General features: G+C 44.7%; 3 protein-coding genes across 4 annotated transcripts; all 3 read right to left on the bottom strand.

Moving 5' to 3' along the window:
- Positions 1–10,956: 10,956 nt before the first annotated feature.
- LOC133421911 (neoverrucotoxin subunit alpha-like) lies at positions 10,957–24,329 on the bottom strand. Of its 2 annotated transcripts, XM_061711712.1 has the most exons (5): positions 24,254–24,329; positions 23,512–23,618; positions 17,470–17,565; positions 14,613–16,085; positions 10,957–12,005 (listed from the first exon to the last, which is right to left on the bottom strand). In XM_061711712.1, the coding sequence occupies exons 2-5, from the start codon at positions 23,525–23,527 to the stop codon at positions 11,455–11,457; spliced, it is 2,136 nt and encodes a 711-aa protein (XP_061567696.1). In that variant the 5' UTR covers positions 23,528–23,618; positions 24,254–24,329; the 3' UTR covers positions 10,957–11,454. The 2 variants fall into 2 exon arrangements, with proteins under 2 accessions (XP_061567696.1, XP_061567704.1); XM_061711720.1 differs by lacking the exon at positions 23,512–23,618 and having other exon boundaries at positions 24,254–24,328.
- A 23,246-nt stretch (positions 24,330–47,575) lies between these two features.
- On the bottom strand, positions 47,576–112,651 carry dnm1a (dynamin 1a). Its single transcript, XM_061707130.1, has 23 exons — positions 112,414–112,651; positions 91,355–91,428; positions 90,183–90,332; positions 88,317–88,520; positions 86,168–86,266; positions 85,741–85,901; positions 84,455–84,597; positions 82,267–82,402; positions 80,055–80,122; positions 78,652–78,790; positions 77,224–77,310; positions 76,318–76,388; positions 74,596–74,647; positions 72,205–72,216; positions 70,664–70,693; positions 68,673–68,786; positions 66,628–66,737; positions 65,739–65,850; positions 64,999–65,013; positions 64,561–64,731; positions 55,731–55,981; positions 51,678–51,881; positions 47,576–47,881 (listed from the first exon to the last, which is right to left on the bottom strand). The coding sequence occupies exons 1-23, from the start codon at positions 112,572–112,574 to the stop codon at positions 47,863–47,865; spliced, it is 2,583 nt and encodes an 860-aa protein (XP_061563114.1). The 5' UTR covers positions 112,575–112,651; the 3' UTR covers positions 47,576–47,862.
- A 9,828-nt stretch (positions 112,652–122,479) lies between these two features.
- On the bottom strand, positions 122,480–128,651 carry LOC133418397 (NACHT, LRR and PYD domains-containing protein 12-like). Its single transcript, XM_061707049.1, has 9 exons — positions 128,604–128,651; positions 128,252–128,401; positions 127,646–127,724; positions 127,150–127,357; positions 124,926–126,699; positions 124,499–124,672; positions 124,087–124,257; positions 123,144–123,190; positions 122,480–123,037 (listed from the first exon to the last, which is right to left on the bottom strand). Exons 2-9 carry the CDS (start codon positions 128,317–128,319, stop codon positions 122,499–122,501), a joined length of 3,060 nt encoding a protein of 1,019 aa, XP_061563033.1. The 5' UTR covers positions 128,320–128,401; positions 128,604–128,651; the 3' UTR covers positions 122,480–122,498.
- Between the last annotated feature and the right edge of the window lie 15,528 nt (positions 128,652–144,179).

The raw sequence follows: 144,179 nt of genomic DNA, 5'->3' as shown, positions 1-144,179 counted from the left end.
ACTTTTAATATCATTTTACAAAGATAAACAGAAACAAGTATGTTTTTTTTATATTTCGCTTTTTTATAGGAAATTTAATTAAAATTTTTCTTATTACATCCGAGTGTTTCTTTGTGATTTAGAGATTTTTCCAGTACAATTAAGTGTATTTATTTTTAAAAATTGGCGTGGATATTTACGCCAGTGTGCCGAAAAAGTTTTACTTTGTCACTATCCTCGTATTCAAAACTGAAATTCTCCCAATAAATATCTTCTATCATCTTTTTTAGCAGTGATATTTTTCCTGCGAAAATATATAATAGTAGTCAGTTAATAAAAATAAACCACCGTCTACAAAGAAATAAAATCAGCAAATGCATTCTAGAAAACTAAAAAACTGTTGAAAACTGCTCTATTTGTGGAATAACGATGGATTTGTAGAAGAAATATATTATATATATGCTGCGATTCATGGCAATTATTTATGCCTTCCTTTTTAGTAAATTAACAGTTTGGTTTTTTGCGTTGGAAACTTCTTGCGGGGCCGCATGAAAATCTCTCTCGGGCCGCATATTTGACACCCCTGGTCTAGAAACAATCTGTGAAATGCTGGAGAATAACACCGTGATGGGTCAGGATACCGGTACTTACTTCATGGGTGATCTGAACGTTGACTGGCTTGCTTGTATCTGTCCATTAAAAACCAAGTTGCAAATTGCCTCTACAACTTGTGGACTAACTCAAGTCATTCAATTTCAATCCAATTCAATTTTATTTATATAGCGTGTAATACAACAAAAGTTGTCTCTAGACGCTTTCCAGAGATCCAGAACATAAACCCCTGAGCAGTTATTACATAAACAATGGCAGGTAAAAACTCCCCTAGTGGGAGAAAAACCTTAAGCCAAACAGTGGCAAGGAAAACTCCCCTTTAGGAGGAAGAAACCTTGAGCAGGACCAGGCTCGTAAGGGGGGACCCTCCTGCCGAGGGCCAGACTGGGGGTCAGGGACGGCAACAGCACAGCAGGCAGGTGGAAGCAGCAACGGGATGACCAGGGGTGGGGACCGCAGGCCAGCACGCAGCTCCCGAAGCTCCGGCCCAATCAGCAAGTCCCAGGTTGGGGTGCAGGGTCGGGGAAAGGTTGAGAAGGGGCAGGGCCAGGGAGAGGAGTCTTGAGGGACAAACCTTCTCCCCCGCCCTAAAGGGGCTGTTACCCTGCCCCCCTCACTCCCACACTGCAGGTTCCGGTGTTTTGCATTCAGAGATGCTCTTCTCCACCGGCAGAGGATGCTGCACCAAGAAAAAATAGAAGAGAGAGAAGAGAAAGGGGGGGGGGGGGGGGGGGGGGGGGGGGGGAGCACAAGAAACTACAGGAGCTACTCTAACACACTAGAGTTTACACTACCTAGAGATTTACCAACACCAGCTAGAGGTTTACTAAACACTAACTATAGGCTTTACTAAACAGAAAGGTTTTAAGTTTAGTTTAAAGGTGGAGGTGGTGTCAGCCTCCTTAACCCAGATTGGAAGTTGGTTCCATAGTAGTGGTGCCTGATAGATCGTATCTTTACAAATTCCCCAGAGCTATGCAGTAGTATTTTGTCTCTGCCCATTGGTTGTAGCGATCATTAATTAGTTATAATGGTGAGGAACATTAAAGTGGGTAAACCTGGACCCAAAACAGTGCTGAAAAGATCATACAGTATGTTTAATCAAGAGGTATTTGTTAAAGAGGTGAAAGAAGTATGCTGGCTGGAAGTATTTGAAGCCAATAATCCAGAAATGGCCCTGACTAAGTTTAATCAATTATTTTTTCCACTTGTGGAAAAACATGCACCATTAAAAAGGTTCACTCTCAGAAATACAATCACACCCTGGTTAGATAATGAAATCAAAGAGGCTATGAAAATGAGAGATCTAATGAAAAAAACTGCAATTATAACCGGTAGCAAATGTGACTGGGATCTAAATAAGAAAAAGAGAAACTGTGTTACCAAACTTAACAGGAAAAAGAAGAAATTATATTTTGAGAATCGAGTAAAGGAGGTGGGAAATTATAGTAAAAAACTATGGAAGGTCTTAAATGAACTGACAGGTAGGAAAGATAAAATCAACTTTCCTGGTAAAGGATGGTGAGTTTATTACTAAGCCCAGTGACATTGCCAATTATTTGAATGATTATTTTATAAGCAAAGTAGTGAATCTAAGAGAAAGTATGACTAATCTTGGTAATGATATATCTCATATATTAATAAGAAATAAAATTATGAAAAATAGAAATTCTAAGTTCAAATTGGTAAATGTTAACACGGACAAGGTAATTGAACTATTGACAAAGGGCAAAGAAAACCCACCTGGTCTTGATGGCCTATAGTGCTGTAGCAGAGGCCATCAAATTTTGAGATACCCCTACCCGAGTTAGAACAAAGCACAACCATGTTTTTTGTGATCTTTAGGGTCAACCATTAATGAAATGGATGGTTGTGAACTTTCATTTTTGGGAGAAATTATTATTTTTGGCTATTATTTAGACCTACCCCAATCTCTGAAAAAGGTAAATCCGCACAGGGCAAAGGTGACAAAAAAGCTTATAACTTGAGAATGCTCACCCCTTTCTTCATCACATTTATTGACATATGAACCAGGTGTCTACCCTACATCACCAAAGAGTCAGAATGTAATTAACCTAAAGAAATACTGAAATATGGCCCTGTAAATACACATTTACATTAGGCGGAGATTGTACTTTTGTAGTGAGGACTCCTCTACTTTCTTTCAATTAGAACAGAAACATATATTTATGTCAAATAAGCTGTTTCTACATAGCTTAAGATGCTATTAAACAATAACCAGTGGTTGTATGGAGATATTTTGTACAGGTTTATTGCAAATTAGACATCTTTATACATATGTCATTGAGAATTGCAGGCCTCTAAATACAGAGCAGCATTACACCAATGGATTCCTGTAGGTACTATCACTTTAAGCGGTAAATTGAAGTCAATTAAGTTCAACCAATGAGAGCTGGGGGAGGAACTGTGGCTTGCATCATTCTATCCAAATCCTCACACATGGCTGTCCAGGTGGAGATGTGCTCTCTGCCACAAACTAACGAAACCACAGATAACAGGTAACACAAATGTAACACAATGGTATTCCTATTTGATAAATATTTAGATTTTAGAAAATACTCTTGTATTATTATTATTTTTAATCTGAAGCAATGAAAGAAGTCAGCATTACATGCATAACAGTAACAGATATTGCTGGAGAGCTTAAATTTGAGGCCTATTTCATGTTACCAAGAATAGTATCAAATGTAGGCCTAATGTAAAAAATTCCAACTAAAAAACAAATTGTTCCATATTTACCAGAGTTCTACTGTAAGAATGGAGCCAACAGAGGCAGCAAGCAATCCAGTTTCACCGACACTGGATGGAAGGTTGTGCTTAATATGTGGAAAACCTCTACAAGAGAAAAAAAATCCACATATCAAGAACCCACAATTAGAGGGACTTAAAACCTTATTGAGGGTTGCCAAGGAAAGGGGTGATGAAGTCCATAAGAGACTATCCCCCCACTCGGACGACATACTGTCCTTCAAGTCCAAAGTATCTTATCACAAGTCGTGTAGGGCCAGTTATGTAAGTTCAAGCAACTACAAGCCTACAGTCAGTGAGCAGCCAAGACCAGCCAAGGATCAAGGTCCAAGCTAAAGATTGAGCAGGGAACCCGAATTTGACATCCGCAGGCAATGTTTGATTTGCAGCCAGACAGCCAAAAAGAAAGAAGCCCTGACTCCTATAACTACTGGAACAGGTGAAACAACAAGGTCAAAGGTCCTCAGTGCAGCCTCAGAAAGATTTGATGATAAAATCCATCTCCGTATGCTCAATTGTGATGATTTATTTGCATATGATGCAAAATATCACAGAAGCTGCCTGGGACACTATATTTCTCAAACTAACATCCGAGCAGCCAGAAACAAACATCTGTCAGAGAAGAAATTAAGTGAACATGAAAAAGCTTTCATTGAGCTAACTGAAGAATTGACGAAGACATTGTTTTCAAAAAACATGACCGTCGCAACACTAAGGGCCCGATTTACTAAGATCCTAAATAAAGAGTACTAAATTGCGTGTGCACTGAAAAAGTTTGCGCGTGCTGTTGTTGCGTGGTTTGCGGGTGATCAACTAAGATTGCGTGCGCAATTGATAACAGGTGCAAACAGCAGTATTTAAATGAGGTGTTGCGTGTCTTAAGGTTTGCGAGCGCAAACTCTGCGCCATGGAGAGTGGATGGAATGCACAGTCACAAGTCACAAGCGCAAAATGAAATTTGACGAGTTGGAGTTAGAGATATTAGTGGAAGAGGCAAATAAACACATTCATGAACTACAGCAAAGAAATTTAAACATTACCAAAAGAAACGCAATATCGGAGAAAACCTGCGATAGAATAAATGCAGTTGGTAACACAAAAAACGGAAAAACGTCTGGTTTTTCATATTTCAATTTTAGGCACAGATCAAAAATACGAAATAGAAAAACGGGCCACAGGACTGAATTTGATTTTAATATTTAATTGGTCGGGTTTGCGTGACCCGGCGGTGCTCGGCATGATCTGAGGAGAAAAAGACATCAGACACAGAGCTGGAGAGCGCTTTGATTCAATCTATTTATGAGTTAAGTTTTTATTCAGATGTCCACAGTATATTGCAAATATTATATATTATATAGCAAACACTGACAGTAAATGTGTGACAGACGGGACCATCATATGGTCGAAAGAAGAGAAGTGTTCAGAACAGCGCACAGAGCGCACACTAAAGGCTGATTTATGGTTCCGCGTCACACCAACGCAGAACTGACGGCGTAGGCTACGCGGCGAAGCACACCACACCGCGACCCTATGCGTCGGCTACGCCGTCGATTTAACGCAGAAGCATAATTCAGGCGAAGCTGCAGTCTGTCTGCGCTGATCCTGACACAGCGGGTCGGAGCGGATTTGGTCATGATGTTTAACCTGTGTTTTGTGATTAATAAGCACGGGTTTTAGTTAAATGTAATTTACGAAGGATGATTTCACGTTCAATAAGATAAGTAATCAATAAAATACAAAGTTTTGGCACAAAGGCTTGGCCTGCTTGTGGGCGAGTGGAGGGGGGCACATTAAAAGAAGATATAAGGCGAAGAACTAAAGAAAAAGTGGCCTTTACTAAAACTTGTGCAACCATTTTTAAAATAGCATGCAGCAGAATAAAGACTCTCTCTCTGCGTATTCTTTGATTTTGGATGTCGCCTCCTTGCCACAATAACAGCAGCAGCAGATTACCACCTTCCTTTCGAACGTATTAAATACAGACGCAATCACAATACGCGCAATTACTTTCAGGCTTGGTAAATCTCATTGCGGGTGGTAAATGGAGCAATTTGCATCTTCCCCTCCCAGTATTTAGGATTTCTGGCGGGTACGCCCCATATTGATTATTCATCAGGGCAAAAGTACTAAATGAACAGCGTGTGCTATTTTGCTCATTTCAGAGACGCAGTCCTCTTTGCACGCTGTTAGTAGATCAGCTGGCACTTTGGTTTGCGGGTGCTGTCACGTTTGCACACGTTTTTACTAGGGTTGTAACAATATATTGTGGCACGAAATTTCGCGATACAAAAACGTCACGATACGTGTCGTGGAGGTGACAAACTGTAGCGCGATATTGGGTTATCAATATTAATCTATTGTGTTGACTAGTAACGCGCATCTGACCGCGACCGCGCCTCGACCCGCGGACCAAAATCTTCCTCCGCTCAGAAGAAACTAGTCCCGTTTTGCGGTTCCGTTTTGAGCTCTGAACCTTTACTTATGTCAGTCTGCTGTAGAGTTAAGTCTTACCTTATGAAATTAAACCTTTTTCTGGTCGTGAGTAGGATAAACACGCACGGGCAACTTCTGCGTGAGTTCCAGTGTACTTTAATGTCCCTCAACAGTGTAGGATTTTAGAACATCAACAATCATCTAAAACATCACCTAAAACATACTAACAACAACTACAGATAAACTGACTAGTGTCATTATAGTCTCTAATTTACAGAATATAAAGAATATATTTATAAAATAATGAACCCTGAATTACCAAAATAACCTTCTTAACAAAAATAAATCTCCTCTTACACTTATAAGGTGAGCATGAATCAATCTTTTTTATGATGTAAAATTGTATTTATTTATTTACTTTTATTTATTTAATTTTAGTTTTAAAATTTCTGGAAAAGAAAAAAGTCAAATCATACATGAGAGAAACTATTCAGTTTGTGGCTAAATATTTGTACTTGTATGAAACTGAAGATCATAATGCAAACCTGACATTTACTTTTAGTTCAGTTTGTGGAAAATGGTTGGCCTGGCTTTCTCTTTAAAACTTAAACAGTTATAAAGCGTTACAAACTGTAATAATAGGGCAAACGCTCAGTATTATTTTGTATTTTTTGTCTTTCAAATAAAATAATTTTTTCCAGTCATATGTTCCTCATTCAAGGTTGTTAAAAAAATACTGCTATAATATCGTATCGTTATCGTGACCTCAATATCGTGTATCGTACCGTATCGTGAGATTAGTGTATCGTTACACCCCTAGTTTTTACACACGCAAACCTTTAGTAAATCAGGCCCTTAGTCTGTCTAGTTATCCTAGTGGGACCTTTGATCATTTGTTGATAGTTAAATTTTGTCATGATTGATTTTAATTTTTGTTTACTTTTTTTGTCAGACCAGTTAATATTGAAGTCACCATACCACAATGTTTCACTGTGAGAGTCAAGTTGTTTCACTACAGTACACAATTCATCATAAAAGGAAACCTGATGGGAAGGTGGAATATACAAGACCACAACATTAAAATTCATTCTAGGAGACAAAATCACATTCAACGATAAACATTCAAGAGAGGTATTCAAATCCACTATTTGGCCTTTAAATGTATCCTTAATAAATATAAGTACACCTCCACCCTTCCCGGCTTGTCTGTCTTTTCTGAAGCACTGATATCCAGGAACATCTATCATATTAGTTGGTATGTTATTGTGAAGCCATGTTTCTGTTAGGCAGAGATAGTCCAAATTTGAGTCCAAGAGAAGTGTAGAAATCTGGTCTGTTTTGGAGAGTAAGCTGCGAATGTTTAATTGTCCACCTAAGATACCCTTTGGCTTTGTCTTGGCATCCCATAGCACTCGAGCGTGATTAACAGTTTGAAAGAATAAATGTTCTTTTTGCTTTTGCTCAGCACGATTCACGGTCTTAGAGCTCTTCACAGAATTTGTTTGTAGCATGTTAGCAGGCCCCACATTAGCTGTGAGCACATTGCTTTCTCGCTTAGGTCCATGTGAGACAGTTTCATTCAAAGCCTTTGCACTACTTACAGTACTTCCAGGTACAGTCTCCGCACACATTTCCAATGAGTGGTGCTTTCCAGCAGAAGTAGACTCACCAATCTGGCTGCTGTCAAGCACAAAGGGGAACCCAACTCCATCCATTCCCTGTGCTCCAGTGCTCTGCTGCTCCAGCTCCATCAAACCCTGGCTCAACAGGTTCTGTTTGCAGGGGCGCTGTCACACACCTCTGCTCCATGTCAGGAGACATATTCACATAAGCCACAGCATGTCCTTGAGCTAGCACAGGGCTGGGCAGTTGTTCACATGTGGTAGGCCCAGGATTTAGATGTATATCACCAGCCAAAAGCAGCAGCACCAGTAGCAATTTATCCACATGTGGCCTGTCCTTTCGTGATGTTAATCTGGCAGAGCTTTTGCCACTCATGCTCAGGCCTTTTGATGACCAAATTGAATGCAGAGTGAGATATCCGTGTCCAAACATGTACAGCTTTGTTAGTTCATCATTAGATAAATCGGCTAGATTATCCCCAAATTTCACCACATTACAAGTCAGAACACGCAGTAGTAAAAATGGTAAGATACAAAGGGCATGAGTGGAGCCCAACAAACCACTTCTGCCCTCTGCCGCCATCTTGTCTCTCTCGAACGACGAATGACGACGAAAACTTCTGCACTTCTGGTCTTCCAGGTTGCTGTATGCCGGCTACCGTCTGATGGGGGTGAACAGTGTGACCAGTCAGGGCTGGCAGCTGAAAACTCAGCAGGTGTGTCTGCTGGATCCCGGCTCAGGAGCCCTGAGGACGGTGAACATCTCCTTCCACCTGGCCCTCAGGTTAGTACCCAGTCTGGAAACACTGCGGATTCTTGAAGGGGAAATTCAGTCACATCATTTCTGTTTACAATTATCTAAACCCGAGTTAGTCAAAAGGATTTTTAGCTTCAATCAACAGCTGAACAGGCTGTCAGACTTGGACCTTACTGAAGGGGCTCCAAGACCATGGGTTGTATCTTGTTCAGTTTATACATGCAGCCATTGGGAAGTATAATCCAGAATCACAGCATACACTTTCATTGTTATGCTGATGACACGCAGCTCTATTTGTAAATGAAGCCGGATGAAACAGAACCATTGGTTAAACTTCAGGCATGTTTTAGGGACATCAAGGACTGGATGTCCAGAAATTTCCTGCTTCTAAATTCAGATAAAACAGAGGTTATCATTCTTGGTCCAGAGCATCTTAGGAAGGGATTAGATGGTGTTGCGATGGCTTCCAGTGCAACTGTGAGAAACCTTGGTGTTGTTTTCGATCAGGATTTGTCGTTTAAACCATATGTTAATCAGGTTTGTAAAATAGCGTTTTTCCATCTCCGTAATATTGCAAGATTAGGAAAATCCTCTCGCAGAGTGATGCAGAAAAACTAGTTCATGCGTCTGTATCTTCTAAACTGGATTACTGTAACGTGTTATTAGCAGGATGTCCAAGTAATTTGCTGAATAGGCTCCAGCTGATCCAGAATGCAGCAGCACGAGTACTGACAGGAATCAGCAGGAGAGACCACGTCTCTCCAGTGTTAGCGTCGCTCCATTGGTTACCCGTAAAATTCAGAATCCAATTTAAATTTTTATTACTTGCGTATAAAGCCCAAAACGGCTTAGCTCCGCATTATTTGCAAGACCTGATAGTGCCTTATGTTCCTGGCAGAGCTCTCCGTTCTCAGAGTACAGGTTTACTCGTAGTTCCTAGAGTATCTAAATGTAGATTTGGAGGGCGGGCGTTCTGCTATCAGGCACCATTACTATGGAACCAACTTCCAATCTGGGTTAAGGAGGCTGACACCACCTCCACCTTTAAAACTAAACTTAAAACCTTTCTGTTTAGTAAAGCCTATAGTTAGTGTTTAGTAAACCTCTAGCTGGTGTTGGTAAATCTCTAGGTAGTGGAAACTCTAGTGTGCCAGAGTCGTTCCTGTAGTTTCTTGTGCTGGCCCCCCCTTCTCCTCCCTTTTCTCTCTTTTGTCCATGTTGCAGCATCTTTTGCCGGACACCGGAACCTGCAGCGTGGGAGTGAGAGGGGCAGGGTAACGGCCAGGGGAGTTTTTCCTTGCCACTGTTTGGCTTAAGGTTTTTCTCCCACTAGGGGAGTTTTTACCTGCCATTGTTTATGTAATAACTGCTCGGGGGTCATGTTCTGTGTATGGGTCACTGGAAAGCGTCTAGAGACAACTTTTGTTGTATTAGACGCTATTTAAATAAAATTGAATTGAATTGAATTGAACCTATGGTCATGAACTTTGGGTAGTGACCGAAAGGACAAGATCGCGGATACAAGCGGCCGAGATGAGTTTCCTCCACAGGGTGGCTGGACGCTCCCTTAAAGATGAGTTTCCTCCCTTAGAGAAGAGTTTCCTCCCTTAGAGAAGAGTTTCCTCCCTTAGAGAAGAGTTTCCTCCCTTAGAGATGAGTTTCCTCCCTTAGAGATAAGTTTCCTCCCTTAGAGATGAGTTTCCTCCCTTAGAGAAGAGTTTCCTCCCTTAGAGAAGAGTTTCCTCCCTTAGAGAAGAGTTTCCTCCCTTAGAGATGAGTTTCCTCCCTTAGAGATGAGTTTCCTCCCTTAGAGAAGAGTTTCCTCCCTTAGAGAAGAGTTTCCTCCCTTAGAGATGAGTTTCCTCCCTTAGAGAAGAGTTTCCTCCCTTAGAGAAGAGTTTCCTCCCTTAGAGAAGAGTTTCCTCCCTTAGAGAAGAGTTTCCTCCCTTAGAGAAGAGTTTCCTCCCTTAGAGATAAGTTTCCTCCCTTAGAGAAGAGTTTCCTCCCTTAGAGAAGAGTTTCCTCCCTTAGAGAAGAGTTTCCTCCCTTAGAGATGAGTTTCCTCCCTTAGAGATGAGTTTCCTCCCTTAGAGAAGAGTTTCCTCCCTTAGAGAAGAGTTTCCTCCCTTAGAGATGAGTTTCCTCCCTTAGAGATAGGGTGAGGAGTTCGGTCACCCGGGAGGAGCTCGGAGTCGAGCCGCTGCTCCTTCACATTGAGAGGAGTCAGCTGAGGTGGCTTGGGCATCTGTGCCAGATCCTCCTGGACGCCTCCCTAGGGAAGTGTTCCAGGCATGTCCCACCTCCCTAGGGAGGTGTTCCAGGCATGTCCCACCGGGAGGAGACCCCGGGGAAGACCCAGGACACGCTGGAGAGACTATGTTTCTCGGCTGGCCTGGGAACGCCTCGGACTCCCCCCGGAAGAGCTGGAGGAAGTGTCTGGGGAGAGGGAAGTCTGGGCATCCCTGCTGAGGCTGCTGCCCCCGCGACCCGGGAACGGATAAAGCGGAAGAAGATGAGTAAAGTGAGTGAATAAGATATAAGATTATTATTAATGGTTTAATGAAGTAAACCTGACCAGGACTGTCTCTGAAGACTACTTATTCATGGCCATTCCTAATAATGGAGACAAGTGTCAACAACCAGCCCCTAAACACCTACCAGAACCCCCACTGGTTTAAACACACCCACTGAAGACTGAAGACTTCTTCCATGTGTTTGTCTTTCACTTTTACCCAAAAGTTGCAGAAAACTGGAAAAAAGAGGAGTCTTCAAAATCTGGTGCTAATAGGATTTTTATTGTTCAAAATCATTTACACAAAAGACAAGAATTTTTCTCAAGAAAAAACGGAAAAAAATACATTTTATGTCATCCTCACATCTATTCATGACATCTTTTCACCAATAATTCATGTATACTTATCCTAACATCCTTCCCCACTAAACCCCGAGCCTGGACAGCCATCCTAAATCATTTCTTTTTAGACACAAAGACCTCATATAGTTGTGGTGTTGGCCAGTGGATCAACCTGAGGGACAGCAGGCCCTTGGGTTGAAGTGAACAGGTATGGCAGGCCAGACTCATAAACTTTCAGCTACTTGTTTATGCTTTATTGATTATATATTTGATTACAAAAGATTACTGTTCATCACACTTTTTTTTTAGCAATCTCAAAAAGGATTTCCTATCAAATAAATCCATGTCTAAACGCCTCTGGGATTTATTTTCAGCTCATGCGGGACCCACGGACCCACAGAAATGCTGGCTGGGTTGTGGGTCCAGGTTTACAGACAGAAGTTAATGAAGACTTGGTTACCCTCCAACTGAAGGATTGGATAAAGAGGCTGAGAGAATTTGGTCCTGTAGGTGTGAAAGTGAATCAGTTTGTCACTGATGACTTTGTAGAAGGACAGAGTCCCTGCAGACCAGTCCAGGTACACTCCCAGATGGGTGATGTTAGTTTTGGGATCACTATCCTCATAATCAAAGTTGTTACTGTGATATACACGGTAAGGGGAGCCTTTTGCGTACTCTTGGCCAAAACACCAGGATAGGTCACTGGATCGTATAAAGCACTGTATATTGTCTCCTTTACATGGAGGTCCACTGTAGATCACACCTACATCAAAACCTTGGTCACAGGGAACGTTCCACTCCATCTCCCAGTAATGACGACCAGTCAGCTCCTGTCTGGCCAGAACCTGATAATAATAATCGTATCTCTGAGGGCGGTGGGGATACGGCTGCGCTTCTCCTTCTTTCGCTTTCTTGTCTCCTTCAGACAGGAGGATATTGGGATGTGCCGTGTCTGGATCCAGGGTGATATCAGTGGCATCTGATGGAGAGAAGAAGAGAGAGAAGAAGAGAGAGAAGAAGAGAGAGAAGAAGAGAGAGAAGAAGAGAGAGAAGAAGAGAGAGAAGAAGAGAGAGAAGAAGAGAGAGAAGAAGAGAGAGAAGAAGAGAGAGAAGAAGAGAGAGAAGAAGAGAGAGAAGAAGAGAGAGAAGAAGACCAGATCGTGACCAGACTTCATGATCAGTTAGAGATTTTTCTTGGTTGATAATTGTAAAACAACTTCCTAATATCTTTTTTGAGATTCCTGCTCAAAAACGCCCTACTCAGTCCAACATTAGTAAATCTCAGCAGCTTTAAGGTATTTAAATCATTTTTGTTGTCAAAATAAAGGTAACACGTGTGAGATCACATGGATTCTCAGTCCAGAACATCTCACTATTTACTCCACCAAAACTGATTTCCCTTTTATGTTTTTAGAGGTTTTTAAAAGTAAATGTTTGAACTATAATCAAATTTCCCATCAGTTTCTTTGCCATAAATTGCCGTAAATTAAAAGGTGGTTAAAAATGATCAGATGACACTGCCAGTATTTTTTAGCTAATACTGCTAGCAGTGCTGGTGTTCACATGAATTGAGATTACTGTTGACCGTTGTGGTTTTCCTCTGGACTGCGTTTTATGATGGTGAAACAGAGTTGTGCTGTAGATAGTGAAGATGTTTGTATTCGACTGCTTGACCAGTGAATCTTTGTTGCGCGGTAATACTTTCACCTTTACAACCTCTGGAGCTTTACCCAGTGTTCAGTGAGAAGTTTCAGATGGAAGTCCAGAGGAAGTCGAAATTACAACAGAGGAAGTCAGAGAGACCACACCCGGTTCAGAGTCTAATGTGACTGCTAATCGCATCAACCAAGTCCCCTTCAAACTACTTTTATTATATTCACTTTAGGTCTCACGTTCACAGTGAGCCGTTGAGTTTCTATGAGCATACGTGTTGCTATGCTTCCTATACATGCTACACCTTACACAGCATGTTATGGATTAGTATTGTGAACACCGTCTAGCAGCGTCAACGGCTGCTCTGATGTTGGGAAATGTTCATTTTCCGACTTTACAGACAGTGTCAATTCTGGTCAGTTTGGGTCTGACGTCGTTGAAAATTCTGACTTCAGAGGTAACCGGATCTCAGAAATAACTTCAACGTGATCTCAGGTTTTTGTTGTAGTTTTTTCAATTGAAACTCAGAGTATTCGTCATATTTGGAATAATATATGGACATCATTTGGTTTTTGACTGTGGTCAGTGGAGGAAGTGCAAGTGTATTATAATCAAACTTAGGAGCCAAATGTGAACCCGTGTGCTAAGTTCTGATCACTTGTGATCGGATTTCTCTGTGTACATTTAAATGCCAGGTTTAAATTGGCAAAAGACCAGAATGAGGTCATCTGATAATTCTATACTCTTAATATGACCTTACTGATGTTAAAGGTATTGTGACATGAAAAACACATTTTTCTTGAATTTTTTGTGTTTTGTTGGGTGTCTTGACATCAATTACACCCAAAAAACAACGAACTTTTAACATTCAGTGTATAACTATGCAAAAACGGCGCACCTGGTTTGGTGGCGGGCCGTGACGTCAGGGCCCGCTAAATCACCGCCCCCTCCACCCAGCTCCCTGTCTCCTCTCGTCTCCAGCGCACCATAAAGGCTGATTTATGGTTCCGTGTTACACCGACGCAGAGACTACGGCGTAGGGTTACGCGGCGACGCGCACCGTACGCTGAACCCTACGGCGTAGGCTCTGCGTCGATTTAACGCGGAACCATAAATCAGGCTTAACGCGGAGCGGTTTAGAGCCTGTTCTGTTCTAATCACCGGAGGAGAACTGCTAAGAAGACCCGCGGCCACTGACTGGACTTAAGATAAGGAGACACTGCTGCTTGCATGCCTTTATTTTTATGATTGTTTGCTGTGGACTGTCTGCTTCGCCGTGCTGCTTTTCCGTGCATGCTTCGCCTGCCGCTCCCGGCTTAACTCTCCGACGCCGCTGTGAGTGTATTGCTCGCGGGGATCTACGGTCCTCTGGTCCCGGTTGGACTTCATCCCCGGGCTGTAGTCGCCCTGTCTGGGCTGTGTGTCGGTGTTTGTGATTCGGTGTGCGCGCGTGTGTGTGGAGACGCCGGCAGAAGTGTGTAGCGGTTGGTTGGAGGAGGTTTGGAGGAGGAGCGGGGCAATGATTGACAGGAAAGGGGAAAAAGGAAGTGTTTTTCATGGGGCAAAAAAACACTGTAATAAAAAGCCAGGAATGGAGTACTAGAGTGAAGTTTTTCTTGTTACACTCTTTTAGACACATTTGAGGGATGTTGGCCAAGACTTTTAATAGTGTTAAAAGCATGTTAAAAATGATGTCACAATACCTTTAAGATCATCAGATCATCATGTCTACACCTTAATTGTTGAACATTTGGAGTATTGCTATAAACATACGTACTGGCTACAGGTCAAAACAAAGTTGTTTTTTTTCCTGAGTAAAACCTCCCTAAAATGAATTGAGAGCGGTGAAAGTCTGGTCCAGTCAGGTTTGTGTTGGACAGTAACTACACTCCATTTGGTAGAAAATAAAAACAATGCACGAGAAGTGACTTACACCACATTAGATCTCTTTTGTTGGTTATGTTTTCCACGTTGGTGACATCAGGCTTTGAGAAGTCATCAGTGAGTAGGTTGATGTTCCTGTAGTGGTAGATGCTCGCTCCTTCGTATTTGTCATTTGATATAACTGCTATAAGGAATTTGTATCTGCTGTTGTTCTTCAGAGCTCTGTGAAGTTCACCGAACTCTTTGGCTTTCTCTCTCATCTTGTTTATCACATCTTCTGAGAAGTACCACTCGGTGCATGGACTCACGTCCCTGGCAGCAGTTGAGGGAGGTGGATCCAGGTAATCAGACATTTCCTGAAGATAGGGGTCAGTAGTTTCCACGGAGGTGAAGACAAAGCACAGAACATCTTCTACTTGTGGATCAAGAAGCTCTCTGTCCAACTCTGGCTGATTCCTGACGATCTTGGCTCCCTCCGTCATCTCCACACAGGAACTCATGACGCTGACTTCTCTTTCTTTATGTTCCAACCATACGTCTAATTTCTCCAAACTGAATGGAGAGGTTTCTTCACCATCAAAGGCAGCTTTGAACCCCGTCTCATCTTTGTCACCTTCCTTGACGGACTGAAGACTTTTTGCCATTTTCTCCTTGGCTCCAGCGATGTACTTGTCACACAGATATTGGAAATGACTCAACCGCTCATGAATCCGTGGGAAATGATTGTTTTCTTCCAGACAATCGTTGCATCTCATTTTCAGGTCCTGAAATTCTTCCAGAAGATCTTGAGCTCTTCCTGTAAGTCTAGGACTGATCTCAGGCGGTGGGGTGGAGGTGACCTCTGCAGCGCTTGAATCAAAGTTATTCAGCGGCATCATCCAGACTTTCAGAGGAACCCCGTTTTCTCCGTCCTCTCCCAGTAGCTTTGGCAGCTCTATGTAGGTCTTCACGGCATCTTCAAGTGTTGCAGGGTTGCTTTCAAGAATGAAGTCTCCGTAGAATTTGCAGGTAAACTTATTGGCCGTGTCCTTTTCTTCTTCACTCAGCTTGATGTCAACTTTGCCCTCAACATTAAATGAAGGGATCTTCTTGATCACAGCCTGCATGCTGCCCTCGATCTTCCTAACATTGCTACTGTCTAACTTCTCGCTGTCAAACACGAAGAAAGCGTTTGCACCATAAAGGATGCCGGTGACGACGTGAGTGGCCGTTGTCTTCACAGAATCATTGATCTGGATGTTCTTGGAGTCAGAAACAGTGAGCTGTTTGAAGACGGTGGTCGCTTTGTACTGACACGTCACTCGGCCCTGACGGTGGGACTTCTTCACATCGTTCAGATACTTTGCGGATCCGTTAACTTCAATCAGTCCACTCATGAAACTGGCCTTCAGGGAGGCGTCAACATCCAGCAGAGAGGACTTGTCTTTGAAGGAATCAGATGAAGCGATTTGAAACTGACTGCTATGCTGAGGATTCTGAATTATCTTCTCTTTAAGAGTTTTCTCATCCCACAATGTGACACCTTTAAGACATGAGATCAAAGAAAGGTTAAAATGAAAAACCAGGTCCTCAGAAACATTAACATACCTGTATACATGTTGTCTTTATTTCATTGTGCCAAAGTTGACTAAGATCACTGAAATTGGAACGTGATAAAGACAGTGATGGGTGCAGTTTGGTGAGTTTGTGATGTGTAGTGTGTGTGAGTGAATGTTGAACTTGTTTAAGAATAAAATAGATGACATATACAACATATACATAGTTTACATACAAATATGTTGACTACTCGTATATTAATATAATATGAATTAATGTACACACGGCCAAGCAGTACATATACATATTATGGGGGAAAAAGGAATGACAGAAAGTGAACAGATGAAAGAAAAGAAATATATATATATATACATACATATACACATACACTTCCTATATATATATATATATATATATATATATATATATATATATATATATATATATATATATATATATATATAGGATATATATATACAGTATATATATATATATATGTGTATATATGTATATACCCTCAGATCGTCTTCGGCCCACTTGACTGCCCCTTCCTCCCATCTGGGCTCAGAAATATCAGCTCCCTTCCATTCATTTAGGGTATAAACCATATGTGCTCAAATGCATGAAGAAATATTGTATGTCAAGTTTCACTACTTTGTAGTTTGGTACCATCAAATGACGGAATTTGCATGTCAGAACGCACATACATTCGTATAAGAGACTCCTGGACTTATGTGTGGTGTTTTCTATTGAAACCACTGCTTTCTGTGTCAGTTCCTGTCAGGTTGTCTAGGCCAGTGGTCCCCCAACCCCCGGACCACTGGCCTAGGCTACATCATGTCAAGTAAAATCCACTTTTAGTCATATGTGGTACATAGGTGATAACGTCCAAACAAGGCTAAGCTGTTGAAAAAGTGAGCTTTTGTCTGTGTTTGTTTGTCTGAATTGTATGTAGTTGTGCCAAAATTGTTTTACTTAATTTTTTTTTTTTTTTTTTTTAATAATTTCAACATTGTTCCAACTGATTTATGGTTGAATGTTGTTTTACAATACAAACCACATTCACAGAGTTTTTTTTTTTTAAAGATTGTTTTGGGCTCTAGTGGCCCTTTATTCAAGCTGCAGATATGAAAGGGGCAGAGATAGAGATCAGGGATGACATGCAGCAAAGGTGCCCAGGCCGGGATTTGAACCTGCGACCGCTGCAGGAGGACTGTAGCCTCAGTATATGACCGGCTGCTGCACCCACTGCGCCACTAAGCGGCCCACATTCACAGAGTTTTTAAGCTTTAATCAATCCATCAAAACTGACTGGCAAACGGATGAACTGATGATTTCTCAAAGTCAGAACTAGAAGATCCTGGTCTTACCTGGGAGGAGTTTTTGTCTCTGAGCATTGTAAAGCATCCCCAACGTAAAAGGTCGACCCAGACTTGCTACTTCCAACATCGCTGAGGCCATGTCTCCTACGAGAAGAAAAACACACACATACATGAGATCAACAATGGATGGATGATGGATCACACACTCTCTCTCTCTCTCTCTCTCTCTCTCTCTCTCTCTCTCTCTCTCTCTCTCTCTCTCTCTCTCTCTCTCTCTCTCTCTCTCTCTCTCTCTCTCACTCACTCTCTCTCTCACAGATCAAGTTAAAGTGAGAACTAAATTAAAGTGCATAACTGATCACCAGTGCATCACAGTAGTTTGAAGTTTGAATTTATTCACAATACCATAATAATAGTTAGTTACAATAATGCATTGGAATTAAGTGGGTAGAGTGAATGGGTCCCCCAAGGAAGATAGGAAAGCTTTTTGGTGGTTGCCCATAGTTCATATAAGGGTAGTGGTTCAGTCAAAGGTATAAGCAGTTACCATCTGTAAAGAGATGGTGATGGATAAATGCATACAAAGTACACCAAAAAACACTTAACATACATACTTAACATTACACACACATACAATCACACACACACACATCCCAGCAGTCCATGAAGAAGCATTTTATATTATATATAGGTTAGTAAAAGATTTTTGTTTTGTTGTCTTTTAAACTTGGAGATAGAAGGCAACACCTTCATCAATCCTATTCCAAATCTGCGGCCCCTGCAAACACTCATACTGGCGCACACACGTCGGCCACATTTCCCTAATATGAGTGGTTTGATTCTTGTTTGGTATGTACTGGTAGTACTGGTAGTACTGGTATGTGTGCTGAGGACTGGAGATTGGCACAAGACTACTAAGTCTAGGGTTGAGCCTGTTGACAATTTGAAACATAAGACAAGCGTTATGATAATTGTTTAACTCAGCCAGTCTTAGCAACTCAAAGCGGTGAAATAGAGGGAGGGTGGGGGAATTTATCTCTGACCAAGACAGGGCCCGTATGACTTTCTTTTGCAAAGATACTAGTTTTTTTAGATGGCTTGTGAAGGTGTTGCACCATATCACATTGCAGTAGTTGAGATGAGGTTCACAGAGAGTTTTGTACAACGTAAGAAGGGCAGACAGAGGAAGGAAGTGTCTGATCTTGGAGAACAAACCAACACACTTGGACAGTTTGTTTACAAATTAAATAGGCAGTAACCAGTGTGGAAACAACTTTTTGTTTGATTTGAATAAAATACAATTTGTTTTGCTGACATTTAATGACAGTTTGTTACATTTGAACCAAGAGTCCACTTTGGTTAACTCAGAGCTTACTATATCTTGTAGAATAAGTGGGTTCTGTGTGATGTAAACAAATTAGTATCGTCAGCAAAAAAAAATTTATAAAATATTTTGGAAGAATTTACAAAATCATTTATATATAAGGATGAATAAGAGTGGCCCCAAAATGGAACCCTGGGGGACCCCAAAGATTATAGGCTAGATTATAGGAGTTATGATCATTTACATGGACATACTGTTCCCACTCATATAAATAACTAATGAAACATGCAAGTGCCAAACTTCTGATACCATAGTGATGTAATTTATCCAGAAATATATCAAAGTCAATGGTATCAAAGGCTTTTGATAGGTCCAAGAAAATAACAACCCCACATTTTCCCTCTTCAATGTAGTCATGAATTTGTTCTATTAGGTCAAGTATTGCCATACAAGTTGTGCTCTTTTTTCTAAAACCATATTGGGAGGGAACAAGAATATTTAGTTTATCAAGATAGCCACTGAGTCTATTGTATACCACCTTCTCCATTACTTTAGAAAAAGTGGGTATGATTGATATTGAACTTCAACTTAATTTTATTGTCTCCCAGAGGGGAAATTCACTTTACATAAAACATAAAAGGCACAAAAACACAGAGCACATTGACACAGCTAGGACACAGCATACAAAGTACACACAAATACCCTGGGGGGGACTGAGGATGTAGAGTGGGGAGTGGAGGTCACAGCTGTTCATTTATTGAGTTTTAAATTAAGTTGGGTGATGGCGTGAGTTATAAAATAATTTTTAAGTCTGTTTGATTTGGTCCTGGGCAATCTGAATCTCCTGCCAGAGGGTAAAAGTTCAAACTGGGCATGGAGAGGATGGTCAGGACACTGTAGGATGTCCTGAGCCTTGGATGTTACCCTCCTGCCAAAGACAGTAGGCAAATCAGGGAGGGCAACACCAATGATTTTGCTGGCAACTTTAACGATGTGTACCAGAAGATAATGCTACCAAACCAGGAGATAATGGCAAACGTCAGGACAGTTTTCAATCACAGAGTGGTAGAACATGATCATTAATTGTTGCACACTCCGAACCGGTTAAGCATCCGGAGAAAGTGCAAGCGCTGTTGTGATTTTTTATACACAACATCTGTGTTCTCATTAAAAGACAACTTGTTGTCAATGACCACACCCAAGTACTTAAAAGTTGTGACTCGCTCCACACTTTCGTCCTTAATTACTGTTAAGGGTTGTGGGTTTGGGTTCTCCTAAAATCTATGCACATGTCCTTGTCTGTTTGTTAAAAAATCTAAAATCCAGCCAACAATACTGGGACACAGATTAAAATTTGATAGCAATTTGGAGGCTAAAATGTGGGGCTGGATTGTGTTAAAAGCAGAGGTGAAGTCTAAGAACAATAGATGTGCAAGATATGGGCCGATAGTTGCTCATATCATTTCGGTCAATTGATTTAAAAATTTGAATTATCTTGACTATTTTGGTCATTTTGGGTACAGTGCCAGTAAGTAAAGAAAGGTTAATACAATGGGCCAGTGTCTCTACAATGATGTTAGCAATGGCTTTCATGATATTACTACATATAACATCTACACCAGCGGTGTATGAGCTCCTCAAGTCCATAATGATCTTGAGTAGTTCAGTACTGTCTGTTGGTTTCATGTAAAACGAGTGAATGTAGCTACCAGAAAGAAATTGCTTGAAAGTAACACCTGGGGTTGACTTATCTTCCTATTGAAGCAAAATGAGTATTAAAACTCTGTGCAAGATCAGCTTTGGCATGATCAGCTTTGGCATCACCAAGATCAGGTAGAGTAATGGGTTTATGTCTCCTGTTAGGACTTCATTTAACACATTCCAAGACCTCCTGCAATCCCCCTGTGAAGCTTGTAAGAGTTCTGTGTAATGACTTCTTTTGCGCTTTCTTATGATCTGTGTTAATTTATTTTTATAAGAAATATATTTCTCTTTATTTAGGTTAGTAGGATTTTTCATGTAAGATTTGTAAAGCCTACTTTTATATTTAATAGACTTTAAAATTCCCTTCGTAATCAAAGGGTTCTGGAGAGTAGTGCTGCATCTGACAGTCTTTTCAGGGATTGTGTCCTTAATGGAGTCTTGAATTATCTTAATCAGGCTGTCATATGCAGCATCAGCAGTCCCACTATCAAAGACAGAGTCCCACGACCTGGCCCGTAAATTAACAATTAGGTTCTGTAAGTATCTCTCATTAACGATTTTAGATTTAATTTTTGAGAGTGGAGGAGAGAACAATTTGCCAGAGCCAAAGAATATTGCAATGGGAAAATGGTCTGTAATGTCAGACTGCACGACTCCCATCTTCAACTTAGTGTTTAGAATATTAGTGATAATATTATCAACTAGAAAAATGTCCTTGCAGAAATTTCGAGAGTGCCATGAGGGGGCTGCTGCCTATTTGTGTACATTGCTGCATTTTTCAGCAGAATTCTTTGAGGCGTCTCCATTTTACAGGTTAAAAGTATATGAAGTCTGTACTGATTGAGTCATGTGACCAGTTCTGGCTGAATGACTCAGCAGCTGAGCTCTGGTTGCCCCGGCAACAAGAACCTCTCTTCAGAACCTTCCGGTTTGGCTGTGAGAAAAACCCAGATTTTGCCTTGTGACAAGCTCTGAAATAAACTCAGATTTGTGATTAAACCTTAGCTCCTAGCAGAAAAACAAAGACATCGTGAGAGACAGAACCTGGAAGATTCTGAAAATCTTAATTTTATTCAGATATTCCTTAAAATGAGTGAGTAAGCTCAGTGCGAAGACAGAGTGAGATTCTTTTGAAGAAAACTTTTGATTACATTACAGTGAATGGGGACTGAGGCAGGTATTGGCGCCGCTCTAGGCTTCCCCGTTTAAATTTTGTGCATACCCCGCCTGTCAAAGTCACATTTTATGAATCCCAACCCGTATGTCTACATTCTGACCAAAAATGATTTGTCTCCTTTTTACGGTTTGGCCGTGAGCTCGAGTTACAAATAAAAATTCAGGTTATTTTTTTACTGTTTCTGCCACTCTAGCAACCGACATCCGCACTCTAGATTTTACAAAAAAGGGATTTCCAGTCCTCGCTTGAGTGCTCATATTTTGAAAAGGTTACATCTTGTGTGTTTTGGAGAGGAGAGAAGTTTTCCTCCGTTTTGGAGTTTGAATGACATTTTCTACGTGCAGGCATGGGAAAGTTAGGTGACTCAGAAAAAAGTGAATTTTGGCTTTTTTTTTTTATTTTTCCCCATCCACTTTGAATGGGTTTTTTTGGCCGTTTTCTTGGGAATAACTTTGGGAAAAATGGGAATTTCAACACCAAAAGTCATAGCACACTATTGCCGGTAGAGACACACGTTTTTATATATGATTCGCCTGGGTCCTCTGAAATCTGTAGGAGGAGTAGCGAACCAAAATCTGTCTGGAAAATGAATAATAATAAAAAAAAACACGCAGGACAACAATAGTGCCTCTGGCTGCGCCAGAGGCACTATTGTTGTCCTGCACCCCTCCTCCATTGCTATGGCATAGATATGGAGGAGGAGTGCCTCATGGCGCAGGCGTGGCACTAATAATGGTCCCGGATGTCTGTGTAACTCTAGTAAATCTATTTATAGTGGGGGAAAAAAGAGGAGGAGTGCAATGTGTTCATAAAGTCATGTTTTGGCCCATCTTCCTTGGAAATATCGATGTTATAATCACCAAGGCGTATGCAGTCTTTTTTTTAGCTTATTAGTTTGTGTAATATAACTTCCAGATTACAGCAAAATGTGTTAAGAGGAGAGTCTTGTGGACGATAGAGTACACCAACAATGATTGTCTTGTCATGATTGTGTATCTCAATGAATAAAGACTCACAATGATCATCTTCTAAGTGAAGATCACAGGTTTTTACTTGGAGACTGCTTTTAACATAGAGACAGACCCCTCCACCTGATCTATTTGGTCTGTTCTTAAAGTGTAAATTGTACCCATCAAGGTTAAATAAATCAACATATGAAATGTCATTGAGCCAGGTTTCACTACACCCAATAACATTAAAATGACAGCTTGAGTTTGACAGTAAGGCAGCTAAATCTGAATGATGTTTGTTTAGGCTTCTGATGTTAAGATGTAGCAATGAAAGATTATGTACATCAATTAATGGCTTTAGGTTATCTGGGTCAAAAACATTACAGGTAATATTACCACCCATATCACTACAGTGCTGAGAATCTCCAACAGAGTTTAAGTCATCAAAACCCATAATATAAACAGTACAGATTTATCAAGGACTTTACTGGGATTACATGTGTACATTGACACGGCAATAGCCGCAAACACACTCGGGACAACCAGACACATACACACATCACACATACACACACCACACACACAAAACAATAAAACAAAAAACAAACCACGAACAAACATATACACACACAATGCAAGACTGCCTTACACACCCATTCCTCCCCATTTCAATAATACACAGCTGATACCTTAAGAGAACTCGCCATCTCCTCATATGTAACAATATTTCCGTATGGCCATTGATCCACTCGTTTCAGCGTCACTAAACAACTTAAAATCAATTCATTTGAACTAAAAGACAAAGAGAATCAACTTTCAGCAACTTCCAGTGATTTATTTTAACTTTAATTGTCAGTCTTATCATTAATTCTTGCAGTTCATTCTCTTAACCTCGCATGTCCATTAACATCTTATCTAATCGCGTATGCTCATACCTGGTGACAGGTCCATCCCGTCCTTTACTTGTTTCGCAGCCCAGGTTCTATCACCTCTTTCCAATAAGTTTCTGCTGCCAGATGGTCCCTGAATCTTTTTGATTCTTCTTTGAAAGTTATAAGTAGTAGTTGCAAAAAAGGACAGATTACCCACAAATTCAAACCGTCAAACAATTGTGAATTTCAAAAGTGAATTTCTCAAAATTTACACCAAAGTCAGACTGTGCAATGTTCAGAAACACAGAAATGTTCATAAGATCGCTGCACCTCGAACTCACTGATCATGTTAAATGTTAAAGTCCATGACTGCACAACTGGAAGACTTATTTTTTTTACAACTTTATATTCTTGATTTTTTCCCCATTTTTCATCACCCAGTGCTCTACCTAAGTCAGTCCGTGGCATTACTCCATCTACCAACCCCGGGATGCCCCACACTGAATCAGTAAAATTTGGTTTTCAGGAGAAAAAAACTCTAAAAAGATCACGCAGGCTGGACTGATGTTCACAAAACTGCATGTGAACAAACCAGTAGACTTCTGGGAAATGTCCTCTGGACAGATGAGACCAACGTGGAGATGTTTGGTCTTCATGTCCAGAACCAAGTTTGGAGAAAACAACACAACATTTCATCAGAAACACCTCAGACCGACTGTCAAGCACAGTGGTGGAGGGATGACAGTGAGATAATCAGAGGGACAGGAAGTAAAGAAACCTCCTCCACGTCTCTCTTTGTCCTCACCTGGTTAAGATGTGTCACTCAAACAGTCAGCAGGTGAATCTTCTGCCCTTCAGCCTGGAGTGTCCTGGAATTTCCTGGAGCTTCAAGGTTGCTGATGTTACAGAGTCATTTATACCGTTGAAATATCCTCCCTCCTCCCAGGCCACGCCCACAGCTGCATCTCTGCCACAGTCCTGTTCATCAGAGGCCAACCTAACGTTTCATCATATCAGTCAGAATTTCGTTAGAATCGGGGTGAGGCTGGGAAATGTTGACTGTGGCATTTACCTGTCAGGACACAGAAGTTATCATGATTTATGTGTGGCAGATCTCCAACAGTTTCTTTAGATTCACAACAAACATGTTTTGCCACGAACGTTAAGCAATAATTTTTAATATCAATTACAAATTTGAAGTGTTGCATTTCCGTGATGCAGCACAGTCATGTTTCAGTCCTGATGTTTTATATAACTGCAGTTACAAGTGTTTTATTAAAAAAGTAATGTTTTATTAAAGTGGATTGACATGATGTAATGAAGATGTTTCATCTGTTGTTACAATTTATAGGAATGCCATGTAAGGTGGGAAGAGACTGCACTAACAAAGACTGCACTGATCCTTGGATGACCACGTTTGAGAGTATAGATAGCAGCATGTTGAGGTTAACTGTATCAAAGGCAGCAGAAGGTCAAGAAGGATAAACACAGTGGATCGACCTGCTGCTCTCGCTGTTAAACTTTAAAACTTAAACTTTATTTATTTATATAGCACCTTTCATGCAAATAAAATGCAACACAAAGTGCTTTACATTAAAAAGAGAAAAGAAACAATCCCCCTTGACCAGAGGCGGATCTAGGATGTCAGGAGATCCGGGGTTTAGCCCCGGGGAGTGCTCAGGTGGTGAAAATGTGAACAAAAAGCACTGGACAACAAATTCAGACCTTTTTACTATAGAAATGTTACAATAGTTGCTTGAACTGGTTTCTTTCATCATTCTTTCATTCTTTTCATTCTTTCAACGGTCTGGCACCGTTTTCCCACTCGTTTGGACGTACAGTAGCTACAGCTCGGTTTGTAAAAGCTCTGTACCACTACCAAAGGTTTTCTAGATCAAGGTCTTTTTTATTTTTCAAATATAACAAACAAAGGAGATACAATTGACACAGAAGACAGTCAAAACTAGTTCCTGTACATTCAAACAGAACATCCCCATGCCCCCCACCCTTCAACAAAGGAAATAAATCGCTGCCAAATGACATAGAATTTCCTGGTTCAACAGTTTCTTTAGATTCACAACAAACGTGTTCAGCTCAGGCTTCAAAAGGAGTTGCAGGCTTTTTGGGCCTGGAGGAGACTATTAAGATGGGATACTACATGTATACTACATGGGTCATGTTATCACTAACATCGGGGATGTATGTACATAACTTTTTTCCAATAACGTGACGGACACCCCCCTGGGCCACCAAGACTTGATCTAAGGCTGCATAGTTAGTGTGAGGGTACAACAACTTATCATAAATGCCCACATGCGGGAGGGGTTTTGCTAGATAACACTTAACACACTAGCTCAGAGGCAAAACCTGGTAAGCATGGTCGCCACAAACCCAGACATGAGGTTGTAAACAACCCAATCCGTCCGAATTGGGAAACCGAACCTGCACATAATCAGTAACTCCCCCATTCTTCTATGAGGTCAACAGCGCAGAGATATTCAACCATGACATGTAAACCTCCCTCGCCCCATGGAAACATGTGTCATTCCTTCCATATTTGTGTCCACAAGTGGCATGTCTGAGGAGATTACACACAATGGCCCAACGGCTGATCACCTGAGGAGGATCACCGTCGGTAGAAACACGCAGCTCTGTAAATCGTGGGATTTATTGAAAACAATGGTGAAAAAACCTTGTTATACTGCACAGTGACATTTTCAGCTCCAATAATATAACCAGAATAAATAGGAATGAAGACCCAACACGCCCGGATCGAACCAGTTACATCAGCAATGCTTTGATAACCATTAGTGTCTTTTGCTCCCCGATACCCCTGATTAAAACCACCAAAACCCCCGGCGTCTCCACACCTGTATGTGGCAGAGGATTGAGGGGAGCCCAATCTTGAGAGAACTTTGGTAAAGCAGAACATACATAACTATTTGTCATGCCCAAATTATGAGCTGACATGACCATCATCCGGTACCAACTGTTGCTCTGGTAATCTGTGTGGCTGAAACTTCATATCCCTGCAACTGGACTGAGGAGTCAAGCTCCTGGAACATCGAGACTAAATACTCATATCTGATAACCCAGTAGCATTAACATTAGCATCAGGTGAGTCAGTGGTAGGAAACTCATAAACCCAGAAAATCATAAATTGGGCGATCTGCTATCAGGCACCATTACTATGGAACCAACTTCCAATCTGGGTTAAGGAGGCTGACACCACCTCCACCTTTAAAACTAAACTTAAAACCTTTCTGTTTAGTAAAGCCTATAGTTAGTGTTTAGTAAACCTCTAGCTGGTGTTGGTACATCTCTAGGTAGTGTAAACTCTAGTGTGTTAGAGTCAGTAGTCATAGTTGCAGCTATAGAACAAGACTATAATAGTTAGTCTCAAATATAGCTTGGTGGTAGATATGCTGCTATAGGCCTATAGACAATCAGTACTGACATTACGGTTAACCCACAAACACAACCCCTCAAAGTGAGACCCAGATGTTGAAGAGATGCCAGGTTCGGTGTGGATCCCCTGAAAACAGTATTACTGGAACAGCCGGAGCAGGAGCAGGGACAGGTGTTTGTGTCAGTGTCAGTCTTTATTCAGAGCAAAACAGTGTTCAGCACCTCCAACGTCAGCAGGAATCCTTGAGAAAAGTTGTAATCCCCTGTTGTAGCGTTACTGAAGTAAGCTTTCAATCTAAAGTCTACGGCTTCAATCTGCAATTTAAGGTATTTTTGTATCCGGAGGTTCTGGAACCTTCTTACTGGATCCATGTTGCTCGCTCAGCTGTATTCACAGCAGTAAAGGTTACTAAAATAACCTGGAAAGGACCATTCCGCCTCAGTGATCTCCAGTGTTTCCGACGAAGTCTCTTTACTAGGAACCAATAATCCGTGTATCATTCGTTCTTTCCATTTTCAATTGGCAATCAAAAACCAAAACATGAAAAAGTGACTGGTTATTTTGTTATTTGTTTTTTATTATAACACAAAAAAGGAAAAACGTCTGGTTTTTCATATTTCAATTTTAGGCACAGATCAAAAATACGAAATAGAAAAACAGGCCACAGGACTGAATTTGATTTTAATATTTAATTGGTCGGGTTTACGTGGTTTATTTGATTTTCCTTTTAAAACAAAAAACAAATATTGAATTACACTGCATTTTTTCTTTTTCTGTGTTAATATGATTTAACAAAGATTCAAAATACGCTTTTATTTTCGTTTTCTATTTCATATAAGAAAAATGAAATTACTAGTCAACAAGAACGAAAAAACGAACCAAAAACAACCGTTTATTCATATTCAGTGCAGTGTTTGGCGGGTGTGCTTGTGAGAACTGGGGTCCCTGGAGGTCCAGGAGAGCCAATGTCCCCGTAGCGCGAGGTGTCCCCGGCGAGCTGCAGTGTTTGGCGGGCTGTCTGTGAGTGTCCTGGGGTCCCTGGAGGTCCTGGAGAGCACAAGTCCCCGTACCGGGAGCTGTCCCCGGTCCTGGCCGGGATCAGTGCAGTGTTTGGCCGGTGTGCTTGTGAGAACTGGGGTCCCTGGAGGTCCAGGAGGCAAAGGGAAAGCCCAAGTAGCCTACCCCCCTTACCGGGACGTGGTCCCGGTCTTGGCCGGGTGCAGTGCAGCGTTTGGCGGGCTGGGTGTGAGTGTCTGGGGTCTCTGGGCGCCTGGGTGGGGTCCCGGGACTCGTGGGTCCCTGGGTCGGGTCCCGGGACTCGTGGGTCCCTGGGTCGGGTCCCGGGACTCGTGGGTCCCTGGGTCCTGGCCACTTTCGCCCGATTTTCAGACACTCTGCCTCTGCGGCGCTGCTCCCCCCGACCACCGGGGGGTTCGCAGCGCCTCCCTCTCGGTAGCGAGACCGAGTCGACCCGTCCGCCCCAGGTGTCCCCCCACGGAGCCCCGCCGCCGCCGGGCAGGCCGACCTCCGATCCACCAGCAACGGGACTCGGGTCTCGCCAGCCCCGTGCGGGGAGACCTCGGGAGCGGCCGGAACCTCGCCCCGCCTCGACGCACCGTTTTCTGGGCGGGCGGGTGGGTCCGCTCGGGCTGGGGGTGACCGGCAATCCAGGGCCCGGTTCAGCCGTCTGCGGCGTGGTAGGGTTTGAGAAACATTGTTTTTCCCGGAGGACTAACACCACCGCCAGAGCGGCAGCCGACGTCGGAGGTCGGCCTGCCCGGCGGCGGCGGGGCTCCGTGGGGGGACACCTGGGGCGGACGGGTCGACTCGGTCTCGCTACCGAGAGGGAGGCGCTGCGAACCCCCCGGTGGTCGGGGGGAGCAGCGCCGCACAGGCGGGCCGAAGGAAGCCGAAAGCCGGCCAAAGTGTCTGAAAATCGGGCGAAAGTGGCCAGGACCCAGGGACCCACGAGTCCCGGGACCCGACCCAGGGACCCACGAGTCCCGGGACCCGACCCAGGGACCCACGAGTCCCGGGACCCGACCCAGGGACCCACGAGTCCCGGGACCAGGACCCAGGCACCCAGAGACCCCAGACACTCACACCCAGCCCGCCAAACGCTGCACTGCACCCGGCCAAGACCGGGACCACGTCCCGGTACGGGGGGTAGGCTACTTGGGCTTTCCCTTTGCCTCCTGGACCTCCAGGGACCCCAGTTCTCACAAGCACACCCGCCAAACACTGCACTGAATATGAATAAACGGTTGTTTTTGGTTGGTTTTTTCGTTCCTGTTGACTAGTAATTTCATTTTTCTTATATGAAATAGAAAACGAAAATAAAAGCGTATTTTGAATCTTTGTTAAATCATATTAACACAGAAAAAGAAAAAATGCAGTGTAATTCAATATTTGTTTTTTGTTTTAAAAGGAAAATCAAATAAACCAATCGTTTTTTGTTTTTTGATTCCCACTCATGATGGAAAAATCCAATGACCAAAAGATACACGGACCTACACGGATTACCAATCCCCTGGCTCGATTGGAATGCAACGGAGGATTAGCTTGAAGGGCTTAGCTCATTTCACCTGTGAAGTTATCTGGAACAACACAGATTGCAGGACTTTGATAATGTCAGTTCAGAATTTCGTTAGAATCGGGGTGAGGCTGGGAAATTTTGACTGTGGCATTAACCTGTCAGGACACAGATGTTATCATGATTTATGTGTGGCAGATCTCCAACAGTTTTTTTAGATTCACAACAAACCTGTTTTGCCACGAACGTTAAGCAATACTTTTTAATAAACTTAAACTTTATTTATTTATATAGCACCTTTCATGCAAATACAATGCAACACAAAGTGCTTTACATTAAAAAGAGAAAAGAAACAATCCCCCTTGACCAGAGGCGGATCTAGGATGTCAGGAGATCCGGGGCTTAGCCCCGGGGAGTGCTCAGGTGGTGAAAATGTGAACAAAAAGCACTGGACAACAAATTCAGACCTTTTTACTATAGAAATGTTACAATAGTTGCTTGAACTGGTTTCTTTCATCAGAAAAAGTAAAAAAAAGTTTTCCGGTCTGGCACCGTTTTCCCACTCGTTTGGACGTACAGTAGCTACAGCTCGGTTTGTAAAAGCTCTGTACCACTACCAAAAGTTTTCTAGATCAAGGTCTTTTTTATTTTTCAAATATAACAAACAAAGGAGATACAATTGACACAGGAGACAGTCAAAACTAGTTCCTGTACATTCAAACAGAACATCCCCATGCCCCCCACCCTTCAACAAAGGAAATAAATCGCTGCCAAATGACATAGAATTTTCTGGTGGATCACCACATCCATACCAAACTTAAGCCCCTTTCACACAGCCAGTTCGAGGCGGGAACGTTGCGCCTTTAAGCCGCCTCGCTGTTCTGTGTGAAAGTCACGGAGGCGGAATGGGGGGGCCAAGTGGCCCCACCAATAAGCCGGCAGCGGAGGTAGTCACAGAGCCGTCACAGAGACGGAACGGGGTCTGTGTGAATGACACAGCCGGCATGCCGGCATGCCACTAGACGCTGACGCTGTCGTCACGCCTCTGATTGCGGAACGCCGGCATGCTGTGTGAATTTACAGACGGGAGCGGCGTTATGCCGGCGTTGTATGGTTCTGTGTGAACCAACAAAGGCGGCGTATTGGCAGGACTTCTTTACACCAATATTGCGGAATCTCTGTGTGAAAGGGGCTTTAGACGATTGCATCCAGGAGGATGATTTCACTCAGGGACGGTAGATACAAGGCGTTGGTTGGATGGGGCTCTGAGCAAGACCTGGAGGCGGGGGCGCCCCAAGGGATCATGGTTTATCTGGACTTCAAGGAAGGGGCGCTGTCGTTCCGGGATCTTTAAACTTAAACTTAAACTTAAACTTTATTTATTTCTATAGCGCCAAATCATACAATATAAAATGCAACCCATGGTGCTTTACATGCAGAATAAAATAACAATAAAAAACACAATTTAAAACATTCCATACGACCCCACCCCCCACGCGTACACACACACTCACTCACACTCATATACCTGTGCACACACTCACACGCCCACACCCACACACACACACACACACAATAAGTGGACTGGTGACATGGCTTAGCACTAACGATCCAGGTGAGGAAAACACTACCTATGGGTGGCCGTCCACACCGAGAGGCATCACCGACCACGACCACCAGAAGCATCCCCACAGAGACCCCCCCAACCCGGACAGACCGGGGCAGACCCCACACAGAAGGTGGAGCCCCCCCCCAGCTACCCAGGCCTGAGGGATCCCCATGACGACACCCCCATGGGCGGAGCAGGCACACCTCCCAGTGTGAACGACCCCCCTGAGGAAACACTGGAGCTAAAAACTAAAAGATTAAAAGAAAGTAAAAAATGCCTAAAAGTGTAAAATTTTAGAGAAATATATATAAAACTTAAGATGAATAATAAATAACATAAAGTAAAAAGTCACTAAAATGGATTAAAGTTTTAGAGATGATAAAAGAGCTAAAGAAGTACACACAATACATAGCTAAAAACACTAGGTAAATGAGATCAGATAAAAGCCAAACTAAAAAGGTGTGTCTTGAGCCTCCTTTTAAAAATATCAACATTCTCTGCGGCCCTGAGGTTCTCTGGCAGGCTGTTCCATAAAGAGGGGCCATAATGGCTGAATGCAGCCTCACCGTGGGTTTTGGTCGCGGTTCGGGGAATGGTTAAAAGGCCGGTGCCAGAGGACCTCAGGGTCCGTGAGGGTTGATACAGTAAAAGCAGATCAGATAAATAAGATGGCCCAAGACCGTTAAGACACTTAAAAACCAGTAAAAGAACCTTAAAATCAATCCTGAAACGGACGGGGAGCCAATGCAGCGATTTTAAAACAGGTGTAATGTGCTCCCGCCCTCTGGTCCTCGTCAGCACGCGAGCGGCTGAGTTCTGTAATAGCTGTAAGTTCTTAATACTCTTTTTAGGAAGACCAGAGAGCAGGGCATTACAATAATCTAAACGACTAGAGATAAAAGCATGCATCAGCACCTCCGTGCTGGCCTGAGAGAGAAACGGGCGGACTCTGGCTATGTTCTTAAGATGGTAAAAACCTATTTTCGTGATATTCTTTATGTGTGGAATAAAAGTGAGCTCAGAGTCAAAAATAACACCCAGGTTCTTTACACGTTGCGAAGGTTTAAAATCCTGTAGTTTTGGTAAAAGTTTCTCTCTCCGGCCTTCAGGACCAATAACTAAAACCTCTGTTTTGTCCTGGTTGAGCTGTAGGAAATTATCTGCCATCCATGACTTAATATCTAAAATACAGTTAAAAAGGGCATCAAGTGGCCCTGTGTCATCAGGAGACACGGCGATGTACAGCTGTGTGTCGTCAGCGTAGCTGTGGAAGCTGATGCCGTGTCTCCTGATGACGTCCCCCAAGGGAAGCATGTAAAGGTTAAAAAGAAGCGGACCTAAAATTGACCCTTGGGGGACCCCACACTTAATTTCATGCATTCTGGAGGAACAAGTATCCAAACTTACAAAGAAAGATCGATCTGTGAGATAGGAGCGGAACCAGTTAAAAACAGTACCAGAGAGGCCCACCAGGTGCTTCAGTCTGTTTAATAAAATGTGATGGTCTACTGTATCGAAGGCGGCACTAAGATCCAGTAGAACCAAGACTGTCAGTTTGCGGTTATCTAAATTGCACCTGATGTCATTTAAAATCTTTAAAAGGGCTGTCTCGGTGCTGTGGTTCATCCTAAAGCCAGACTGAAATTTCTCTGAAATATTGTTTCTTATTAAAAAATAATTTACTTGGTTAAAAACCAGCTTTTTCTAAAATCTTACTTAAAAAGGGTAAGTTGGATACAGGTCTGTAGTTATTAAAAATGCTGTGATCTAAATTACTCTTCTTCAGAAGGGGCTTCACCACCGCCATTTTAAAGGCGGCAGGGAAGACACCCGTCTGAAGAGAGTAATTTACTATATTTAAAATATGTTCCTCAAAGAATTCATAAAATGTCTTTAAAAGTGATGTGGGAATGGGATCTAAAAGGCAGGTTGTTGGGTTTACCTGGGAGAAAACTCGACCAAGTGTCCTCGCATCAACCAGGGCAAAACTCTCCAGTGTTTCCTCGGGTAAAAGCAACTGTCCAGATGTGTTAAAAATGACATTTTGATGTGGTAAAAGACTGGACCTAATGTTGTCAATTTTACTTCTGAAGTGGTCTGCAAAATCCTCACAAAGATTGTCTGTTGGTGGTTGTGAGGAATTCTTAAAATGTACATTTGTTAAAAGATCGAAGGCGGAGAAAAGAAATTTAGAATTGTTTTTATTGTCTGTAATGAGTTTTGAGAAATGGGCAATTCTTGCTTGTTTGACGGTTTTATTGTAGGATTTGAGTTGATCACGAAATATCTGATAATGTATTGTAAGTTTGCTTTTTCTCCACCTTCTCTCAGCACTCCTGCATTTTCTTTTTGATTTTTTGACTTCCTCAGTTCTCCATGGGGGTGTAGGCTTAGTTTTTATGGTTTTTGTTAAAAGTGGAGCAACTGAGTTCAGAGTGGATTCTAGTTTCCTGTTAAAATTATCAACAATAAAATCACATGATGCAGGTAAAACATCTGCAGGAGTGCTCTGTAAAATCTCAATAAAATTTGCAGCCACTTCAGGAGTTAGGTAGCGTTTCCTCACCGTTCTCATCGAGGCTTCCTGATGATTAAGACTGGTGACGTTAAAAAACACGCAGTAATGGTCAGACACAGCCAGATCGACAACAGAGGACACACCGGTGGACAGGCCATAGGTTATGACTAGGTCCAGGGTGTGTCCTCTGTTGTGAGTCGGCTGTGTGACATGTTGGGTAAAATCCATGCAGTTTAAAAGGTTTAAAAATTCTCTCGACAGTGGGTCGGAGGTATTGTCAATGTGTAGATTAAAATCACCAGTTATTAAAATTCTGTTGTAAGTGGTATGTATGATTGATAAAAGCTCTGAAAATTCACTGATAAAAACAGTGGAGTGATGGGGTGGTCTATAAACAGTTAAACAAAGAATAGGAGGACTGCTAAAAACAAAGGCAAGGTGTTCAAATGAGGAGTAGTTGTTAAAAGGGACCTCCTTTGTAGCTAATATGTTTTTAAAAATTGAAGCTGTGCCGCCTCCCTTTCTAACACCCCGTGTAGTAAATAAAAAATTAAAATTTGGTGGAGAAGCCTGGATGAGGGAAAATGCAGCGTCCGTGCCAAGCCATGTCTCTGTTAAAAGAATACCATCAAGTTTATGATGCACAATAAGATCATTTAAAATAAAGGTTTTGTTTAAAAGAGAGCGCACGTTCAACACAGCCAAGTTAATGTCTGTGTTGGACGTGCGCTCACGACCACAACGTACCGGGTTGATAAAAACAAGATTGTCTCTGTTAAAACCAGTGGGTCTGTGGATCTGACGGGGAAAACGGGCGGTGACCAGGGGATGAATTGGTTGAGGATCTGGTGTGTGGGTGGCGCCAGATGTAGCTGGTTTTATGGAAGAATTATCTGGTGGGGGTGGCAATGATGACTGTGACCTGTGGGGGAAGCTGGAGAGGGGGGCAGTGCTGTGAGCGGCTGGCTCCACAGGTGAAGAGGAAGACTCCGGGCCAGAGCTGGGAGTGTGGGTGTGGCCAGAAAATAGTCACTCCCGTGGAGCCGACAGAACCGCGTGCTGAATGTTTGCAGCCAGCACGCGGCCCCCCAGCCTATTTGGGTGAAGTCCGTCGGGTCTGTAAAAGGAGGGACGATTCCAGAAAAGATTAAAATTGTCGATAAAACCAATGTTAAGAGCCCTGCAGGTGTTCTGAAGCCAGGAGTTCAGATAGAGCAGCCTGCTGAAGCGCATTGCTCCGCGGGACAGCGTTGGAAACGGGCCGCTGATAAAAATGGACTTCCCACAGTTTTTAAGGAAGGTGAACAGCTCATTAAAATCATTTTTTAAAAGCTCAGAGCGCGGTTTGGAGCAATCATTGGATCCCACATGGACAATGACGCGAGCAATGGTGGATGGAGCAGACTGTAGCAGAGCGGGGAGTTTCCCTAGAATCACCGGGACTGTGGCTCCAGGGAAGCAATGCGTGGCTGCATTGAAGAACCTAATGTTCCGGGATATTGAGTCTCCCACGATCAGTGCGGTTGGGGAGAAGAGGGGGCGAGGAGAAGAAGGTTGTGGGGACTCACGGTTGGAGGATGCAGGGTCCCCGCTGGGTGCCCGGGTAGACGGGTGAGGTGGTGAGGCTGTGGCCGCGGCATCAGACGAGGAACGGGGATTTCCTGCAGGCTCCGGACGAGGACGAGGAGGGCCCCCGGAGCGCCGGAGCACCGCCTCCCTCAGGATTTCCCGCCGGGCAGAGGAGGAGGTCGTCGGCCGGGATGAGGTTGAGCGTCGCTGGGGCTCCTGGGTGTCGCCAGCTGACGGTGGAGGGGCTGTGGTGTCGGCCGGCGCTGTCGTCGGGTGTAGAGCTGAAACCGCAGGTTGCGGGACATCAGCCGGATGGACCGGATTTTCATCCGGCGACAAAGCCGTGTAGCGGTTGGAGAGGCTCAGCGGCGGAGGAGGAGAGGCGGCCCCGCCTGAGTGCTTCTTGCGGCCGCGAACCACCACTTCAGACCAGGGTGGTTCGCGGTTCGGTGTGGAGCAGGAGGAGGGCCGTGGACAGGTGGAAGGATCCCACACGGCTGTATCCAGGAGGGCCGCGCTCAGTTCTGAGATCTTCCTGGACTGCCCGGCCGCCACCTCCATGACGCTGGAGAGCAGGGATTCCTTCTGCTTCAGATCTTCGGAGAGTCGTCTGACATCATCCTCCAGGTCGGTGATCCTTTTGTTAGCTCGTGTGAGGAGTTTGTTTTCCTCACACGGCAGGGCTGGCATTGTGTAGCTGGGGAGAACAGAAAAAAGAGCTCCGGCAGCAAGGTGTGTGGTCCACAGCGTTGAGGTTTCAGGAGAGGTATGACTGTATCCTTAAGGACAGCCTGAGGAACAGGCACTTACCGGCGCGGGCCCAGTAAAGGGCCCGGTGAGGTGAGAAGGTATCCGGTAAGCAATCCGGTAAGCTCGGCAGTAGAGGTGAGAATTTTCTCAGCGTTTTCCCACGCTGTCAAACGCTGCGCTGCTTCCGCGTTGTGCTGCTTCCGCGTTGTGCTGCTTCCGCGTTGTGCTGCTTCCGCTTTAAAAAAAATACAGTCGTGCACACCTTCACGCCAACGTTCACGGGCACGTTTCCTTACGTGCACACCCGGAGCTCAGACCCACTGGAGATCCTACCATTAAGAGATTACGTGACAACACCGAGTTAGGCGGGTCGGGACATCCAATATCATAGTGGGGCCAGACCCTGAACCCTGAGACGAGTCATCATCCCCTGGAAAGTCGTATCATCGTCCGCCTCGTTTGCATTTCACGTTCTTGTCGGACTTGTGGACTTGTGGACTCTGACTGGGACTCGTAAAGCTCCAGTGAGTTTCACCGTTGAATCCAGGAAAAATGCTTCTGCATGATGATCTAACAGTAACTCATGATGATTGATAATGATGATTGATCATGTGACTGGTGACGTGACCGTGGTTTCAGACAATCCTGTAAATATTGATGACTGGCGTGTGATAAACAATCAAAGCCACTCTATGTAGAAATACCACGTCTGACCTCATGGGGGCAGCGATCACGAGACAAAGTCGTGTTACAAGACAGGTCGGACCAGACGACAGTTGAAAATCCTGTTTTCTCGTTTCCTTGTTTCTGGCGGGCGCACAAAAAAAATCCAGATTTATAAAACCGTGTGCACGCACACTTGCATGCAATGTTCGCTTTATAAATCACAGTCCAGCTGGAAGGTTGCGCAGGTGAATTCGCCTCATATCCCGCCCCCTACACGCCCACTACACGCCCACTTCATACCATAAATGGTCAATGCAAACTACTTTATGACTGTATTTGCATATGAATGAACCTGCTGAGCATGTGCAGCGCCACCTGCAGTCTGTTTCTGCTGCACGTCAGGATGAATGAGACGTGTTGAGCAATCCTGCCACTAAATTTCACGGAGACTGAGATGGAGATGTTGTGGATGAGGTGGAGGACAGGAAAACCACATTATTTGCTGGTCACAGTAGTGGCATCACTAACAGAAATGGCCTTCAATCAATTTTTGGCACCTAAAAAGACCCATTTTCAGGGGAGAAATCAGATTCTGGCAGGCAATCACTTTTTGGCACGACAGCCATCTTCTGACTGACGCTGAGCTTCAAACACAGAGGGACACGATCAGCGCTATTATATTATAAGTCTGATATGTGATGACATTATTAAGAGTATGACATGAATCTGGCCTCATTTCACCACCTCACCGTCTGCGTCACCAGTTCCTCAGATCTTCAAAATGTTCGTGCGCTAGGATCAAAGTTTGCGTAAAGATTCGCACATTTTCCTATTCGTTTTTTTTTTTTTAAATCCCAACCTTTGCGTAGAAGGTGACGTCTCATCTTTCAAGCCCTGTTTTGTAGCATGCAAGCTTTATAAATGAGGCCCCTGAACCTTAAAAGGAACCCTGCATATTAAGACATGTAGGTCTTAAAAGATAAATGTTGGTATCAATTATAACAATGTGATATAAAAAACCTTTTTGATGTCTTCGTTTATATAAAAAGAAAATATAATTTAACTCGTAGGTCGCCATTGTTGTTTACATTCTGGGTAGTGACGTCAGACGGTGGCTCCTGCTAGCCCCCGTCCACTGTTTTGACACCCAGAAACAGATGAAAACACAGCTAAACAGGTGACGGCGCACCAGAAACACAGATCAAAACACAGCTAAACATTAAGGTGACGGCGCACCTACAAAAAAGTAAAAAAAAAAAAAAAAAAAGTACAGCACCATACAGCATGAACTACAAAAACACCATAAAACTCAGATAGACTAACTGACCACACGTTTCAACTATCAGATAACCGATGCTACAATAAAAACCCCAGCCTGATCTGGCGTCATTAAATTAAATAAAGATGTTCTTGCCTATTTGACGCTATGCCCACCCAAACGTGCATCCTGCCCAGTGGCGTCTCCATCCCGGCGGCGGCGAGAGCGGGTGGCAGAGCGCTGCAGGCTGCGTAGCCGTGGCTGGCCCGGGACTTTGACGAAACGGGAGGCGCAGATAAAGGATTTCACCTTTCCGTTTTCTAATGGTATTTTTATGTCTCAGAGAGAGCAGGGAGCGCAGACTTATATATATATATATATATATATATATATATATATATATATATATATATATATATATATATATATAAATAATGATCTGATTGGTTGTTAACTGTGGTATAATGATCTGATTGGTTGTTAACTGTGGTATAATGATCTGATTGGTTGTTAACTGTGGTATAATGATCTGATTGGTTGTTAACTGTGGTATATTGATCTGATTGGTTGTTAACTGTGGTATAATGATCTGATTGGTTGTTAACTGTGGTATAATGAGCTTATACCACGGCTTCTATTCTAAAGCCTCATCACAGCAGATCATTCCATGTCAGGGAAGCAACAATGTTTCCATGACAACAACCAACTGGTACAGATTTATGACGGTTACAGCAGGTAGAAAAAGTGGCTGGTGTTAAAGTATATTTTTTATTTTTATTAACAACTAATGAGTCATGTTGAGGGTAAACGTTGATCTCCGGGGAGGAGCTAACGTTAGTGGGGAGGAGCTAACGATGGATGGATGGATGGAGGAGTTCCTTTCTCCGACATGTGGAGCTACATCTGGAGAGATGGACTATTGTTTTACACAGTGGGATATTTTTACTGGATAATATGTATCTACATCTTCTATACCCCCCTCTTCTAGTTCCTTTCTCTCAGCTGGACTTTAGTTGTGTTTTGTCTCTGCAGGTGGAGAGCTGGAAGAGGAAGGCCGTGGAGACCTGCTCGTCCAGCAACCAGCTGTACGAGCAGGTCAGTACGGCGTTATAACGGCGTTAGCGCCGGCTCCAGACGCCTGGGGGGGCAAACTAAGGAAAATTCCCAAGCTTTGATTCCTTCACTAACAGGGTTTGTCTTTGTTTTGCCCCTCCAGCTAGAAGAAAGTCCCAGGGAGATCAGGAACATGCAGGGATGAGAAACGCTTGGCCAGTGCATGATGAAGTTTAGGTACAAACGCTGACGTGATGCTGTGAAAATAACTATTAATTCAGTTTAAAATGCTTCGTTGATCCCTGGAGGGATTGAGTAACGTGGTTCCTCTAACCTGCTCCAACCCCGATAAAGACAGGACGTTCTCCGACCTCAGTCCTGGGGAGTTAATGACAGTCCGAACGAGGACTTAAAGGACTTAAAGACACCCTATGCAGTTCCTCGTCCTCCTGCAGAAACATGCAAACATGTTTTCTAGCACTTCCATAGATAGGAGTATCATAAATGTGCTTAGTTTTCATGTTTATACTATCCTTATGTTTGTATTTATAGACGTTAGGACGTCTTAGTGAGTTGTTGGTTGTATCACGCTGCTGCTTTTTTATTTATTTATTTACTATGAATCCCCATCAGTCGTCACTGCAGTGAAGACGATTCGTCCTGGGGTCCAACATTAACACATAAAACAATAAAATACAATCCTCACAATTAAAACAGAACTGAATCCAAACTAAACTGATCTGAGACGTGATGGAATTCAACCCTTAAACTGTTAAAACCAGCCAGAACCAAACAACAAAACATATTCCGTTTTACACACTCAGTTTTAGAATAAACCAAGAATTTCAGAATAAAGTTCTGCTTTTTCTTCATTTATTTTTGAATCTCGCTTCAGTTTCAATTTTCAGTTTCAGTTTCGGTTTTGTTTATTTTCGGTCATGACATCACAAAAAAGAATAAAAATAAGACAAACATCAAAATAGCTTTAACAAAATTTAAAATAAAATAAAATAAAATGACAAGGAAACAAATACACTGTTCAAAGAAAAAGGTGCAGCTGAAGCAAAGCTCATCCTTTACCCTCAAAAGGATTATTTAAAGTAATGAAATAAAAGCAAGAAGTAAGAGATAAGTATGACTGCGAGCTGTAAAACAAAGATTCCTTGAACCTCGAGAAATAAGAAAGAAAAAAGGTGCAGTTATATATTTCCTTCATCCTTGAATAATCAAATCACCAAATAAATGAATACCCAAATCAACATGAAGCATCACCGCTCATTACTCTGATTTAGAGAATCATCCTTCTTTTCAAGGTTTTTTAAAATAAGGTTAAGGTTCTGTCCTGTCCTGTCCCTTAGATTAGAATCCGTCGGGGTGCAGCAGCAGATCTCCTCTATCTTCAGCTTTCCGTAAGGTGTCGCTCAGCTCAAGTCCCGTCCATTCCTTGATGTTATCTTCCCAGCGTTTCTTCTGCCTCCCTCTCCTTCTGCCCTCATTTACGGTCCCCTGCATGATGGTCTTGGCAAGGCCAGATGAGCGAGTAGTGTGCCCGTACCATCTCAGTTTCCGTTGTCCAACGACGGTCAGAAGGTCAACATGTGGTCCAATGGCATTTTCGATTCTTCCTCTCACTTCCTCATTTGTGATATGATCTTTAAATGAGATACCGAGTAGTGTTCTATAGCACCTCATTTCCATGGCTCTGATTCTTCTTTCAGTATCAGCATTTAGTGTCCATGACTCACAGGCATAGAGAAAAATGGACATGACCAAGGAACGTAGCAGTCTGATCTTAGAGCTAATAGCAATGTTCTTATTGTTCCAGATGGATTTAAGTTTGGTCACAGCGGCTGTAGTCTGAGCTATTCTGGACAGTATTTCAGGCTTTGATCCTTCGTCGGAGATTATTGAGCCTTGCGGGGAAGTGTGACCAGAGTAGATGGATGGAAGGAGGCAGACTCAGAAGCAATGTTAAAATGTTCAAGAGTGATTTATTTTTTCTCAAAAAATACTTAAAGTAACGCAACATGTGCCCATGGCTGCACACTGGTCTCTCTTCTCCCCCGGCAGCAGACAGCAGCCGGTTAAGTAGGCCCTTCCATCAGGCTGTACCACTCCAAAGGTGACTCCACTCGCTTCCTTGGAATCAACTGAGCAATTAATAGTTCGCCTTCAACTACAATCACTATCAAATACCATAGCCAAAGCTATTGTGTAACAGATACATTTTCGACCATGCCAAAAATAATCAAAAATCAATAAGAAGACAAATCCCAAAATGTACCTACCCCCGTACATGGTTCACCCAGTGACTTCACTAATGATGTCACCTGGGTATAAATTCAGGAAGTGTTTGCACTTTTCCCTCCTTTTGCGACTGGAACCTGGTGGGTATGGTAAGTAACATAATCAAACTCATGATAAATGAAAAAACTGAACAAATAAATCACTTTAAACTTAACAATAATTGTCTATTATTTTAAGTGAAATAATTGAGAACACAAACAAACCCAGGGTGCTATGTGCCTGCATGGCATGAAATAATGATAAACCTATAACCAAAACAAACAAGCACGGTTGAAATTGGATGGACTAAGATAATAGACTGACATGGTGACAAATGGTGTGCTTTCACCCACTTTGTCACAAGCCTAGATATTTGAATTTTGTGACACTTTCAAGTATTTGACCGTTGACCTTTATTTCTTCGATGACTCTTTGCTGTTGGTCATAATCTTGGTTTTCTCAGCGCTAATCTCCATGCCAAAGTTGGACGAGGCTTTGTCCAGTTGTTCCACCAAGCTAGCCAGTTCACATTAATTTCCAACTAGTCCGTCGATGTCGTCGGCAAACCGCAGATTGGTGATACATGATTTCAAATCCTTCTCTAACTTATTCCATCCATCTCAGTTTGGTTCTGATGGTTGATTTACTGTATCTCTCTCCTCTCTGAGCCTGGAACGGCGTTGTCTTACATTAATTAGCTTTATAGTTTATCCTGGTTAAATGTGGAGTTTATTCCAGAATGTTCTGTGTTCCAGATCCTCTGATTGGTCACATGGAGATGGTGACGGAGATCGTGGTTCCAACCGTCTGCACTCTCTGCATCCTGCCGAGCGCCGTGTTCTTCATGTTCCTGCTGAGGAGAACCCCGAACATCTGGACCAGAACATCTGGTCCAGATGTTCTGGTCCAGGTTTTTCCAGCTTTACTCTAATCTTTACTCTAATAAACTGCTGTTGTTTCATCAACAAGTGATGATGAAATAGTTCTGATCTAACAGTTGTACATTTTGGGGTTTAACTTCATTTAAATGCATTTTTAAAGATGAAATTGTGGGGGAATTGAGGGTTGCCTCCCTCCTACTTCTCCCCTCTGTGGGGTTGCCGGTGGCCTGGGTTCCGGGCTCTTCCGTGTCGGCCTCTGGTCTCGCGGGTGGCGGGGTTGCTCCCCCCCCTCCCCCACTATAGATACACTTCAGGTGGAGCTTTGTATGGTTTATTACACACACACACACACACACACACACACACACACACACACACACACACACACACACACACACACACACACACACACACACACACACACATAGCCACAAAGACATGTACACACACACACATACACATACACACTGGCTTGTTCACCTGCATGCTGGCTCTGTAGTTTTTGGGTTTAGGTAGCGGTAGCGGTAGCTTAGCTCAGACTGCGATCAGATCTCAAGATTTGGGTCGATTGCTGTTCATGTTTTGGTTGGCTCTGTGCCGGTTTCGTGTTCTGTTTGCGTTTTTTTGTTGCAGATTTCCAGTGCTTGACGTGTGTTTCCGTGTGTTCCTGCTTCCTGGATTGGCAGTGGATGTCGTCAATGAACTGAACTGATTACGGTTCATTTTCGAGGTGGCAGCCCTTCACCTGAAGGCAGAGTGCGGTAGTAAAGACAGATACAGGTGGGTGTCATCAGCGTACGGTGATATTCATCTTCCTGCTCCAGCGCCGCCACGATTCCTTCCTCTCATTGGTTGAAACTTCGTCCAGAACTAGTTTCTTTTCCATTTGTTGGGATCACCTGCAGAGCCGCTAGGCTAATACTAGCGGTGTAACGACACACTAATCACACGATACGGTACGATACACAATATTATAGAAGTATTTTTTTCAACAACCTTGAATGAGGAACATATAACTGGAAAAAAATGTCTTTTATTTGAAAGACACAAAATACAAAACAATACTGTGCGTTTGCCCTATTGTTACAGTTTGTAATGCTTTATAACTGTTTAAGTTTTAAAGCGAGAGCCAGGCCAACCATTTTCCACAAACTGAACTATAAGTAAATGTCAGGTTTGCATTATGCATCTTCAGTTTCATACAAGTACAAATATTTAGCCACAAACTGAATAGTTTCTCTCATGTATGATTTGACTTTTTTCTTTTCCAGAAATTTAGCAACTAAAATTCAATAAATAAATAAGAATGTATGTAATATGACTGTTATTTATCTTATGCCAGAGATCAGACCTAAGAGGGGTTCTCTTACAATGTTTGCAGAATGTTTGTCAGCCACTCGGTCGCCGTTTCTATCCACAATTGGAAATCCAAAATGCTGCCATAGCGGTGACTTAAATGTGGCGGGGGCGTCTTCTATTGCTACGTTGTTCTCTGTTCTACTTGTAAATCCTACGCGCTTCAGACTCCACTGAAACAACAAGCATTGGAAAGATGGGAGAAGGTTGTGCGGGGCAGATTAGTCACCCACCAGCTCAGAGTCGCCCTCTGGTGTTAAAACAACATCACTACATTGAAAAAGAAATCAGCGTCTGCTTGTATTGACTGGATAAATTTGCTCCCATATCGCGCTACAGTTTGTCACTTCCACGACACGTATCGGGATGTTTTTGTATCGCAAAATTTCGTGGCACGATATATTGTTACACCCCTAGTTAATACCAACATGAAGTCCATGGACACGTCAACACCGTGAAGGAAGGAAGCCACCAGTAAACTGAAAAAGGCTCCTGAATACACAACTCTGTGTATAAAGCCCAAAACGGCTTAGCTCTGCATTATTTGCAAGACCTGATTATGCCGTATGTTCCTGGCAGAGCTCTCCGCTCTCAGGGTGCAGGTTTACTCGTAGTTCCTAGAGTATCTAAATGCAGATTTGGAGGGCGGGCGTTCTGCTATCAGGCACCACTACTATGGAACCAACTTCCAATCTGGGTTAAGGAGGCTGACACCACCTCCACCTTTAAAACTAAACTTAAAACCTTTCTTTTTAGTAAAGCCTATAGTTAGTGTTTAGTAAACCTCTAGCTGGTGTTGGTAAATCTCTAGGTAGTGTAAACTCTAGTGTGTTAGAGTCAGTAGTCATAGTTGCAGCTATAGAACAAGACTATAATAGTTAGTCCCAAATATAGCTTGGTGGTAGATATGCTGCTATAGGCCTATGCTGCAGGGGGGACCGACATGATCCGCTGGGCGGTGCCTCTCACCTTTCTTCTCCTCTCCTCTTCCCTTCCTCTCTTCTCCATTACCATTTTTATTTATTATAAGTATCTCATAGCTATCATTTTTGTCTATCGCTCTTGTAGTTTCTTGTGCTGGCCCCCTTTTTTTCTCTTTTGTACATGGTGCAGCATCCTCTGCTGGTGGCGAAGAGCATCTCTGAATGCACAACACCGGAACCTGCAGCGTGGGAGTGAGGGGGGCAGGGTAACGGCCCGGTCAGGCGGGGGAGAGGTTTGTCCGTCAAGACTCCTCTCCCTGGCCCTGCCCCTTCTCAACCTTTCCCCGACCCTGAACCAACCTGGGACTTGCTGATTGGGCCAGAGCTTCGGGAGCTGCTGCTGGCCTGCGGTCCCCACCCCCGGTCATCCCGTTGCTGCTTCCACCTGCCTGCGGTCCCCACCCCCGGTCATCCCGTTGCTGCTTCCACCTGCCTGCTGTGCGGTCCAGGTCCTGGTCCTGGTCCTGGTCCAGGTCCTGGTCCAGGTTTCTTCCTCCTAAAGGGGAGTTTTTCTTGCCACTGTTTGGATTGAGGTTTTTCTCCCACTAGGGGAGTTTTTACCTGCCATTGTTTATGTAATAATTGCTCGGGAGTTTATGTTTATGTTCTGGTTCTGGATCTCTGGAAAGCGTCTAGAGACAACTTTTGTTGTATTAGACGCTATACAAATAAAATTGAATTGAATTGAATTGAACTCTACTGGAGAAACAATAAAACCCTCTGATGGTACCAGTTAGGAAGGTTAAAGTTCAAGCGGTTGATCCCAGAATCCTTTACCTGATGAAGAAACCCCCCCCAAACATCAACATATCACCAGGACCATCGTCAACATCTACAATCAGGAACATGGACCAGCGGGACCTTCAGGGGAAACGTACCAGGAGGAGAATCGGTCCTGGTCCTGGTCCAGGTCCTGGTCCTGTTCCAGGTCCAGGTCCAGGTCCAGGTCCAGGTCCAGGTCCTGGTCCTGGTCCTGGTCCTGGTCCTGGTCCTGTCCCAGGTCCAGGTCCAGGTCCAGGTCCAGGTCCTGGTCCAGGTCCTGGTCCTGTTCCAGGTCCAGGTCCAGGTCCAGTTTCACTAGTTTATTCAGAAAGGTAGTGTCAGTTCCAAAAGCAGTCACTAAAGGGCAGCATAACACATTCTAAATACTGTCTAATTACTGTTTTACAACACTCACTTTTACACTGGCATTTGAGCACTTAACTTTATATAACCAAAATTAGAATTCTATCTCACAAATAATAATACATCCTTTCAACTCAAAACCTTAGGGTATTATTAGGGCCCGAGCACTGACAGTGTGAGGGCCCTATTGTATCTGTAGGAGTTGTCGTTTTTTTTTTTTTATCCTCGTTTTTCTTCTGACAAAATGAGTGTCTTTTTTCCCCCTAAACGTGCCCTAAAAGTCACCAAATTTTGCACCAATCCAGTCCTGGTGATAAATGTGATATTTAATGGTTTGCATTAATGGGCGTGGCCTAACGGCTCAACAGCGCCCCCTAGAAAACTTTGTTCCTCAAGCCCCACAATACGGTTTGACGTACATGCACGAAAATCGGTACACACCTGTATCATGTCGCAACTTAAAGAAAAGTCTCTTGGAGCCATGGCTGAAACCAAACAGGAAGTCGGCCATTTTGAATTAATCGTGTAATTTTGGCGCAATTTATGCCATTCCTTCGACAGTTAATACGGCCCGAACCGTAACGTGCACCCAGGTGTGTTATACATCAAAATGTGCGTCTCCATCCTGCGACGACGCGCAATACTTTTCTCAGTCAAAAGCGTTACCGTGGCGACGATAGACGTCAAAAAGCGCGCCCACCCTTCATCTGATTGGTCCATATTTGATAGTTCCTACTTTACATAACTTTTGAATGGTTTGATATAAAGACTCGTGGGTGGTTCATCGGACTCGGGTTTGAGTACTTGAACATAATTGGTGTAAATTGCAGGTGCGAGGGCCCGTTCATCCGTTCATCGCTGCTTGTAGCTTTAATTTGTAGTTGTGATGCAAATAAGTTGCCAACAAACAACAAAGACAACCTTGTTTGCACAACAGTCTTTAATGTGTTGACAGATCCCAGCAGTCCTGCAGGTAAACAGCTGTCCTGCAGGTAAACAACTGTCCTGCAGGTAAACAACTGTCCTGCAGGTAAACAGCTGTCCTGCAAGTAAACAGCAGTCCTGCAGGTAAACAGCTGTCCTGCAGGTAAACAGCTGTCCTGCAGGTAAACAGCTGTCCTGCAGGTAAACAGCTGTCCTGCAGGTAAACAGCAGTCCTGCAGGTAAACAGCAGTCCTGCAGGTAAACAGCAGTCCTGCAAGTAAACAGCTGTCCTGCAGGTAAACAGCTGTCCTGCAGGTAAACAGCTGTCCTGCAGGTAAACAACTGTCCTGCAGGTAAACAGCTGTCCTGCAGGTAAACAGCTGTCCTGCAGGTAAACAGCTGTCCTGCAGGTAAACAACAGTCCTGCAGGTAAACAGCAGTCCTGCAGGTAAACAGCTGTCCTGCAGGTAAACAGCTGTCCTGCAGGTAAACAACAGTCCTGCAGGTAAACAGCAGTCCTGCAGGTAAACAGCTGTCCTGCAGGTAAACAGCTGTCCTGCAGGTAAACAGCAGTCCTGCAGGTAAACAGCAGTCCTGCAGGTAAAGGTCGGAGGTCGTCAGGCGACCCGCCGGGTCCAGATACGTCATCAAGTCCTTAATTATTCCAGACTCACTGATCCATAATCATTTAAATAATTATCTGTTTCATACACGGCAGACTGTAAACAGTACAGGGAATACACGTCTAATAAGATGCACCACACATATACATTATAATAATAATAACATTAAGATATGTCCATAATAAACTATTTACCTTTAAATAATAAGTAGATTTTCTGTGTTTGCTCTGAAGTCGCAGTAAAGCTACGGGAGGGGAAGGACGGGTTTTTACCAACATGAGTTTCTCTCTTTCTGCTCGTGTTTGGGGTCGAAACAAAGATCATGTCGAGATTAATGTTGAAGTACAATCTGGAGAAAAAAGTCAAAATGTTGAGAAAAAAGTCAAAATTTCGTGAAAAAAGTCGAAATGTTGAGAAAAAAAGCGAAGTATCAACTTTATTCTTGAAATTATATTTCAACATTAATCTCGACATTTCGATTTTTTTCTCGAAGTGCACAACAAAAAAAAAATCTTCCCCTCTCCAATATTTTTCTCCTGCCTGGCCCTGATATTCTTCCGTACAAATCTTCATTAACAGAAATGTTGAAATGTAATATTTATTCTACACATTTTTACAGCATTGGAAAACGTTCAGAATGTTTGTGTCATGTTTGTCCTACAGAAACCACATTAAAACAAAAATATATTTCCATCTATTACCATTTTCAAACATTTCTGAAAAAGCTCCAGGAGCCACTAGGGCGGCGCTAAAGAGCTGCGGGTTTAGACCCCCGACTACAGGGAGCTGGTGTCAGGTGTGTTTCCTGGTGTGTTTTCAGGTGTGTTTTCAGGTGTGTTTTCAGGTGTGTTTTCAGGTGTGGTTTCAGGTGTCACTCACCCCCGTGGCCGCTGGGAAGAAGAACACAAGAGAAAAGAAATGCATGTCATCGACTCAGATAAGCTTATTTTCTGTGATTTCAGTTCAGGCTTGAGTGAATAGGTTTAATGAAAAACTTTGTGTTTTGTCTCAGTGACGTTTCACATTAGCATTTTTAATTAGCACCACAGTCTCTGAACGTATGAGACACTGGTTTTTGTCCCAGTTGGAAGACTGAACAAGGATGAACCTGTCCATTCCGGGTTGAAAACTTTATTTTTCACTGTCCACTTTTCTCTTCTTAAGCCTGAATTATGGTTCTGTGTCAAACCAACGCAGAGCCTACGCCGTCACCGTGATGCCGTCGTGAACCTTCAGACTTCTCCGTCACTCCATTTCTCCACGGTGCAGTTCCCCCCGTGACCGCTAGTTAGCGATCTTTTCCTGAATGGTTTATCCGACTTTTTCCGGTCACAGTGAATCAAAGAGATAAGGACAACTATTGTGCAAAAAACCAAAACAAAAAAAATCACACATACACGAAGAAAAGAGGCTGAAAGTTCACGACTGCTTCAAACCGGAAACTGGAAACGCGTTGATACCAAGAACCAATCACTGCCCTCTCCGTCTGTGTGTGGTCTGCGTCGCCTCCACGCGTAGTTACAATTTTCGAGAGGTGCAGGTCAGTGACGGCGTCACTGACGCGTAGCACACGCCGTAGGCACGGCGTCGTTTTGACGCAGAACCATAACTCAAGCTTAATTTATGGTTCTGCGTTACACCAACGAAGAGCCTACGGCGTAGGGTAAGCGGCGACGAACATCGTGCGGTGCTCGTCGCCGCTTACCCTACGCCGTAGGCTCTTCGTTGGTGTAACGCGGAACCATAAATCAGCCTTTAGAGTGCCATTACTTGTCTCTCTGTCTCACACTCACTCCTCTCGCCGTCTTTCTTCTTGTCTCCGGCTCACTCCTCTCTCCGTGTCATCTCCATCTATCGCTAACTTCCCTTTCCACCTGTTACCGCCTCTCATCTCTGTATATAGAGTCAAGCTAATTACACAGATCTGATTGGCTGAGCAGCATCATGTGGGATGGCTTAACTCATATGCAATTGGTCTGTAAGGTCTGTTAAACAAATGCCGTGAAGAATAGTAAAGCTGCGCTGGTTAAAATAGAAGTGCCTCGACAAAATATAGAATCCCTGGGTGATTTAGGCTACGTTCACACTGCAGCTCCCAAGTGTCCCAAATCCGATTTTTTGCTCATATGTGACTCAGATGTGATTTGTTTATGACAGTGTGAACAGCACAAGTCACATGGAATCTGATCTTTTCCAATCAGATTCAGGTCTTCCATATGTGGTTCTAAATCGGATACAGGTCTGATGTTTTGCAATGCGACCTCAGTGTGAACAGCCAGGTCGGAATAAATGCGACTTTGACGTCACACACAGAGCCCCGAGCCGCGGGGAGAGACACGGGAGACGGCGGGGGTCCCTCCGGGCCGCCTCCGCCTCTCCTCCTCCCCTCCTCACCGCTCACCTCTTTATACGACCTCAGATCAGACGAGACAACCGGCTGAATTTAAGCATATTACTAAATAAAGAAGCTAAGGATTCAAATCAGCGAAGCGGTCGTGGTCGCATAACCTGCCCGTTTTACAACGAGCTGGACCGTAGCTCCATAGCTCCGTAGCTCTGCTCCCCGGAGAGCGGAGCTGACACTCCGGGGTGCGGAGCTGCCTTTAAGCCTGAATTATGGTTCTGCGTTAAATCGACGCAGAGCCTACGCCGTAGGTACGGCGTAGGGTACACGGCACGGTGCGCGTCGCCGCCTTCCCTACGCCGTCGGCTCTGCGTTGGTGTAAGGCGAACCATAAATCAGCCTTTAGCCCAAAATACGGCGTGCTGCGTGTGACGTCTTTGTTATTGTTCCTCTGCGCATGCGGGTCAGTTCAGGCCGCGATGCGTTCACACTCCAGTCTGATATAGAACACATTTTAAAAGATAATGTGAACAGCCACAGAAAAAAAATCGGATATGGGAAAAAATCGGAATTGAGCATTAAGGCCTGCAGTGTGAACGTAGTCATATTGATTACAGGTCTGGGTCCGTGCAGGACGGCGTCTGGGTCCGGACCCGGACCGCGGTCCGCCTGTTAGTGACCTCTGGGCTAAACAATGTGCCAGTCATCAACACGATTGGTCCAATTGGCTCATTTTCTTTCATGACAAAAGCCGGACGTGCGCCATTTCCATACAGGCGCTCATTCGCTATGTAGTCGGTAGAGGGACAGGGAAGCTCCGGATTGGTCGGATGAGCTGTCAATCAAGAGTAGAAGGTGCAGGCTCCATTTTAACACCACGGTGTCTCGTCTGCAGACGTGCAGAGCGGAGTTACAGACATGTAAACATGTGAACATGTGATCCTCCGATGACGATCACAATGAAGCAGCGGCTGTTTGTGGATATTTACTGGTATAATAAAGTATTTTGGACTAAATACTTTACTGGATTGGATCTACTGGACCTTTCTGGCTGTAACCAGACCATTTTTGTGGGAATATTTTTGACCGGACGAGTTCTATGAGGCTTCATCGGTGAGTTGCGTCAATCTTTCTTTTGTTTGTTTGTGGTGTGGATTTGTACCAGCGGCTATGATTATATCCTGAAATCATTTATATTGCTCACAAGTTGAATCACAAGAATATTAGCTTTGTAAGCAAGATTTGTAAGATTTGTAAATGACCTAGTTTTGTAAATTTTGGAATGAGTGTGGACAAGGGCTTAGGAATTAATATGAGAATCGATTTAGAATCAGAAGAATCGAAAAGGGTGCTTTCACCTCTGTCCCATTTCAAGCAGTTGTTCCGGAACAGGGAACGTTTCCCCCTAAAGATCGGAATGTTTGGTACATGTGAACACAGTAATCGTGCTCTGAAACGGGACAAAACAAGCGAGCCGAGATCCTAGTAGAGGTTAGGGTTCGGTTCTCGGCCCGATTCCATTCCAGACCTGGAACGGTTAATTTTTTTTATTTGTAGTGAGAACATAATCCACACAGCAACCAATACAACTCCATTCATGTGTATGTGCGACCGCGGGGGAAGGAGAAGAGTCGGTGCAGCCTCCACCACCTTCTCTCCTATTGGACGAGCTGAGATGTCGTCCCAGCGCGGCACGGAGAAATTAAAAGATGTTCAATCCGGGCAGGGTTTGCGCAGCGCAAACGCTGCCGCAGGCGGCCTCTCGTCCGCCGCTGAGCTCCGCTCTGCGCCGAGCGGTCGCACATACATGAATGGGTAAATCCTGATTTATGGTTCCGCGTTACACCAACGCAGAGCCTACGCCGTACCCTACACCGTAGGCTCTGCGTTGGTGTAACGCAGAACCATAAATCAGCCTAAAGCCAGCGGCGGCGGTCTGCGCTGAAAGGGGCGTGTTGTTTATCCCGGGGTGTGGAAGAAGAAACTCCTTCCGCGTTCATTTGACCAATCAGAGAGCAGCTGGTTCACGCATGGCATTTGTTATCAGCTTTGAAACGCTACAGACGTTTGCCTTGTGAACACAAACGAGAAACGGAACAACCCCAGATTCACCCCCTGAATCGGGACAAAACAAACGGGCCACAGGTGTGAAAGCACCCTTAGTGCATCTATCCAGGGATCACTGGCTCATCCATTCATCCATCACCCGTCACAGCCAGCTCTCTTAACGTTATCACCTCCTGCAGGATCCGGGGGTTTTCACATTCCCCTAATTAATAAAATATTATAAAGTGTGATGTGAGCGTCGACATCAGAGATGATGAAGTCTCTCCGGTTCTCACCTGGGCGGGCCGGGGGGGTTGCGGTTGGGCCGGGACGGCACCGAGGGCCCGCCGTGGGGGTCGGGGGAGGCTCCGGGCCGGGACGGGACCGGGGGCCCGGCTGGGGGGGGCCCGGGTGGGGGGCCCCGGGAACTCGGGCGGCCCGGGGGCCCCGGAGGCCCCGGGGGGGCCCGGCGGCCCGGGGTCGGGCTGGTGGCCGGAGACCTGGAGGAGGAGAAACATGTCAGTAGGGGGCGCTAGCTGGTCCATGTGTTCCAGGGTCAATCCGTGCGTTTACATGAGTTTAATTCCTCTTTAATTCTGAATTAAAATTAAACCCGATTTAAAATGAGTAAACATTACCATATAAACACATAATTCTGATGAAAATGGCAATTCTGATATTAAACTTAATTCCAAAGTAAGTGTCTGGTTTATTCCGATTTTAAATCTGAATAGAATAATTCCAGATCATGTATCCTCTCATTCCTCTTTAAATTAATCCGGTCTTTCTTTCTGCTCGTTCCCTCCCCGTCTGTCTCCATGATCTTATATTCCACTGGGCTGGTTTTCCTAACAAAGTTTCCAGATGCAGCAGCAGTAAACGCTGGTCAAGAGCAGAGACATTTATTTAATAAATAGAAATCATTAAAAGAACAGATGGAAACAGGAAACATAAAAATGGTGATCTTTTCAAAGTTGTAGCGACTAAGTTAGTTTTTCTCCCGGTAGTTTAACTTCTGGTCCCCCCACTATCCAATCAGAACCTTCCCAACCCCCAGACCTGGAGAGGAATTGGAGAAAGACCATCAAACGTGTTTCCATGGAAACCTCCATTCAGAATTACTATTTCCATGTAAACTCCAAGGAAAATACTTTAATTCTGAATTATTTAAAGGGGACCTATTCTGAAAACCAGGTTTTTTCTGTCTTTAACATATATAAAGTGTTTTTTCTGTCTTTAACATATATAAAGTGGTCTCCCCTCAGCCTGCCAACTCAGAGAAGGAGGAAACAACCAGATTCTGCAGTGTCTGTACAGCCGCCCGGATGATCGTCCAGTGTCATGTGGATCTACGAAATAACGGAGCTTAAAATATCAAAAATAAAGTAATTTAAGGCTAAAAGCAAAACTGATTAAAACGTTCAAAATGGGACAAGGTTCCAGCAAGAGGAAAAGAAAGATATGGGAAAGTGGAGAAAAGGGAGCTGCTGCAAAGCTGCAGCAGGGCCAAAGGTCATGGTGCAGTGTGTGTGTGTGTGTGTGTGTGTTTGTGTGTGTGTGTGTGTGTGTGTGTGTGTGTGTGTGTGTGTGTGTGTGTGTGTGTGTGTGTGTGTGTGTGTGTGTGTGTGTGTGTGTGTGTGTGTGTGTGTGTGTGTGTGTGTGTGTGTGTGTGTGTGTGTGTGTGTGTGTGTGTGTGTGTGTGTGTGTGAAACGGCTGCAGCAGTGTGTGTGTGTGAAACGGCTGCAGCAGTGTGTGTGTAAGCGTGCTCCAGGTTTGCCTGTCTGGCTGTGAGTTCACGAGAGGCTGCGTGGATGAGGCTTGGTGAATCCTGAGTGGAAATGTCCTCTCATTTTGGGACTAGATGTCCGTGGGTCGAGTGTTGAATTTCCTATGAGCCCTCTGTTGACATATTTGTTGAAATAATACAAATAACTGGCTTCTTTAGATGGTGTGATCTGTGTCTGACGAGGGAGACTTTTTTATCTGCTGGTGTTTCAAGTGAGAAGCTCCCCTCTTGAAAAAGACATAGAAATGGAGTAATGAAGTCTTTTTGAATCATTCTAAGCCCTGAATGCAGGCGTAGTGACGTAGAATTGTTAAATTGGTTTAATTCACTGTTCAAATGGTTGCAGATTACTTTTGTAATCCTGTATTTGGCCCGGTCTTTGTGTGTTTTGATTGTATGGAAATGTAATTCTTGCCATTGCGAGTATGAGACTGTTACATGAGCGTGAAACATGTCAATCATTTTTCTTTATTTTATCTGTCGTGAAAACACGTACTGATGATTGACAGCTTCAACAGGTTGGGTTTTGCCTGTGGAATGAGCGGCGCTGTGTTTTGGATGCAGTGGAGGGGCGTCTTCATGAACCTGCTGTCAATTACATGTCAGTGACATTTTACACAGAAAGCGGTGTATGGAGAAGAAACTAACCCGTTGAGCAGTCCAGTCATTTTAGACACAAGGGAACTCTGAATCACACCAGCATATTCACACTGGACAAAAATCTTACAGATGTGATCAGTGTGGAGTAGGTTTTGTAACAATAAGTTATTGTATGTATATATATATATATATATATATATATATATATATATATATATATATATATATATATATATGTTCACTAGGAACTATTGTTTTACGTTGCAGGAGAGTTGCTGCACGGACAGTTTTGTGTGTGAGGCACCCGAGCATGAACGGCCGGGACAGTTATGTGATTAACCGTTTTGTCACTGGACCGTTATGTTATTAACTCGTGTGTTGTTACTTTAATAAAACCATAACCCACTTGGGTTGAAATAAGAAAATTCTGTAGTCCTTGACTAAAGGTAAGAGACAGAATTTAACAGGTTTTGCCACACACAAGTAATCTAATCTAAGGTGACAGCGGGGGGATCTGAGGGACATAGAGATAACCGACCCTAGAGAATCATTAAGTCAGACTGCCGACCTGCCAGGGTGCAAAGGTCAACAAGTGGGAGAACCACTTATCTGGGGAGAAGTCAGGACTCTGGCAGCCCTGACCCTTCCAGTAATGATGACAACGAGACCCCTATCCCTGTTGACATCCAACTCAACTTCTAGTTGACATGACAAACCAGTACTCCCAAAAAACCTGTTCCCCCTGGTGGCTAAATTGAGCCATGGGAAGTCTCATGTCTCAACAGGGGGGATGAGGATATCCACTAATGATTCATGCTGACATGGAATTGTTCCTCAAAACTCTTTACTTACATTGCTGTTGTAATTTAGGAGCACTGCTGTACGTTCATCCCTGATGAAACTGGTGCTGAAGGTAATGTTACCAAAGCTATAGCCGAATTATGTCAGTTGGCCAAAGTCGTGTCAGAAGACAGACGCTCAGCAGGCGCCACTTTTTGGTCCTGGCTGACCTCCGGCCCCTGGACTGACATAATGACTAAAATTATGATTCCGATTATTACTGTCCTTGTACTGTTCTGTGTTTTCACTACCTGTATCATTCTGTGTCTCTGTGCAATGGTCCAAAGAACCATCCAAACTTCCTTACTCCAATATTCTGAAGTCTATTATCAACAACTCCAACAAAACCCAACTGATGACAAGGATGTTTATGATGACACTGAATTGTTGACTGTTTCATTTTGTTTACTGTGAAATGTTTTAAGCTTGTATGTGTCTTGGCCTTTTCAGAATGAGTGATCGTTCACTAGGAAGGTCGGAGAGGAATTTTGCCCCATATAGCCTTGGTTTTCGCCTCTCCCTTGACATATAATTACTCGTTAACAAGCTTGCATTAAGTGTGTTATAAGCTCCCCTTGCTATTTCTTAAATGTTTGACCTTAATATGATGCTACTAAGCCTAATGGACGGATATTAGTTGAAGATTCATAAGGACAACAGGAGGGAATTGTGAGATTAATTAAGCTTTAAACTTGTTTTTGTCCTTATGAAACTGTCACATGCTTTGTGAACAGATATCAGAACAGCCACTTCCTGATCTACTCAGGTTTTGGACTGTCCTAGTGACATCTGTCTACTGTAATGTCATGACTCAATCACACGTTATCACTTCCACCCATTGTCTACTGTCCACTGTTCACTGTCCATATACGGTCAGTTCGTGTCAAGTTTCTCAATAAAAGCATTTTCTGGGAGGAGAATACTTCGGGAAGCATTTGCTGCCGGGGGCTCTCACAAAGAGCCCCCTATTGCTCTACTCCCCCCTTCTGCAGAAGTGTGTTAAAACCATTCCAGGCAGTCTTTGTGTCTTTCCTCGTTACGAACTTGTAATGTTGATTTAGACCTAACAGAAACCTCATCATGTAACCGTGGCTGATGTTTAGCACTAGCTTCCCCCCTCACCTTCCTCCCCCGGCCGCGGCCCCGGCCCGCTGCACCTGCAGCCAGGAGTCGTCCACCGGGGGGGGCATGGAGGTGCTGATGGTGGTGGTGCTTATGTCTCCGATGATGCGCAGCGCCTCCCGCAGCGCGTGGTACATGCGCAGCATCTCGTCGCGGCGCTGCGCCTGCTCCTGGCTCTCCTCCATCAGGCTGTTCTGGTCCCCGCACGAGTAAAGCTGGGCCAGCAGCTCCGCGTTGATGAACTCCTTCGTCTGAGAACACACACGTATCAGTGTAAAAACACAATCTGATATTCACCACACACACGTATCAGTGTTCTATAACACAATCTGATATTCATCACACACACGTATTAGTGTAAAAACACAATCTGATATTCACCACACACATGTATTAGTGTAAAAACACAATCTGATATTCACCACACACACGTATTAGTGTAAAAACACAATCTGATATTCACCACACACACGTATCAGTGTAAAAACACAATCTGATATTCACCACACACACATATCAGTGTAAAAACACAACCTGATATTCACCACACACACATATCAGTGTAAAAACACAACCTGATATTCACCACACACACGTATCAGTGTAAAAACACAATCTGATATTCACCACACACACGTATTAGTGTAAAAACACAACCTGATATTCACCACACACACGTATCAGTGTAAAAACACAACCTGATATTCACCACACACACGTATCAGTGTAAAAACACAATCTGATATTCACCACACACACGTATCAGTGTAAAAACACAATCTGATATTCACCACACACACGTATCAGTGTAAAAACACAATCTGATATTCACCACACACACACACACACACACACACACACACACACACACACACACACACACACACACACACACACACACACACACACACACACACACGTATCAGTGTAAAAACACAACCTGATATTCACCACACACACGTATCAGTGTAAAAACACAACCTGATATTCACCACACACACGTATTAGTGTAAAAACACAATCTGATATTCACCACACACACGTATTAGTGTAAAAACACAGTCTGATATTCACCACACACACGTATTAGTGTAAAAACACAGTCTGATATTCACCACACACACACACGTATCAGTGTAAAAACACAATCTTCTATTCTCTTTAGAAAATGTAATTTGTTATCTGTCTTCAATGTGAACACTTATCAAACCTGTGTGTTTATGTATACGTTTGTATATTCATCTCATGACCTGCCACTCAGCTTCCAGAATGTTTTTAAGTTTTCCTCAGCCATCCGTTCATCCATTCATCCATTCATCCATTCATCCATTCATATCAGACACGACACTCAAAGGACTTTCAACTTCCTTTCTGCCGTTATGACTTCACACAATCAACGCACTTTTAAATACAGAGGACCATCTATGGAACAATTTACCTCCATCACTAAAATCAATATCTTCACTGGCTTTGTTCAAAAAACACTTGAAAAAATTATTATTTAGTTAAGATCAGAAACACTTCTGGAGTTGTTCAATTGTACTTCCTTTCATGCAATTATCCTACATCTTCATAATTTCTCCTATCTTTCAATAATTCAGTATTGTTTTTCTTTTTCATGCTAAATTATCTTTTTCTGTTTTATATTATGCATTTCTATATTATGTTTTTGCTTTGAAGTAGCTGCTACAACTGCTGCTCAAAAATGTTTGAAAATGGAAATCGATGGGGAGGGAAATATATTTTTTGTTTTAATGTGGTTTCTGTAGGAGGACAAACATCCTTAACGTTTTCTAATGCTGCAAAAATGTGTGGCTGTTGGAAACAAACCGGCCAAAGGGAAAAATAACTGAGGAAAAAAAGAGGATTCAACGTTTCTTGGAGTGAATCATTTGCATTCATCGCCTGAATGTTTGCTTGTAGCGAGAAGTTCTCCGATAACAAAAAGAGTCGTGTGGAAAGACATTTGCAGTTTCATGTAGCAGCTACATTAGCAGCTACATTAGCAGCTACATTAGCAGCTACATTAACAGCTACATTAGCAGCTACACTAGCAGCTAATTAGCAGCTACATTTGCAGCGAGGACCCAGTTCTAACTAATATAGAAACATGCAGCATGTGTTTCTTCATTCTAAGGCTTATGTTATGGGTGGTATTAGAGTACAAACCTATGGGATGTTCAGCGCAACTGCACTTTGTCACGCACCTGCTTTGCACTGGCGTCTCGTTGATTGTACTGTGATCTGAGCCGACGCAGTAAACTGTCACAGATTAACAAACTACGAGTGTGCAGTTTCATCTTTGATACACCATACACACAAACATGGTGTCAGAAGTGGGCGTGCTTCGGTGTTAACGGCTGCGTGAAGCCGGCAAGTGAGTTTAGTCAGCGCGTTTGACTGAGAATGTCTGATACACCGGAGCAGCACCAGGAAATAGCCATGGCCGCGAACATACCACCGCCAGCTCCGATGAAACTCAGTGGTAATCTGAGTGCGAATTGGGACACAATTGAGAGCGGAATATGAGGATTATGCTTTAGCAACGGGGCTGGTGAGTAAGCCCAAAGAGGTCCAGGCTGCGACATTGAGGAGTATTATGGGAGCAGAGTGTCGGCATATTTACAAACACAACCTGACGCTGACTGACGCGCAGCGGGCGGATGCGTCCGTCATCCTGAACTCGCTGGAGCAGTACTTTACACCGGCAAAGAATGTGATCTATGAACGCTACATATTCGGCGAGAGGAAGAGGAAGAGGAAGGTGAGGCAATAGACTGTTTTGTGACTCGACTCAGAGAGAAAGCCGCTACCTGTGATTACGGTGCCTTAAGAGATGAGTTGATCAGAGACAAAATAGTTATCGGCATTGCTAATGAGAGCACACGCAGACGGCTGCTGAGGGAGAAGGATTTGACGCTCTCCAGCGCTATTGAAGCATGTCGAGCAGCTGAGCTGAGCGATTTGCAGCTGAGATCTATGGAGCAGGAGAGGTCTCACATGGACAGTGTCAACGCCATAGGAAAACCTCCGTTTAAAAGACAATCCAGCACTGCAGAGAGAATGAGCGCCCAGCCCAGATCACAGGCTCAGAGTCTCTCCACATGTAAGTACTGTGGCACATCACATGGGTGGGGAAAAGAACACTGCCCGGCGTATGGCAAAAATTGTAATGCGTGTGGCACAGCTAATCACTTCGCCAGAGTTTGCAACAAAACCAAGAGAGAGGAAGGAAAACTACACATAGCTGAGGAACTGAACTTTGACAAAGAAAGCACAGTGATGGAAACAAATGATGTGTATGCTGTGGAGAGTATTGGAGCTGTGAGGACAAGAGGCAAAAAATGGTTTGTCAATCTTCGGCTAAATGGAACATTACAGAAATGCCAGATTGATTCGGGAGCCACGTGCAACGTCATGAGTCTCAGAGATAAAAAGAGACTGGCTCCAAGAGAAAAGCTGAAGCAGAGCAACACCACCCTTAAGGTGTATTCAGACCACGGGCTGCCATCACTAGGGGTTTTAACCATGGACTGTGGGGTGCGGGGCCACAAATACAAACTGGAGTTTGAGGTTGTTAACGCACAGCAGTTTGCATTGCTGTCAGGCTCGATGTCAGAGGAGATGGGGCTTATACACTTCACTATTCCAGAGGAGCTCAGAGTGGAGGAGCTCAACACAGTTAATCACAGCCTCACCAAGCCTCTCTCCAGGAATACAGTCATCTCAGCATATCATGATGTTTTCACAGGTCCGGTGGAGGCACTCCCTGGAGAAGTCCACTTTGAGCTGGATCCAGCGATTCAGCCAGTGCAGTGTGCGCCACGCAATGTCCCTGTGACCATGAAGGACGCTGTGAAGGCCCAGCTGGACAGGTACGAAGCAGAGGGCCATATCACGTCTGTCAGCGAGCCCACAGACTGGATCAGCAACATGGTCATTGTCAGAAGACCGGAAAAGCTGCGCATATGTTTACAGCCGCACCACCTCAACCGTGCACTCAAACGATCGCATTACATCATGCCCACATTAGAGGATGTGCTTTACAAGCTACCTAAAGCTAAAGTTTTCACATTGGTTGACGCAAGAGATGCTTTTCTGCAGTGTAAGCTGGACGAAGTCAGTAGCTTCATGACCACATTCTGGACACCCTGGGGCCGGAAGAGATGGTTGAAACTTCCATTTGGAGTAACAGTGGCTACAGAGGTTTACCAGAGGAGGCAGCATGAGGTGTTGGCAGGCCTCGAAGGAGTGGAGCCCATAGCAGACGACATCCTCGTTGTGGGCTGTGGTGACAGCGACGAGGAGGCAGACAAAGACCATGATGCAAAGCTGATAGCTCTTCTAGACCGCTGTCGTCAAGTCAAGCTGCGGCTTAGTGTCAGGAAGCTTCAGTTCAAAGTGTCTGAAGTGCGCTTCCACAGCCACATATTGTCGGCGGTGGGTCTCAAGGCCGACCCAGAGAAGGCTGTTTTGGATATGCCAGACCCAACTGATGTAAAGAGTGTGCAGAGACTCATTGGATTCGTCACTTACCTGGCCAAGTTTCTTCCGCAGCTATCAGAGGTATGTGAACCTCTGAGGAGACTCACTGACAAGGACATAGTGTGGCACTGGCTGCCAAAACATGACTCAGCTGTCAAAGAAATAAAGCGACTTGTAACGTTGACACCGGTGTTGCGATACTATGATGTCACAAAACCCGTCACAGTGCAGAATGACTCCAGCCAGCATGGCCTGGGCTGCTGTCTGATGCAGGAGGGACAGCCCATTGCATTTGCTTCACGGGCACTTACGCCCACTGAACAGAACTATGCACAAATAGAGAAGGAGTGTCTCAGCATTGTGTTTGCCTGCCAGCGCTTTCATCATTATCTTTATGGTCGAGATATGATCACAGCGGAGACAGACCACAAGCCCCTTATACCGATCTTCAGTAAGCCCCTTCTGAATGCCCCTAAGCGCTTGCAGAGCATGCTACTTGCGCTCCAAAGCTACAACTTGCAAGTTATCTACAAACCAGGACCGGAGATGTTCGTGAGTGACACTCTGAGCAGGGCTGTTGCACCCAGCTCGCACCCCAGCTCTAGGCATGCCAAGCACACAATATGCAGTATGGTGGTTGAGCAGCGTGCAATTGAGCACATAAATATGGCTGACTATATCAACGTCACTGATAAAAGACTATTGCAGATACAGCAACACACAGATAATGATGCACAGCTGCAAGCCGTGAAGGTTATCATCCTTAATGGCTGGCCAGCCGTTAAAGGCGAAACTGAGCAGGCCGTGAGAGAGTACTGGTTTATCAAAGAGGAGTTAAGTGTTCAAAATGGGGTATTGTTCAGAGGGCAGAGAGTTGTGATCCCCAAGTCACTGAGAGCTGAAATGCTTGCCAGAGTACACTGCAGTCACATCGGAGGCGACGCCTGCTACAGACAAGCACGGGAGACCTTATACTGGCCTGGAATGCAGGGTGACATTACAGTTTTTCACAATTGTTTAAACACATTTCCTGATAGACTACCTCACTTTCTCAAAACTCTAAACAAAAATTAAAAAACTCACACACAAAATGCAAAATCCTACACTTCTCTTGCAAAAGCACACTCTACCATCAAAACAGTGTTAACTCTTCACTAAATGGTATTTCCTTCTCAAATGCCAAACACATACATCATTTGAGTAGACATTTCTAAGCACCCACTGAACACTGATGTGCAGAATGGAAGACACTATAGTATGAATGGAAAACACTATATGAATGCCTCAGTAGAATCATGCATTTGTATATTCAGTGTTACACCTTCAGCTGTTGGATGTAATATATCACCATATAGTATTCTTATGTATAGGCTACTCAAATAGAAAACACACAATTCTTTACTGTAACAACAAATATGTAATATTTTACAGTATGAGTAGGAATGCTAGAAGAAGTGCAGTGTTGTAGGGGCCAAGGGTGGCCAGTTTGAGCAACATTTATTTCTTTTTCTATGTGTATGTATATATATATGTATATATATATATATTTTTTTTCTTCTCATGTAGTTATTTTGTTTTGTTTTTTCAAATCTTGCACTATAGTGGTTACATTGTGTTACAGTAAAAGGGTAGACAAAATAAGCTTTGGCTTCAGTCTACACCTTTTGGTCCTTGTTTGATATACAAAAAACAACTTTGTATTGACTACTGACTTCTATAACGTGACCAAATAAACATATCAAATCAAATCAATCAAATTGATGGCAGCACACATTGTTATGTTCCCTCCACGTTGGCCAGGGACCTCTGTGATGGCACGCTGGCCAATGATATTCCTCCCTCGGTGCCTTCTTTTTACAAGGTTGAACCGCTTCATCAATGAATATGAATTCAATGGCAAATTGCTGATTGCATGTTGCACAACAGCCTTTGGAGTTTAGAAATGTGATTGACTGTGTGTTCTGTGTGAACAGCAAGAGAGGGAATTCAGGAAGAGTGTGCAGGATATTGGGAATTGTGTGTAGTGTTGTGAGAAATGTGTGGTATGGAATGGGAATTTGAGTCTAGAGCAGTAAATGTGCTTGGAGTTCAGCAGGATTGGTTCAACCACCTGAAACATGAGTTTCAGGTTGTGCATATTGTGTCTGATGTTCCAATAAATGTGTTTAAACAATTGTGAAAAACTGTAAGGACTTTGTCAGTAAGTGCACAACATGCAACGAGTACGCTGTAGAGCAGCAGAAAGAGACTATGCTGAGCCATGAACTGCCTACACGCCCCTGGCAGATCGTGAGTCTAGATCTGTTTCAACATAGTGGGAAAGATTTTCTGATGTTGGTCGATCATTACTCAGACTACTGGGAAATTGATGTTCTGCCAGACCTCGGTGCAGAGACAACGATAAAGCGATGCAAGGCTCAGTTTGCTCGGTATGGTCAACCTGACAGAGTCATCACTGACAACGGGCCCCAGTTTGCTAGTACTCATTTCCGCCAGTTTTCTGGGGAGTGGGAGTTCAATTCAATTCAATTCAATTTTATTTATATAGCGTCTAATACAACAGAGTTGTCTCTAGACGCTTTCCAGAGACCCATACCCAGAACATGACCCCCGAGCAGTTATTACATAAACAATGGCAGGTAAAAACTCCCCTAGTGGGAGAAAAACCTTAAGCCAAACAGTGGCAAGAAAAACTCCCCTTTAGGAGGGAAGAAACCTTGAGCAGGACCTGGATCATAAGGGGGGACCCTCCTGCCGAGGGCCAGACTGGTGGGTCAGGGACGGCAACAGCACAGCAGGCAGGTGGAAGCAGCAACGGGATGACCGGGGGTGGGGACCGCAGGCCAGCACGCAGCTCCCGAAGCTCCGGCCCAATCAGCAAGTCCCAGGTTGGGGTGCAGGGTCGGGGAAAGGTTGAAAAGGGGCAGGGCCAGGGAGAGGAGTCTTGAGGGATGAACCTTCTCCCCCGCCTGCCCGGGCCGTTACCCTGCCCCCCTCACTCCCACACTGCAGGTTCCGGTGTCCGGCAAAGGATGCTGCAACATGGACAAAAGAGAGAAAAGGGAGGAGAAGGGGGGGCCAGCACAAGAAACTACAGGAGCGACTCTGACACACTAAAGTTTGAGCATGTTACGTCCTCACCGAGGCATCCCAAGGCCAACGGAAAGGCAGAGGCAGCTGTTAAAATTGCTAAGAATCTATGCAAGAAAGCCCTTCGGGAAGGCAAAAATACCTGGAAAGCAATACTACAGTGGCGAAACACCCCTACAGAGGGAATGGACAGCAGTCCTGCCCAGCGTCTGATGGCACGGCGTCGGAAGTCTGCTCTGCCAGTGGCTCCTGCCCTGCTCGAACCGCGGGTCATTATGGGTGTAGTTGACAAATTGCGCCATAGGAAACAAGTTTCTAAGCTCATATATGACAGGACTGCAAAGGACTTACCTGAACTCTCAGTGGGTGAAGCGGTTCGGATGAAACCACTTCCTGGTAACAGGACCGGCATCTGGCGGCGGGGAGTGTGTCTGCGTAAAGTCGCTCCACGGTCTTATCTGGTGGAGGTCGAGGGCGCTCTCTATCGCGGCAACCGTGTCGACCTACGTATGGCAGAGCCGATGCCATCACAGCACCCCGTAACTGACCCAGAGGAGCCTGTGTCTGGAGGTGATGAGGTTCAAGCACCAGGTGAAATGACTGAGGGTCAGAGGGCATGTATGTTTTCTCCCCCCTCTGCTCAGGGCAGTTTTCCTGGCAGTCCGTGTGCATCAGGCTCTCTACAGACCTCGGAAACAGCAGATGTCCCTCCACTATCATCATCAACTCATTCCCCGGCTCGGTCACGTTATGGCCGCCTGATTCGGCCTCCCGACAGACTGAACCTGTAGGTTCGTATGGACAGTAGTAACATCTGGGGGGGGGGGATAGAATAATAATATAATAAGGGGAACTGTTTATTGTCACAGCGGAAAGTTAATTATCTGTCGGGTTCTTTAATAAGGGTATAAAATTATTTTGAGTTATGGTTTACTTAAAGAAAAGAGAGATGTTATGGGTGCTATTAGAGTACAAACCTATGGGATGTTCAGCGCAACTGCACTTTATGTCACGCACCTGTTTTGCACTGGCGTCTCGTTGATTGTACTGTGATCTGAGCCGACGCAGTAAACTGTCACAGATTAACAAACTACGAGTGTGCAGTTTCATCTTTGATACACCATACACACTAACAGCTGATACAAGACTTTTCATTTCTTGCGGCTCCAGACGTTTTAGTGTTTTGTGTTTTGTGTTAACGCCCCTGCGCTAACGAAGCGCTGCGCTAACGAAGCGCTGCGGCTCAGACACTCACGTTGACGATCATCAGGTGCATGATGGTCTTGGGCATCAGGTCCCGCACCGTCTTGTTGACGATGGCCATGTACGAGTCCACCAGGTTCCGGATCGTCTCCACCTGCCGCTCCAGCTGAGGATCCATGCTGTTCATGAAGCCGTCGGAGCCGCCGTCGTCCCCCCCGTCGCTCTGGGGGGAGAGGAGTTAAACTATTAAACATTTAACTGTTAAACTAGTTCATGAAGCTGTCGGAGCCACCGTCACTCTGGGGGGGGGGGGGTTAAACTATTAAACTGTTAAACTGTTTCACGTTATAATGTGATCATTTATTGTTCAAACAATAAACTTTTCACATTATAACGTGATACTGATATTTTTTTTTTCTGGGGTGGCAGCGTTACACTTCCATAAAATAGAAATGATAAACACAGCGACACGTAGAGATAAATATCTTACCTTTCCTTCCTTCTCCTTTGAGGTGAAACAGCAATGAAGGAAAATAAAAGACATTGCAAGTGAGAGATATGACGGTTGGACATGGACAACACGTAAATACATAGCAAAAACTCTAAATAATTAACTAACTAACTTATTTTACTTCGTTGGGGGATCAGAGTGAGGACTTGCAGGATTATGTACATTTATGGCGTTTTTCCACTAGTACCTACTCAACGCAACCCCTTTGTTTGTGTCGGTACAGAAGAGAAAATCAGCTGGAGCCACGAGCGGCTGAGATTAAAACAGAGCTCCTGGTGGATCTGATCGTTCCTTATCTCCGTCTACATCCCTTTTTAATTCTCTCCTCAGCACCAGAATTATGAACATCTGCACCTCAGAGTTGGATCACCAAACAGACGTTTGCGCTTTATAATAAAATCGCCACGAGGCGCGAGTCGCTCTCGCGCTGACTCCCACTTCCTGATTCAAGCGTCTGCCGGCCCCGCCCCCCGACCAATCGGTGGCCTGTATTGTGGTGACGTCAGATCCAGGGCCGGCTCAGCCCGGTTAGAACCTCGGCAGCCTCGGGACAGAAAAAGTATCTGTTTGGGACGGCTCCACCCGCCTCGGCCCGTAGTGGAAACCGCAAGACGGGGGCGAGTAGAGCCGCGCTGAGTAGATGCTAGTGGAAAAGGGCCATTAGAGAACAAAGACCAAATCATTTCCCTGCTTCAGTAACAGTGTGAGATGTTTCTCACCGCGACTCGTTCAGGATAAACTCCAGCTCGGAGGAACGAAGCCTTCCAGGCGTCGATGTCTTCCTGGCTCTCGCAGGCCAGTTCCAGCTGACGGTAATCCTTGTACACGTTTCTGACACACAGACCACGCAGTTTAATAATGATTATGCCTTCTAACTCCATTTGTGTGTGTGTGTGTATTGATGAGGCATTGTGACACCGTGGCTGACGTGAAACTACAGCTTCCTCCCCCTGCAGGCCCGACACCTTGGAACTGGTTTCAACAAAGACTTGAACCACAGGAATGAGTTCCTGACTGACTCATATGTTAATACCAACTCATTTGGCCACAGACTTGAACCACGAGAACTCCCTATGGGGTAATTTACAACTTAGTGACAGTCATGCCAAATACCCGATAACGGCATTTGGCCACAGATCACATCTGACTGTAAATTGCTTTTTGTCTCTCACTTGGCTTGTTTATTCCTGCCTTTTGTGCTTTGAACTTACTGTATAAAAAGTCATGATTCCAACCACTCTGGGTCAGCACACCAACCCAGACACGCTCTGTAGGTCTGCTCACCGCCGGCTACTGAATAAACTCTCTACACCACAGACTAAAACTCTCTACACCACAGACTAAAACTCTCTACACCACAGACTAAAACTCTCTACACCACAGACTAAAACTCTCTACACCACAGACTAAAACTCTCTACACCACAGACTAAAACTCTCTACACCACAGACTAAAACTCTCTACACCACAGACTAAAACTCTCTACATCACAGCGACTTCTGAACTGGATTTTATATTATTCTTCAACAGTATATATGAGAGAGTGTGTGTGTGTGTGTGTGTGTGTGTGTGTGTGTGTGTGTGTGTGTGTGTGAGTGTGTGATGAACCTCTGCTCGGTGTTGAACAGGGCGAAGATGCTCTTGCTGGACATGAATCCTTTCTCCACGTCTCTCAGCTTCAGGTTGTCCACCTGCAGCATGTACTTCTTCTCCTTCTCCTGCAGGGGGCGACACCGCGGCGCGTTGTTAACACTGAATACCGGTTTAGACTTCTATTTCCTCCGGTTTAGAGTTCTATTTCCTCCAATTTAGACTTCTATTTCCTCCAGTTTAGACTTCTATTTCCTCCGGTTTACAGTTCTATTTCCTCCGGTTTAGAGTTCTATTTCCTCCGGTTTAGACTTCTATTTCCTCCCTGGTGACCGCCAGAGTTGGTGCTTCAAGCACTGAATATTCCCCTTTGCGCAGTTGGAGTATGTAAACCAACAACGTCACCTGTGACCTTGGATGACCCTGGATGACCCCTGGATGACCCTGGATGACCCGGAGAAGTCCATATCTTCCAGCGTCGTCAGAGGATCAGTTCCTTTTCATCTTCTCGTGCGCAGGTTTGCTTTGGAAGTGTTGAAGCCGCATTTCAACCAGATCTAACTTGTAGTCGTCGCTGGTAGTTCCGTGACCGTTGTCGGTCGGAGCAGCGAACAATTCTCCCTCCAGGAACTGCGACGGCAAAACTTTCCTCTGAGTTTGTCAGGACGTGGACGCGGTGCGTCCTTGTGTTCGCCGGTTTAGCCGGTGCTGTCACTCCCCTCTAGCTGGGACGAGGTATGTGACCACTGAGTTCTTTGCATTCTTTATTGTTCATTATAATGACTTCATTTTATATAGTGCCCTTCTGCCTTCTAGGCACCCAGAGCGCTTTACAGAGATCATTATTCATTCATACACATCCATACTGGTGGTGGTAGCTACATTTGTAGCCACAGCTGCCCTGGGGCAGACTGACGGAAGCGTGGCTGCCATATCGGCCCCTCCGACCACCACCAACATTCATACACATTCAAACACATTCACACGGGGCAGGTGGGTAAGGTGTCTTGCCCAAGGACACTACGACAGCAAACTGGGACAGAGCGGGATTCGAACCACCGACCTTCCGATCATTGGCTCCCATATTGATGCGGTTGCATTTGCGCACCCGGTTTCTTTATTTCCTGGCATTTTTTTTCTCAGCTGGATGGTCGCGTTAGCGCTTCCCGGCGGCCAGCGCGTATATTATTAGTGATTAGCGCCAGCATCGAGCACGCTACGGTTTTGTTTGCCTTAACCTGGTGTTGCTGCGTACGCGCTGCCTCCCTCCAGCATTTGGTCTCACTTTGATTGGCTGCAGCGTTAGCGCTCTGCTTATTGTGTTGTTTTTTGTTTTGTTTTTTGACGAATCCTTTGCTTTTGTGATAACGCCTCTGCTGGTGTTGCAGCGTACGCGCTCCCTCCCCCCAGCATTCGCTGTTTCTGCTCCAGTTGACCCCAGCGTTGGCGCCCGGTGGTCTGGAGTGTTGCAACGACATTGCCTTGGCTGGTACAGGCGGCGTACGCGCCCCGTCCCCCCGGTGTTGGGTTTAATAGTCTGGCGACCAGTGGTGTCCACGCTCTTGGCACCTGGATAGGTGCACTGGTGCCACCAACATGGAGGGGCTGCACTACTGTGTGTCCTTTGAGGCCCCTCTGCAGCCGGAGGAAGGGCATGGTCTCTGCCCCGCCTGCCTCGGCCCTGAGCACCTGAGGAAGGCGCTCTCCCACCATCCCTGCAGCGTGGGAGTGAGGGGGGCAGGGTAACGGCCCGGTCAGGGTAGAGATTTGTCCGTCAAGACTCCTCTCCCTGCACCCCAACCTGGGGCTTGCTGATTGGGCCGGAGCTTCGGGGGCTGCGTGCTGGCCTGTGCCGGATACTTTCTCTGGGTTCTACAGGGTGAATGTCGCCTCTCCCCACCCACTGGGTGTGGTCCTGTTGCCTGCACCAGCTGATTCCACTGAGGTTTGTAATTGGGATTCCTCGGGACTTTGCTGGTTTAGGTCATTCAGTGCTTGAAGCTCCGCCTCTAGCGGTCAGCAGGGATGAAATAGAACGAATAGTTCTGGTTTTATTATCTCACCTCGTCGTCCTTGAACCAGGACAGAGACTCAGCCGTCAGGACGAACCAGTATTCCTTGGCTCCTCCCTTCATGATGCTGATGTTGTTAATGGTCAGCCAGCCCTTCCTGATCACCTGGAAACACACGGATCAATCAGCGGCTGCACAACCACGAGCTGCGACTCCACGTCAGCGGCTGCACAACCACGAGCTGCGACTCCACGTCAGCGGCTTCACAACCACGAGCTGAAGCTACTGTAGACACACTAGAGGAAATTAAACTCTCTACAAACCCTCTACAAACTCTCTACAAACTCTCTACAAACTCTCTACAAACCCTCTACAAACTCTCTACAAACCCTCTACAAACTCTCTACAAATTCCCTACAAACCCTCTACAAACTCTCTACTAACTCTCTACAAACTCTCTACAAACTCTCTACTAACTCTCTACTAACTCTCTACAAACTCTCTACAAACTCTACAAACTCTACAAACTCTACTAACTCTCTACAAACCCTCTACAAACCCTCTACAAACTCTCTACAAACCCTCTACAAACTCTCTACAAACTCTCTACAAACTCTCTACAAACTCTACAAACTCTACAAACTCTCTACAAACTCTCTACAAACCCTCTACTAACTCTCTACAAACTCTCTACTAACTCTCTACTAACTCTCTACAAACTCTCTACTAACTCTCTACAAACTCTCTACTAACTCTCTACAAACTCTCTACTAACTCTCTACAAACTCTCTACAAACTTTCTACTAACTCTCTACAAACCCTCTACAAACTCTCTACTAACTCTCTACAAACCATCTACAAACTCTCTAAAAACCATCTACAAACCCTCTACTAACCCTCTACAAACTCTCTACTAACTCTCTCTACAAACTCTCTACAAACTCTCTACAAACTCTCTCTACAATCTCTCTACAAACTCTCTACAAACTATCTACAAACTCTACTAACTCTCTACAAACTCTCTACTAACTCTCTACAAACTCTCTACAAACTATCTACAAACTCTACAAACCCTCTACTAACTCTCTACAAACTCTCTACAAACTCTCTACTAACTCTCTACAAACTCTCTACTAACTCTCTACTAACTCTCTACAAACTCTCTACTAACTCTCTACAAACTCTCTACAAACTATCTACAAACTCTACAAACCCTCTACTAACTCTCTACAAACTCTCTACAAACTCTCTACTAACTCTCTACTAACTCTCTACTAACTCTCTACAAACTCTCTACTAACTCTCTACAAACTCTCTACTAACTCTCTACAAACTCTCTACAAACTCTCTACAAACTCTCTACAAACTCTATACACACTCTCTACAAACTCTCTCTACTAACTCTCTCTACTAACTCTCAACTAACTCTCTACAAACCCTCTACAAACCCTCTACAAACTCTCTACTAACTCTCTACTAACCCTCTACTAACTCTCTACAGGACCAAACACTCCGAACAAAGCTGTCTCTCTACTTCACTCTCTGAAACTCGGGGTGTAACAATATAAAAACATCACGATCCGTGTCGTGGAGGTGACAAACTGCAGCTGATATTGTGTTATTAATATGAATATATTGGGTTATTAATACTAATATATTGGGTTATTAATACTAATATATTGGGTTATTAATAAGAATATATTGTGTTTACTAGTAACATCTTATTGGTGCAGCGGGATCACGTGACGACCTCGACCCGTGGACCAAAATCTGACTGAAAGGACTTTTAATAGTTTATAAAATATTCATTCATTCATTACAAACTGTAACAATAGGGAAAACGCACAGCATTGTTTTGTATTTTGTGTCTTTCAAATAAAAGACAATTTTTTCCAGTCATATGTTCCTCATTCAAGGTTGTTAAAAAATACCGCTATAATATCGTTATGGTGACGTCAGTATGGTGTATTGTAGCGTATCGTGAGGTTAGTGTACCGTTACACCCCGACTAGAAACACAGAGGAAGTCATGTGATTATTTACCTTGTACCGGTCACTAACTCCCCTCTCAGGCTGAAAACGTGGAGAGAAAATTAAAACTACAGCGATGGTTTCTGGGTAAACGTGAGGTTTTCTGGCCTTGCGGCTGCTGCTTCATAAATCTACTCTGACTCTACAGGCGTCACCTTTCAAATGATGACAAATGATGACAAATACATCCCAGAAACGCTGGGTCAGTTCCAACAGCTATGATAGTAGTTTTTATTTTTATATATTTGCATTTTTTAGAAAATAAAAGGACAACAACAGAATAAAATAAATAACAAAACACACAAAAAAATTAAATAAATAAATAAAATAAATCAAACAAAATGAAAAACATTATACATTATATATATCACTTTGTCAATACATTTCTAAAACATGGAGTTTTTTGTGCAAAAAATGACCTTAAAATTAGATTTTACCTTCAACATGACCTTGAAAAAGGAAATTTATCTCAGAATTGAATTCCTAGCACCAAAAAATTAGAGAAAGTGACAATCTACAATAATCTAGCTGACATTTGACCTCTGGCCTTTTCGGCAGGAGACATTTTGAATGTTCTGCAAACCGGCCACTAGGGGGCTCCACAGTTTGTTTGAAAATCTTCATATTCATGTTCATAACATATTTCATTGTTCTACGTTGCAGCACTTTTACCATCTTATAAATGCATGAGTGTTTTAACGGAGGAGGAAGGGAAGCAGCCGAGCATCTCTCTCTACGGCCGCCTGCCGTCTACAGCGGTAGAAATGAAACGTGTTGATCACGGATCTGCGATTAGTTGTAGCCCAAAAATGAAAGCTTAAACACGTGAATCCACATGTAACTTTGTATCAAACAAAACAAATTAAAACCAAACTGCTCCCTGTTGAGACGCATTTTGTAATAAACGTCCAAAATGTAATAACTTTGTCATTTCATTTTGTAATAAACTGCTGCATTTTGTAATAAACTACCACAACGCATTTTGTAATAAATTTTGCTGCATTATGTAATAAGTTATTACATTTTGAGAAGATTATTACAAAATGCACTTGCAACTTTTTTATTCTCTAGAAAATTTAATAACATGGTGTATTATGTAATAACAATTCTAAACATAGTTTATTTGTTTGTTATTGGCCGATATAATTCCAAACTTCAAATAGGAAACTAAAGTCATATTTGGAGTTTTATACATAGATTTATTGGCTACATAGCTCTGAGGGAAATTGCATAAAAAACAACAAAAGTCTCTCTTGTATAAATTCATTGTTAAACAAACAACAACAATAGGTTTTATTACATAATCCAGCATGTTATTACATTTCCTAGAAAATAAAAAAGTTGCAAGTGCATTTTATAATAATCTTCTCAAAATGCAATAACTTATTACATAATGTGGCTAAATGTATTACAAAATGCAGCTTTATTACAAAATGAAATGACAAAGTTATTACATTTTGGACGTTTATTCCAAAATGCGGCTCAACACGCCCTCGTAAAGCTGCAAACGTGCAGAAAGAGCGGCTACTACACGTTAACCCCCCGCTACTCACCATACTCTCCTCCTGGAGCAGAAACAGCCGGAGGAGGAAGAAGGGAAGAAAAAACACAAAGAGAAACACACAGACGGAAAACGATGAAAAACAGGAGCTGCGGCAAAACGAAGGTGCAAAATCAAAATGTGCCAAAACAATCAGTAGTTAATGTGAAGCACATTTGTTTGAATAATTCTGAGATCCAAATGAACGTGTTTTTGTTTGTCTGTTGGTTTAAAGTATCAGGAGTTTTGTAACTAATCTGTGAGCTTTAAAACAGGGGTCTTCTAGCGGGGGTTGGCGACCCCTAGGGGGCCGCGGAGGAACTGCAGGGGTCCAACAACTTAACAAGAAATAAAGGCAATTTAACCAAAATAATTTGTGAAAGTTAAAAAAAATTAAATAAAAAATAGTATATTAGTCATGTGACTAATGACTTTAGAGCGGAAATATAGCTGTTTAGAGCTGTTTAAGAAAAGAAAAGCAAACATTTGTTGCTAAATGGACTTATCTATTTCATATTTAACTAGTTAGACCTGAAGGATAAATTAACATTATTTCATATTTAACTAGTTAGACCTGAAGTATAAATTAGTGACGATAACGAAGCCTAAAGCTGGAGATTGTAACGTTCCAGCTCGGCCTAACGTTACTCCTTCCACGTCTGACGACGACAAAGTTTCATCAACCATAAACACATGTAGCTAAAAACCCAGTCAGGAATTATAGAAGCAGAATAAAACACATTCAAAAGTTAGTATAAGCCAGGATTAAAACTTGACACATTAAAAAAAAGGGAAAAAATCAGAATTCCAAGCGGGACCTGCTCTGGTTTTCTCTCATCCGAGGATAAAAAAGGTTGAAAATCCAGATTTAAAAGATTTGTTTCATGATAACAGAACTGTCCATCGCTCTGCAGATTCTGAGCGGTTGCCCCCGGCAACAACACACTGTACAGCCGTGTTGCATTTAGCAAAAACTAAAAGTGAGGCGTGTGATGGAAAAACAACAAAACAACAACCCTGAATCAGAGTTAAAGATGTTCCTGATGTTCCTGATCTACCTGGGGCCTGTACTACGAAGCAAGTTCAACATACCCAGGATATCTTTTCCTTATCCAGATTCACTAAGCGGGACAATTGCAATCACGCTAAGCGGTCACACGACGGTGGTTATCAACTCGGTATATCAACCCAGCTTTCTCCAATCTGGATATGAGCGCGTGCACATAAAAGGGGCGGGGTTTTCAGCGTATGACCAATCGCAAGCATGGAGAAGTCCGCTGTCAGAGCCGCTTATTTCAGTAGCGAAGAGCAAACAATAATTTTACGGAAATATGATGAGTATAGGCATATAATACAGGCAAAAAGCAACACAGTTGCAGCTGCAAAATGCAGGAAAGACAGCTGGCAAAAGATCGCTGACTGTATAAATGCGTAAATTCATAGGGATAAACATATATTTGAATATTCTGGGAATCTTAATCTTAAACTGTAAACCATGATCAGCAATATTAAAATAATAAAAGGCTTGCAATATTTCAGTTGTTTTGTAATGAATCCAGAATGTATGACATTTTTTTGTTTTTGTGTTTGCATTACAGAAAATCACAATATTCTAATTTTCTGAGACAGTCCTGTATATATTGGTTCTATAACTATTGTTGTTGACCGATAACTTGTGCTGATGCTGTACCAAAGAATTGGGTTTATTTATTTATTTTATTTTATTTTTTATTTTTTCAGGAGGGGGGTATTTAGTATTTTAAAGTGACTTCTCAGAATGTTCGAGGGACGAAATTGAAAATCCCTTTTTTGCTATCCCCTTACAAATGCACCTTCTTTTTGATTTCTTCTTGATTTATTTATTTAATTGGTATTAGTTTTGGATTGACTGTACATCGGATTTTGGGTGATGATTTGTTTTATTTATTCATTGATTGATTTATTTTTTATTTTCTCCTCCACCTCTTTTTTCTTTTTTTCCTTTTTTTTTTGGATCGTTCATACAGGTACTCATCAGGGAAAGCAAAGGGGTTTTGGCGGTCCCTGAATACGCGTTCTCTTCGGAGGGATCCTCTCACGATCCGCGCACCAAGCTCCACTGGATTCTCTTCGAAAGGGCATGCCATTTTCCAAGAGAGCTGATTGGTCAGTGGGCGGTGCTTTTATACCCGGCGATCTGTATCTCGAACATAACCTGCTCCGGAGCAGGTTAGCGGTTCAGCATAAGTTACCATGGCGATGTACCCCGGTAAGAAGTGAACCACCGTCGTAGTCCTGAAAACCCAGGGTTAAACCTGAAGTTACCTCGCTAACCCCAAATCCCGCTTCGTAGTACAGGCCCCTGGTGTTTGTGATGTTTGTGATGTTCCTGATGTTTGTGATGTTTGTGGTGTTTGTAATCTACCTGATTTCCAGGCGTCTTCTTCTTGGCCATCTGGTTGATCCTCTGCTGCGCGCTGCGTCACAGAACACATCAGTTCAATTCAATTCAATTCAATTCACTTGTATTTGTTGACAGGGACTGTACACGTTAATAAACACGAGTGTAAATATTCACGGTTGTAGCCAGTCATTTCCACTGGTAAATTAATGCCAGACAGAATCAGAACCAGCAAACAAACGAGACGAGATATGACATCCATACCAACAAAACACAACATTAAAAGACACGACTGAGCTAGATAAAAATCATTAAGTTATAAAACATGTTACAACTGATACCAGTAATTAAGTGACCGTCATGTTTAAATTGCTAAGTGCTTTAGTGCTCACAGTTGTGCTGATACATATTGCGTTTTGCCCTATTACACTTTTCTGGCTCACACTGACATGTGTGTGCTGATGTTGTTGCACAAGTTGGCATTATAGCGTCGTCGTCGGCCTCCGTCAGTCGTTTATCGACTATGGATGCTTGCCAGTGCACTTCCTTGACCGTTTGTGGCTGTGTAGGCCTATTCGTGAAGCACACATCCATCCACACAGATCACACTAGTATTCTTCACTTTGCAATAGACTTGGAGCGTGACGGCGTTGGCGTTTTGACGCTTGTTTCTGTGCAAGTCTGGTGTCATCTGCTACCATAGCCTCTTTGGCTGTGTCTCTCCATGTCTCACGATTTGCTGCCAGCCTCTGCCATTCACTGTGGTTCGGTACTACAGTCAGATCCTTCTTGCAGACGTCTTTATACCGGAGATTTGGCCTACCCAGCTTCCGCTTTCCGTTTTGCAGCTCACCAAAGAGTACATCCTTTGGGATACGGCCATCCGCCATACGTGAGACATGTCCTAACCACGTAGTCGCCGTTGCTTCAGTAACGCATTCATGCTTGGTAAGCCAGCACGTGAGAGTACCTCCACATTTGTTACGCGTTGCTGCCAGGTAATGCCGAGTATTTGTCGCAGGCTTCGCATGTAGAATGTAGCCAGTCTCCGTTCTTGGTGGGCGTATGTGGTCCAAGCCTCACTGCCATAGAGCAGAGTGCTGATAACGCAGGCATTTTTGTTGCTGTAGTCAGCTTGCTGTTTTCCCAGACACGGGTCTTGAGACGTGCAATGGTCGATGAGGCTTTCCCAATGCGTTTGTTGATTTTGGTATCGAGTTTGAGATTGTCACTGATGGTGGATATTGGAATTGGTATTGGAAGTCGTGAACAACATCCATCGCGTTTCCATTGATGAGTATTGATGGTGGCTCCACTAGGTTTTGGCCAAGAACGTTGGTCTTCTTGATGCTGATTGTCAGGCCAAACTCATCACAGGCTGCCGAAAAGCGATCCATCAGTGCTTGTAGCCCTTGCTCTGAGTGGGAGACGACGGCAGCATCATCCGCAAACAGCAACTCGTGGATCAGCACCTCGCGTACTTTAGATGTGGCTTTCAGCCTGCTCAGGTTGAACAGGTTGCCATCAGATCGCGTTCTCATATATATTCCTTCCGTTGAGTCGCCGAACGCATGCTTCAGAAGCATAGCAAAGAAGATTCCAAACAAAGTTGGTGCAAGGACGCAGCCCTGTTTTACGCCACTTTTTTACGTTTTACGTATGTTATTATGTATGGAACATTGTACATTTGCACACAGTTACGCCGCAGCGATGCAACACGTATAAACGGAATGCACAAAAACTCACTTGGCGAATCCGATGAAGTCCTCGTGGTTGGTGTTCATGTAGGATAACTCGATCTCTATCAGCAGCAGCACCTGAACAAGTGTGTAGAAATGTGTTGTTTATAGTTTAAAGAGCTGACAGATTTCCTGGACATGAGTCTAAACCAGGATATTCTGAAGGGGCTGGTAACTTCATCAGCTGATAACTCTGATCCAGCTGCCACTCAGGAAGGTTATCTTACCAGAATATCATCTACGGACTAGGGATGGGCGGTGTGGACTAAAAAATATATCACGATCATTTCTGGCATTTATCCCGATAACGATAAAAAAAATACCAATACAAAAACATAATCAACGGGAATTTATGCTTCTTTCTTTCTCTTTCTCTCTCTCTCTCTCTCTCTCTCTCTCTCTCTCTCTCTCTCTCTCTCTCTCTCTCTCTCTCTCTCTCTCTCCCTCTCTCTCTCTCTCTCTCTCTCTCTCCCCCCTCCCTCCCTCCCTCCCTCCCTTCCTTCCTTCCTTCCTTCCTTCCTTCCTTCCTTCCTTCCTTCCTTCCTTCCTTCCTTCCTTCCTTCCTTCCTTCCTTCCTTCCTTCCTTCCTTCCTTCCTTCCTTCCTTCCTTCCTTCCTTCACGTACGTTGTGCGTGGATTTAACACAGAACCATAAATCAGTTTTACACAAAAACGTCATCAACGGGAATTTATCATTTTTACCGTGAGATACAAATTCTTATCGTGAGGAATTTTTTTGACGGTTTATCGTGAACGGTAAAATATCTCCCATTCCTACTAGGGACATGGATCTTTTCAACAATCATAAGCAGGTTTTGTCCTTGAGTGTTTCTGACATCTGGTCTGGAACACGGACTATGAGGTTTCCGTTAACGAGTAGTTTCTGCTCTTTATTCTGTGTTTTTTGTGATACCTGGTTCTTGGTGCGGCTTTCTCTGTCTCTGATGTGCTGAGTGACGATTCTCTCCATCTCCTCTCTCAGTGACGGGTACTGAGCCAGCTGAGGTAAACGACAGGTAAACAGAAAACAACAGGTAAACAGAAAACAACAGGTAAACAGAAAACAACAGGTAAACAGAAAACAACAGGTAAACAGAAAACAACAGGTAAACAGAAAACAACAGGTAAACAAACACAGAGACCAGCGGAGGGATTGCAGTGGACGATGTATGAAGCAACAAAACAAGCACTAGCCACGTTAGCCGTCAGCCAGCGTTAGCCGTTAGCCACCATTAGCCGTTAGGCAGCATTAGCAGTTAGCAGAGGTGGAAAAAGTACAAAAATATTGTACTTAAGTAAAAGTACAAATTTTCTGCTTGAAAATTACTTAAGTAAAAGTATAAAAGTACCTCAAATTAAATATAATAAAGTACCAAAAGTACATGGTGTAAAATGTACTTAAGTACAAAAGTAAAAAGTAAAAAGTACAAAGTACAAAGTACAAAGTACAAAGTACAAAATTCAACGTACAAAATTATTTTCAAAAGGATTGCAAAGAAATGAAGCATCCAAGAATTTGCTTACAACTCTAAATAATGGTGATATTATTCTGACCCCTTTAGCGTTTGTTTCCATTACCCCATTTTAATTTCGTCGGCTTGAGCGTCGGCTGCCGCTCAAGGCTGATTTATGGTTCCACGTTACACCAACGCAGAGCCTACGGCGTAGGGTACGCGGCGACGCACACCGTACGGTGCGTGTCGCCGCGTAGCCTACGCCGTACCTTACGGCGTGGGCTCTGCGTCGATTTAACGCGGACCGATAATTCAGGCTTCAGTCTTCATCGGTCCTCGACGCGACGGCGGTTCCTCCGGCCTTTCGGGCCCGCCTCTGCAGCGCAACTCCCCCGGGAGATGCGTCTCCTTCTCGGGGAGGCCGAGTCTCCCCGTCCGCCCCAGGTGTCTCGTCACGGAGCCGCCGCCGGGCAATCACGGGCAATTCACTCTGCCCCCTTCCTTCCCGTCCGCCTTATGGTTCTGCGTTAAATCAATGCACACCTTACGCCGTAGGCTACGGCGTAGGGTGTGCGTCGCCGCGTACCCTACGCCGTAGCTCTGCGCCGGTGTAACGCGGAACCATAAATCAGCCCCCGCTGTGCTGTTTTCACGGCTTTAATTTGTAGCGAGTAACGACGTGTCCAATTTTAAATATAGCGGATTAAAAGTACGATTTTTTCCTTGAAAATGTAACGAAATAAAAGTAAAAGTACAGAAAAATGAAAGTATCAATAAAAGTACCAATTCTCAAAAATCTTACTTTAGTACAATGACGAAGTACTTGTACTTCGTTACTTTACACCACTGGCAGTTAGCCACATTTAGCCACGTTAGCGTCCGGTTACCTTCTTGGTGCACTGCCTGACCGTGTTCACCAGCTCAGAGATCACCATGTCCACACACTTGGTGCACGGCTCCTTAATCTTCCCGATCTGACGCTTCACGATCGTCTCGAAGGCCATGTCCGGCGTGAAGAGCCCGGTCCTGCAGGACCAGGACCAGGACCAGGACCAGGACCAGGACCAGGACCAGCACCAGGACCAGGACCAGGACCAGCACCAGGACCAGAACCAGGACCAGGACCAGGACCAGGGACGAGGGGGGAAACAGACAGAAGGAGCAGGAGGGGAAGAAAATAGTTAGTTGTGAAGATGCAGCCTTAATTTCTGAGTTTCCCCACAATAAATATAAACAATAACATTTTTAAAAGAGCAAAGAGTGAAACTCTGGGAAAAGGCCACGGTTACGTGATGTTTTCTAATTCAGAATTAATTATTCCAAATGAAATAATTCAGAATTAAACTATTTTCCTTGGAGTTAACATGGAAATAGTAATTCTGAATGGAGGTTTCCATGGAAACACGTTTGATGGTCTTTCTCCAATTCCTCTCCAGGTCTGGGGGTTGGGAAGGTTCTGATTGGATAGGGGGGGGACCGGAAGTTAAACTACTTTTTTTTTTATTTTATTTTTTTATTTTTATTTTTATTTTTATTTTTATTTTTATTATTATTATTATTATTATTATTATTATTATTATTATTATTATTATAGTTTTTAATTTATTCTTATTTATTTTTTTATTTATTTTTTTCTTTGAATGAATGTATACATGATCTGGAATTATTCCATTCGGATTTAAAATCAGAATAAACCAGCAACTTACTTCGGAATTAAGTTTAATTGGCCATTTTCATTTGGAATTAGGTGTTTGCATGGTAATTTTTACAATTTTTTTTACTCATTTACTCGCCTTTTTTCTCAACATTTCGACTTCTTTCAAAAGATTTCGACTTTTTTCTCGACATTTCAACTTTTTTCTCGCAGTGCATTATGAAAAAAAAATCTCCCTCCTCTTAAATATTATTTTTATTTTTCTCCTGCCCTGATACTCTTCCATAGATTTGCGTGACAAAAAGAGTCACATGGAAAGACATTAGCAGCTACATTAGCAGCTACATTAGCAGCTACATTAGCAGCTACATTAGCAGCTACATTAGCAGCTACATTAGCAGCTACATTAGGAACTACATTAGCAGCTACATTAGCAGCTACATTAGCAGCTACATTAGCAGCTACATTAGGAACTACATTAGCAGCTACATTAGCAGCTACATTAGCAGCTACATTAGCAGCCGAGGACCCAGTTCTAACTAATATAGAAACATGCAGCATGTGTTTCTTCATTCTAAGATTTATACAAGACTTTTCATGATGGACAGAGGACGGAGGAGGAGAGTGAATATGTGCCTGATTCCGTGGATGTTCTTGATGGCGTAGCTGATTTCCTTCCGGAGTTCTTTCTCATCAAACTCCATCTGAAAAACAGACACAAAAGTGACGTTACTTTCCGTCGAATCCACAGCAAAGTTCACTCAAGTTTTACCATCTGTTTTAAATACATTTCTCCAAGAATCGTTTTTTTCTTGCCACATTCAGGCCACTTTTCCATGTAGCCGGGTATTTAAAAAAAACTGATGTTTCTCCCTCTACATTTATAAAAATGCCATCATTTCCAGGAACCTGCATAAATATCTGTTAAGGTGCTATGAGCAGCCAAACCTACAGGGGGCAGTGTAACGAGAAGATAAAGTCATGCTAGCCAATCAGAATCCTGGAAAAAAACATCAACAAATGACACGAGTAACTTCCAGTTACTTCCAAGATGAACCAGAGTCTTTGGTTTGGAGTGACAGAGAAGTGGAGTTACTTTTAAGTGACGTTAGAATATAAAACAGGTAAAATACAAGAAAATATTGACGGTTACAAACTAATTGTAACCACAGGTGTCACTCATGACGCTGGTGACGTTTCTGTCTCATAATGTGACGTTCTGAAGCCTAAATGTCCGTTTCTCTCCGTTTACAAGCAAACGTGAAGACGGAGGTTTTAAAAATCTACACTTTGGACGGAGTTTTCAGAAATGATGGTTTTTGGAGACTTTGAGCTTCGTTTTCGTGTAAACGAACAGCCAAAACGCAGATGGAAACGGCTACGTGGAAACGGGGCCTCGTTCCCTGCTTTCTTCGAGCTTAATATTTTCTCCTGAAACTCGTTCTATGAAAACATAAAACCCGATGATTAATTGGCGAGTTTTTCATCCGGCAACATGTGGAGGCTTTTAGGGTTTTTTGGGGGAAACGGTGGACGGAGGTGACGGTACTGTGAATATCTGGTACTACCAAGCTGAAAAACTCCCCCCATTTTAAACAAAACTCTTAATGAATGCTTTACATGATTAAATTAAGGGGCAGGGTAACGGCCCGGGCAGGCGGGGGAGAGATTTGTCCCTCAAGACTCCTCTCCCTGGCCCTGCCCCTTTTCAACCTTTCCCCGACCCTGCACCCCAACCTGGGACTTGATGATTGGGCCGGAGCTTCGGTAGCTGCGTGCTGGCCTGCGGTCCCCACCTCTGGTCATCCCGCTGCTGCTTCCACCTGCCTGCTGTGCTGTTGCCGTCCCTGACCCCCCAGTCTGGCCCTCGGCAGGAGGGTCCCCCCTTATGGTCCAGGTCCAGGTTTCTTCCTCCTAAAGGGGAGTTTTTCTTGCCACTGTTTGGCTTAAGGTTTTTCTCCCACTAGGGGAGTTTTTACCTCCATTGTTTATATAATTGCTCAGGGGTTTATGTTCATGTTTATGTTCTGGATCTCTGGAAAGCGTCTAGAGACAACTTTTGTTGTATTAGACGCTATATAAATAAAATTTAATTGAATTGAATTGAATTAAATATGACATCATTGAGTGCGTTTACATGGGAAGTTTAATTCCTTTTTAATTCAGAATTAAAATTAAATCCGATTTAAAATGAGTAAAAATGACCATGTAAAACCATAATTCCGATGAAAATGGCCATTCCGAATTAAACTTAATTCCGTAGTAAGTTTTCGATTTTAAATCTGAATAGAATAATTCCGCGATCGTTTATACACTCATTCAAATAAAAAAAAAAAATGAAAAAAATAAATAAAATAATAATAAAAAAAGCAATAAAAAAATGTATCCAATCATTTCTCTTTAAATTAATTCCGGTCTTTCTTTCTGCTCGTTCCCTCCCCGTCTGTCTCCATGATCTTATATTCCACTGGGCTGGTTTTCCTAACAAAGTTTCAAGATGCAGCAGCAGTAAACGCTGGTCAAGAGCAGAGACCATTTATTTAATAAATAGAGATAATTAAAAGAACACATGGAAACAGGAAACATCAGAATGGTGATCTTTTCAAAGTTGTAGCGGCTAAGTTAGTTTTTCTTCCGGTAGTTTAACTTCCGGTCCCCCCCCTATCCAATCAGAACCTTCCCAACCCCCAGACCTGGAGAGGAATTGGAGAAAGACCATCAAACGTGTTTCCATGGAAACCTCCATTCAGAATTACTATTTCCATGTAAACTCCAAGGAAAATAGTTTAATTCTGAATTAGAAAACATCCTGTAACCGTGGCCGGTGGAGTAAATAACGGGGACGGACCTTGACCAGCTCGAAGGGGAAGCGTTCGTGGAAGATGCGGTTGATCCGGGCTCCACCCGACAGCTCGGCCGTGTCGATCTGGTCCCCGGATCCCTCGATGCACTTGTCAAAGTCCACGGAGAACTGCTGCACCATCCTGAAGAGATAAACCACCAGAATCAGAACTGCTGCATCCTGCAGAGAAACACCATCAGAAGGCAAGGCAGGTTTATTTGTTAGCACAATAGGGCTTGGTCGTCTTGACGTCATCACTTAGCGGAGCCGCCATGTTGGAGGCTACATTAGCTGCTCTTTGGACCACTGTGTACAGACGTGCTCCCTCTTCGTTGTGTCTCACTTGTAATCGTTACTTTCCGTTATTCTGTAACCATGGTAACCGTTGCTGTGTTGTGGGTTATTCTGTAACCATGGTAACCCGTTGCTGTGTTGTGCCTGCAGCAGCTCCACACAACAGACGTGGGGAAAAGATCCTAATGGTTTAACTTTTCACCGCTTTCCTGCTCGGAGGCAGAACCACGGAGGCCAAGTATCTGATATAACAAAGTAAAAGAGTGAAAGAGTCGTCGGCTCGGTTGGATCGCGGCTGTAACGACCGAATATAACCTTCCACAGTAAACCACAAACATTCACACAGACCGGGTTGGATCATTCACACTGGTTTTATTCCCCACTTCTCCAGCTAAACCAGTTGCTGGCCAGCTCTCTGCGGTGCAATTAACCCCAATCTTCAGATAAAACTAGTTTGTTGAGGAAAAAATATTAACTCTATTTGTAGCTGCAGAGGAAAAAAATAATCTCACGAGGGAAACAGAAATATTGCTCACGCCTCGGAGCCTCTTCAGCATAATATAGCAGTAAAATAAAAGAAAAGAGAAGTAAGAGGGATACAAAACATGTACTGTATGTTGTACTATTATACTAATTTATTGAAACACATGGCGAGGCAAACATTTACCAAAGCAGCTGCCAAACAGTCCTAAACAAGGTAGCCTAAGCAGTGTGGACACGGTCTTACACCGTGTCCACACTGCATGCGACGCAAGTGAGCGTCAGCGTCAAAAACAATTCCATTGCTTTATTTTTTTATTGCACTGTCTACACTGGTTGCGAGTGACGCGGCGCGATGCAGCGCGCCGTTTTGAGCTGGACGCCCTGCTTCTATTTTCTTCCTGTCGCTCGCGTTGAAAGCCGGTTGAAAGTTGAAAAAAAAAGTTGAAAGCGCTGTAGGAAACAGTCATTTCAATACAAGAACCTCAATAAAGTGGCAGCTGCTGGAGGGAGATCGGTTCTGATAAGATAATAAGATATAATAAGAATCTTATCTTAATCTTATTAGGGCTTAATTTGTGCCGGATCCTGCCGGATTTCTCGTGTCCTCTGCTTTCTCCACATCCCAGTAATGATCTGACATGCTGACATGTTTGCAGCTTTAACACCACACGCCCCTCACTCACGCTGTTCGCTGTTTCATTGCGTCACCACACGCCGCTATTAATTGTTCGGTTTTTTCCCCACTTATTCCACCGAATAATAAGCTTGTTTTCTGTTTAGAAAGTACAAACGTAGGAAGATTACAAGTAATCACCATCTTTTACTTGTCCCTTTACTCTTTTAGGAGTAATTTTAGGAGTTTCTTTCAGGAGCGCACGGGCGGTTTGAATAAAGGCTGATTTATGGTTCCGCGTTACACCAACGCAGAGCCTACGGCGTAGGGTACGCGGCGACGCGCACCGTTCGGTGAGTGCGCCGCGAACCCTACGCCGTAGGGTCTGCGTTGGTGTAACGCGGAAATCAGCCTTTTAAAAGGCGAGTCTCAGCTGTCAATCAAAAGAAGGTGGTAGAACGTGGGGCCGATAACGCGTTCAGTGTTTCAGGACAGAGCGCATCCGATGCCACGCAGTGTCACGCGACAGTCGGACGCTCTCGTGCAGTTAGGACTGCATTCTGGTTCTGGTTCTACTCACTGCAGCAGGTTCTGGTTCTGGTTCTGGTTCTGGTTCTACTCACTGCAGCAAGTTCTGGTTCTAGTTCTGGATCTGGTTCTGGTTCTAGTTCTGAATCTGGTTCTGGTTCTGGTTCTGGTTGTGGTTCTGGTTCTGGTTCTGGTTCTAGTTCTAGTTCTAGTTCTGGTTCTGGTTCTGGTTCTAGTTCTAGTTCTGGTTCTGGTTCTGGTTCTGGTTCTACTCACTGCAGCAGGGCCTTGGTTTTGCGTGATGGGTCGTCGGGCCTGAAGTTCTTGTACTCCTCCACCTCCTTCTCGATGGAGAGCAGCTGACTCTGCAGTTTGGCCCGCAGGCCCGGCAGCGTGTCCCGGATGTGGTTGGTCAGTTGCTGTTGGGGTCAAAGGTCAAAGGTCACGTTAGTCCCGGATGTGGTTGGTCAGTTGCTGTTGGGGGTCAAAGGTCACCGTTAGCTCTCTGGGGAGTGAGGAATGCTGGGAAAAAAACGACTTTCCAGCTTCTCTGTTTGGAATTTATAACCATAACTGATAAAATTATTTTACTACAAAAATGAGCTATACGCATCATAAATAAAGCGGGATATTTCAAATTAAAATTAAAAAAAACAAACAAAATAAATAAATATAAAAAATAAAGAAATTAATTAATTAAAAAAATTAATAATTTTTTTTTAAAGAAATAAAAAAAAGAAAAGAAAAGAAAAAAAGAAAAAAAAAGAAATTAACTAAAAAAAAAACAAACAAACAAAAGATTATAATAAAAAATGGAAAAAAGCTGATTGAGGGTTTTCTGCAGGTAAATAAACGTAAACTAACTAAGTAACTAAGTAACTAATTCCAGTCTTGTTGTGTTTGGACCTGGTTGAGGGTATTATGCAGGTAAATAAACGTAAACTAAGTAACTAAGTAACTAAATAACTACCGTATTGGCCCGAATATAAGACGACCCTCTTTTTCAAGACTCAAGTTTAAAAAAAGACTTTTTGAACACCAAATTCAATTTTTATACAGAAAATAATGACAGTACATCTGAAATAAATGATTATAACAATATATTCAAGAGAAAAAGCCTGTTATTTTGCCTCATTCAAATCATCATCTTGAAGTTTGCATCATAACTTCTCCTCAGCTGCCGGTTTACCTGCTGATCTTCCACCCTCTTTTCTCCAGATTGTCGCTACGTTTCTCCACTTTTTTATTATCTCTTCCCTTATTTTCTTCTCTTTTTCTTTCTTACCGCTATTTCTTATTTTTCTTCTTCGTGACAGGGGTTGGCTTTGGTCTGGGGAGTTAAGTTCAGCATTCGCTTTAAAGATATCTGGCGCCATCTAGTGTTGTGAATGGGTATAACGTCTAGACCCCTAGTCTTATTTCAATGCAAAAAACACCGTCTTATATTCAGGCCAATACGGTAAGTAACTTATTCCGGTCTTGTTCCGGACCTGGTTGAGGGTTTTCTGCAGGTAAGTAAACATAAACTAAGTAACTAAGTAACTAAGTAACTAATTCCGGACCTGGTTGAGGGTTTTCTGCAGGTACGGCGTTCCCATCCGCTCCGCCAGGTGTCGGTACCCTGGGTGCGACAGGAAGAACTTCCTCTCCGCTGCCATCGCTGCGTTAATGTCCTTCTTCCCATCGATGTCTTTCTGGCTCCGGTTCACCACGCCGATGTAACCTGGACAAAAACATCCAGGGGGAGGTTTATTTCTACTTCCTAAAACTGGAGAGAAACAGACGGGAGAACACTTTTCCATTTTGGCCTGAAATATAATACACAGAATATTCTCCGGAGGGGGACGGGCTTGTTCTCCAGGGGGAGGGGCTTGTTCTCCTGAAGGGGAGGAGTTTACCTCTCCAGAGGGGGAGGAGCTTATATATCCGGAGGGGGAGGAGCTTGTTCTCCGGAAGGGGAGGAGCTTGTTTCCAGGGGGAGGAGCTTACCTCTCCGGAGGGGGAGGAGCTTGTTCTCCAGGATCTCCTTGGCGTCGGTTCCTTCATCCATCAGGTCCAGTTTGGTCACGACACCGATGGTCCTGAGACCTGCAGGTAAACACAAACACAAACAAGAACTCAGACCTGCAGGTAAACACAAACACAAACAACAACTCAGACCTGCAGGTAAACAAGTATGTGTATGTGAGTACAGTTCTGATCCAGGTCCACAGATGTTCCTGAGAGGGGAGGGTTAGTGGGGGCAGAGCATCTTGTTTACATTCCACCAGGGAGATTGTGACCAGAGCGATCGGCCAAAACCGCCCTGACAAGGTCAGATTATAGAATCAATAATTATATTGAAAACAGGCAGCCCAGTAATTTTCCGTCTGCCTTCAGTCTCTGGTTCATCAATGGCGACTCCAATCAGACGAATTTGTGATCAATTCCCGCCAAGCCGAGCTTCCAACTTCTCCAAGGTCTTCTCCATCTTGCCAATGAGCTCAAAAATCGCTGCCAGCCTGCGATTTAGCTATCCCAACGTTAGAGTCTTGTTAGAGTGTGAGTCCCAGAGCTTATCCCTTCAGCCACGTCCGGCAGCTCTGAAAGAGCCAGAACAGCTGTCGACGACTTACGCGTTTGTCTGTAGACCAGGAATCCCCCAACTCCAAAAAGCAGAAATCCTGCTATCATTAATCCAGTTATGAAGCATCTTCAACGTCCTCGACCGACAGAATCGCCAGGCACAGGATCCTCCAATGTTTCCATGAGTCCATCATGTATCCGGCAAAAAAAATCCCATCGGGGCAGGAGGGCTCCCTTACCCCCTGACTTCTCATCGCAGAAATTTGGTCAATTGTGCTGAGAGACCAGTTAATCAATTCCATGATTGTAGATTTTCGGAGGAGTGAAAAAGAAAGGCTCTAAAAAGACAAGACAGGACAAAAGCAGCAGCAGGGCAGATAGGGAGGGAGAGGAGCAGAAAAGCGTCCGCCTTCACCGAGAGCCGGAAGAAGAATGTATATGTTACGGTTAATGTAGAAAAACGGCTATTTTGCAAAATAGCCGGCAGGTCGGTGAATATGTAAAATAGCCGGCCAAACGGCTATTTTACACTCTAGCCGGCTAATATGCAAAATAACCGTCAGGGCGGCTAATGTAGAAAAACGGCAGTAGCCGGTTAATGCTGTGGATAAAGTGTCAGACCCCACACTTTTTAGGGGAGTGTAACGTTAGGCTTCTTCAACAGCCAAAAACAATCTTGTCAACAACAAGCATGTGCAGCATATGGGCTTCTTCCATTGGCTGCTACGCACCAACTGCACTGATTGGCGACTGTAAGTGACTGGTTTGAAGCGCAAATTTCATCCATTCAACTGAACTCTAGGCTATTCTGTAGTAACTGGACTCTATCTACCAAATGAATTACGTTTGCTTAGTTTGTTTTGGTTTCATCAATTTGTGCAAATGGAGGAGGAGGAGAGACCTCATCTCATCATGATTCGGGTTTAGGAGCTTCACCTTCCATGAGAGAGACGCAACAACTGTTAGTCTGTTTTGGAGGTGCAAAGAGAAGAATAGATGTTTCCTCACAAACACTGTCACACTGGATATTTACAGTACATTTCCCAGACCTATAAGGCTGGTAGAGGTGAGTGCACTCCACTGAGCTTTGCCACCTCGGTGGCAACGCTCTATTCTGGGGTTCCAATGACGTGATCTGTAATTTGCATTATTCGTTTTGCAATACTCAATTGAGGAATATACTGCATGGGATTTGGACTCAGAATAATTGCTATAATTGCCACGGCATGCTCTGGACAGCACCGGAGCATCGTGACTGGAGAGATGATTATAAATGTGATGTCCGCGCACCATGAGCTTAAAAATGTATGTACTTTGCAAAATAGCCGTTTTTCTACATTAGCCGCCGTTACGGCTATTTTACATATTCATATGTGTATATGTGTGTGTATATGTGTGTGTATATGTGTGTGTATATGTGTGTGTATATGTGTGTGTATATGTGTGTGTATGTGTGTGTGTATGTGTGTGTGTATATGTGTGTGTATATGTGTGTGTATATGTGTGTGTATATGTGTGTGTATGTGTGTGTGTATATGTGTGTGTGTGTGTGTGTATATGTGTGTACTTGTACCTTGTGGGTCCACCTCCTTGGCGATCTTCAGCGCGTCACTGTTGGCCAGGTCGGCGTTGCCGGGGGAGACGGCCAGCATCAGGCAGTTGTCCTTGGTGACGAACTGCAGCAGCATGTCCTTGATCTGGGACTCGATGTCTGCAGGCTGGTCCCCCACCGGGACCTTGGTGATCCCGGGCAGGTCCACCAGGGTCAGGTTCAGGACTGGGGGGGACAAGAGGGTCAGGGTTAGACCTGGGGGGTCCACCAGGGTCAGGTTCAGGACTGGGGGGGGAAACAGGGTCAGGGTTAGACCTGGGGGGTCCACCAGGGTCAGGTTCAAGACTGGGGGGTCCACCAGGGTCAGGTTCAGGACTGGGGGGGGACAAGAGGGTCAGGGTTAGACCTGGGGGGTCAGTCCTGGGGGGTCCACCAGGGTCAGGTTCAGGACTGGGGGGGGAAACAGGGTCAGGGTTAGACCTGGGGGGTCCACCAGGGTCAGGTTCAGGACTGGGGGGGACAAGAGGGTCAGGTTTGGGGCACGGTGTTGCAGCTGATAGTGCAGCGTCTCACAGCAAGAAGGTCCTGGGTTCAATTCCCGCCGGGGACTCTGTGGGTGCTGAAGTGCGTGTTAGTTCCCCCATGACTTCAGCGCCCACACCCTGGGTGGGGTTGGTGAAAGGATCTTTCTGTGTGGAGTTTGCATGTTCTCCCCGTGCTCCCCTGGGTAGCTAGTGTTCTCTACCCTCACAAAAACATGCAGCAGTCCTGGGCTATACATGCCCCCTCTGGCCAACCGGGGAACAGACGGGGTGGGGAGGATCTGGCCAGAATAACGTGATCCTTCCATGCGCTATGTCCGGCCGGAGAAACCCCACCCTGTCTGGTGGAAAGAAGCTGCTCATCCTCAGGTTAAAGGTATAGTCTGTGATGTTGGAGAGCTAGCAAGATTTGAAAGTGGCCCCTCCTCTAAGCCCCTCCCCCTCCCGTCAGCGCTCCGTCCAAAGCCACGCCCCCACAAACTTTGGGGAACGCGCATTTGCAGGAGTCAAGTTTTCCAGGACATTTTGGACAGCACATTTTCAACAAAACTACCACATGTCTCATTCACCTGTAAGCGAGGCCGGTTTTAGGGGGGGCAGGGGGGGGCTGTGCCCACCCAAACGTGCGTCCTGCCCACCCAATCAAAGTTATGGGGATCCTTTATTTTTTTATGAATATAAAAAAATATCACAGAATATCTGTACCGTTTCTGATTGGGTGGGCACACAAAGGTTCAGGACTGGGGGGGACAAGAGGGTCAGGGTCAGTCCTGGGGGGTCAGAGAGGTCCATCAGGGTCAGGTTCAGGACTGGGGGGTCAGAGAGGTCCATCAGGGTCAGGTTCAGGACTGGGGGGGGAAAGAGGTCCATGAGGGTGAGATTCAGGACTGTCGAAATGTCGAGAAAAAAGTCGAAACGATGAGATTAATGTTGAAGAGGATCAGGAGGGCCAGGGAACAGGTTCGGGACTGGAGGACGGAGCAACAACCGTCCCAGCACAAGAATGAACAAATACCACCCCAGGTCTGTGTGAATCCTGGAGTCTGATTGGCCGGTGGAGGTTATTAGTTATTAGTTATTAGTTATTAGTTAAAAGTTATAAATGAACATTATCATAAATATATGGACGACGTGGAGGAAAACCGCCCAACGCCCAGCGGAGACGGTTTTCCTCCACGTCGTCCATGTATTTATGATAATATACTAATATATTCTATTATTATAGAATAGTAAACTCACCGTGTGGCGAGTAGACGCGCAGGTTGATGATTATATTATTATAGTAAACTCACCGTGCGGGGAGTAGACGCGCAGGTTGATGGTTATATTATTATAGTAAACTCACCGTGCGGCGAGTAGACGCGCAGGTTGATGGGGACCGGAGAGATTCCCTTGTTGGCTCCCGTCACCCGGTCCGTCTCCGCCTCGATCTCCTGCCGAACCTCGTCGAAGTCCGTGAACTTCCTGCCCTTGCAGTGCAGGAACTCTGCATACTCTGGTAGGAGACAAAAGGAGGAGATTAAAACCTTCAGAGCAACCAAGGGGAATTAGCTGAGTTACAAATAAAGTAAAACCAAAGAAACTGCATAAAATAATGCAAATAAGCAGGTAAAAAAATATGAAAAATGTCAAGATTAATGTTGAAATACAATGTTGAAAAAAAGTCGAAATATCGGAAAAAAAGTTGAAATGTCGAGAAAAAAGTTGAAATGTTGAGAAAAAATTGTGGAATTATTCTATTCAGATTTAAAATTGGAATAAACCAGTCACTTACTTCGGAATTAAGTTTAATTTAAAATGGCCGTTTTCATTCGGAATTAGGTGTTTATGTGGTCATTTTTAATCATTTTAAATCAGATTTAATTTTAATTCTGAATTAAAGAGGAATTAAACTTCCATGTAAACGCACTCATAGTTTAATAGATGCTGTTTTAAGACAGTTATGAGATTTATTTTAAAAAAAATTACACGATCATTGCACAAAAATCTGTCTTTTACAGAACTGGTGCAACAATCAGATCATGGTTATTTTTATTTGTGTAGAAACGTAACTCTCTTACACATTAAACAAAAGAAAAAAAGATTTTCTATATCTGACACAAATTCAAATCCATAAAGGGATTTGAATTTCACAAACTTCACATGACACGTTTATCTGTTCAACGCTTCAGAACTAAAGTGAAGTAAAATAAGAAGGTTCATATAGAACTGTAATGTAAGTACAGAATTATCTTTCCATGTTTCATGTATATCCTGTGAAGTAAAGGTTTGTTAGTTAAAGGGTTTATTAGTTAAGGGTTTATTAGTTAAAGGGTTTGTTAGTTAAAGGGTTTATTAGTTAAGGGTGTATTAGTTAAAGGGTTTATTAGTTAAAGGGTTTGTTAGTTAAAGGGTTTATTAGTTAAGGGTGTATTAGTTAAAGGGTTTATTAGTTAAAGGGTTTGTTAGTTAAAGGGTTTATTAGTTAAGGGTGTATTAGTTAAAGGGTTTATTAGTTAAAGGGTTTATTAGTTTTACCCGTCGGGCTGTTCATCAGCTGCAGAACCAACGGACGACGGGTCACGATGCCGGAACCGCGGGGAAGAAAATCCCTGCAACACACACAAAAACAGTCATTAAAAAAAGATAATCAGTCAGTGAAAGTCTAAAAAAGTCTGGCATGCAGCAGAAAATATTACAAAGAGAATATTTCACTCAAAAATCCTATTTTCCTCCAAAATACTCGAACAACTACACTTGAACAATATTCCTTCCTGTTTTCAAACTTGCTGCAGTAACAACTTGTGCTTTTTATCATTATACCTTCTTTTTTCATAATTTTATTTCATTTTATTTGTTATTTACTGTCTAATTATGTCTTGCCGCTTTTAATGTCGATGTAAAGCGTTTTGAATGACCTTGTGTTGAATTGAGCTACGTATATAAATAAACTTGCCTTGCAGTAAAAAAAAAAACATGCTGATTTTCTGATCTTTTTGCTCATTTCTGTTATATTTTAGACTTTAAATAGTTTAAAGCGTTCTTTTTTTTATTTGAATTTTGCATCATCTCAGCCTTTTAGAAATGAGGTTGTAATCTGCAATAAATGAGTACCGGTATTAAGAGAGCAGAGTGTGTAGAGTTACAAACAAATACAATAACTTAATATGCTAAAAATGGCTTAATTGACTTTCTTTTTATTTAATTAACTAAAATTTTTTGTGCTTCCCCAAAAAATATCAGAAAACAGCGATAAAGCATTGTGACGCCAGAATGTTCCTTAAATAATTACCAAAATGACTTTTATGCCCTTAATGATCATCAGTTTAAGATTCCAAGGATTTATCTTTAAATAATCTTATTTAAAGCCCCGAGTCTGTTCCTTATGAACAAAAAAGTGTGTTTTCAGACGAGTTTTAATAATAATTAAAGCTGCAAGCAGCGATGAACGGGCCCTCGCACTCACGGCCACCGCCCCCATAAGCATATCAGAAATGACACCACCCACGACTTCCTATGTCAAAACATTCAAAAGTTATGGCAGAGAAAAGTATTCTAGGGGGCGCTGTTGAGCCGTTAGGCCACGCCCATTAATGCAAACCATGAAATATCAAATTTATCGCCAAGTCTGTCTTGCATGCAAAATTTGGTGAGTTTTAGAGAACTATCAAATATAGACCAATCAGATTTCAAAATGGCCGACTTCCTGTTCGGTTTCGGCCATGGCTCCAAGAGACTTTTCTTTAAGTTGTGACATGATACAGGTGTGTAGCGATTTTCGTGCATGTACGTCAAACCGTATTGTGGGGCTTGAGGCACAAAGTTTTCCGGGGGGCGCTGTTGAGCCATTTTGCCACGCCCATTAATGCAAACCATGAAATATCAAATTTATCACCAGGCCTGGCTTGCGTGCCAATTTTGGTGCCTTTTGGGGAACTATCAAATATGGACCAATCAGATGAAGGGGGGGCGTGCTTTTTGGAGTCTAGCGTCGCCACGGTAACACTTTTGAAAGAGAAAAGTAATGCGTGTAGTCGCAGGATGGAGACGCACATTTTGATGTATAACACATCTGGGTTCACGATACGGTTCGGGCCGTATTAATTCTCGAAGGAATGGCATATATTGCTCCAAAATTACGTGATTAATTCAGAATGTTCAAAATGGCCGACTTCCTGTACGGTTTCGGCCATGGCGCCAAGAGACTTTTCTTTAAGTTGCGACATGATACAGGTGTGTACCGATTTTCGTTCATGTACGTCACACCGTATTCTGGGGCTTGAGGCGCAAAGTTTTTTCGGTCTGAACCAACCAGATGAAGGGTGGGCGCGCTTTTTGGCGTCTAGCGTCGCCACGGTAACGCTTTTGAAAGAGAAAAGTAATGCGTGTTGTCGCAGGATGAAGACGCACATTTTGATGTATAACACACTTGGGGGCACGTTACGGTTCGGGCCGTATTAACTGCCGAAGGAATGGCATAAATTGCGCCAAAGTGACACGATTAATTCAAAATGGCCGACTTCCTGTTCGGTTTCTCGACATGACGCCCAGAGACTTTTCTTTAAGTTGTGTACTGATACAGGTGTGTACCGATTTTCGTGCATGTACGACAAACCGCATTGTGGGGCTTGAGGCACAAAGTTTTCAAGGGGGCGCTGTTGAGCCATTTTGCCACGCCCATTAATGCAAACCCTTAAATATCAAATTTTTCGCCAGGCCTGACTTGCATGCAAAATTTGGTGACTTTTTGGGGACGTTTAGGGGGGCAAAAAGGCCTTCCTTTTGTCAGAACAATAAGAAGAAGAAGAAGAATAATTCCTGCAATTACAATAGGGCCTTCGCACTGCAAGTGCTCGGGCCCTAATAATAATAATAATAATAATAATAATAATAATAATAATACATTTTATTTATATAGCGCTTTTCAGGGCACTCAAAGACGCTTTACATTAAAACAAAACACATAGTACAAATTACAATACACAGGACAGTACATAAGGACACAGCATTACACAGGACATTAATCACACATTAAAAGCTGCTTTGTAAAGGTGAGTTTTGAGATGGGATTTGAATGCTGGGAGGTCAGTACAGTCACGGATGTTTTAATTTATATATATATATATATATATAATATTTTCCCGCCCCCCCTCCCCCCATCCCCGGTCATCCCGTTGCTGCTTCCACCTGCCTACGTGGATGTCTGCTGTTGCTGCTTCTGCCTGCCCCCCCCCCCCCCTCTGGTCATCCCGTTGCTGCTTCCACCTGCCTGCTGTGCTGTTGACGTCCCTGACCCCCCAGTCTGGCCTTCGGCAGGAGGGTCCCCCCTTATGAGCCTGGTCCTGGTCCAGGTTTCTTCCTCCTAAAGGGGAGTTTTTCTTGCCACTGTTTGGCTTAAGGTTTTTCTCCCACTATGGGAGTTTTTACCTGCCATTGTTTATGTAATAATTGCTCGGGGGTTTTTGTTTATGTTTATGTTTATGTTTATGTTTATGTTCATGTTCTGGATCTCTGGAAAGCGTCTAGAGACAACATCTGTTGTATTAGACGCTATATAAATAAAATTGAATTGAATTGAATTGAATTTTAAAATTGATTGAGGCCGTTAGCAGAATTTAAGTTAAAACCTGATCCAGTCTGGACCTGAAACTGCAGGATTTAACTCATTAGTCAACGTCAGTGATCCGTTAAAGCTTTAAAAACAAACACTAAAACCTCAGAATCCTAAACAGGAGGAGAAATCAGTGCAAGAGTGACGTGTTCTCGTCTTTCATATTTCAATTTTCTCATTCCTTAGATCAGGATTCTTTAACCGGGGGTCGGCGACCCCTAGGGGGCCGGCGACCCCTAGGGGGCCGCGGAGGAACTGCAGGGGGTCCAACTTCATAAGAAATGAACGCTGCAAGCAGCGATGAACGGATGAACGGCCCTCCACCCTGGTGCAGGCTCAGGCTGCAGTGGAAGCTTGTATGACTTCATGTAGATTCTTCAGCCTGGACATTTAGCGGATGAACCAGCCACGACTCTCTATATCAAACCATTCAAAAGTTATGGCAGAAAGTAGAGACTATCAGATATCGACCAATCAGAAGAAGGGGTGGGGCTAATTTGCACCAATTAAGGTGAACGAGTCAAAACCGAGTCCGATGACACCACCCACGACCCTATGTCAAACCATTCAAAAGTTATAGTAGAAAATAGAAACTATCAAATATGGACCAATCAGATGAAGGGGGGGTGCTTTTTGGCGTCTAGCGTCGCCACGGTAACGCTTTTGAAAGAGAAAAGTAATGCGTGGTGTTGCAGGATTGAGACGCACATTTTGATGTACAACACACCTGGGTGCACGTTACGGTTCGGGCCGTATTAACGGCCGAAGAAATGGCATAAATTTCGCCAAAATGACACGATTAATTCAAAATGGCCGACTTCCTGTTTGGTTTCGGCCATGGCGCCAAGAGACTTTTCTTTAAGTTGCGACATGATACAGGTGTGTACCGATTTTCGTGCATGTACGTCAAACCGTATCGTGGGGCTTGAGGCACAAAGTTTTCTAGGGGGCGCTGTTGAGCCATTTTGCCACGCCCATTAATGTAAACCATTAAATACCAAATTTTTGACTGGCCTGGCTTGGTGCAAAATTTGGTGACTTTTGGGGCACGTTTAGGGGGAAAAATAAAAAAGAAAGAATAAAGAAAGAAAAATTCCTACAGATACAATAGGGCCTTCGCACTGTCAGTGCTTGGGCCCTAATAAAGGCAATTTAGTGCATGTGAGGCAATTTTAGGCAATTTTCGTGCATGTGAGTGCATGTGAGTGCATGCACTCACATGCACTCACATGCACCCTCGGCCCTCCAAACCCCAGGGGAGGACGGACCAATCACAGTCCAGCTTACTGACGCCAGGAGCCAATGGGAGGGTGTGTTGCTGCTGTAGCTGCTGAACACAGATTAGTGCTAATCCCTGCAGCGGCAGAACCAAAGATTCTCCCTCAAAAGCCGAGCAGAGTGAGAGCAGTAATCCTGACACTGTCGGAATATACAATAAATATAATAAATAAATATAAAATGAAGTGATATGAAAAATAAGGAGTTCTCACGAGAGTAACACAAAGCTCACAAATGCAAATGTATTTATTATAACCTCTGAGGGAATCGCAGTAAAACATTCAACTGGAGTAAAATGTAATAATAATAATAATAACTAGAAAATTTCTGGAAATTTTGATATGGGCATGCCCTACCGCCCATTCGTCCCCTCTCGCTGCTTTGGTTTTGGGCTGTAGTGGTTGTGTTTAGGGTGGTTCTATGTCAGTTTGAGGTGTTTTTACACTTGTATTTCATTCATTCCTGTGCTCCCAATAGTTATTAATGGGGGGCGCTTTTTGGCATCTAGCGTTGCCACGGTAACGCTTTTGACTGAGAATAGTAATGCCCTTCGAGGCAAGATGGAGACGCATCTAACGATGTATGCCTTGCATGGGTGCATGTTCCGGTTCAGGCTACGTTAACGGATAGGTTTTTTTTTTCACCATGGTACAAAACCCCATCCGAATGAATGGGGCCATTTGGCCTGGATTTTGACATAACATTTCCTTAAATGCCAGCTTCATGAAATTTGAATATGTTGAAGTCCACAGCGTGCCGAGTCAGGGGACATTTGTACGATGTCTCTACGATAACCTGTTGCCTAGCAACAAGCGTCCAAATTCAAACAGAAATTTAAAAAAAAATGAAAGGCCAATATCGCAAAAACTGTAATAATTAGCATAATGAGGTTGTACGTAGCGTTAGGGACAATCGGGCCGAGTGTTTGAAAGTTTGAACGATGTCTCTACGATAAAGTTCAACCGAGCAATAAGCGTCTGAATTTTTGCCTTTTTTTTTGCTTTTTGGCATCTAGCGGTTGCCACGGTAACACTTTTGACTGAGAAAAGTAATGCCCATCGAGGCACGATGGAGACGCATCCAACAATGTATGCCATGCATGGGTGCACGTTCCGGTTCGGGCAGCATTAACAGATTGTTTATTCACATGGTCCCCCATACAAATGCATTGGTTTTTGTTGCCATGGTAACAAGCCCCATAGGATAGAATGGGACAATTTGGCTTTAATATCTCAAAAGCTGTAAACGACAGCGTAATGTGACCTCAGTATTTTGTAGTCCACATGAAGCTGAGTCTTTTAACGTTGGAACCAAGTCTCTGCGATACCGCGTTGCCGCGCAACAAGCATCCGAAGTTCCGTTAGCATCAAAATGAACAATGTGGAATATCTCAAAAACCGTAATAGCAAGCATGACGAGACTAAAATATGTTGCAGTACAAAGCGTCCCGGGTTGGTCAATGTTGTAATGATGTCTGTACGATAAACCGTTGCCTAGCAACAAGCGTCCAAAATAAAAGTGATTTTTTTTTTAAATTGAAAGTTAAATATCGCAAAAACCGTAATAACTAGCATGATGAAGTTGTATGGTCCTTTAAAGACTATCGGGCCGAATGTTTCAAAGTTTGAACGATGTCTCTACGATAAAGTTTGGCCGAGCAATAAGCGCGGGAATTTTCGCCTTTTTTTTTGCTTTTTGGCAACTAGCGTTGCCACGGTAACCCCTATTACGGAGAAAAGTAATGCCCATCGAGGCAAGATGGAGACGCATCCAACGATGTATGCCATGCATGGGTGCACGTTGCGGTTCGGGCCGCATTAACGGACGAAAAAAAGTGCGGAATAAGAATAATAATAATAAAAATAATAATAAGAAAAGGGAAACCTTTCTAGATACTAATTTAACGCCTTCATTTTTCAGGTTTTCTCGGCCGTGTTTAATTTTTTGGGGATTTTTTTTTTCCACAACAGAGCGGGGTCATGCTTTACACCCGCTGGTGCGCAGTGGGACCTTTGCGACTTTAGCATGTTAGCGAAACGCTAGCAACATTGCTTTTTGGGCCATTCTGGACGATTGCAATATGGTCATGCCACTACTTGGCATGCCCATAATAATAATAATAAAGGTGAGACAGATTACGCTGTAGAAGCAGCTACATGTCATTAGCTTAACGTGGGAACAGAGACGACAGCAGGAACAATGCACACTTGAATGAATGAATGAATGAATGAATGAATGAATGAATGAATTTATTCCGAACAAATATATAAAAAAATAAAAATAAACAGTAACATCTTCATAAGCACATAGGTTTGTAAAAGGAGTAGGAAGAAGTTTCCACTTTTTCCTACTTCCTCCCACTTCATAACTCTATGAATTTACATTATTGCTATTATTATATCTACACAATATCCATATAAATATAGTCTATATAAATACTATGTAAGCATGCCTATTACTACATAATTATCCATATAAGTAAATAGAAAATATAAATATTATATCAATATATGGAAAATACAAATATTATATAAATCTATATAAATATACACTATATAAACTACATAAATATCCCTATAAATATATACAAGCTACATACATAATAAATATATAACATATATTACATAATTAACACATATAATATATACTACATAAATATCTAAACATAAACTTAAGCAAGTATAATATACCATTTCTCTCTATTTTATTTGTTTATCACACTCCTCGTTAACCCATTTCCTCTTCCATAAACCTGTTTATAAATCATTCTTTGTATCTCTTTTTAAACAGATTTATGTTAGTACTTTGTTTCATTTCCTGCTCCAAACTGTAAAGTATGTGTAAAGTATGTATAAAGTATGAATAAAGTATGTGTAAAGTATGTATAAAGTATGTATAAAGTATGTATAAAGTATATATAATTACATATATATTTCCAGGCCGAATACATGTCAGCAGGGTTTACTGAAAAATTGTTTCAATCTAATTTGTACAAAACGCAGCAACAACATCCTTTTGGACTTCAATAACATCAAGAGAGAACATTTTGTTGAATATAAACTATGATCTTGTACGTAATTTTGTCAGTATGGGCCACTAAGTTAACGTTTTATCCCTTTAAATTAGAATAAGAGTTTTCGTGTATTAAAAGAACTCTTGAAAAATTCAAAACACAATTGTCCTTATTTCTATAAAACACCAGTGGAAAAAAACGAAAGAACTTGTGAGTCTAAGTGACTGTTGTAGAGGAAGAACAATTCAGTTTGGGCCGTGTTTTAGGAAATCAGCCGATTTACCATCAGTAGTTTAGAGAGAGAGAGCTGTCTATGGTGCTGAAACTCCCATCAGTAGTTTAGAGAGAGCTGTCCATGGTGCTGAAACCCCTATCAGTAGTTTAGAGAGAGAGCTGTCCATGGTGCTGAAACTCCATCAGTAGTTTAGAGAGAGAGAGCTGTCCATGGTGCTGAAACTCCATCAGTAGTTTAGAGAGAGAGAGAGCTGTCCATGGTGCTGAAACTCCCATCAGTAGTTTAGAGAGAGAGCTGTCCATGGTGCTGAAACCCCACCAGTAGTTTAGAGAGAGAGAGAGCTGTCCATGGTGCTGAAACCCCATCAGTAGTTTAGAGAGAGAGAGCTTTCCATGGTGCTGAAACTCCCATCAGTAGTTTAGAGAGAGAGCTGTCCATGGTGCTGAAACCCCATCAGTAGTTTAGAGAGAGAGAGCTGTCCATGGTGCTGAAACTCCCATCAGTAGTTTAGAGAGAGAGAGAGAGCTGTCCGTGGTGCTGAAACCCCCATCAGTAGTTTAGAGAGAGAGAGAGCTGTCCGTGGTGCTGAAACTCCATCAGTAGTTTAGAGAGAGAGCTGTCCATGGTGCTGAAACTCCATCAGTAGTTTAGAGAGAGAGAGAGCTGTCCATGGTGCTGAAACTCCCATCAGTAGTTTAGAGAGAGAGAGAGCTGTCCATGGTGCTGAAACTCCATCAGTAGTTTAGAGAGAGAGAGAGAGCTGTCCATGGTGCTGAAACTCCATCAGTAGTTTAGAGAGAGAGCTGTCCGTGGTGCTGAAACCCCCATCAGTAGTTTAGAGAGAGAGAGAGCTGTCCATGGTGCTGAAACTCCCATCAGTAGTTTAGAGAGAGAGAGAGCTGTCCATGGTGCTGAAACTCCATCAGTAGTTTAGAGAGAGAGAGAGCTGTCCATGGTGCTGAAACTCCCATTAGTAGTTTAGAGAGAGAGCTGTCCATGGTGCTGAAACTCCATCAGTAGTTTAGAGAGAGAGAGCTGTCCATGGTGCTGAAACTCCATCAGTAGTTTAGAGAGAGAGAGAGAGCTGTCCGTGGTGCTGAAACTCCATCAGTAGTTTAGAGAGAGAGAGAGCTGTCCATGGTGCTGAAACCCCATCAGTAGTTTAGAGAGAGAGAGAGAGAGAGAGCTGTCCATGGTGCTGAAACTCCATCAGTAGTTTAGAGAGAGCTGTCCGTGGTGCTGAAACCCCCATCAGTAGTTTAGAGAGAGAGAGAGCTGTCCATGGTGCTGAAACTCCCATCAGTAGTTTAGAGAGAGAGAGCTGTCCATGGTGCTGAAACTCCATCAGTAGTTTAGAGAGAGAGAGAGAGAGAGCTGTCCATGGTGCTGAAACTCCATCAGTAGTTTAGAGAGAGAGAGAGCTGTCCATGGTGCTGAAACTCCATCAGTAGTTTAGAGAGAGAGAGAGCTGTCCATGGTGCTGAAATCCCCATCAGTAGTTTAGAGAGAGAGCTGTCCATGGTGCTGAAACCCCCATCAGTAGTTTAGAGAGAGAGAGCTGTCCATGGTGCTGAAACCCCCATCAGTAGTTTAGAGAGAGAGAGAGCTGTCCATGGTGCTGAAACCCCCATCAGTAGTTTAGAGAGAGCTGTCCATGGTGCTGAAACCCCCATCAGTAGTTTAGAGAGAGAGCTGTCCATGGTGCTGAAACTCCATCAGTAGTTTAGAGAGAGAGCTGTCCGTGGTGCTGAAACTTCTATTAGTAGTTTATAGAGAGAGAGAGCTGTCCATGGTGCTGAAACTCCTATCAGTAGTTTAGAGAGAGCTGTCCATGGTGCTGAAACCCCATCAGTAGTTTAGAGAGAGAGCTGTCCATGGTGCTGAAACTCCTATCAGTACTTTTGAGAGAGAGAGCTGTCCATGGTGCTGAAACCTCATCAGTAGTTTAGAGAGAGAGAGCTGTCCATGGTGCTGAAACTCCATCAGTAGTTTAGAGAGAGAGTTGTCCATGGTGCTGAAACCCCTATTAGTAGTTTAGAGAGAGAGAGAGAGATGTCCATGGTGCTGAAACCCCATCAGTAGTTTAGAGAGAGAGAGAGAGAGCTGTCCATGGTGCTGAAACCCCATCAGTAGTTTAGAGAGAGAGAGAGCTGTCCATGGTGCTGAAACCCCTATTAGTAGTTTAGAGAGAGAGAGAGAGCTGTCCATGGTGCTGAAACTCCTATCAATAGTTCAAATAGAGCTGTCCATGGTGCTGAAACCCGTAACGTGCACCCAGGTGTGTTATACATCAAAATGTGCGTCTCGATTCTGCGACTACGTGCATTACTTTTCTCAGTCAAAATCGTTACCGTGGCGACGCTAGACGCCAAAAACCGCGCCCACCCTTCATCTGATTGGTCCATTTTTCCTACTTTCTGCTATAACTTTTGAATAGTTTGACATAAAGACTCGTGGGTCCTCCTTGAACATAATTGGTGAAAGTTGCACGCATGAGGGCCTGTTCATCACTGCTTGTAGCTTTAATTTCTATTCTATTCCTTTTTACAATAAACCCATCAAAACTGTAAATTTAAGGTTAACTTCAGGTCCTGGTTATCAGATGAAGGTGTAAGTGTGTGAAGGGGGATGGTGGGAACTGCAGGAGTAACCGGATAAACGTCACCAGGGGATTTACGGAGCCTAACAGATTAATCTGCTCGTGCAGGCGACGAGGAGATAAAAACACACACGGGGTGAAGAGAGAGAAACGGCTGTAATCTAAGAACTACATTTTAGAAAACATAAAGCAGGAACAACCATGTGCAGCATGTGGAACTGTGGAGACTCTGTTTGGAGCAGGAAATGAAACAAAGTACTAACATAAATCTGTTTAAAAAGAGATACAAAGCAGGATTTATAAACAGGTTTATGGAAGAGGAAATGGGTTAACGAGGAGTGTGAGAAACAAATAAAATATTATACTTGCTCAAGATATGTTTAGATATTTATGTGGATATTTATGTAGTATATGTTATATATATTTATTATGTATGTAGCATATATATATTTATAGGGATATTTATGTAGTTTATATACTGTATGTTTATATAGATTTATATAATATTTGTATTTTCTATATATTGATATCATATTTATGTAATATTTATATTTTCTAAATACTTATATGGATAATTATGTAGTAATAGGCATGTTTACGTAGTATTTATATAGACTATATTTATATGGATATTGTGTAGATTTAATAATAACAATAATGTAAATTCATAGAGTTATAAAGGGGTAGGAACTAGGAAAAAGTGTAAACTTCTTCCTACTCCTTTTTCAAACCTATGTGCGTATGAAGATGTTACTGTTTATTTTTATATACATGTTCAAAGTAAATTCATCCATCCATCCATTCATTCATTCATTCATTGTGCGACGGTTCCCGTATCAAAGTGGTGGATGTGAAACCGCTCATTATAGCTGGGAGGGAATATGTCAAAAATCATAAAGATCGTGCACTTGGTGACATGTTTTTGATATTTGGTGTTAGTTATGGACATAAGGTTTTCAAAAAAACCCAAACAAATGGTGACGCCCCCTAGTGGCCGGTTTGCAGAACATTCAAAATGTCTCCCGCCGAAAACACCAAAGGTCAAATCTCAGCTTCTCTTAGTCCTAGATTGTTGTATGTTGTCACTTTCTTTACTTTTTTGGTGCTAGGAATTCAATTCTGAGATAAATGTCCTATTTCAAGGTCATGTTGAAGGTCAAATTTAATTTTCAAGGTAATATTTTGCCCAAAAAACTCAATATCTCTAGAATTAAGTCACATAGAAAGATTATAGAGGCTCTAGATCATATTTTCACTCCCAAGGAAATGCAGTTTTCTGTTTATTGGACAGGTCACTAAGTCACAGGGAAATATTTTATTAAAATAACACACAAAACATCTCTGTATCTCACACACATTCTACCTGTTTTTTTTTCTTTCACACTACTTTTACTCCCATTGCAATATACTGTATATACTGTTTTATTTATTAGGGCCCGAGCACCTTCAGTGCGAAGGCCCTATTGTATTTGCAGGAATTTTTATTATTATTAGGGCCCGAGCACTTGCAGTGCGAAGGCCCTATTGTATTTGCAGGAATTTTTATTATTAGGGCCCGAGCACCTTCAGTGCGAAGGCCCTATTGTATCTGTAGGAATTTTTATTATTAGGGCCCGAGCACCTTCAGTGCGAAGGCCCTATTGTATTTGCAGGAATTTTTATTATTATTAGGGCCCGAGCACCTTCAGAGCGAAGGCCCTATTGTATTTGCAGGAATTTTTATTATTATTATTATTATTATTTTCCTGACAAAGTGAAGGCCTTTTTGCCCCCCTTAACATGCCCAAAAAGTCACCAAATTTTGCACCCTAGTCAGGCCTGGCGAAAAATTTGATATTTAAAGGTTTGCATTAATGGGCGTGGCAAAATGGCTCAACAGCGCCCCCTTGAAAACTTTGTGCCTCAAGCCCCACGATACGGTTTGACGTACATGCACGAAAATCGGTACACACCTGTATCATGGGACAACTTAAACAAAAGTCTCTTGGGGTCATGCCCGAAACCGAACAGGATGTCGGCCATTTTGAATTAGTCGTGTCATTTTGACGAAATTTATGCCATTCCTTCGAAAGTTAATTCAGCCCGAACCGTAACGTGCCCCCAAGTGTGTTATACATCAAAATGTGCGTCTCCGTCCTGCGACAACACGCATTACTTTTCTCTTTCAAAAGCGTTACCGTGGCGGCGCTAGACGCCAAAAAGCGCGCCCACCCTTCATCTGATTGGTTCGACAGAAAAAACTTTGTGCCTCAAGCCCCATAATACGGTTTGACGTACATGAACGAAAATCGGTACACACCTGTATCATGTCGCAACTAAAAGAAAAGTCTCTTGGCGCCATGGCCGAAACCGAACAGGAAGTCGGCCATTTTGAACATTCTGAATTAATTGCGTAATTTTGGAGCAATATATGCCATTCCTTCAAGAGTTAATTCAGCCCGAACCGTATCGTGAACCCAGATGTGTTATACATCAAAATGTGCGTCTCCATCCTGCGACTACACGCATTACTTTTCTCTTTCGAAAGTGTTACCGTGGCGACGCTAGACGCCAACAAGCGCACCCCCCCTTCATCTGATTGGTCCATATTTGATAGTTCCCCAAAAGGCACCAAATTTGGCATGCAAGCCATGCCTGGCGATAAATTTGATATTTCATGGTTTGCATTAATGAGCGTGGCAAAATGGCTCAACAGCGCCCCCCGGAAAATTTTGTGCCTCAAGCCCCACAATACGGTTTGACGTACATGCACGAAAATCGGTACACACCTGTATCATGGCACAACTTAAAGAAAAGTCTCTTGGAGCCATGGCCGAAACCGAACAGGATGTCGGCTATTTTGAATAAATTGTGTCATTTTGGCGAAATTTATGCCATTCCTTCGAGAATTAATTCAGCCCGAACCGTAACGTGAACACAGATGTGTTATACATCAAAATATGTGTCTCCATCCTGCGACTACACGCATTACTTTTCTCTTTCGAAAGTGTTACCGTGGCGACGCTAGACGCCAACAAGCGCACCCCCCTTCATCTGATTGGTCCATATTTGATAGTTCCCCAAAAGTCACCAAATTTTGCATGCAACACAGACTTGGCGATAAATTTGATATTTCATGGTTTGCATTAATGGGCGTGGCCTAACGGCTCAACAGCGCCCCCTAGAATACTTTTCTCTGCCATAACTTTTGAATGGTTTGACATAGGAAGTCGTGGGTGGTGTCATGGGACTCTGTAATGAGTCCTTAAGCTTCGTTGGCCTTAATTAGCCCCGCCCCTTCTTCTGATTGGTTGTCCCGATTTTCTGCTATAACTTTGGAATGGTTTGACATAGAAAGTCGTGGGTGGTGTCATCAGATTATTTATGGACTCCTTGACCTTCATTGGCCTGAATTAGCCCCGCCCCTTCTTCTGATTGGTTGTCCCTTTATTCTGTTATAACTTTTTAATGGTTTGACATAGGAAGTCGCGGGTGGTGTCATGGGACTCTGTAATGAGTCCTTAAGCTTCGTTGGCCTTAATTAGCCCCGCCCCTTCTTCTGATTGGTTGTCCCGATTTTCTGCTATAACTTTGGAATGGTTTGACATAGAGAGTCCCTCTTCCTGATTCAAACGTCTGCTGGCCCCGCCCCCCGACCAATCAGTGGCAAGTAGGGTGATGACGGCCCCGCCCCCGACCAATCAGTGGCGAGTAGGGTGATGACGGCCCCGTTCCCCGACCAATCAGTGGCGAGTAGGGTGATGACGACCCACTCCCCGACCAATCAGCTCCCTGTAATATGGTGACATCAGAAATAGACCCGTGCTCAGCCCGGTTAGAACCTCGGTTGAATGGTTACAGAAAAAGTAATAAAAATAGTAGTGTTTTACTAATATTTATACCTTACAAATATTTAAAAAATTAGGAAAAAAAATTTCCAGACATTTTATCGCTATGTTGGTCTCTCTTAAGGCAGTAAGTCGAAGTGAAAGGGATAGCTGAGACATAGCTCAGCCGCAGCATTGTGGTCTTTGGTGCCAGAAGTTGAGAGTTCGAGCCTGGCTGTACCTATGATGAAATTTTTTGTCAGCAATTTTTGTGGTTTTTTTACATCAAAATGTGCGTCTCTGTCCTGCGACGACGCACATTACTTTTCTCTTTCAAAAGTGTTACCGTGGCGACGCTAGACGCAAAAAAGCGCGCGTCCCCTTCATCTGATTGGTACATATTTGATAGTTCTCCAAAAGTCACCAAATTTTGCATGCAAGCCAGGCCTGGTGATAAATTTGATATTTCATGGTTTGCATTAATGGGCGTGGCCTAACGGCTCAACAGCGCCCCCTAGAATACTTTTCTCTGCCATAACTTTTGAATGGTTTGACATAAAGAGTCGTGGGTGGTGTCATGGGACTCGGTATTGAGTCCTTGACCATAATTGGCCTGAATTAGCCCCGCCCCTTCTTCTGATTGGTTGTCCCGATTTTCTGCCATAACTTTTGAAGGGTTTGACATAGAGAGTCGTGGGTGGTGTCATCAGACTCTGTATGGAGTCCTTGACCTTCATTGGCCTGAATTAGCCCCGCCCCTTCTTCTGATTGGTTGTTCCTTTTTTCTGCTATAACTTTTGAATGGTTTGACATAGAGAGTCGTGGGTGGTGTCATTTCTGATATGCTTATGGGGTCGGTGGACGTGAGTGCGAGGGCCCGTTCATCGCTGCTTGCAGCTTTAATTATTATTATTTTTCTTCTGACAAAGTGATGGCCTTTTTGCCCCCCTTAACATGCCTAAAAAGTCACCAAATTTTGCATGCAAGTCAGGCCTGGCGAAAAATTTGATATTTAATGGTTTGCATTAATGGGCGTGGTAAAATGGCTCAACAGCGCCCCCTTGAAAACTTTGTGCCTCAAGCCCCACGATACGGTTTGACGTACATGCACGAAAATCGGTACACACCTGTATCATGGCGCAACTGAAGGAAAAGTCTCTTGGCGTCATGTCCGAAACCGAACAGGAAGTCAGCCATTTTGAATTAGTCGTGTCATTTTGGCAAAATTTATGCCATTCCTTCGAAAGTTAATTCAGCCCGAACCGTAACGTGCCCCCAAGTGTGTTATACATCAAAATGTGCGTCTCCATCCTGCGACAACACGCATTACTTTTCTCTTTCAAAAGCGTTACCGTGGCGGCGCTAGACGCCAAAGAACGCGCCCACCCTTCATCTGATTGGTTCAACAGAAAAAACTTTGTGCCTCAAGCCCCATAATACGGTTTGACGTACTTGAACGAAAATCGGTACACACCTTTATCATGTCGCAACTAAAAGAAAAGTCTCTTGGCGCCATGGCCGAAACCGAACAGGAAGTCGGCCATTTTGAACATTCTGAATTAATTGCGTAATTTTGGAGCAATATATGCCATTCCTTCGAGAGTTAATTCAGCCCGAACCGTATCGTGAACCCAGATGTGTTATACATCAAAATGTGCGTCTCCATCCTGCGACTACACGCATTACTTTTCTCTTTCGAAAGTGTTACCGTGGCGACGCTAGACGCCAACAAGCGCACCCCCCCTTCATCTGATTGGTCCATATTTGATAGTTCCCCAAAAGGCACCAAATTTGGCATGCAAGCCAGGCCTGGCGATAAATTTGATATTTCATGGTTTGCATTAATGGGCGTGGAAAAATGGCTCAACAGCGCCCCCCGGAAAACTTTGTGCCTCAAGCCCCACAATACGGTTTGACGTACATGCACGAAAATCGGTACACACCTGTATCATGTCGCAACTTAAAGAAAAGTCTCTTGGAGCCATGGCCGAAACCGAACAGGAAGTCAGCCATTTTGAATTAATTGTGTAATTTTGGCGCAATTTATGCCATTCCTTCGGCAGTTAATTCAGCCCGAACCGTAACGTGCACCCAGGTGTGTTATACACCAAAATGAGCGTCTCCATCGTGCGACTACACGCATTACTTTTCTCTTTCAAAAGTGTTACTGTGGCGATGCTAGACGCGAAAAAGCGCACCCACCCTTCATCTGATTGGTCCATATTTGATAGTTCTCCAAAAGTCACCAAATTTGGCATGCAAGCCAGGCCTGGCGATACATTTGATATTTCATGGTTTGCATTAATGGGCGTGGCCTAACGGCTCAACAGCGCCCCCTAGAATACTTTTCTCTGCCATAACTTTTGAATGGTTTCACATAGAGAGTCGTGGGTGGTGTCATGGGACTCTGTAATGAGTCCTTAAGCTTCGTTGGCCTTAATAAGCCCCGCCCCTTCTTCTGATTGGTTGTCCCGATTTTCTGCTATAACTTTTGAATGGTTTGACATAGAGAGTCGTGGGTGGTGTCATCAGATTCTTTATGGAGTCCTTGACCTTCATTGGCCTGAATTAGCCCCGCCCCTTCTTCTGATTGGTTGTCCTTTTTTTATAATAAAATCACCGCGAGCCGCCAGTCGCTCTCGCGCTGACTCCCGCTTCCTGATTCAAACATCTGCCGGCCCCGCCCCCTGACCAATCAGTGGCGAGTACGGTGATGACGGCCCCGCCCCCCGACCAATCAGTGGCGAGTAGGGTGATGACGGTCCCGCCCCCCGACCAATCAGTGGCAAGTATGGTGATGACGGCCCCGCCCCCCGACCAATCAGTGGCGAGTAGGGTGATGACGGCCCCGCCCCCCGACCAATCAGTGGCGAGTAGGGTGATGACGGCCCCGCCCCCCGACCAATCAGTTCCCTGTAATGTGGTGACCTCAGAAATATTCCCGGCTCAGCCCGGTTACAACCTTGGCAGAATGGTTAAAGAAAAAGTAATAATTAAAATAGTAGGGTTTTACTAATATTTATAACTTACAAATATTTAAAAAATTAGGAAAAAAAAGTTCCAGACATTTTATCGCTATGTTGGTCTGTCCTAACCCAGTAGGCCAAATGAAAGAAATAGCTGAGACTTGGCTCAGCCAGTTTATTGCGGTCTTTGGTGCCAGAGGTTGGGAGTTCAAGCCTGGCAATATGCCGAAACTGTTGTCAGCAATTTTTGTGTTTTTTTTACATCAAAATGTTCGTCTCTGTCCTGTGACGACGCACATTACTTCTCTGTTTCAAAAGTGTTACCGTGGTGACGCTAGACACGAAAAAGCGCTCGTCCCCTTCATCTGATTGGTCCATATTTGATAGTTCTCCAAAAGTCACCAAATTTTGCATGCAAGCCAGGCCTGGCGATACATTTGATATTTCATGGTTTGCATTAATGGGCGTGGCCTAACGGCTCAACAGCGCCCCCTAGAATACTTTTCTCTGCCATAACTTTTGAATGGTTTGACATAAAGAGTCGTGGGTGGTGTCATGGGACTCGGTATTGAGTCCTTGACCTTCATTGGCCTGAATTAGCCCCACCCCTTCTTCTGATTGGTTTTCCCGATTTTCTGCCATAACTTTTGAATGGTTTGACATAGAGAGTCGTGGGTGGTGTCATCAGACTCTGTATGGAGTCCTTGACCTTCATTGGCCTGAATTAGCCCCGCCCCTTCTTCTGATTGGTTGTTCCTTTTTTCTGCTATAACTTTTGAATGGTTTGACATAGAGAGTCGTGGGTGGTGTCATTTCTGATATGCTTATGGGGGGCGGTGGACGTGAGTGCGAGGGCCCGTTCATCGCTGCTTGCAGCTTTAATTATTATTATTATTATTATTTTTCTTCTGACAAAGTGATGGCCTTTTTGCCCCCCTTAACATGCCCAAAAAGTCACCAAATTTTGCACCCAAGTCAGGCCTGGCGAAAAATTTGATATTTAATGGTTTGCATTAATGGGCGTGGCAAAATGGCTCAACAGCGCCCCCTTGAAAACTTTGTGCCTCAAGCCCCACGATACGGTTTGACGTACATGCACGAAAATCGGTACACACCTGTATCATGGGACAACTTAAAGAAAAGTCTCTTGGCGTCATGCCCGAAACCGAACAGGAAGTCGGCCATTTTGAATTAATCGTGTCACTTTGGCGCAATTTATGCCATTCCTTCGGCAGTTAATTCAGCCCGAACCGTAACGTGCACCGAGGTGTGTTATACATCAAAATGTTCGTCTCCATCCTCCGACACCACGCATTACTTTTCTCTTTCAAAAGCGTTACCGTGGCGACGCTAGACGCCAAAAAGCGCGCCCACCCTTCATCTGGTTGGTTCAGACAGAAAAAACTTTGCGCCTCAAGCCCCATAATACGGTTTGACGTACATGAACGAAAATTGGTACACTCCTGTATCATGTCGCAACTAAAAGAAAAGTCTCTTGGCGCCATGGCCGAAACCGAACAGGAAGTCGGCCATTTTGAACATTCTGAATTAATTGCGTAATTTTGGAGCAATATATGCCATTCCTTCGAGAGTTAATTCAGCCCGAACCGTATTGTGAACCCAGATGTGTTATACATCAAAATGTGTGTCTCCATCCTGTGACTACACGCATTACTTTTCTCTTTGAAAAGTGTTACCGTGGCGACGCTAGTCGCCAACAAGCGCACCCCCCCTTCATCTGATTGGTCCATATTTGATAGTTCCCCAAAAGGCACCAAATTTGGCATGTAAGACAGGCCTGGCGATAAATTTGATATTTCCTGGTTTGCATTAATGGGCGTGGCAAAATGGCTCAACAGCGCCCCCCGGAAAACTTTGTGCCTCAAGCCCCACAATACGGTTTGACGTACATGCACGAAAATCGCTACACACCTGTATTATGGAACAACTAAAAGAAAAGTCTCTTGGAGCCATGGCCGAAACCGAACAGGATGTCGGCCATTTTGAATAAATTGTGTCATTTTGGCGAAATTTATGCCATTCCTTCGGCAGTTAATTCAGCCCGAACCGTAACGTGCCCCCAGGTGTGTTATACATCAAAATGTGCGTCTACATCCTGCGACACCACGCATTACTTTTCTCTTTCAAAAGTGTTACCGTGGCGACGCTAGACGCCAAAAGGGGCGCCCCCCCTTCATGTGATTGGTCCATATTTGATAGTTCTCCAAAAGTCACCAAATTTTGCATGCAAGCCAGACTTGGCGATACATTTGATATTTCATGGTTTGCATTAATGGGCGTGGCCTAACGGCTCAACAGCGCCCCCTAGAATACTTTTCTCTGCCAGAACTTTTGAATGGTTTGACATAGAGAGTTGTGGGCGGTGTCATGGGGCTCTGTAATGAGTCCTTAAGCTTCGTTGGCCTTAATTAGCCCCGCCCCTTCTTCTGATTGGTTGTCCCTTTTTTCTGCTATAACTTTTGAATGGTTTGACATAGGAAGTCATGGGTGGTATCATGGGACTCTGTAATGAGTTCTTAAGCTTCGTTGGCCTTAATTAGCCCCGCCCCTTCTTCTGATTGGTTGTCCCGATTTTCTGCTATAACTTTGGAATGGTTTGAGATAGAGAGCCGTGGGTGGTGTCATGGGAATCTGTATGGAGTCCTTGACCTTCATTGGCCTGAATTAGCCCCGCCCCTTCTTATCATTGGTTGTCCCTTTTTTCTGCTATAACTTTTGAATGGTTTGACATAGGAAGTCGTGGGTGGTGTCATGGGACTCTGTAATGAGTCCTTAAGCTTCGTTAGCCTTAATTAGCCCCACCCCTTCTTCTGATTGGTTGTCCCGATTTTCTGCTATAACTTTGGAATGGTTTGACATAGAGAGTCGTGGGTGGTGTCATCAGATTCTTTATGGAGCCCTTGACCTTCATTGGCTGAAATTAGCCCCGCCCCTTCTTCTGATTGGTTGTCCCTTTTTTCTGCTATAAATTTTGAATGGTTTGACATAGGAATTCGTGGGTGGTGTCATTTCTGATACTTATGGGGGGCGGTGGCCGTGAGTGCGAGGGCCCGTTCATTGCTGCTTGCAGCTTTAATTATTTATTATTATTTTTTACTTTTTACTTTTTTTACCCCACCCCTGCATGTGTGTGTTAACTATGGAAGCCCATTTCCGCCAGTAAAAGAAAAAAAAAGATGAAAACTTTCCTTAAAAATAAAAATATCCCCACAATAAGTTATAATTATGAAATAAAAAGCCAAATTATGAGATAGAAAGTCGAAATTATGAGACACAAAGTCATATTTGTGGGATAGAAAGTAATAATTTCGACTTTTTATGTCATAATTATTATGACTTATCGTGGGGATATTTTTATTTTTAAGGCTAAGTTTTCATCTTATTTTTCTCTCTTACTGGCGGAAATGTTCTTACATGGTTAAGTTACTGCTGCTAAACAAAGTGAGTTTCCCCATTGAGGGAGAAATAGAGGATTATTTTATTTTATTTTATCTTTCAATTAGAATTTTCTGCAAACCGGCCACTAGGTATGGAAGCATATGAGGCACTATTTTCAAATTAAAATGCATTTGCGGAAATGCTTTTTCATTTTAAGAGTGTGGCTGCATTATTTGAGTCAAAAATGAAATTGATAATATATAATCCGATTTGCATTTTAATTTTCGTATTCAACACTGTTTATTATTGTACTTAATTCAAATTAAAACGAAAAAGACGTTTGAGATTTAATTTTCAAATCATGCCTCAGCAAATAGTTACCAATACTCAATTTTAAATCTAAAATTTGAAAATTAAAATGCATTTCCGGAAATGCTTTTTCATTTTAAGAATGTGGCTGCAAAATGAAAAAGCATTTCTGCAAATGCATTTTAATTTGAATATAGTCCCTCATATGCTTCCATAAGGGGGACGTTTTCACAATTTGTTTGCGGTGGTTTTTGAAAAGCTTATGTCCATTATCAACATGTCAAATATGAAAAACTTGCCACCAAGTGCAGAATTGTCCTGAATCCCCCCCGGCTGTAAGAGGACGGGGATCCGGACGGGGATCCGGGATAAAGCACTCACTTCCCCACGAAGTTCTCCAGCACCGAGCTCTTGCCGGCGCTCTGCCCGCCCACCACGGCGATCTGCGGCAGGTCCAGGCTGGAGTTCTGGCCGATGGCGGAGAACGCGTCCTGCATGCGGTTGACCAGCGGGATCAGGTCCTCCATGCCGCGGTTCCCCATGGCTGCAGCGGCGGGAGGACTGGCCGGTGCTGGACGGTGCTGGTCGGTGCTGGACGGTGCTGGTCGGTGCTGGTCTGGCCTGGACTGGCCTGGGACGGGACGGGATTAAACCTTACTTTTACTTACCCTAAACCCTAAACCCTCACTGATGTCCTGACGCGCTTCCCCGGCCAGGGGCGCCACCTGGAGGGGGCAGGGGGGGCCACGGCGTTTCATCCCAAATCATTTGGGCAAAATGCACATCAGTAGGTGTTTCAGTATTTATGAGCCTAGTCAAAAATGAATAAATAAATAAATAGTCCTTTATTTTCTGTAATGCAAAAATGTCATACATTCTGGATTCATTACAAATCAACTGAAATATTGCAAGCCTTTTATTATTTTAATATTGCTGATCATGGCTTACAGTTTGAAGAACTCAAATATCATATCTAAAAAAAATTCAATATTCTGGGAACTAATAAAAGGCTTGCAATATTTCAATTGGTAATGAATCCAGAATGTATGACATTTTTGTTTTTTTAATAAAATAGCTCCAATAGATTTTGATAATAATCTTTTTTATTTAATCTAATAATACTTGTTAATTTATTTTGATAAATTTTGTATTTATTTTCGGTTTCAGTTGTTCTTAATTTAGTTTGAAATCCATACTGTTAAGAAGATTTAAACTCATTTGCATAATAATCCCTGTTGTCATCGATGTGCAGGTTAAAATCACCAGTTATTAAAATGGTATTGTATTCGACATAATTGATGTTAAAAATTCTGAAAACTCTTGAATAAAACAGGAAGGAGGCTTGGGTGGCCTGTAGACTGTGATACATAAAACAGGTGGATTGCTACAAACAAAATAATGATGTTCAAATGAAGAATAATTGTTTAAAGAAATTGTCTTAGTTAGAATTGAGCAATTAACACATGTGAAGTCAGTTATTATTGTTGTTATCTGGATAGTTGAAGATAATCACCATACTCCTGATCAAGATGTTTCCATTTATTTTATTTCATCCACAACCTTTATAAATCACTGCAAAAACAATTAGCTCCAAATATCAAATGATTTACTAAGATCCTAAATAAAGAGTACTAAATTGCGTGTGCACTGAAAAAGTTTGCACGTGCTGTTGTGTGTTTTGCGGGTGATCAACTAAGAATGCCTGCGCAATTGATAACAGGTGCAAACCGCAGTATTTAAATGAGGTGTTGCGTGTCTTACGGTTTGCGCCATGGAGAGTCTGGATGGAAAGCAGGATAGTCGCAAGCGCAAAATGAAATTTGACGAGTTGGAGTTAGAGATATTAGTGGAAGAGGCAAAAAAACACATTCATGAACTACAGCAAAGAAATTTAAACATTACCAAAAGAAACGCAATATGGGAGAAAATCTGCGATAGAATAAATGCAGTTGGTAAGACAAAAAGAACGGCAGATGAGGTTAAAAGAAGGTGGCAAGATATAAGTCGAAGAACTAAAGAAAAAGTGGCCTTTAATAAAACGTGTGCAACCATTTTTAAAAGCATGCAGCAGAATAAAGACTCTCTCTCTGCGTATTCCTTGATTTTGGATGTCGCCTCCTTGCCACAATAACAGCAGCCATCGGTGCGTAATGCTGGGCAGATTAGCACCTTCCTTTCAAACGTATTAAATACAGACGCAATCACAATCCCCGCAATAACTTTCAGGCTTGGTAAATCTCATTGCGCGTGGTAAATGGACCTATTTTCATTTTCCCCTCCCAGTATTTAGCGATTTCTGGCGGGTACGCCCCATATTGATTATTCATCAGGGCAAAAGTACTAAATGATGATAAACTTTTATTCCAGACACAAGGGTCCATAAAATACATACAAAAACACACATTACATTACAGACATTACAGAGGTGTACAGTTCCAGACTGTTTTCATTAATAAAAAACATATAAGCATTGTCTCCAGTGTTTCCAAAAACATGATGTAAGCCTTGTATCGCTTAGTGTGATGTCTGTCAAGGCCCTGATTAATTCATTATGAGACTCCACGAGTCTACACATGAATTTATACATAAAATTCCTCAGAACAGCATGAAAGGTTGGCACATTACTAGTCACAAATACCTCACTTGCACTAGTCCATCTTGGGAGCCCCATAAACATTCTGAAGGCATCATTATATGCCACCTGAAGTTTCTTCATTTTAGCACAGCTATAGCGGCACCACAAATGGGCTGTATATAATGGAGTACAATATGTTTTAAAAAGTGCAATCTTTACATCATTTGTACACATATGAAACTTTCTAGATAACATATTGGCTTGTCCGTATAACTTGCCACACTGGCGCTGCACATCATCATCATCACATAAATCATCACTGATGATGTGACCCAGATATTTAAACTTTTTAACCACCTGCAACACTTCACCAGCCAAAAAGAAGGAGGGAAAGGTGAGCTTCTGATCATCCTTAGTTCTTGTGATCATTACTACACTCTTTTTAGAGTTAAACTTTATATCAAATTCCAAGCCATATGCTGAACAGATCCTAAGTAGCTGCTGTAAGCCAGCACTACAAGGAGACAGTACAACTAGATCATCTGCATACATCATATGGTTAATAAGGTTGTCCCCCACCATACATCCAGTTTTACACTCTTTTAACCGTATAGAAAGTTCATCCATATATACATTGAACAGTAGGGGCGACAAAATTCCTCCCTGGCGCACGCCATTTGTCACCGAAAAAGGAGTGGACGTACTCGTTCCCCACTTTGCCTGCATATTCTGGTGTGAATACCAAAACTTTAGGATTCTGATAAGATATAAAGGGACACCACGCTCCTGTAGCTTTAAAAACAATTTACCGTGATTAATGCGATCGAACGCCTGAGAGGCATCCAAGAAACACATAAATATGGTACTGTTACGGCTTCTGTACTGACTGACAATTTCCTTAAGCGAATATATACATAGGTCAGTGCCAAGCTTTTTCTTGAAACCAAATTGGTTGTCAGTAGTTGTTATATATTCATTCAATCTTTCCATCAGAATACCTTCCAGTACCTTGGACATAATACTTGCTAGTGCAATGGGTCTATAGTTATTAATGCTTGTTAGTTTACCAGTTTTGTTTTTAACTACTGGTACTAACAAAACAGCAAGCATAGATTCAGGCAGTATGCCATGCATCAGTAATCCAGAGAAACACATAGCAAGTAACACTGAGAGTCTGTGGCTGGCATGCCTCAAATGTTCTGATGATATCTGATCCTGTCCACAGGCTTTGTTCACAGACAGTTTCTCTATGAGATTGCTCACTTCATCAGGTCTGATAGTCATACCATCACTATGAGTAACCTCACCTATATTAAAAACATCACTTGTGACACAATTAAAAATATTTGCATAGTGGCTCCTCCAGAGCTCAGCAATATTTTCAGACCCAGTTGTGCCATCTATACTGGAGGGCATTGGCATTTTACTGTTATTAACCACCTTTACTTCTTTCCAGAAATCAAACACATTATTTTTCTGTAGCTTTTTTGCCATGGAATTAGCCCTCATGGCCTGCTCATTTCGTTTTATATAACGCAAAGCATATTTAAACCTGGCATTTGCATGTTTCTTCAGGTCACACTCAGGGCCATTTCTAGGCTTCCCTGCTAGGGTCCAACATTTAAAAGCATCTTTAGCCTCTACATAAAGCTTGTGAACATGACCATTCCAACCCGGTCGGAGGTTATGACACTTTATCTTTTTACTTTTAAAAGGTTTGCAACCATTAATTAAACATTTTACTATGTGGTCATACATTTCACACAGGTCACTGTGGTGGCGAACATCTTTACAGTTAATATTTCCACAGGCAATTGCAATGACTGGCAAATCCATTACACTTAAGAAAACATCTGTCAGTGATCTATACTGTGCTAATTCCTCTACAGTTAGAGATGCCCAGTTAATCTTATCACTGCCTATCGGACCACCAGGGTTGTCCAGCTCTGGTAGGCCCTTAACATTAATAGTCATGACTATAGGCATGTGATCGGCTGTGGCCAAATCATACAGGATCTCACACTTATCAATGCTGTCATGAGCATCAGCTGTGGATACACAGTGATCCAGCCAGGATGTTGTGTGCCACGCTTCACTGACATATGTATAACTGCCTACTGGCAGCAGCACCTTGCTAGACAGAGTAACCTTGTTATCTTTACAGAATTGCAATAGATGTTTACCAAACATAGAACTACTATCTGAGATGTCAGCATTATAGTCACCCATGACAAATATACATGTATACTCATTTTCTTTAATATAGGCACTGATAAATGCTAGCCTATTCAGATATTCGTCCTCATTACTGTGGCATTCGTACGGTGTGTACACATTTAAAATAATAAAACCCTTATTATTGTGCTCAACTTTGATGCCAATACACCAGTCCACTTCCAGCCTGACCACACTGACGAGTGAGTCCAGCTTTTTATGCCATAAAATGGCCACTCCACCCGGGATCCTGCCACGCACAATCCGAGTACTTAAATCTGTTGTTGATTCCCCTGCCCCGTGGAAATCATTATGAACAGCATTAAGTTTATCAAGGTCTTGCATAGATATAAAAGTCTCTTGTATACACAAGATATCTGCACTCTCTAGGAGCTTGTCAATAACAACACGCTGTGCTCTGACCACTGCACCCTGTCCGAGGCGCAGTCCACGAGAGTTATATGACACCACTCTCATAGTTCATGCACAAGTTTATCGCGACGTAGCCTCGGGCTCATGCATCCTTGTGACAGGCGGCACCTTAACACCGACCCCAGTAGCAGCAGCCCTTGGCTTCCGTGGCTCATAAAACCGCCGTACATAAGTCCCCTCTGGCCATAACTGTGGCTCATACATCTCGCTTACATCCTTACATTCGGCTGTTATTTTAAAAGAGCTGTACCGGGTTTGTTCGGTGTCTATTTTTACACACGTCACGTCTCTTGACAGCTTGTCTTTCAAATAGCTAGACAGCGTCTCTGTGTCCAAATCAGGTGAGAATTTAGTAGCGAACACACTCACCATCTTAGTCATGACAGCGTGAATGCTCCCCCCCGCACTTGTTCCAACGATGCCGTATGTCTTCTTTTCTCTGGGGAGAATGAGACGAGGCTTGGCTCGTGCTGTAGCTCTTCCATTGGCTTGTTTGCGGGACCCGTTCTTGACCACCCGGCTCCATGCAGGCGAGTTCGCCACACCGCTCTTCCCTGCGGTGCTCGAGGCTATCTCCTCCACAGCGGTGGCGGCATGCTGGGCAAACTCCGCGGACGGTACGGCGCTCCTCTCCACGGTGTTTGAGGCTATCTCCTCCTCAGCGGTGGCTGCGTGCAGGGAAGCATGCGCAGGTACGGTGGTGTTATCCACCGGGACCCATAGTGAGTCCCCCTCTGGCGCGGCGCTCCTCTCCACGGTGCTCGAGGCTATCTCCTCCACGGCGGTGGCACCGCTCTTCCCGGCGGTGCTCGGGGCTCTCACCTCCTTAGCGGTGGCGGCATGCAGGGCCAACTCCGACGAGGAAGCATGCGCAGGTAAGGTGGTGTTATCCACCGGGACCCATAGGGGATCCCCCTCTGGCGCGGCGCTCCTCTCATTGTTGGCAACAGTTTGCTCAATCACACACAAGCGTTTGTTAATGTCCAAAGTTATTAGACGGAGGTCCTCGCAGGTATTCGACTGTACACCCACAGCCTGCTTCATAGCGGATACGTCTGCACTTAGGCGCTCAATTTTGCTCACCAGACAGGATACATCTAGGCTGTTAAACGTCAGCGGTGGTAACTCATCCAAATGATGAGACACAAAGCGAGGAACATGTTCTCCAACCTCGTTGAGTAGTTTCAAACAACTCTTGACGTTGTTTGTGTCTTTGCTTGGCCCTCTGTGGTCTACATTCCGCTGTGTACCGGGGCACAGATCAAACAGAGCTCTCTTTGAGCCCTCAATCCATTCGGACCCAAAGTGATTCACAGCCAAAATAACGATGTCATCCTGGTTCACAGTCTTCATTTTGACACTTAGGAAGTTTAGCAATTCATCTTCCACTATAGTTTTGCCATCTACCGTAGTGTATATCTCTGGTTTCTTTCGTGGTTTGTTTGTCGCGCCTCGAGCAGCAGCAGCAGCAGCTGCGGCCGCCATCGTGGGTGGTCCTGGGCTGTGTGAAATGAACAGCGTGTGCTATTTTGCTCATTTGAGAGGCGCAGTCCTCTTTGCACGCTGTTAGTAGATCAGCTGGCACTTTGGTTTGCGGGTGATGTCAAGTTTGCACACGTTTTTACGCATGCAAACCTTTAGTAAATCAGGCCCATAGTGTGTAACGTTGGAGAGCTAGCAAGATTTGAAGGTGGCCCCTCCTCTAAGCCCCGCCCCCTCCTCCCCCTCCCGTCTGCGCTCCGTCCAAAGCCACGCCCCCACAAACTTTGGGGAACGCGCATTTGCAGGAGTCGAGTTTTCCAGGACATTTTGGACAGCACATTTTCAACAAAACTACCCCATGTCTCATTCACCTGTAAGCGAGGCTGGTTTTAGGGGGGGGGCAGGGGGGACTGTACCCACCCAAATGTGCGTCCTGCCCACCCAATTATGGGGATCCTTTATTTTTTTATAAATATAAAAAAAAATATCACAGAATATCTGTACTGTTTCTGATTGGGTGGGCACTGCGCATCATTTTTAGACACAACAATGAACGGCGGAGGGACCCTACGTCGCAGCAAAATTACCACAATCGAGAAGTTCAGAACAGAAAACACTGCAGGCTGATTTATGGTTCCGCGTTTCACCAACGCAGAATGGTGCGCTTCGCCGCGTACCCCTTATCGCAGGGTACGCCGTACCCTGCGGCTTAGCCGTGGCAACAGAGCCTGCAGGGCAGCTCCGCAGCACCGGCGCTCCGCTACTGGGGTCTGCCACGGACCCCCATACGGGGGGGTCCGTGGCAGACGGACCGACGGACGATGACTGACGGATGACGACCTGAAACCGGCCAGGACCGGATTTATGACCACAGGAGTTTTCCCAAAATCAGCCTTGTGACGCACCCGGAGTAAACAGGAGGGAACGGGAGGGAACGGGAATAAAACAGAGTAAAACAGGAGTAAAAAAGGAGTAAAAACGAATAAACGGGAGTAAAACAGGAGGAAACCAAGTTAAACAGAAGTAAACAGGAGCCAACAGGAGTGAAAAGGAATAAATGGGAATAAAACCGGAGTAAAAGAGAGTAAAGCAGGAGTGAACAGGAGTGTCTGCCACGGACCCCCCAGTAGCAGACAACCTGCGGCGCAGAATCGCACTTTGGCTTTCTTTTTTTATCCTTTTTAGCAGGGTGAGCCGTTACATTCGATGTGACCGCCCAACCGCGAACCGGCGGTGAAGCCGGGAGCGGCGGGGGCCCTCTGATGTCAGGCCGCGTTACCAGTCGGTCTGGAGGAGCGGGGGGGGGGGGGTCACACTGGGACACTCTGAGCCAAGGAGGACCCGTGGGAAGCGGACACGGGGGCTGGAATCAGCTGGAAGCAGAGAGACGTGACGAGAGCGCGCATGAGACGGAGGGGGCGTGGGCGGGGCTTAAAATGAAGGCATCTGATTGGTTCTTTCCCCCCTGCCAATCCTCTGGTCCTGGACCAATCCGTTTCATTCGGTGCGCAAAAAACAGATTGGTCAGAGTTTTTACAGGATTAAAACTGTCAGAGAGGTCGGATTTTTTTCCTTCCTTTTTCTGAACACATTATTCACTGGCTACTCAGGATGGAAGGACCATTTCACCCAGTATAACAATAAATGTTTTTGAATACGATCACAGACTATACCTTTAAATGAAGAGAGGGTAAGCTATCAATTTCCTTTACAGGGCTTTAATCCAGTCTAGAGAGTGCACTTACAGATGTGTTGTGTGTGTGTGGTTCTGGAATAAACCAAAGAATAATAGAAATCAATAAACAGCAATAAATAGCATGATAAATCAATTTGATAATTATTGTGAGGAAATGTTGAGGCAGCGCTTTTAATGGGTGAATATCAAACATTGTCATCAAAGGGGAACTTTATTCAAAAAGTAGCCCTTAGCACAGTGTAAAATCAACAAGGGTACGTGAACATGAAACAGTTCTAGATGATGGATGGATCATTTTATTCATACAATAAACTCACATACAAACAAAGACTTTACCATGACAGAGACCTGACAGTCCAGTAGTGACGTCCTGGCTGGAACAGGAAGTGGTGTGAATAAAGACCAGGATGAACCCTGGCTGCACAGCAACCTTGTGCTCAGATCTGTCAGCAGGTTGTAACTTCATCTGGGCTGATTGCAGCTCAGTGATTCCTCTCTGACATCACAGTTGGTCACATGTGCAGCAAACTAACTGCAGCTGACATGAAGTGAATGAACTGAGCTGCAGAGAAACAACATCAGAATCAGAATCAGAAAAAGCTTTATTGCCAAGTCAGACATAAATCAGACGAGAGAACTTGACTCCAGTTCACACCGATGGCTCCATTAATACGGACGCCATTTTTAGAGGAAGGATGACACTGGGACGGAGGAGGAGGGAAAAAAAAGGCATCTTCACACTGTGTATTAATACCTAGTGTGAAGGTGCAAAAAAAACACCTCAGCACAGAAAAGCAACATACACACAACAAAACAACATCATAACTTGTGGTTATTTGGGGGTGGACAAGGCGGGCGGGGGGGGGGGATCCCAGCACAGTTCATCCAAGTGAGGGCCGAGGCCTCCGTGGCGCTCGAACTCGGCGTCCGTGTCAGGGGGGCTGATAAGAGGGGTGCCAGGGAAAGCGTTGAAGATGAGGGGGGTATGGTTATCGGTAGGTGTGTGTGTGTGTGCAGTGAGTCTGTGAAACTTCGCCTCAGAGCTGCTCTCAGCCATTGTCCTCGATGTTATCAGACGGCTCGGTACAGTTCTGTAAACAGTCCACGGATGTTTTGAAAGGGGAGGGCAAGTGTGGGGGGGGGGGGCAGATTGTAGAATCAACAATTGTATGAAAGAAGGAAACCGGCAGACTCCAGTAATTTTCCGTCTGCCGTTAAGTCTCTGTTACCTCAATGCGACTCTAAACAGACAAATTTGTGATCAATTCCCGCCGAGCCGAGGTTCCAGCCTCTCCAAGATCTTCTCTATCTTGCCAATGAGCTCAAAGACCGCTGCTAGCCTACGATTCTGTTCAAGAATCGCATCTAGCTTGCGGCCTTGCTCTCCCAGCGTTAAAGTTTGAGTGCTTAACCCCTTGCTCATTCCTCCAGTAACGTCGGGCAGGTCAGAAAGGGCAAGAACGGCTGTCGCTGACTTCCGCGATTGTCGATAGGCCAGGAAAATCCCCACTCCAATTAGAAGAAATCCTGCTATCATAAATCCAATTATGAAGGCGTCTTCCACGTCCTCGACGGACATAATCTTGAGGCACAACGGCTTCCAGTTTTCGTACGAATCCATTGTATATCCAGCAAAAAATGTCCCATCAGGACAGGAGGGCTCCTTAACCCCCTCACTTCTTGTCGCAAAAATTTGGTCAATTGTGCTGAGGGACCAGTTAATCAATTCCATGATTGTAGAGTTTTCGGAGGAATGAAAATGAGAGGCTCTGAAGACAAGACAGGACAAAAGCAGTTGCAGGGAAGGCTGATAAGGGAGCATGCTGCTGTTCACTTTAAAGGTCTGACTGAAAACGGATGGAAGAACAACATGTGGATCCTGGAATAACGGCAACATCCACCTTTAAAGGACAAGAAGAGGAAGAAGTTTCCAAGAAATCATTCAGAACAGTTTCACCAACGTGTGATTCAGGTGTTCTGGTGGAAACAGAGACAGACGTGTACAGACTCAACTATCTGTCCAACAGAGACAGTTTGTCTAACAGGAGGAGACTCTTGAGACTGAACTCAACACAGAGACACTGAAGAACCAGGACCAGGATTGAACCCGAACCCGAACCCAGGATAGAGAGGTTCAGTGAATGTGGTGTTGAAGGTGTGGAGGTGGATCAGTCTGTCAGAGGAGATGCTGTAGAAGGACAGAGTTCCAGCAGGAATGTCCACATACACTGTTAGTCTGTTAGAGACTGAGGTAGAGGAGGAGCAAGATGTTTCTCTCTTATTGTGATAGACACGGTACTGATCATCATCAGAACATAACAGACTCCAGGAATTATCGTTCCATCCAAACCCACAGTCATCAGAGTTTCCTCTCCTGCTGATTCTTTTGTAACTCACTGATACATGAACTGTTCCACTCCACTGGACCTCCCAGTAACAGCGACCCGTCAGAACTTCTCTACACAGCAGCTGACGCCAGGTATCAAACCTGTCTGGATGATCAGGATATGACTGATAGTCCCTCACACACATGATCTTCCTGTTGTTGTCAGACAGTTTGATGTATTTGTTGACTGTGTTTGTATCGATGGTGAGTTGACAGGAATCTGATGGAGAGAACAAACAAGCAGCTGCAGTTATTATTGATCAGTTATTGATCACTGATGGACTCATGAACGACGAGTGAAGATGGTTGAATAAAAACACACTTACACTTCCTCAGACCTGGTGTCAGCCATCGTTGTCCAGCAGGCTCCACCCTGGAAGGAGGAGGAGGAGGGTCAGACCAGCACAGTCTCTTTCAGCAAACATGGACATTACATGGCTCTCACACACTGATGAAGGAACAGTCCAACACTGGGACCGATGCACTTGAATGCAGCATCTCTGAAGTCTGTCCTGTGGTCATCACCTTCCAGCACCGTTTCAACACATTCTTCTCATCTGGTTTCATCTCTGCTGAATCAGCAGCAAGAGGAGACCATGTCATGGATGATTGAAGTTGCAGCTGTTATTGGGCTGTGATGGGCCTGAAAACCAAACTGCTGTGGTTCTGGGATGTTTACTGGGTCAAGAACGGCTCAGAGTTGTGAAGTGCATCTATCAGCTCTGCTGCAGCACCAGATGAGCTGCAGCAGCTCCATCTGCTCAAAATGCTGTCATGGAAAACATTCACACATTATATGGCTTGTAACAAAAGGCCAACAGCTGGAAGGAACAGGATGGAAGAGGGGGATATAAAACATGTAAATGCAGATGAAAGGGTCACATCTCTTTTGTAATGTATACCTTCCTCTAAAAGGACCAGCATACACATGTCGGGTGCAGGTGTCTGTATTTTACTCAGGAACACTGATGTCCTTCTGTCTTCCTACCTGAGAGTGTCCTACCTGAGAGTGTCCTACCTGAGTGTGTCCTACCTGAGAGTGTCCTACCCGAGAGTGTCCTACCCGAGAGTGTCCTACCCGAGAGTGTCCTACCTGAGAGTGTCCTACCTGAGAGTGTCCTACCTGAGAGTGTCCTACCTGAGAGTGTCCTACCCGAGAGTATCCTACCTGAATGTGTCCAGTCTCCCCCACCCAGCAGAGTGTCCTACCTGAGAGTGTCCTACCTGAGAGTATCCTACCTGAGAATGTCCTACCTGAGAGTGTCCTACCTGAGAGTGTCCAGTCTCCAGCGGGGATCCTCCAGTATAGACAGAAGCTTCCCTGCTGACTCCCCTGGATGGTTGTAGCTCAGGTCCAGCTCTCTCAGGTGGGAGGGGTTGGAGGTCAGAGCTGAGACCAGAGAAGAACTCCCTTCCTCTGAGATCAGACAGCCTGACAGCCTGCAGACACACAACACAGGTCTGCTGCATGTTATCTGCTCAAGTGTCCTGCTGCAGACACACAACACACATGCAGAGACTCTGAGAGAACTGCTCTGAGACTAAAGCTGACTCTGTCCTCGTGTTCACCTGATGATGGCGCTGAAGGAAAAATCAGAGGATCAGCAGAAACACATCAACAATCCTTCGGTATCAACCACAGTTGTAACGGTCACCAGTTGAACACTTGGTGGATTCTGACCTGAGAGACTCCAGGTGACAGTGTGGACTCTCCAGTCCAGGACACAGCTGCTCCAGTCCAGAATCCTGCAGGTCGTTGTTGCTCAGGTCCAGTTCTGTCAGACTGTAGGACTGAGAGCTGAGAACTGAGGACAGAAGTGGACAGATGTCCTCTGAGAGGTTACAGCCACTCAGTCTGCAGAGGAGATTAAAAATAGATCTGGAGGTTATTTAAAAGTTGATTATGCCATTTAACAAAGAACTAAATTATATATCAATGAATACTGATTATTTAAACTAATAATCATTAAGTATTGATCATAGTGATCGCTGCATTTCTCTTCTCTGTATGTAAAGTTTCCTGAACTTAGTTGAACAGTGAATTTCACTGGTTTCCTCCAAGAACATGTGATTGTAACTAAAACAGATGTGTCCGTGTTCGTCCTTACAGAGCTTTCTTGGAGGCTTTGACCACCGGCAGCAGCCTCCGTAGAGCCTCCTCTGAAGCTGAGAACTTCTTCAGGTCAAACACCTCCAGATCTCCTTCTGATGACAGTAAGATGAAGACCAGAGCCGACCACTGAGCAGGAGACAGTTCATCTCTGGAGAGACGTCCAGACCTCAGGGACCATTGGACCTCCTCCACCAGAGACCGATCGTTCAGTTCATTCAGACAGTGGAACAGGTTGATGCTTCTCTCTGCAGACAGATCCCCACTGATCTTCTCCTTGATGTATTCAACTGTTTCCTGATTGTTCTGTGAACTTCTTTGTTTTGGCTCCAACAGACCTCGTAGGAGGTTCTGATTGGTCTCCAGTGAAAGACCCAGGAGGAAGCGCAGGAACAAGTCCAGGTGTCCGTTTGGACTCTGTAAGGCCTTGTCCACAGCTGTCTGATAGAGGTCAGTCTCTGTGTTCTTCTCTTCCTCCAGCAGGTTGACTCCAGACTTGATGAAGGTCAGACGGACATGAAGAGCAGCCAGAAACTCCTGGACACTCAGATGGATGAAGCAGAAGACCTGGTCCTGGTACAGGCCGCTTTCCTCTCTAAAGATCTGGGTGAACACTCCTGAGTACACTGAAGCCTCTCTGACATCGATGCCACACTCTCTCAGGTCTGGTTCATAGAAGATCAGATTTCCTTTCTGCAGCTGCTCAAAAGCCAGTTTTCCCAGAGACTCCACCATCTTCCTGCTCTCTGGACTCCAGTGTGGATCCGTCTCAGCTCCTCCATCATACTTGACCTTCTTCAGTTTGGCCTGGACCACCAGGAAGTGGATGTACATCTCAGTCAGGGTCTTGGGCAGCTCCCCTCCCTCTCTGGTTTCCAGGATGTTCTCCAGGACGTTCTCCAGGACCGTAGCAGTGATCCAGCAGAAGACTGGGATGTGGCACATGATGTGGAGGCTCCGTGATGTCTTGATGTGGGAGATGATCCTGCTGGTCTGCTCCTCATCTCTGAACCTCTTCCTGAAGTATTCCTCCTTCTGTGGGTCAGTGAACCCTCTGACTTCTGTCACCATGTCAATACAGTAAGGAGGGATCTGATTGGCTGCTGCGGGTCGTGTGGTGATCCAGAGACGAGCAGAAGGAAGCAGGTTCCCCCTGATGAGGTTTGTCAGCAGCACGTCCACTGAGGTGGACCTTCTGGGGTCACTGACGATTGTAGAGTTGTGGAAGTCCAGAGGAAGTCGACTCTCATCCAGACCATCAAAGATGAACACGACCTGGAACTCTTCAAAGCTGCAGATTCCTTTGGTTTCAGAGAAGAATCGATGAACTAGTTCCACCAAGCTGAACTTCTCCTCTCTCAGCACATTCAGCTGTCTGAAGGTGAATGGAAGCAGGAACTGGATGTCCTGGTTGGTTCTGCCTTCAGCCCAGTCCAGACTGAACTTCTGTGTTAGGACTGTTTTCCCGATGCCGGCCACTCCCTTCGTCATCACCGTTCTGATTGGTCCTCCTCTTCCAGGTGGGGGTTTAAAGATGTCTTCCTGTCTGATGGCTGTTTCTGCTCCGTCTGGTTTCCTGGAAGCTGCTTCAATCTGTCTGACTTCATGTTCATCGTTGACCTCTCCGGTCCCTCCCTCTGTGATGTAGAGCTCCGTGTAGATCTGCTCCAGAAGGGTTGGGTTTCCTGCTTTATTGATCCCCTCAAACACATGCTGGTGCTTCTTCTGCAGCTGAACTTTGAGTTTGGATTGACAAACGGCAGGGACGGTATCTAAATAAAGATGAAATAAAGAAAACCACTTAGTGATTAAAACCAGCCCACAACAAGTTCTACTTCCTCTAAAGAATCAACATTTCAACATTCACTGATCAGCCGTTCAATGAGGAGTATTGAAGTGTTTTCCTCCCAAAAACCCTCCGATCAATCAGAGGAACAACAACAGTGTTTCCTCTACGATTCACTTCAGACACACCAGTTGTGTTTGTTTTGTGTTTGCTGGAACTGAATATTGAATCCACACGGTTCAACTCTTTAGAGTAAAACTTTAATTTACTGGGATATTAATGACCCTATTAATGAGATGTTCCTAACCGAAGATGAGCTGAGTTCCTCCACCTTCCAGTGGGTTTAATGTTGTGTCTGATCTGTGAATGTTGGTCATCTACTGAGACATTGGGTGTGGTTTATCCAGCAGCTCAGATGTTCAGAGAAACGTCTTACTGCTCTGCAGGAGGTCAGCCAGCTTCTCCTGCTTCCTCCTCCTCAAGAACTTCACTGTGATCTTCATGAATGTCTCTCTGATGCTCTTCTGCTCTTCATCTTCATCCTCCTCCAGACTCTCTGAGGATTCTGGGTAATCTGGACTCAGAACCTTCTGGATCTTCTTCAGCTCGTCCTTCACAAACATGATGATGTCGTCCTCCAGCAGCTGGAACAGAAGACCACATGAAGGACACAACCAGACTGAAACCATGGAGACAAACATCAGGTCCATGATGGACAGACTGACAGTCCACTGGTCTCCAGAGACCAGCATGGAGACAAACATCAGGTCCATGTTGGACAGACTGACAGTCCACTGGTCTCCAGAGACCAGCATGGAGACAAACATCAGGTCCATGATGGACAGACTGACAGTCCACTGGTCTCCAGAGACCAGCATGCACATGGACATCAGGACAACAGGTGGAGAAGCAGTTGTTGTCCATGTACAGACCTGAAAGACGGAGTCCAGCTGGGTCTGATGCTGCTGGACAGACGGACCGCTGGGGGACTCTGAGATCTGCTCGTCCACTCTGTGGAGGAATCATGAAGAATTAGGTCACATGATGTCTGAAGGTCCATGGAGTCATGTTTGGATGAGGACAGTCCCCCAGAGGACTTCCCGTCATGGTAAAGGTTCTCTGGTCCTCCTGAGACTGAGGACGTCCACGTCTTTCTCCCAGTACCAGCTCTCAATCTGGTGGTACAAGAAGGTCCAGCAAGTGTCCACAAAGACCAGCTTCTCAAGAGATCAATGTTCACATGGTTCCAGGAACCATCTGTCCTCCTGCATCCAGTAACACCGTCCACCTGAGAAGAACTTCCTCCCTAAATGATGTTGCAACCTCAGCAGAAAGATGCCCCTGCTGGACAAACCGCTGAACTACAGTCACTCAGAAGAGACTCCAACACCCCCTTATAGTCTGCTGTGTTTCTGGAAACATCAACAACCCTCTAAAAATGGCAGTAAAACAGAGAAATGTTCACTTTAAACATGTTACCATGGAAACGTTTCAGTCTCAGTTACATTTTTCAGAAACAACGTTTACAAACAACTCACCTCTCTGAAGGAAAACCAGGAGACTCTTTAAAATAGATATGTAAATCCTTTGATCTGTCACTCTTCATGGACACACAGCTGGGACCAGGGTCAGGTCCAGGTCCAGGTCCAGGTCCAGGTCCAGGTCCAGATCCAGGTCCAGGTCGTCTCCTGTAATAAAGGTGTTTGGTGATGTGAGCTCATGTGCTGGTCTCTGGAAAGATCCTAGACACAACTTGGACACAATTGGAATAGATGCTTTATACATAAAACTGAACTGAAAATGATCAAGACACATATATGAAATAATCATGATACGATAAAAACATTTCAGTCTGTTTTACGTTTTCAAAAACATTTATGTAAAACTCACCTCACTGAGGGAGAACATTGGGTCTCTTTAAAATTAATAAAGAAATCATGTGATTTGTCACTCTTCAAGGACACACAGCTGGGTCCAGGTCCAGGTTCAGGTTTAGGTTCAGGTCCAGATCCAGGTCCAGATCCAGGTCCAGATCCAGGTCCAGGTCCAGGTCCAGGTCCAGGTCCAGGTCCAGGTCCAGGTCCAGGTCTCCTGTAATAAAGGTGTTTGGTGACGTGAGGGCTGAACTCTGACGTGCAGAAGAGTCATGGACAGTTAGATCATCTCACCTCTCTTCTTCTCTCTCAGGTTTTCCCCTCGGGGAGGTTTTGGAGGGAAGGACTCCCTCCTCTCTGTCCTCACACTGATCCATGCTGCTGGATTCACATCAGCTCACACACACCTTCTACCTCCATCTGCAGAGGAAACACACGTCACTGTAGATGTACAACGACCAGCTCTGACTGATCTTCTCTTCACCTTCCTGTCCGACAGCAGTGAGGAAGCTGCTGCACTTCTACTATCCGACCACTAGATGGAGTCATGGAGCTGCAGCTCAGCTCACACCCTCAACCCACATTTACACTCCATTTAATCACACGTTTGCTCTTAGTTTCTGTCTCCAGGACAAAAGATCATCATGGACTCTTAATTACTGAAACACCTTAGACCCTGGAGAGTCCAGTCCTGGACCCAGAGCAGCTGACATGATCACGTTCCTCCCCATCTTTACCGATGCTGCTGCTGGAGAAGGTGTCAGCTGACAGCGTAGACCAGTGCGGGACCTACCCATGGTGCTAGGTGCCCTCTCTTCTCCACCTTTTGAGCCCTTGGCCCAGGAGGACCTAAAGTGGCTTTCAATACGGACAGCTTTTCTCCTCGCCATGACATCAGCAAAGCGAGTCGGTGAGTTACATGCCCTGTCAGTCAGCGGGTCCTGCTTGAGATGGAACCCAGATGGTTCAGGGCAGGGGTTAATTTGTGCCGGATCCTGCCGGAACAAGATCCGGCACCTCTCGATTTTGGCCTCCCTGCGTTCCGGGACTTATTTGGGCAGATCCGGCACCTCTCGTATATATAAAACAATAATAATATAAAAAAGTTTTTTTTTAATGTATAAAAAATAATAATATGCATAAATTCATTTACAGAACAAATCCCAAGCATTTCATGTTGTTTATAAAGATTTAACGTCATTTGAAAGAGTCGGAGATTTGTTGATGCAATGAAAAGATGGGCCAGCAAACCACGCCCCTGACCAAAAAAACTTTGGAAATTTGCTGGATCTGGGGAGCCAGCAGCGAGCAACGCAAACATATCAAAAAGACAGTTGAATTTACTGTCTTTTTTCAAAAAGAAGGAAGAATTGCATGATTCTTCAAAACGAATCAGAAAAGCAACAAGCGGCGATGAGGGCAGCTGCAGCACAATCAATGTGGTCCTTGCGCCGCGGACCACATACACATGAATGGAGTTGTGTCGGTTGCTGTGGATTATGTTCTCACTACAAATTAAAAAAACGGGCTGAAGCCCCCCATAATTTGATCTCAGCCCCCCCAAAATTAAGAGGACATTTTTCCCTTTCCAACGATACCAATATTGTGTTTGTACAATTTAAAACGGCGTTATTTTGGGGTTGATGCAGCCGCGTCTCTGTCTGCAGTCACTGCACTGTGTCCAGCAATGTCCCGCCCACAGCTCCGTCTGATTGGTTACACACAGAGACAGGCACGGGAAACAGCCAATCAGCGGTGAAGGCTGTCTGTGCTCACACAAACAGAGGAGCGGAGAATATTAGTTATTAATTATTTAGTTATTAATATTAGTTTAGCCGGGTAGAGAAGCTCCGGAGCTATGTTTCCAAGGTAAGTTAAGGCAGCAGACACCATATTATTGTTATTCTAGCTTTCCAAAGTGCACCAGATTGATGCATTTAAATGCATTATGCTCAAAAAATTTCCACCCCCTCGATGTTCCGGGACCTCTTCATGGACAAATTAAGCACTGGTTCAGGGATTACGTGGCGTTCTTGCCCAAGGTCCTGCCATGCACTCTTGCTGATCGGCCTATCCAGCTTGCCCGGTTCGACCCCCAGCCTGCAGAGAGTGGGCTGAGCCCTTTGTGCCCCGTACGGGCCCTCGCTGCTTATGTTGCTGCCGGTTGGAGCAGCTTTTTATCTGCCATGGTGGCCCTAACAGGGGGCGTGCTGTTTCTAGACAGCGCCTGTCCCACTGGGGGGTGGACGCCATCGAGCTGGGGGGTGGACGCCATCGAGCTGGGGGGTGGACGCCATCGAGCTGGGGGGTGGACGCCATCGAGCTGGGGGGTGGACGCCATCGAGCTGGGGGTGGACGCCATCGAGCTGGGGGGTGGACGCCATCGAGCTGGGGGGTGGACGCCATCGAGCTGGGGGGTGGACGCCATCGAGCTGGGGGGTGGACGCCATCGAGCTGGGGGGTGGACGCCATCTAGCTGGGGGGTGGACGCCATCGAGCACGCCTACAGGGGCAGTGGCCGCCCCTGTAGGCCCCCTTGGGCTGCCCTGAAGGGGGCGGGGCCTCTGGAGGACATCTGCACCGCGGCTTCGTGGACGTCGCCGGACACGTTCTCCAGATTCTACCGGATCAACGTTGCCACTCCCCAACCGTTGGGTGTGGTTCTACTCCCACTCCCCAACCGTTGGGGGTGGTTCTGCTCCCAGGTTCTTCGGCCTCTGGTCAGTGAGGTAGGTGACCGGGATTCTGCGTGACGTTCTTGGTATTCGTCATCCAGTGCTTACAGCACCGCCTGGCGGTCAGTAGGGACGAAATAGAACAAAAGTTACGCCTGTAACTACGGTTCTATGAGTCCCGGATGACGCCAGGCCTGCCGGTCACTCAGAATCCTCGTGCTCTCGCGAGAAGATTCTAGGAACCGATCCCAGGCTGACACCGGAAGATATTCCCTTCCGAGGGTCATGCAGGGGTCACGGGTGACGTGACATTGATGTTATTTGTACTCGACATGCGTATGCGCAAGCGGAGATATCCAGTGCTTAGAGCACCGTCTGGCGGTCATCTGGGACTCATAGAACCGTAGTTGTAATAGAGGTCTAGGGCCTCAACAGTTGCGCTGAACAGAGCAGGCAAACACTATGGCTGTGTGACTTCGGTTAGAAAATCACGAGGCAGAGCGTCAGGTTTATGTGGCTTTAATTGAAGAACGTGTGGTTCTGTGAAACACAGTATAACAATAAAACATATTAATTACTAAATGAAAACACATTGACATGAAACATAAAATGTTACATGTGGGCATATAAATAAAGTGCATTCAAATTAGGTAAATAACTCCTTTACATCACAAACCAGATTGTTAACAAAGGAGAAATATAAATTGTGTGAACATTGTAAACGAGGAGCACCTGTCTAACTCAGCCAGCACATGCAGGCTAAAACAGTTAATGTAGCTCATTCACTGTAACTAATTTACTGTTACTGAAACTCCTGCAGATACAGATCAACCTCTATGTAAGCTTTAATACATAAAGAGAGCAGTTTAAACATAAATACTCACTTTAGGCAGGTACACACACTTCTCCAAACAGGAGAAATCCACACAGCTCTACACAGCTTCTCAGCAGACAGATCAATCAGACTTCCCACTCCGGAACATTCCACACCTCTTAAAGGGCCGGTAACAGCACACAAACAGTGAACTAACTGAAACTATAAGCTGAACTCTAGGGCTTTCGTACACAGCCGCCCCCAAAAGTCTGTTTAGAGCTTTTGAACATAAGCAGGAAAGTCAATTAGGGGTCCTCTGTATCAGGTAGATTCGGGAGCTGCACCAGTCGGGACACAGGGCGCAAATAGGTCTTGTCCTTCACCTGCACATCCGCTGTTCGGATGCGCCCATCGGCTCCAGGGTGCGTCTGTGTGACCTTCCCTACAGGCCATAGTGCCCGAGGAAGTTGTGGGTCAACAATGAGAACCACCTGGCCAACTGACAGTCCCTTCCCATCCTTCCTCCACTTCTGCCTCTCTTGCAGACCTGGCAAGTAACGCCGAATGAAGGTGGACCAAAAGTGGTCGGCCAGCACTTGACTGTGCTTCCAGCGACGTTTGCCAAGGAGGTCACTGGAGTCATAGACGGCTTGTGGTAGGGATGAATCCCGGCGTCCCATGATGAGGATATTTGGAGTGATGGGATCTGGGTCTGCAACATCCGAGGAAAGATAGCCCAATGGCTTCGCATTCATGATGCCCTCAACTTCGATGAGGACCGTGCGGAGGACGGTCTCAGATACCGTCTGATCCTTCAGGATAACCCTAAGGGCGGTCTTCACAGACTTAATCTCCCTCTCCCAAGTCCCACCGAAATGAGGTGCACTTGGTGGATTAAAGCAGAATTTAATCTTCTGCTTGGCCAACTGGTCCCTCAGTCTTGGTGCCATCTCGGCAAAGGCGTCCTGCAGCTCCTTATCTCCTCCAACAAAATTGGTACCATTATCGCAGAGAAGCTCAAATGGTGTACCACGACGTGAGATAAAGCGTCTCAGGGACATGAGGAAGGCGTCAGAGTCCAAACTCTCAAGGAGGTCAAGGTGAATGCAGCGCGTAGTCATGCACTTGTATAAAATCCCCCACCTCTTCTCATTCCGGCGCCCAATCTTAATGTGGAATGGGCCGAAGCAGTCCACTCCTGTAGAATAGAATGGTGGTTTGTACAGGCGTAGGCGTGAGGGCGGAAGGTCGGCCATCTTAGGCACGTCAGGCTTTGCTCGCCACAGCTGACATTCTTGGCAGGAGTGCTGATGCTTCCGGATCGCTTCCCTTGCACGCAGAACCCAGTACTTCCGCCGGAGATCAGCAAGCACTCGCTCTGGCCCAGGGTGGAGAAGAGCCTGATCATAATCTTGGATGAGCAGCTTCGTCCAGGGATGGTGCGGATCCAGGATAATTGGGTGGATAGCGTCCATCTCCAAATTATCGGCTCTGCGAAGTCGACCGCCGACTCTGAGGAGACCTGTAGCCTCGTCATACTCTGGAGCTAGAGAACTCAAGCGACTGTCAGATGGAAGAGGCCGGTTGGACTTGAGAGCCTTGATCTCATTTGGGAATGAGTCCAGCTGGGCTTGGACGAGGAGGGCCTTCTCCGCGTTCAGGTAGTCAGCCGCATCACAAGGCTCCTCTGTGGTCTGGGAATCAGCCGCCCCGTGAAGGGACCTGGCTGTTACTTCAACAAGCTTTTTCCATGAAGAAAAGTCTGCAATAGCAGGGAGCTGCGGCCCTGTGGAGATGGTCACATTACCGATCGTGGTGGACTTCCTCAGTTCGCTGTCGTCGGAGTCTGGACCAACAGAGGGCATCGTAGGCCACTGATCTTCAGGTAAGTAGAGGAATTCCGGACCTTCATTCCACCGATGTGGTTGTGCCAACGCCTCCAGTGTCAACCCTCGAGTGATGTCATCTGCCGGGTTTGTGGCAGAGGTCACGTACCTCCAACTGTCAGGCTCAGTCAGGTTTTGGATCTCTGCGACTCGTGTGCCCACGAACACCTTGTACCTGCAGGATTCCGACTTAATCCAGTAAAGGACGGTGGTAGAGTCAGACCACAGGACAACCCGCTGGATGGGCACAGTGAGCTCAGTTTGGAGTACTTCGGCGAGCTGAGCACCTGTAAGGGCAGCGCTCAACTCAAGGCGGGGCATTGATAGCTGCTTCTTGGGAGCCACCCGAGACCTGGCAAGCACAAAGGAAACCTGGACCTGCTGCTGGTCATCCATAGTCCTCATGTAGGCAACTGAGCCATATGCTCGCTCTGATGCATCACAAAAGATATGAAGCTCTCTGATTGCGGTAGAGGGATCCACGTGCCGTGGAGCATAGGCTCGAGGGAACTCCAGGTGGACGAGGTGAGGAATCTCCTGTTCCCAGTTTTGCCATCTGTCAAGAAGACCCCGAGATGGAATTGGGTCGTCCCAGCCAATATCCGCTTTCCACAAGTCTTGGATGAGAACCTTGGCTCTTGTGGTAAATGGTACGATGTAGCCAAGGGGATCGTACTGACATGCAAGGACTCGGTAAAGGTTCCTCATAGTGGGTGTCGATGGCTCCACAGGGCGATGTTTGTACCCCAAGGAGTCACTAAGGCAGTTCCAGCGTAGGCCCAGGGTAGGCTCATTAAGGTCGCTACTTGGAGAGCCACAGCTCACTGCGTTCCGAACGGGCCTCAGGCGGGAGATGCTCAGTGACCGTGGGCACATTACTTGCCCACTGACGAACCTCGAAACCTCCAGTCTGCAGGTGATGGCGGAGGTCATCAATGAGACGCTTGGCTTCCTCAGCGGAGTGAGTGCTGTGCAGACAGTTGTCCACATAGAAGGACCGCTCAACTGTCTCTGCCAAGGTGGGGTTGCACTCTACGCTATCCTGGATGTGCTGCTGGAGGGCGTAGATGGCGCAGCAGGGACTACATGTTGTCCCGAATGGGAGCACCTGCCACTCATAAATACTCGGCTCCTGCTCTCTCTCCATATTCCTCCAGATGAAGCGTAGCACTGGCTTGTCAGTGGGTAGCAGGCGGATCTGGTGGAACATGCCCTTAATATCCCCACTCACCGCCACAGCATGTTGCCGGAACCTGATGAGGACACCAAGCAGGGTAGGTCCGAGGGCAGGTCCAGGAAGCAGAAGGTCATTCAGGGACAGACCTTGGTACTGAAATGAACAGTTAAAGACAATCCTGTCCTTACCGTTGTGGTTCACCATGTGGTGCGGAATGTACCATGATTCTGCAGACTGGTCAGCTTCATCGGCAGGCACCTTTGCCACATAACCAGCCTTCTCCAGTTTCTGTATCTCATTGCAGTAGACTTCTGCCCTGATCGGGTCCTTGGCAAGTCTTCTCTCCATGCTGCAAAGGCATGGCAGCACAGCTTCCTTTGGAGCGTGAAGTAGAGTAGCATTCGCTCGCCGGAGCAGAGGGGTTGCATAGCGTTGGACTCCATCGATCCCAACCCTAGTGGTAGATGATTGGAGCAGAGTCATGGCTTGCTGGTCCTGCTTGGAGCGGGTGGCTGCCTTCTCGCTTGTGTAAGGAAGAGTGTCGACCTGCCAGAGGCGCTCAACATTCCTGAAGAGCTCGGTGGCCGGGGAGACAGTGGAGATGCGGAGGCACTGTGAAGAAGGAGTAGACTGGGCTAAGCTGGTAGGACCCTGGAGTGACCAACCTAGTCGTGTACAGACACCGATGGGACCACCTGATGGGCCTGCACGTATTGGCTGTACAGGGACCAAGAGGTGTGGCATATCTGAACCTATCAGAAGCAGTGGCTGGGCATGGTCGACTGGTCGCAAGGGCAGGCCACGGAGGTGTTTGTACCGTTTCTGTAGTGCAGCCACTGGGTAGGAGTGTTCAGCGAGGCTCAGGCCTTCGGCAGAGAAGGCCTGGTGGATACGGAACTTCAAGGAGGGCATACACATTGGAGAAAGGTCAAAGGAGATGGAGCTGCCCTGGAGCTGTTCGACATGTTGTTGGACTGTCTGTAGATGGAGTGTCTCTGGCTGCCCGGAAAGGTTCAAGTGCTGAACGGCTTGTGGAAGAACAATACTCCGTTCAGAGACGTCATCCAAGACAGCGTAGGTCTCCAATGATTGGTCGCCATTCCTTAGGATGACCTTGACAACCTTTAACATCACCTGTTGTGGTCGGTTGGGCCGGTCAAGGTAGACCTTAACGGGTGGAGTAGTCACCATGTTGATTGTGGTTCGAGTTTGCTGGACAGAGTCATGCAGAATGGTGAGGTGCTGTTCTTTGCATGTCTTGCAGGGGCGTTTCAGAGTACAGTCCTCTGGAGCATGGTTGCACCCACACTTCCAGCACCGTTTACCCTCTCGGATCCATTTCACCACTTGGCTGGTGGACAGCTTCTTGAAGTTGTCACAATTATTCAAGAAGTGCTCCTTATTGTCACAATGAGGGCAATATGGCTTAAACTTCAAGGCAGCCTTAGAGCGAGCAGGTTCCGAAGGGTTGGCGACTTCTCCAGCATTGAGAAGAATGGTTGTGGTCTTCTCCTTGTGGTAAGTGACACGATCCTTCTTGACTGGCTTGAGTGCATCACACTGATATAGCACTGCAGCTCGGCTTGAGAGGCGTTTGGCTTGTGACTTCATCTGAAGCCAGGTTGCCAGGTCTGCAAGGGTGTAGGTCATATCTGACCCAGTATGGAGGATGCCACGGCTCAGACAGTATTCGATGAAACTGTCCCTGAAGGACGGGGGCATTTTGCTTAGAAGTCGATCCACATGTGAGCCACATCTCAACTCGTACCCATTTGGGCCTTCAAGTGTCCCGAGCATGCCCACAAGAGACTGGATGGACAGGGCGAATGAGTCAAAGGCCTCAGAGTCTCCAAACTTGATAGCGGGCGAGTTGAGGATAGCACCTAGCTCCGACTGTACGAGCTGCCGGGGTTGACCATACTTGTCTTGCAAGGCTTGCAATGCAGTGGTGTAAGGTCGGACATCATACATGTAGGCTCTAGCCAGTTGTAGGGCACTGGGAAGTTTCAAGTGGCTGAGGAGCACTTGGTATTTATACTGTTCAGTCAGGTGCCCGTGGCTGCCCATCATGTTATCTAAGGCCATCTTGAGAAGAGCAAAGTCACTTTCTCGATCACGCTCAAAGACTGGCAGTATCGGCTGGGGAACCCCATATGGCGAGGGGATCAGCATCTCTGAGCCTGGATGCAGTGGAGTGATTGTAGGCAGTATAGGAGCTGTATGGAGTGCAGCTGAACTTGTATACTGGTAGTTTTGAGCTGCGGGATAGGTGGTCACTCTATGGACAGGAGTCTGTGCTGCTGTGGGTCCTGCGGCATAACATTGCTGGGTCTGGATACCAGCTGTAGTTGTAGAAGCTTGGTATGACATCACCCGGGGCTCGGTGTGAACAGGTATGGTAGGAGCGGGATACGAAAATGCAGGTGGTGCAGCAGAAAGACCCCTCACCTGTGCTGGTTTGGGTGGCGGGTACTGTGGTGCAGTAGGACACTCTAGAAGAGGCAACTGGGTTGATCTTCCTTCAGGAGGAGGCTCGGTTTCGGGAGCTACTGCAGGGCGCTGCAAGATAGGTGGAGGACAGGGCCGCTCAGATGCGGCAGGAGGCCTGGAAGGAGGTAAAGAGTGGAAATCAGGGTTGCTGTGACGGAAGGACGAGCCAGCAGGGGCATTAGGAGGTGGCGCAGTCACTGCTGGTAGAGAGTAGAAGCTCCTAGGTGATGCTGCACCACTACATGTTCCCTCCCTCTCTGGTTCTCGAAGGAGTGAGGTCAATAGCTTGGCTACCTGAAATTCTTTCTCTTTCTTCCTAAGGCTTCTCTGCCTGTCAAGTCGTTTGGCAATAGCTTCCCGTGCATCATGTGCCTCCTGCTGTAGGCGTTGTGCTTCCCGAGCCTGAGTATTGAGCTGCCGACACTCTAGATCCGCATTGTTATCTTCTAGAACCTGGCACTGTAGCTCCTCGAGCTCCAGGCGATGAATGTTCTCCTGCAGGATAGCTTCCTGGACTGGGTTCAGAGCATGACGGGGATTTGTACTCGCGGATGAGCGGACAGAGCCAAGGAGGGAGCCAAGACCAGCATTGAGGGCAGACCGGGTGATCGAGTGGTGTGAGGGCCCACTCCTCTCAGATGGGGCTCTAGCCTCGCTAGACTGGTGTGACCGATGTGGGTGCTCACTCCTCACAGCTGTGGACCTCGTCTCGCTCGCCTTGCTTCTGGATGCTTGTGACCGATGTGTGTGCTCACTCCTCACAGATGTGGACCTCGTCTCGCTAGCGTGGCTTCTGGATGCGTGCGCTAGATCTTTTGGAGGTTCATCTGGTTGTTGAGGTCCGTAGCCCACCACAAAGTCATCCAGGTGATGCGGTAGCTGTCGCTCTCTGTGGGGGCGAGTGGATGTCCCTGTTATGTCCTGGTCTTTTGAATCCATAGTGTCGTGGATGAGCTCTATCCGGCTCGAAGGACCATGTAATAGAGGTCTAGGGCCTCAACAGTTGCGCTGAACAGAGCAGGCGAACACTATGGCTGTGTGACTTCGGTTAGAAAATCACGAGGCAGAGCATCAGGTTTATGTGGCTTTAATTGAAGAACGTGTGGTTCTGTGAAACACAGTATAACAATAAAACATATTAATTACTAAATGAAAACACATTGACATGAAACATAAAATGTTACATGTGGGCATATAAATAAAGTGCATTCAAATTAGGAGTCATGGTTAGGTTGTTTTAGGACCCAAGTGCAGGAGACAGAGGGAGGCTGGAGACAGGAGTTCTCAAAAATAAAAGGGTTTAATTCACAAAGGGCAAAAACAAAGCGCTGCAGAGCAGGATTGACAAAAAACCAGGATCATAAAAAAAGGTACGAGGAGACATGGAGGAGAGAACAGTACGGACCGACAGGGAACCAAGGAATGACAAGACAAGATATACTGAGGGGATAACGAGACAAGACGAGACACAGGTGCGGACACAATCAGGGCAGATGGGACACAGGCGGGGCAAGACAGAACTGAAACTAAAACTGGGAGGAAGTGTCAAAACCCTGACAGTACCCCCCCCTCAAGGGACAGATCCCAGATGTCCCCAGAGTCCTAACCCAGGGTGGGCGGAGGGGGCCTGGAGGAGGGCCCAAGCCACGCACGGCCAAAGTTCCGGGGGCCGACCTCGGAACCGGGCAGACCAGCGAGACAGCTCGGGGGGGCGTCCCCGAGGCCTAGGCCTGGGTCTTGGCGGGGGGCGTGACGGGGATTCTTGGCGTGGCTCGGGGACTTGACAGGGCTCGGGAACCTGACGGGGCTCGGGAACCTGACGGGGCTCTGGGACCGCCTCAGGAACCGAGGGCTGCGGGACCGCCTCAGGAACCGAGGGCTGCGGGACCGCCTCAGGAACAGAGGGCTGCGGGACCGCCTCAGGAACAGAGGGCTGCGGGACCGCCTCAGGAACAGAGGGCTGCGGGACCGCCTCAGGAACAGAGGGCTGCGGGACCGCCTCAGGAACAGAGGGCTGCGGGACCGCCTCAGGAACAGAGGGCTGCGGGACCGCCTCAGGAACAGAGGGCTGCGGGACCGCCTCAGGAACAGAGGACTGCGGGACCGCCTCAGGAACAGAGGACTGCGGGACCGCCTCAGGATCCGGAGTCGGGGCTGACAGGAGGCGGGGAGCCGGGACAGGAGCAGACAGGATGCGGGGAGCCGGCGTCGGGGGGCAGAGGATCCCCGGAGCTGCCCGAGTGGGGACCCGTGTCCGTGGCGCTGGCTGCGGGGGTACCCGGGTCCGTGGCGCTGGCTGCGGGGGTACCCGGGTCCGAGGTGCCGGCTGCGGGGGTACCCGGGTCCGGGGCGCTGGCCCCCCCTCAAGGGACAGATCCCAGATGTCCCCACAGTCCACATCCAGGGCGGGCTGGGGGGGGGCACGGATCCTCGGAGCTGGCTGAGGGGGGGCACGGGTCCTCGGAGCCGGCTGAGGGGGGACACGAGTCCTCGGAGCCGGCTGGGGGGGGATACGAGTCCTCGGAGCCGGCTGGGGGGGGATACGAGTCCTCGGAGCCGGCTGGGGGGGGTCCGAAACCATCACCGGAGGAGGGGCTGATGCGTCCGGGACCACCACAGGAACGTGGAGAGGTGCGTCCGGGACCACCACAGGAACGTGGAGAGGTGCGTCCGGGACCACCACAGGAACGTGGAGAGGTGCGTCCGGGACCACCACAGGAACAGGGACAGGTTGGGGCTGGCGCTGGCGCTGACGCCGTCGCCGTTGCCTCTGCAGGCTCCTGGGCCCACCCAGAGCCAGGCGTGTTCCCCAAAAGGGGTCCCAACACTCACGCACGTTTTTAGCCGCTTCACGGCAGAGGAAGTCCAACATGGTGAGGTACTCTCCCGCTGGGTCCACCTGGTCGGTCCGTTCAGTCATGGTTAGGTTGTTTTAGGACCCAAGTGCAGGAGACAGAGGGAGGCTGGAGACAGGAGTTCTCAAAAATAAAAGGGTTTAATTCACAAAGGGCAAAAACAAAGCGCTGCAGAGCAGGATTGACAAAAAACCAGGATCATAAAAAAAGGTACGAGGAGACATGGAGGAGAGAACAGTACGGACCGACAGGGAACCAAGGAATGACAAGACAAGATATACTGAGGGGATAACGAGACAAGACGAGACACAGGTGCGGACACAATCAGGGCAGATGGGACACAGGCGGGGCAAGACAGAACTGAAACTAAAACTGGGAGGAAGTGTCAAAACCCTGACATTAGGTAAATAACTCCTTTACATCACAAACCAGATTGTTAACAAAGGAGAAATATAAATTGTGTGAACATTGTAAACGAGGAGCACCTGTCTAACTCAGCCAGCACATGCAGGCTAAAACAGTTAATGTAGCTCATTCACTGTAACTAATTTACTGTTACTGAAACTCCTGCAGATACAGATCAACCTCTATGTAAGCTTTAATACATAAAGAGAGCAGTTTAAACATAAATACTCACTTTAGGCAGGTACACACACTTCTCCAAACAGGAGAAATCCACACAGCTCTACACAGCTTCTCAGCAGACAGATCAATCAGACTTCCCACTCCGGAACATTCCACACCTCTTAAAGGGCCGGTAACAGCACACAAACAGTGAACTAACTGAAACTATAAGCTGAACTCTAGGGCTTTCCTACAGTAGTTATTGTAATGTTTAGTCTTATAAAATGACTTGACAGGACGACCAGGTTTTCGTGCCACAGCTAGAACTTTACTTAGCATCCGAACCTCATATAATAACTCTAACCGGAGGTCTTGTTCCGCCCCCCATCCGGTTACCTTTCAGAATAAAGTTACAGTAACAACACAATATATTACATCCCCCTTCTCAAGATTTTTTTTTTTTTTTTTTTTTTTTTTACTGTTTCTCTTTACTAAACTATAAAGACCGTATAGAACATAAAATCAGACACATTTTTATAAATGAGTAACTTATCACTGAAATAAATATGCCTCTTCAAGAAAATAAAGCCAGTCCACAGGAATAAACAACAAAACAAAATCTTACCCCTGGTGAGCTCTAAGGCATAATAAACATTAAATCAGTCATACATTCAAAGTGTCCATTTCCACATTTTCATTCCCTGAATCTCAGTGGAGTCTTGACCACTCTGCCTGATCTGGTCTGGTAAGGATGTGTGAGTTTAGACGAGCCGCAAGCATCCTCTCTCTGAGTTGGTTCTGAAGCCTGAGCCTGTGAACTGACCCTGTCAGCCAGCAGAGTGTTGTCACAGTCCATATCATCAGTCACATTACTCTCAGCAGCAGGTGGAAACACTGTCTCAGCCGTCTGTCTGAGATGTTTTCTGTTACGCCTGAAGCTTCTGCCTTCGGGCGTGCGCACCACATATGAACGTGGCTGATCATACTCTTTCAGAACCACTGCTGGCTTCCATTTGTCCCCAGCCTGCATCCTTACATTTTCTCCAGCGTGCAGCTCAGGCAGCCTTTTAGCATGACGATCAAAGTATCTCTTTTGGTTCGCTTGCCTGTCTTTCAGCCCTTTGTGCACACTGAACGCCCTGTCAGGAGTGAGAAGAGAGGTGGAGGCTGGCAGTCTTGTCTTTAACCGACGCCCCATCAACATCTGGGCAGGAGACTGTCCCACGCTCTCCAGCGGCGTATTTCTGTATTCCAGAAGTGCTATGTATGGGTCACCAGCATCCTTCTGAGACTTTTTGAGCAGTCTTTTAACTGTTTGCACTGCTCTTTCTGCCTGACCATTGGATTGTGCATGACCAGGGCTCGATGTAAAATGACTGAACTCCCATCTTTCTGCAAAGCTCCTGAATTCCTCGCTTGCATATTGAGGTCCATTGTCAGAGATAACAATGTCAGGGATCCCATGTCTAGAGAAAATAGACTTCATGGCAGTTATTACACCCTTACTGGTCGTGTTGCTCAGCCTCACAATCTCAGGGTACTTGGAGAAGTAGTCCACACATAGAAGAAACTCTGAACCGTTACTGTGGAACAGATCAGTGCCGACCTTCTCCCAAGGTCGAGTTGGTAAGGGATGTGAGATCAAAGGCTCTTTTTGATTACTGTTCATATTTTCATTGCATACATCACACTGCGCTACCACCTGTTCAATTTGTGTGGACATACCTGGCCAATATAGGACATCTCTGGCCCTTTCTTTGCATTTGACCACACCCAAATGTGACTCATGTATCTTGTCCAGCATCTGTGGTCTCAGCTGCAGTGGTACGATGAGCTTTTCTGCCTTGAAAAGCAGTCCAGAGGAAAAACTGATCTCCTCTCTGAAAGTCCAAAATGATTGTATGCTGCCTGGCACAGCAGACTTATCTCTCGGCCATCCCTTCATAATCATGCTTTTCAGCTCCTGCAGAACTGGATCCTGTGATGTTGCATCTCTGAACAGTTTGAGTTTCTCGTCTGAAATAGGCAACTGTGGTGTAATCCAGTTTACCTGCAGTTCTTCTTCCAGGAGATCCTCTTTGTGTTCGTGAAGGTAAGCACGGCTCAATGCGTCTGCTATGTGAAGCTCTTTTCCTGGTTTGTAAGTGACCGACACATTGTACTTCTGAAGACGCAGCAGCATTCTTTGCAGCCTCATGGGAGCCTGATGCAGCGGCTTCTTGAAGATGCTTTCTAATGGTTTGTGATCACTTTCAACCTGTATTTCTCTGCCATATACATACTGGTGGAATTTTTCACATCCATATACAATGGCTAACAGCTCCTTTTCTATCTGTGCATACCTCTTTTGACAGTCTGTGAGTGCTCTTGATCCGTATGCCACAGGTCGTTCATCTTGCAGTATCACAGCTCCGATGCCCTCCGAGCTGGCATCCACAGACAGCGTCACTGCTTTGTTTACATCATAATATTTCAGGGTGGGAGCTTCTGTGATCAGCTTTTTCAACAGATCAAAGCTTTGCTGCTGTGACTCCTCCCAGTGCCATTCTGTTTCTCCCTGCAGCAGTCTCCGTATTGGTGCAGAGATCTCGGACAGATTTGGAATGAATTTGGACAGATATTGTACCATTCCCATAAAGCGCATTAAAGCTTGTTTGTCTTCTGGTGGAGGCATTTGCATAATTGCACGAATCTTCTCCTCATCAGGCCGTAGTCCATCTGCACTGAGTGTATGTCCAATGTATTTCACCTCTGTCATTCTGAACTTGCACTTGCCTTTGTTGAATCTCAGTCCGTTTTCATCTGCCCTCTGCAGTACACTCAGCAGCCTCTTGTCATGTTGCTCAATGGAGTCACCCCAAACCAGCAAATCATCAATAATGTTGACCACACCGTCCAACCCCTCGACCATCTGGGCCACAGCTCTCTGGAACACCTCGCTGGCTGATGAAATGCCAAAGGGAAGGCGCTTAAACCGGTACCGACCAATCGGTGTGTTGAAAGTACACAGTTTGGAGCTCTCTTCATCCAGCTTTATTTGATAAAACCCTTGGTTTGCATCCAGCACAGAGAAATATTTTGCACTAGGCATGCGTGATACCACTTCCTCCACAGTGAGAAGTGGATAATGC

This window comes from Cololabis saira, chromosome 2 (assembly GCF_033807715.1).
Source record: "Cololabis saira isolate AMF1-May2022 chromosome 2, fColSai1.1, whole genome shotgun sequence".
NCBI lineage: Eukaryota > Metazoa > Chordata > Actinopteri > Beloniformes > Belonidae > Cololabis > Cololabis saira.
This window is presented reverse-complemented; position numbering and strand designations above follow the sequence as displayed.

Coding starts and splice junctions, on each gene's coding strand:
- LOC133421911 (XM_061711712.1), bottom strand. Junction 16,086..17,469: donor GAGACAAAAACTCCTCCCAG/GTAAGACCAGGA, acceptor CATGTCTTAAAG/GTGTCACATTGTGGGATGAG. Junction 12,006..14,612: donor CAAAAGAGATCTAATGTGGT/GTAAGTCACTTC, acceptor TCTCTCCATCAG/ATGCCACTGATATCACCCTG.
- dnm1a (XM_061707130.1), bottom strand. CDS start 112,574: ATGGGGAACCGCGGCATGGAGGACCTGATCCCGCTGGTCAACCGCATG. Junction 84,598..85,740: donor TGCAGAAAACCCTCAACCAG/GTCCGGAATTAG, acceptor TGACCCCAACAG/CAACTGACCAACCACATCCG. Junction 65,851..66,627: donor CTGTTCAACACCGAGCAGAG/GTTCATCACACA, acceptor TCTGTGTGTCAG/AAACGTGTACAAGGATTACC.
- LOC133418397 (XM_061707049.1), bottom strand. CDS start 128,319: ATGAAGAGTGACAGATCAAAGGATTTACATATCTATTTTAAAGAGTCT. Junction 127,725..128,251: donor CCTGGTTTTCCTTCAGAGAG/GTGAGTTGTTTG, acceptor ATTCCTCCACAG/AGTGGACGAGCAGATCTCAG. Junction 124,258..124,498: donor TGTCACCTGGAGTCTCTCAG/GTCAGAATCCAC, acceptor GTGTGTCTGCAG/GCTGTCAGGCTGTCTGATCT.